The following is a 140,089-nucleotide window of genomic DNA, read 5'->3' on the forward strand; positions in this document are numbered from 1 at the left end:
ACCGCTAAGTTACTCAGCTTGATAAAAAAGCCTAACCAATACGCAGCTAGAACCAGATGGGAATTAATAGCTTCTTTTGAATTTTTTGACATAAAGTAGCGTCAAGCTTATGGGTTTATATGAGTAAATGCACGGTTTTCTTCTTTTTATACCCTTGCAGAGGGTATTATAATTTTGGTCAGAAGTTTGTAACGCAGTGAAGGAGACGTTTCCGACCCTATAAAGTATATATATTCTTGATCAGGATCAATAGGGGAGTCGATATAGCCATGTCCGTCTGTCCGTCTGTCCGTCTGTCCGTCTGTCCGTCTGTCCGTCTGTTTCAATACCGTTTGCGAGCTCAGTTTAAAAGATAGCGATCTGAAACTTTCACACTCGTCCTAAAACATGTGTACGCAGATCAAGTTTGAAAATCGACCCGATCGGACGTCTATATCCTATGGCTCCCATAGGAACAATCGGATATATCTTACAAGAATTGATGATATTTCGCGCAGTGTAAAAGCTATTGACATGAATCTTTCCAAATCGTATTTTTTTATGCATACCTTGATCAGGGTAAAAGCGCGTGGCGATCGGACGTCTATATCCTATAGCTCCCATAGGAACAATAGGGTAAAATCGGTCCAAATTTTATGTTTTTCAGAATATTTCGCGCTGTGTAAAAGCTATTGCTATAAATTTTTTCAAATCGTATTTTTTTATGCATTCCTTCATCAAGGTAAAAGCGCGTGCTGATCGGACGTCTATATCCTATAGCTCCCACAGGAACAATCGGATATAACTTTCAAGAATGGAAGATATTTCGCGCAGTGTACAAGCTATTAACATAAATCTTTCCAAATCTTATTTTTTTATGCATACCTTGATCAGGGTAAAAGCGCTTGGCGATCGGACGTCTATATCCTATAGCTCCCATAGGAACAATACGGTGAAATCGGTTAAAATTTAATGATTTTTAGGATATTTCGCACAGTATATAAGCAATTGACATGAATCTTTCCAAATCGTATTTTTTTATGCATACCTTGATTAGGGTAAAAGCACGTGACGATCGGACGTCTATATGCTACAGCTCCCATAGGAACAACTGAAATCGGTCCAAATTTGTTGGTTTTCTGAATTTTTCGCGTAGTGTGTAAGCTACTGACATACATTTTTCCAAGTCTTATTTATTTACGCATATCTTGATTAGGGTAAAAGCGCTTGCCGATCGGACGTCTATTTCTTATAGCTTCCGTAGGAAAAATAGTTAAAGGCTGCGAATGTATCCCTTTTTTTCCATTTTTATATGACAATTTTGCAGTATAAAAGCAATTGACATCAAACGACGCAAATCTAGTTTATTTATGTATACCTTATTCCTTTCGCTAGTTTTTCAGTTTTAGCAATTTCGGCAAAGTCTGCAAGGGTATTAAAACTTCGGCTTGCCGAAGTTAGCTTCCGTCCTCGTTTTTTCTGATTTGGGATACATTTTGTTAATGTCCTTTATAAGAAATCCAACAAAAACTAATAAAGCTAACAAAGCAGATTGACTTACCGCTCAACCCCAGAACTCATTGAACCCTTTCGATGTGGACGTCAGCTTGGAAATTAATAAATATATGATGCTGCAATCAGCATTAGACATTACAGACTCAAATGGGGCGGGCGTTGGAGTAATCGTACTGAGGCCCCAGCAACAGTCGCATTAGCAATAAGCGGGAATGGCGAATATCTGGCGTATCCCGCTCCCACACATACACATTGACACACATACACTCACGCGCGAACCGCTTGGCTGCATGCAATCTAGAAACGATTCTAAACAAAAGGAATCCGCTTTCATAATTTCCCCATGGAACGCGCACTCTTTTTATTGCCACTAAGCGACCGAACAAACGACCGACCGACCCACCGACGTAGAAATAACAATGCAAACAGACTCGGCCCACGCACACCACTCCTCACAAATACAGATACGAAGCCACACACAGATACACACGCAGACACAGACAGTGATTCGAGGAGTCTCGGCTCAATTACAATTGCAATTGTTTGCCTGAATGCGTTTTGGTTTCGCGCTGTGTCCCAGCCACCGAGCCGCACCCTCAAAATGCCGAGCCATTTTTATAAATGATGTTCGCAGCGGCTTTTCCGACTCTTTCTGCACCCAACACCCACCACCCTTTGTTTCACCCCCTCTTTATTATCCGCCATTTTCCCTCACTGCTCTGGCTGCGCTTTTAAGTACAATTGCATTCTTGTGCCACTTTACCTTGGTTTCGACTTTAATCAAGGCCCGCAAAAGCTAAGGCCTTGGCGGCTTGGAATAATAGCCATTTTCATTCTGATTGGGGAATAACTTTTCCAGCGTTGAGTGGCTTAATTGAAGGGCGGAAAATATAATTATTAATATACTAACTCTACTCATTAAGACAACATAAGCTTTATTTATATCATAAAATGTACAGGACCTACAATCTATTTAAGCAGTATGATGATACATAGAGTTTGAAAAATATTTTATTACAGTTATTAATGTTATTGTTATTACATAACAATATATTTTATTAAGTAAAAACTTTAAAAAAAAATGAATTAGCAAACAAAAGAGTCTAAATATGTATATGTATATCACTTGAATATACTTAACAAAACTAAACTATGAGAACATATTAAAAATAACAAGGAAAAACAACAAAGGTATAACTATATTTCTCTTTTTTCCCCATTGAACCTATGGCAACTATAGGATTTTGTCGGCTGTTCTTTATAAAACTACTAACGTAACCCGGGCGGAGCCGAAGTTGAAATACCCTTGCAGAATATTCAGCAAATTATATTCTCCAAAATTATTCATATGATGCATTCTTAATACTCATAAAAAATCCCAACTTTCTAACTTTATAAACACCAAAGTTATTTCATTTCCGATCAATCAGTTATATGGCAGCTAAAGGATATAGTCGGCCGATCCTTATGAAATTTATGTCGGATTGATTGGGCAAAAATAAAACCCATAGAAAATCCCAACTTTCTAACTTAACAAACACCAAAGTTATGGCATTTCCGATCAATCAGTTATTTGGCAGCTATAAGATATAGTCGGCCGATCCTTATGAAATTTGGTAGGTAGGATTGATTAGCCAAATATAAAGCCCATAGAAAATCCCAACTTCCTAACTTTATAAACACGAAAGTTATGGCATTTCCGATCAATCAGTTATATGGCAGCTATAGGATATAGTCCACCGATCCCGGCCGTTCCGACTTATATACTGCGTGCAAAGGAAAGAAGGCTGTGTGCAAAGTTTCAACTCGATAGCTTTAAAACTGAGAGACTAGTTTGCGTAGAAACAGACAGACGGACAGACGGACAGACGGACATGGCTATATCAACTCAGGAGGTGATCCTGATCAAGAATATATATACTTTATAGGGTCGGAGATGCCTCCTTCACTGCGTTGCACACTTTTGACCAAAATTATAATACCCTCTGCAAGGGTATAAAAAGACAGTAGATAATAGAAAAATTACAATTTTGTAGCAGATCATATCATATAATATGACGAAGTAAGTAAATCAAAAAAATACGATAAAGTGCACTATTCTTTGGGTACATTTTTGATTACTTATGTTTCCCAATTTAAGTAGAAACTTCAATAAAAATTGTTTTCTCTGTTCAAGCTAAACACAGTTAAATTCGACATGCCAACTCCTCCATCACGCATACGCCGCGTTGTCAATCGTCATGTAATTTATGCTAATGCAAAAAACCAGGCCAAAAGCAGACCGCTTATCGCCCTGTCATTCACATTCGGCTATGCAAACATTGCGACCTAATAAATCAATAATGCGAAATTATGACAACCAGGCGTATGCGTAATGTGAGTGCTGATTAGAGGAAAGTGGAATGGTGTGAGGGCCACGGAATGCCTCTGATTATTGCCTTGCTCGTCAGGCGGTTCAACGGCCCCTACCCAGAATGGATATATCCATAAATGGTCGTAGTGGTAGTGGCGTAACCCAGATTTCAAGTACGTTAAGTCTAATAACTGCTCTGCCTTCGCCGCAGATATTAATAAGCAGAAGATGCAGCAGAATCAGCAGGAGGTTGCTAAAGGCTTAGGCCTGGGCGTTTTTAATTTTCCACAACGCTGCGCAAAGAAATAGTTTCGGTTGCTTTCCCCTTCTCCCCGGGTTGTCGTAGTCACTCAAGTGTCTCCCTTGGGAGCCATAAGTTTTTCTTTCTGCTTTTTTGGGTTATGCTGCCGCGTTTATGAAGCGTTTGATGTTTGGATGGAAACCTCAGGCCCCAGCTCTGCATAGTTTTTCCGCACTGGTTACATATTGATGCTCAATCAAATTGATCTCTTTGTTGTTGTGCTTATTGATGCGGCAATTTAATATTAACTGGCTCGCTTATGCATTCAATTTTGGTTTGGTTTTCCCCATTTTTGTTTCCACTCCCGACCGTAAATAAATATTAAATGGCGAGCATGTGACAGGACCCTTGCAATCTTTGAACGCTCACTAAACCCGATTGGCTTGTTGTGTCCCATGTGCAAAGAGTGCATTAAACCCTTCTGCGGTTTCTTCTGATGTAGTAATCCCTTGCGGTTTGTGTGGTTTTCTATCCACATACTTCATCAAACAGAGCCCAAAAGAGTCAATGGGCTTCGATGAATGCTTTCGCACACTCTGAAAAAAAGTATCGTAGGGGTATTTTGCTTGAAATGAAGATGAAAATGTATTCCACCTTACCTAAATGAATGAGCAAGACTAATGATGACAATTTCTATACTATTAGTTTTATTACACCTAAATAACTTTTTTAGATCGCAGTGCAAACAATGTATGTTAAAGCTCTAACACTGAGCTTTAACACGTATTGCCATCATATATAATTTCTAATTTGTATTGTATTTATTTCCAATTTTTTTGAAACTCTGGCGCGACGAGTTATATCTTTGAACCGAGAATCTAATTTTGTACTCAGCTATTTTCTTCAGTACAGAAGTAGCATATAATCATCACTTCATCTTCAATGGTGTTCGTAGCAATCTGCATATAATGGTTTGCTTTCAAAGTTAACCACTGCGTAATGCAATTGTTGACCACTCACAAGTCCGTACATAATTGCTGTTCGATTCATTTAAATCCATTGAACGTCCTGGCGGGATGTCAGTGCGGTTTATCCGTTTATTCATAGGAATGTTCCAGCAAATCAATGCAGAACTGAGTGCTGTCCTCGTGAGAGGCAGACAGAAATGCCGCTGACATGGCCGGCCATTGTCTGGCCAGTGTCTAAAGGTCTAAGCAAACAGTGGCCGGAGTTTCGCCTTCTTTTTGCCGGCTGTCGCCTCTGCTGACATATTTTGTATACCCAACTGTCTGGCCGCGTCGGGGTTTCAGAGGAGTGATTAAAAAAAGCCAAGTCTGGGCGCAGAAAATAATACAAACGGGGCTAGCTGGTGGAGAGGTTAAGCAACTCGCAGCTGGCTGACAGCTACCTGATCCTCTGCTCTCGCCCAAACCCAGGTGTGCATTTCGTGTCGAGACAGCAATTTATTGAGTCCTGATAAAAGCTGTGTGTGCTGTGCAACCGGATGAAGGAAAAATAATTGGAAACAGTTTAAGCAAAGAGCGGAGCTTGTTACAATTGCGTTCCATCAATCGTTGTCCTTTGAAAATAGAGTTTAGTAAGATATAGAGAATGATCCAAGCTGCTGCGTCTTATTTAAAGTGTGATTAATGTCGAAAACATGTTGATCGTGGACTTAGAGGGAGAACAAAATAATATTTAAAAACATATTCCGTTTTTCTTAAGTTTTCCAAGCTAATTATTTAATATAGAGAACATTTATATAATACAATTTTGGTTATGTTATTCAAGCATTCGTTTTTTATACATTAATTAAAAACAAAAGACATGGCGCCATCTGACATTAAGTTATATTTATCTGCTTAATTCTGATAATCACTTATACAATAATTGTTCGATTACAAAAAAAAATTTAAAACATGTATCTTCCATGTTTCCAAAGAAGTTTTCGATCCGCCTTAAGGTTGGAGTAAGAGTGGCCACTTTTTGAAAAAAAAAATTGCTTTTCGAAATCTCTTGTTCGTATAGTTTGACTGATAGACAGACATGGACTTTTTAGGTGTTACACACTTTAAAACGATATTATATTCGGAAGAGTAATGTTAATTGAGAAAATTTAACAAACTTCTAATGTTACTTATTAACTCAAATTGGTAGTCCACTTTTATATTTTTACACGTCCTAATTCTAAAGCGGAATTATTTCCGCTTAATTAATGGTTTCAGTGAGATAACCTTTTAAAAAAATGTCATTTTTTCTTTTGTGGTCAGGCAGCAAAGAAGTCATCATCCCTCCTTTCCAATTTTATGTTGTTAACAACTTGGCAAGAAACAATTAAAGTACTTAAACGGTCCGTGGCAAGGATCGTTCTAAATATTCAAAGAGCAACTTGTCATGGCAGAACCCTAGCCCCATTCCCCCGACATCCTGTTTGTTTGCGGTGCACATGTGTTTTCTGTGCGTCTGCCTGTCTGCTTGTCACTTACTTTTGATTTCCTCCCCTTTGGTTGTTTTTCTTATTTTTCGCTGCTCATGTTTTCCCAAGCCAAAATTGTCTAGCTTTGATTTATGCCACACACATGCACTGCATACGCTTTTTGGGGGGCTCGGCTGTCAGACGTCTCTAGATTTTTCTTCTGCCTCGGCAAAATAAAAAGAGAATTCTTTTTCACTCCCAGATCTGGCCGTTTTTTGTTGCGTAATCTGTTCTGTGCCGTTCAGTGCTAGAAATTAGATTTGCCTTTGCCTTGTTTGCCCGGCTCTGGGAGTCAAACAAATATCAACAGGAGTCGGGCGACTGTCAGGGGAATTAAAAACGTGCAAACAAAATTCTATAGGAAATTGTCTTTCCATGGGCGTAATAATTTCTGAACTTCCTGCAAATAGCTGTCATTTATTAAATAACGCGCATACGCCGCGTTTTTTGGCTTTAAATAATTAAAATGCGCGGCTGTACCCAAAAAAGCATTATAAAAAGCATTAACAAGCTGGCCTGCGTTGGCCATTTAGGGTGTGTTTGTTTTGGGCAAACAAATCATCGGTTCACAACAAAAACAATCCAAAGTTTGCTGCAAACAATTTGCGGAGCTATCAAGATTATGACGAAACAGGTGCAAAAATGAAATGGTTTGTTTAACAGCCGGTGCACTAAGTAATTTGGTAAAATACGAATTTTCATTTTCCACAGTAAACATATATTATTAATTCAATACATTTTAAAGGCTGACGAAAATTCAAAGCAAAATATTTTTTGAAACAAATTGCCTAATACAAAAATTTAATAATTTATAAAAAATATAATACTTATTTATACTGACAATACCCATAAGTATTTTGTGAGATAAAAGCAAAGGGACAATATCAGCTTAAAGTTAAAAATTTAAATATTTATTATAGACTTCCAATACATCATCTTCTATAAATGTGTTGTCCTTGGTTGTACTGATTTCTCTCCATGTACATTCTGTGGGAACTTGAACAGCAATTAAATTACAAAAACACCAGTTAGAAATGAAAATAGGTTGGAGCATATACAACCAGTGTTAACTGCAGAAAATGTGCAATACCTAGCTTGCGAAAAAAAAAAACGAAAACTAAACCCGGCATTGTTTTCAGAGCACCCAGTGCAGCGATTTCAAAATGCTGCTCGACTTCATTACAATGGCAACGCATTAGGGCAAAATGGATGGTAAAACAGGGGGCTGTTTTAGAAACGGCTTTCGAGGGGTGCTTTAATGGTAAGAGGTTGCAAGCGCTTCGAGCAATTAGCGTGTGCTACAATCTCGGCAGAGGGCTAAAAGGAAGAGGTAAAAGCCAGCTAGATACAGACAATTTTAACAAAACGAATTGCCTCTCAGCCAGGGAATGACTCTATTTATATACATTGGGGAATGCTTCTATATACACATACGATTAAAGCTTGGAAATGTGAACACTACTGAACTAAACATTTGTGTTGTAGAAGTACAACAAGAGCTTGGTACATATAAAACCAAGGGAAATTTACCCTGAAATTTTCAATTTAGTGTTTGCCTCACAAATTTAAGCCAACATTCTATGAATTTTGAAGATGTTCGAGCTCACCAGCTTTCAAATATTTCATGAAAAAGTAATTCCATTCCCTGCGGTTGCAACTTACCGGAGGAGGGAAAAACTTAACATTAACTTTTTCGGTTTATTAATTGCCAACATTTGAACTTTTATTCAATTTACGAGCTTGTACGCGGCAATTGCCTCTGTTTCAACTGCATCGCCCCACACAATCAGCTAATACAAATGCAGAGTCGTGACTATGTGCACAGAGGAAAAATTTTAATTTGCCGTCCTTTAAGAGCTCATATATACTTGAAAGAATCAGTTTCGTGGTTATTACATATATTCAATAAAGATCATTTTACAGTGAAAAGAAGACTTATATTTTCCTTTTGAATTTTAACGCAAAACACAGTATAAAACAAATGAAAATTAATAATATGGATTATAGATTGGGCAAATGTTTTAATAGGTAAAAATAAGCTTTGAATGTATTTATTTTGAGCCCTAGCACTTCATGTACAAGCTTGTAACTAAATGAGTTAGCCATGTTGTGCTTAAACTTAATGTTACATTTTATATTCTAAATTACATAATTGCCAATTCAAGTTCAGTGAAGACACACGGGCAATATTTAAATTATTTACAAACTGAAATTTACAGCTGAGACCACTGACGACGGAACATTTTTCTCTACGTGTGCGAAAGGATGCAAGGCCAACTTCAGCTTGACTTGCACTCAATGTGTGTGAGTATGCCAGTGTGTGGGCTGCGCGAGTGTGTGTGTGGATGCGCACACATAAAACAATGCCGGGGCAGAAAACTGAGCAGCAGCCAACAAGGCGTATTAGCAATGTGGCCCGAGTAAGGTCGTTGGCGCGCTATAAATACGTGTCATGTCTGCCTTCCTTCGAACTCCGCTCACTCGCAACCCTACTTCCACTTCGGAGGAAGATTTATGTAGAGACACATACGCGGGTTAAGCCGGGCTCATGATTTTAATTTCGCAGCGCGGAGGTTAATTGCCATTAAACTTAAAATGTTTTACGGAAAACAACGCCAAGCCGCAGGACAGGCCCAACTACGTTTTATGATAAATTGGGGAATTGCTAAGATTTTATGCGCAGTTCGGGTGCCATAAAACTTTTGGCTAGGCCAACCCGATCAAACATTTACTCAAGCTGTGGCCAAAAACCCCTTTTCGCTTTCCGCCACTCGAAAGTTACGGCATTGCAACACGGTTTTTGGCCCTGTACATTATTTTTGCATATTTGCTGCCATTTATTTGCAACAAGAGCAAGAGCCAGAAGCGGGGTGCAAATAATAAAATAAAATGGTTAAATTATGCATAAATAGCGCGAAATGTTAAACAAAGTGGGAGCGGGGGCGTGGCTACAACAGCTGACTCCTGCCGGCTGCAGGACGCATCCTGTCACCCCCTCTGCCTTGCACCCCCCTCCATTTAACCCCCTCTGTGCCATAATTCTTGCGAGTCTGCGCCAACTGAATGCGTAATTAAAATGTTGCACAAAGCAAATGTTGCACTGCGAGGGCAACAAAAAAATGCCAAAAGGGGCCAAGGACAGTAATATAAGGAAATTATGACTTGGCATTACACAAACGCAATGCAGAACGTGCTCGAAATATGCAAAACAAGGAAAAGGAATGTTCGGGAGCTTTCTGACAGAATGGGAGTCCTTAAACAAGTTCCCTGTGAGCGACAAAAACAGCCAGTAGAATTAATATGGCAAGAACCATGAAATAAATGGATCTAACATTGTTAATCAAATAACAAGATCCTACCTATAACTCCATGAACTCCATTTTGTTTTAACAATATTAGTTTCTTAGCAATATATATTCATTTTTGGAGCAAGTGTATGTTTTTTTTCGGAATTCATATGCAACACTGAGAACCCTAAATTAAATTAATTATTTAATTAAATAACTTTTTAAATTCTCCAATTGAGTTATACATATGTTTTCCTATAGTCTTACATATAATCTTACAAGTCGACTTAAAATTCGTGTTATTATTCCAATTATTTGACCAGTTTAAGTAAAAGAAAATGAAGACCAGAAAATAAAAAGTGCTGTACACTAATGATAAAAAAAAATTGAACGTTATGTTCCCGCCCGGGTTCGAACCGGGGACCTTGTGCGTGTGAAGCACACGTGATAACCGCTACACTACGGAAACAACTTAAATAATAAAATTCTTTGACCAAGCTCGTCACGCAGATTGGTACATTGAATACATTGTATACATATATATAATTATATGTATGTTGTCCTATACTTTTGGTATTTCAAGTTTTAACAAAAAAGCTCTTTTCAGGTAAAACTGCAAAACCGTTCATACTAACTAAACTGAACTCTTATCTTATTTTAAATTGAGTGCTTAGTAAATTCGCTTGCAAAAATGTAAAAAAAACTGGAATATTATCTTTTGATCAACCATCCTTATTGTGGAGATGTACATTAAATGAATATCGTGCATATAATAACAGAACAAATCATTATTAAGTTAAATTTATTGCGGTTTTTTAATCCTTGGACATTTTTTATACAAGATTCGCTTGTGGCTAAGAGCCACATAGAATTGTATTAATTTGCACACCTGTCATCATTGGTTTTTATTGGTTGTCGTCTTTTTTTTGTAAATTTGCAAAGCGTATAAGGTTTATGCCAAGCTTACCAACAAAAGTGACCAAATAATTCGCAACTAATTTGATTTCAAATGCTGAATGCGCTAATACGAATTAAGAGCAACATAGTTGCAGTTCGTATTTCCCAAAAGCCATAGCTAATCTCGTAAAATTTTGCTAGTTTATTTGTATTTATTGTTTCACCGCCATCAACAACCATTTTATTTTACGAACGTAGAACGTGGCGTTTAACCGAATGCAGATAATTAATTTCATTGCACATTGAGCTGGTGCTAATTTAATAAAATAGTACAAAACGCTTTGGTGACTTTTTCCATCGACACATTAATTAATTTGATTGCGAATATAATGCATAAAATGGCAAAAATTCCAATTGTGTTTATTATTAGAAACTAACTGAAAATTTGCAGCAGTTTATTGAACTGAAATAAAAACGAAATTTGTTTTCACATTCACTGATTTTAGACAATCGCACATAATTAAAAAATGCTATGAAACTGCTTTGAAATACAACCCTTTATTGCTTGTACTTGGTTAAGCAACTAAAACCTGTGGGAAAATCTGTATCACGTCCACAAGACTGGACGAAATTTTCTTTGCTGTACTCGGAAACTTTTTCCGCAGAAAAAAGCAATAAAAGTGCGAAAAATTTGATAAGAAATCTAGAAACGAATTTTAAAATACCCTTCTGGCTAAAGTACTTAGTAGTTTCTGTGAATGTTCTTCAATACAACTACATTAATTATTTGGCATCTCTGATATAATCCCATTTCCTTAAAAAAAATATTTAATAATACAAAATGATACCATTTGTAAAAACTCCAAAACAAAATGTTATTGCGGTAAATGAAAACTATCCTTATTATTGTATTGTTTTTACCAGTTTCAGATCATTTTTTCTAATTACATTAAAAAATACTTTAAATGTGTATCTAAACGTGATTTAAGCCAAAACGATTTAAAAAACAATTTTATAAGGGAGATTGTAAGTTTTTATTTACAAACTGTTTTAAAATATGGGTAGTAACTATGAATTCATTAATTAAAATTTGCAAGACTAACATTAAAAACAATGTTTATTGGCAGTTCTTTGACCGTCAAATTATGTTTATATAGACTAATTCTAGCCCATCGTTATCTCTTAAATAACACAACATATTATCTTTTGATGTATACGTACAATAAAAACACCGTTTATCTTTGTGCGTCAACTGTGGAATCGGGACACTGGCTTCTTAAAGGGGCAAGCTCCCGGAAAAATAAGGCAAGGCAGGTTGGCTGCTACCCTTTGAAAGGGTATATAGTTGGGTAAAGAGGGGCAAATGTTTACCATGGCGCCTAAACAAACCGTGCATACTTTGGGACTCCCACCGTTGACACATGCAAGGCGTGCAATAATGCGAGCCACCAGGCGTGTTGTGGCCGTGTCAAAAGTATTTTGACTTGGAAAATTTAAATTTACCCCTCGCCTTCGGCCAAAAAGCGCCTGACTTGTGCAGAAACAAAGTAAGGGAGCTATGGAAAAGGTTGTTTCGCGGGGGAGCCGAAAAGGTAAAAGGTAAACACTCTTTGCTTGGCAACAAGTTTTTTATTGCTTACCAAATGAGCAAAAGGGGAGGGATCTGCGAATATGGTAAACATCGTCATGTTAAGTTAGCCAATCGGAACTTTTCATACGCCACACAAAGACGTTAGGCAATAAAAATGCATTTTTTATTTGGCTTAGAGATTTATTCTCCCGAAAAAAGGAACGCGAATTTCTATTTCTTTGCACTACGTGATTTGCAATTTTCCAATTTCCCAAGAGCCGAAAAATAAAGTTGCACCCCGTCCCAACCTCTCCAACTCTGTTTCAGTTTGTGGTATATCAGGGCAAACACACTCGCGTTTGTCCACACGGCAAATGTCGGCTGGCATTTGATTTTTTCCTCAGCGATTTTATTTGCCAGTCGCGATGCGTATTTTATACATGACTACAGCCCATATTCACTAAGGAATAACGATAGGGGAATGGCTTGAACTAACTTCAAAGTGGTGGAGATATTAAATTTATTGTAATAGAAGCTGGTACTGAAACCTTCACATATATAGCCAATAAAGAATCTGAATTTGAAAATATTATTGAAAATATATTGTTTTTTCTTTGTAATAATTTGTAATAATAATAACATTTTACTTTTACTTTACTAATCAACAGATATCCTAAAATGTTTATTTTGAGATTTCCATTTGGTGCATTTTTCATATCTTTAGCCGAATTTCACTGTTGCGGCTGCTAGTGATTCGGTAGCATTTCGGCTTTGGTTTGTTTGCACTCCTACATTTGTATTGCATTTTATTTACGATTTCTAGCTGTCCTGGTTTTTGCTGTTGCTCGCGCATTTCCCTGACGCGATATGCACTTCCTGGTCTGATACCTCAACTTTGTATTTCCGCCATTTCCATCGAATTTTCTCCAGAAGAAGGAGCTGAGGCCAAAGCCGTGGCCATATCTGGAGCTGGAGCAGGAGCACTGCGATTTCTATTTTAACGCTGCCAAGACTGCGCTCGAGGCCAATAAATATTTTCTGGCGCACGCGATTTTTTCATGTTTTTGTTTTCTTTTTTATACCCGTTACTAACGGAGGACAAAGGTATATTGAATTCGCTCGAACATATTTACAAGGCGGAAGAAATCAAATCATCATATTAAAAGTATTTTTACAATTTAATTTTGGCATTTTATGACCTTTGGTATTTACTTTAAAGAACCTACTTTAATAACATTCGTAGATCTCAGAATGAATTCAGTGTGGTAGGCTTCACAGTAATAGTTATTTAATACTAATTTATTAAATAATATTTTATTGAAATTTATTTACTTATTAATTCGTATGTTTAGTATTTATAAATCTAGCATTGAATCTACATACGTAATTTCTGAAAACTATAACATCGTTTTAAAATTGAAAAATTACAAAGATCCGCTTTTTAATGGACCAATAAAAAAAATACAAAAATAATTATTTTGATCCGCTAAAAACTTGGGAAACTCATAATTAATCTGTGCCGACCAGCAACACAATAAGAAGCCCTGGCTAATTTAATATATCGTTCTCTCTCTCCCTGAAAATGAAATTACCCGGTATTTTAATATTCCAATTAAGAGTGTGTCTCCTCAGTCCTATAATAAAATTGTAAATGAAGGGTATCTTATGCTCCAAACTCTTCCAGAACTCTCTTCAAAGTTTATTTTGCTTTTATTTTCAGTGCCCCAAGATGTTTCTGTTTCGGTTTCGGTTTTGGGTCTGGTCCCCGTCCTTCGTGTCCTGCTGCCATTGTCTACCACGCCATTTAATGTGTTTACTAGATAATCGAAATCATGGCAGTTTGTTGGTTTTATTTGTTGCATTAACACATTGCAATTGCAGACATGTGGGACGCCATGGAATTTCCTTTGTTTGTCTTTAAGTTTGCCTTCTAACTCGCGGGACTGATTTTAAGTTTAATAAAAAAGCTCGCTTCATATTTCTATTGTTCAGTAATTTGTAAGAGAGCTTTGAGAAATATAATATTAGCAAAGTTAATATAAGTTCGTCAAAGGAACGAGCCGCCTTTAATTAATATCCCTGCTCGTTACGTTCAGATTGAAGACAAAAACCCGAAAACTTTCACAATTTGCACACGCACATAACAGCTGATGTGATGTCAGGCGATAAACTTGCCAGGGTGGAGTTCAACTATTAATTACGTAACGGAAATGCAAATATTTCAGGCAATTTGTGCCCCAACAAAACACTGCTACGTGCAACACTTGCCAGCTGATAATTAGCAAAAAGTTGCCACCGAAATAAAGTTACAGCCAACTGTCTGATGACACCCTTTTGCCACTGCAAATGTTACTGCGTCCTTGGAAGGAAGGTAAGTTCCTAGATCCCTGCACTTGCTGACAGGTGTTGCCAGCATTTTGCATATGTCTTCCTTCCATTTCAGGCAGCTGAGCGCCGGAAATTGCTGTCGGCACAACTTTCTTTTTTCACCCGAAAGTTGCTGCAGTAGAAAGGAAAACGATTTATAATTTAGCTAATTTGATACAAGATATTTGTCAGTATGCGATTTTTTACGGAGACCCATTTTAGCATGGCATTTTCCTCGATCCAAGGACGCCTTAACTTTTATCATACGGCAAATATTTGGCTTGCACTTTTATTGTTTGCCAAAGTTGGCCAAAGTACAAATGAATGGGGGAGACAAACTATTGAGCATTGTTTTACTTTTGTTCGAAAAAATGTTTGCTTGTTGCATTCAGAAAAGGGAACCATTTTTCTGTTGTTTACTTTTTGTTACGACGATTTCGTAATGAGAAAAGTTTTCGGCATGGTAAAAATGTTGCTGTCTACCGGGATGGTTTTTGGATTATTCGTATTTTAGTTTTGCATTAAAATAGTTTTTAGTATTTAAGGCAAATTTTCTATTAAATAAACAAGGTCGAATGTGAATTTTACAAAAATGATAGGAGTAAAATCAAAGTTAAACGAAAATTATTGGAACTTGTAAAATTTCATTTACATGTTAGCTACACATTTTCTCGATTTTTTTTAAAATTTGTTTAAATAAAATGTGTACGACAACATTTAAATCATAATAACTTTTTCTTAGTTGAGCAGAAGAATATTTTTACAAAACGACAATGGCAACTAACTTCGGAATGCAGAAGGAATAGTGTTTTATACGCATAAATCTTTCAAAACAACCAAATTTGGTAAAATTTACCCCATCGAACACAAAGCAAATAATCTGTTTAGAAACATAACCTGCGTACACAATTAAAAATTCGATCGCAAAAGTTAAGTGCTATTCTAGTTTCAAATTTATAATTTTAAAAAATATATGCACTTTATTGGGTTGAAGAAGACTTCTTCATTGCGGTACAATATTCTGACCAGAATTAAATTAGTAGTAAAATAAGGTAAAGTCGTTTACAATATGGTCCGGAATTGAAAATTGAAATTGAAAAAATTTAAATCAGATGATAGTTTTTGTTATGCAGAAAAGGCGAGGAGTACAAAATTTTAAATGGTATTTATATGAAGCGGCATTTTAAATTAAGTAACAGAAGATCTTCCAAATTGATACAATCGATTTGAAATTCTAAAAAAATATTCCTTCAATTTGTTTAATTTTTAAAACTATAAGTAATAAAAGTGCGTTATAAATTTTATAAATAAATTTATTTATTTCCTCAAGACTTAGGTAATTTCCAGGCTCGTTTCTTCTCCCCCACATTCTTAAATATAATGAAGGGAAGTATTTCAGCCAACTTATAGCATTAGATAACAACCCAACTTAAACTCAACGAGGACGGAAGCTAACTTCGGCAAGCCGAAGTTTTAATACCCTTGCAGACTTTGCCGAAATTGCTAAAACTGAAAAACTAGCGAAAGGAATAAGGTATACATAAATAAACTAGATTTGCGTCGTTTGATGTCAATTGCTTTTATACTGCAAAATTGTCATATAAAAATGGAAAAAAAGGGATACATTCGCAGCCTTTAACTATTTTTCCTACGGAAGCTATAAGAAATAGACGTCCGATCGGCAAGCGCTTTTACCCTATTCAAGATATGCGTAAATAAATAAGACTTGGAAAAATCTATGTCAGTAGCTTACACACTACGCGAAAAATTCAGAAAACCAACAAATTTTGACCGATTTCACCCAGTTGTTCCTATGGGAGCTGTAGGATATAGACGTCCGATCGTCACGTGCTTTTACCCTAATCAAGGTATGCATAACAAAATACGATTTGGAAAGATTCATGTCAATTGCTTATATACTGTGCGAAATATCCTAAAAATCATTAAATTTTAACCGATTTCACCGTATTGTTCCTATGGGAGCTATAGGATATAGACGTCCGATCGCCAAGCGCTTTTACCCTGATCAAGGTATGCATAAAAAAATAAGATTTGGAAAGATTTATGTTAATAGCTTGTACACTGCGCGAAATATCTTCCATTCTTGAAAGTTATATCCGATTGTTCCTGTGGGAGCTATAGGATATAGACGTCCGATCAGCACGCGCTTTTACCTTGATGAAGGAATGCATAAATACGATTTGAAAAAATTTATAGCAATAGCTTTTACACAGCGCGAAATATTCTGAAAAACATAAAATTTGGACCGATTTTACCCTATTGTTCCTATGGGAGCTATAGGATATAGACGTCCGATCGCCACGCGCTTTTACCCTGATCAAGGTATGCATAAAAAAATACGATTTGGAAAGATTCATGTCAATAGCTTTTACACTGCGCGAAATATCATCAATTCTTGTAAGATATATCCGATTGTTCCTATGGGAGCCATAGGATATAGACGTCCGATCGGGTCGATTTTCAAACTTGATCTGCGTACACATGTTTTAGGACGAGTGTGAAAGTTTCAGATCGCTATCTTTTAAACTGAGCTCGCAAACGGTATTGAAACAGACGGACAGACGGACAGACGGACAGACGGACAGACGGACATGGCTATATCGACTCCCCTATTGATCCTGATCAAGAATATATATACTTTATAGGGTCGGAAACGTCTCCTTCACTGCGTTACAAACTTCTGACCAAAATTATAATACCCTCTGCAAGGGTATAAAAATTAAACCACTTGGGAGCAACAAAACGCCTTTATCACGAGTTTCTCAACTACCACATAGCTATACTTTTCACAGACTCTCTGACATGTTGAATACTGTTGCAACATGAACATGCTGGGCACGGCCATAAAACTCTTGTACCAATCCCAAAAGCCCACTCTCGAACAACCCCAAATATGTCATTACGCATACGCACTGTGGGCGGCAACAGGGCCACGTTAAACAAATGCGAAAAAGTCGAGAGCCCGGGACTGAGATCGCCCAAAAAGCTCACTGCGGCAATGCAAAAATTAATTTCCAGCCAACGGCCATGCAGCCAAAAATTTTCGACAGAGGCCGGCAACGCCTAATGTTAAGCGGGGGGTTGGGTTTTCGATGGCGGGTTGGCTTAGGGTTTTGGGCCTGGGTTTTCGGGTGGCTATGTCGGCTCTCCCGACAGTTACAAGTGCTGGCTGCGACTTGCCAAAACAGCCATGGCCAGCGAGCCAAACAAGCCGCATTAATTAGTGGCCAAGGACATGGACATGGACGGAGTCCTGGCTTCCTGCTCGCAGCCCCAGCATTTTGCATTAACCATTTTTTTTGCCGGACTCCATATCCCACTGGCTCATGACAAATTGGACGAGCTCTTTCGAGTGTCCAAAGTGGCGAACTTATTGCTGTACTCCAGGCGCCGGAGTCCCAGCTTCCTTATCCTTTTGCCTTCAACGCGGTGCATTTGTTTAGCGATATTGCCACCCGGGAATGTCCCGCCGCTGATATGCAATGAGTGCATTAGTTGCATGTATCTGCACTCAGAGAAAAAGGGTGGCTTTGCATCCATGTTGCATATGGCGGGATTATTGACTACCGCGTCACAGGTTTTTTTTGATATTAGTGCAAACGAATTGTTAAAACAAAAACAATCACATAAATCCGATTTAAAATTAGTGCTTTTTAATATTTATATCAGGGAATTATTTGTATTTAGAATAAAAGAGCAAATACAGTATTATTTGTTTTCAAAATTCGATGATTTTTAATATTTTGTGAAGAGGATAAATAAAAGATATATCAAATTCATAGTGTTATTTTAAAACAAAAGTCACAAAGATCCTAGCTTAAATGTTTAAAAACCTTATCTTAAGGCTTTATTTTGAGATATCGTGGAGCGCCAGAAATATAATAAACATCCTAGGATCTATTTATTTAACACATTTACTTTAGTTTTTTAAAAGACATATTTATAACACTATTGCATCTAAGTAACTACACACAAATTTCCATAAATTTTAGCCATGTGATTTGAATCTTGACTCCAATCAGTCGCCATTTCTTCCAGTGTCTGATGAAGTGTTCACTTTTGAGTGTTTGTGTGTGTAAGCGCTCTGCATTTTGCGGCGACACTAAAAGCTATTTGTAAATTTCGCGGCTGCAATTATGTTTGCTGTGTCGCGCTGGCATCACCGCCTCCCACAACCCCCCTTGTCCACTTTGGGCGCACTTAGCACATATCTCCAGCTTCCTGTTCCTGTTCCCTCGCACTTTTTTCTGGCCATGTGGCTTTGCTGGTTATTATTAGTTTGCTGCGGTTTTTTTGCATGTGGCCGCTTTCTGTCTTGCTGACCACATGCATGTAAACATGTAAATACCATACACTATGTTTCTTACCAGTGTGGGTGGATCCCTGAATTTTTAAAGTTTCACTTAAATTTTGACTGCTTCAATTTTTGGCACACTTTTCGTGTCCTGTGTACTTTTTGTTTTACATTATTGGCATGTTGTGCGAACACGGGTTTGCCTACTGGCACTATTTTCACTTTTTCCGCACTTTGATTAGTATTTTGCATACTAAACATTCAGCCATTTATTCGCTTGATTTCATATTTAAAACAAGAAAGGAAAGCTAACTTCGGGCGGAGCCGAAGTTGATATACCCTTGCAGAATACTCTGTAAATTATATTCTCCAAAATTATTCATATGATGCATTCTTAATACTCATAAAAAATCCCAACTTCCTAACTTTAAAAACACCAAAGTTATGACATTTCCAATCGTTCAGTTATATGTCAGCTATAGGATATAATCGGCCGATCCTTATGACATTTGGTAGGTCGGATTGGCTGGCCAAATATAACACCCATAGAAAATGCCGACTTCCTAACTTTACAAACACCAAAGTTATGGCATTTCCGATCAATCAGTTATATGGCAGCTATAGGATATAGTCGGCCGATCCTTATGAAATTCGGCATGTCGGATTGATTAGCCAAATATAAAACCCATAGAAAATCCCAACATTCTAACTTTACAAACACCAAAGTTATGGCATTTCCGATCAATCAGTTATATGGAAGCTATAGGATATAGTCGGCCGATCCTTATGAAATTCGGCATGTCGGATTGATTAGGCAAATACAAAACCCATAGAAAATCCCAACTTCCTAACTTTACAAACACCAAAGTTATGGCATTTCCGATCGTTCAGTTATATGGCAGCTATAGGATATAGTCGGCCGATCCCGGCCGTTCCGACTTATATACTGCGTGCAAAGGAAAGAAGGGTGTGTGCAAAGTTTCAATTCGATATCTTTAAAACTGAGAGACTAGTTCGCGTAGAAACAGACAGACGGACAGACAGACGGACAGACAGACGGACAGACAGACGGACAGACGGACAGACGGACAGACGGACATGGCTATATCAACTCAGGAGGTGATCCTGATCAAGAATATATATACTTTATAGGGTCGGAGATGTCTCCTTCACTGCGTTGCACACTTTTGACCAAAATTATAATACCCTCTGCAAGGGTATAAAAACATTTATCCGGTGAATACATTATATTTTTTATGTCCGAAGCGCCGCCTATAGGCAAGTGCAGCTCACCCAATAAAAAGTTCACTTTAAACTGGATATGCACCGGTAAAATTGTATTATACAATATTTTATTATTGTTTCCGATCTGAAAATGCACTTTTATCTTTATTCAAATTTTTTCATGTTGGGGCTTTCCAGAAACAGCAATGTCTTTAAAACTATAATTAAAGACCGTAATTTTTGTTGTGCACTTTGGTATAAAAAACTCCTGCACCATCCGGCAGAGTGAAATCATCCGGTTATCCTACAAATGAGTGCATCCGTTTCAGAAAAAATACGCCTTAAATAAGTTTGCAGCTCAGGCAAACGTTTATAGCAAAAAAACTATATACAATCGTTCAATAATTAACATTTGTCTGCCTAAGCAGCTGGTGGGAACAACTTTACCTAATGGTTTACCTGAAATATGCCAACAATTTATGTTCACACTTCAACAAAGTTCAACTTCGACAACTGCCCGTATCGGCGGACCATCGCCCACTATTTCTCTAGTCTTTTTAGAGGCCCCACAAATCATTCAGTGGCATGAAATATAGCTGGGGAGCTTAGAACGTGCTCACAGTGTTAAAGTGTCATTACTGGGCTTAATGAGTCGGCGAACTTCACAAAAAAACCAGACTGAAACGGATACACACAACGCTGAAATAAGATGCAAAAAATATGTGCAGAAAACGAAAGAAAGGAGCCAAGGACAGCTAGGTAAAAAAATATTGATCATGCCAACAGGAGCCAACTACATTGTCCTTGTCTGGGTCCAATTTATGTTGCTGTTGGTCCGCAAACATTAATAACGAAAAATTCTTTCATCGGCCAGCTCTTAAAGCGTGGATATTTTATTTGTTGTTTTTAATTGTTTTGTTTTAGTTCTTTGGGAAAAACCATTTTAAAACCAAGGAATTACGATTTTAATTAAATTACAATCGGACATCTATATCATATAGCTCCCATAGAAAAACCAAAAAAATTACAATAAAATATAAATGATTTGTAAAAATAATTATTTTAACTAAATGTTTCCAAGAATTTAAACTGCCATTGGAGCACCCAAAAGCCATGTATTTAAAAACATGACAAAACAGAAGGGGCAAACCCTCCCATAACTAAGTCTTTTCCAAAAACTTATTAAAACAAGAAAGGAAAGCTAGCTTCGGGCGGAGCCGAAGTTGAAATACCCTTGCAGAATATTCTGCAAATTATATTCTCCAAAATTATTCATATGATGCATTCTTAATACTCATAAAAAATCCCAACTTCCTAACTTTAAAAACACCAAAGTTATGGCATTTCCAATCGTTCAGTTATATGGCAGCTATAGAATATAGTCGGCCGATCCTTATGAAATTTGGAAGGTCGGATAAATTGGCCAAATATAAAACCCATAGAAAATCCCAACTTCATAACTTAACAAACAGCAGAGTTATGGCATTTTCGATCAATCAGTTATATGTCAGCTATAGGATATAGTATGCCGATCCCGGCCGTTCCGACTTATATACTGCGTGCAAAGGAAAGAAGGGTGTGTGCGAAGTTTGAATTCGATATCTTTAAAACTGAGAGACTAGTTCGCGTAGAAACAGACAGACGGACAGACAGACGGACATGGCTATATCAACTCAGGAGGTGATCCTGATCAAGAATATATATACTTTATAGGGTCGGAGATGCCTCCTTCACTGCGTTGCACACTTTTGACCAAAATTATAATACCCTCTGCAAGGGTATAAAAACACCAATGTTATGGCATTTCCGATCGTTCAGTTATATGGCAGCTATAGAATATAGTCGACCGATCCTTATGAAATTTGGTAAGTCAGATTGATTGGCCAAATATAAAACCCATAAAAAATCCCAATATCCTAACTTTAAAAACACCAATGTTATGGCATTTCCGATCGTTCAGTTATATGGCAGCTTTAAGATATAGTCGGCCGATCCTTATGAAATTTGGTAGGTCGGATTGATTGGCCAAATATAAAACCCATAGGAAATCCCACCTTCCTAACTTTACAAACACCAAAGTTATGGCATTTCCGTTCATTCAGTTATATGGCAGCTATAGGATATAGTCGGCCGATCCTTATGAAATTTGGCAGGTCGGATTGATTGGCCAAAAATAAAACCCATAGAAAATTCCAACTGCCTAACTTAACAAACACCAAGGTTATGGCATTTCCGATCAATCAGTTATATGGCAGCTATAGGATATAGTCGGCCGATCCCGGCCTTTCCGACATATATACTGCGTGCAAAGGAAAGAAGGGTGTGTGCAAAGTTTCAATTCGATATCTTTAAAACTGAGAGACTAGTTCGCGTAGAAACAGACAAACGGACAGACGGACAGACAGACGGACAGACAGACGGACAGACAGACGGACAGACAGACGGACAGACGGACATGGCTATATCAACTCAGGAGGTGATTCTGATCAAGAATATATATACTTTATAGGGTCGGAGATGTCTCCTTCACTGCGTTGCACACTTTTGACCAAAATTATAATACCCTCTGCAAGGGTATAAAAATGCAGACAAACCTGTTATTTGAATCAACAAAAAATGTATTCATTTAAAAAATTGTATTTGATAATAAAATTTTTAAATTCCATCTAACGTCAAAAACTAAAAAAATAATAAACAAGAAAGGAAAGCTAACTTCGGGCGGAGCCGAAGTTGATATACCCTTGCAGAATATTCTATAAATTATATTCTCCAAAATTATTCATATGATGCATTCTTAATACTCATAAAAAGTCTCAACTTCCTAACTTTAAAAACACCAAAGTTATGTCATTTCCAATCGTTCAGTTATATGGCAGATATAAGATATAGTCGGCCGATCCTTATAAAATTTGGTAGGTCGGATTGATTGGCCAAAAATAAAACCCATAGAAAATCCCAACTTCCTAACTTTACAAACACCAAAGCTATGGCATTTCCGATCAATCAGTTATATGGCGGCTATAGGATATAGTCGTCCGATCCTTATGAAATTTGGCAGGTCGGATTGATTATCCAAAAATAAAACCCATAGCAAATCCCAACTTCCTAACTTTAAAAACACCAAAGTTATGGCTTTTCCGATCGTTCAGTTATATGGCAGCTATATGATATAGTGGCCCGATCCGGCTCGTTCCGACTTATATACTACCTGCAATAGAAAGACAACTTTTGGGAAAGTTTCAAGCAGATAGCTTTAAAACTGAGGGACTAGTTTGCGTAGAAACGGACGGACAGACGGACAGACGGACAGACGGACAGACGGACAGACGGACGGACAGACGGACGGACAGACGGACGGACAGACGGACAGACGGACATGGCTAGATCGACTCTCCTGGTGATGCTGATCAAGAATATATATACTTTATAGGGTCGCAAATGTCTCCTTCACTGCGTTGCAAACTTTTGACTGAAATTATAATACCCTCTGCAAGGGTATAAAAACAAGAAAGGAAAGCTAACTTCGGGCGGAGCCGAAGTTGATATACCCTTGCAGAATACTCAGTATATTATATTCTCCAAAATTATTCATATGATGCATTCTTAATACTTAAAAAATGTCCCAACTTCCTAACATTAAGAACACCAAAGTTATGGCATTTCCGATCGTTCAGTTATATGGCAGCTATAGGATATAGTCGGCCGATCCTTATGAAATTTGATAGGTCGGATTGATTGGCCAAAAATAAAAGCCATGGGAAATTCCAGCTTCCTAACTTTACAAACACCAAAGTTATGGCATATCCGATTAATCAGTTATATGGCAGCTATAGGATATAGTCAGCCGATCCTTATGAAATTTGGTAGGTCGGATTGATTGACCAAATATAAAAGCCATAGAAAATCCCAGCTTCCTAACTTTACAAACACCAAAATTATGGCATTTCCGATCAATCAGTTATATGGCAGCTATAGGATATAGTCGGTCGATCCCGGCCGTTCTGACATATATACTGCGTGCAAAGGAAAGAAGGGTGTGTGCAAAGTTTGAACTCGATAGCTTTAAAACTGAGAGACTAGTTTGCGTAGAAACAGACAGACGGACAGACGGACATGGCTATATCAACTCAGGAGGTGATCCTGATCAAGAATATATATACTTTATAGGGTCGGAGATGTCTCCTTCACTGCGTTGCACACTTTTGACCAAAATTATAATACCCTCTGCAAGGGTATAAAAATGCAGACAAACCTGTTATTTGAATCAACAAAAAATGTATTCATTTGAAAAATTGTATTTGATAATAAAATTTTAAAATTCCATCTAACGTCAAAAACTAAAAAAATAATAAAAAAAAATCGTATAACCATTTGACCTGCGAATATCGATCAGTTTTTATTTTGGCGACTACTATTTTGTAAATAACAGTATAATACAATTTATATTACAGTAAAATTTATATTTTGTTTTATAGGTTCCTGATGGTGAATAAATCAAGCTAAAAATGGTTTGTAAGACCACTTTCAAATTGGGTTGATAGAATAATACTCAATTAGTTCACAATAAGAAGTTACGCTTTTATTTCATGTTGACAGCTCGTCGTCAGGAAGAAGAGAGAGAGATATAAAGGTGAGACCAGACCATCTCAGAAAAGAATATCTTACATGCTATTGAATATACCAAATTATTATAATTAGTAGTGAGGTTCCTCAACAGTTCCCTTTTCTTAAAGTGCTTATTTCTAATTTCCTTTAATATAACTTCAGTTCTGAGTATTATGTATTGGACAAGTCGATCTGCTCAACAAGTTTTTTTTAAAGTGACCTCAAACCGATATATCAACTTACAGATTAGGGGCATCTTCATGTGGGAAAGCGAACCTATTAACACTGATACGTCACGCTGCCTGTGGCTAAGTGCAGTTTCGAGCATCTTGAGGCTCTGGAGCCAGAGCTCCAACGCCACATAAATTGTGGCACCCAAAATGCATAAACCAAGCATGTCGCGCAATCATTTTCAGCTGCCACGTGCCCTGGCATACATTTCGGGCACTTTATGGGGGCAGGGTGGAGTTGGCCTCATGCTTCTTGGCCAAAAAGGAACAAACAAATGGCCAGCGGCAGATGGGAGAGGAGTGGCTCGAAAATTTTAAAGCTGATTACTCAATAACTTTACTTGGGAGTGCATAAAATGCGGGGCATATCCTTCGAGTGCATAACTCCTGATGCACTTTGTTCGCAGGAGGGCAGGAGCAGAGCTTTCAGCTGGCTGGCAAGTCGCTTTATGTGCACTTAAATTGTGTTTGTTATTAAAGCCGGTGAGGATGCAGCTCCTTCGGAATCTGCCGCTGTTGTTTTCACTTGGACCAAATGAAATTTATGCTCAAATTGAGTTGCGTCCGTGTGCGTCGAAGTGTTTTGCAGGTAAAACGCAGTCAACTGCTCCCCCCTTGGCAACCTTTTTCACGTAATTTGTGACACTTAAGTGAATAATTTATGCTTGAAACATAATTGAGTTGCAGCTGCCTCCGTTTTCTGTCTCGGCTCTAACAGCAACCTTTTCTTAGTGCCCAACACTTGGAGGTCAGAAGTGAACAAGAATGTATGGAAGGCGTACCCAAAGAACTGAAAGACGGCAAGAATCTTCATTGTCTTAGAATAAAATATTTTATAGAGGAATTCTGAGCAATGTTGATTGCTTGTGGACAATGACTCCTTATTGTTTTACATACAAAGCGGACTGGTAAGAAATAAAGTCAAATAGCATGTCCTCGGACTAACACTAATCAAAATAGGAACTAATATGTGTAGATCTTAAGTTTTCTCAACAGTGGTTTCAATTTGTTGGTTTTTTAAGAATTGTTTTTCTGTAAAAAGAAAAGGTAATTTTTAAATTCATAAATATAAAAATATTTTGCAATCACGAAAAGCGCGATCAAGGTTAAAAGAAAATATGCTCTATATCATAAACGCAAAACAAGCGAAATGAATAAATATTTACATACAGTCTTATGTTATTTTATATACTTTATTTTCGGCTCCATTTTCATTGAAATTTAACACCATTTATATTGCATCAGTGTGAGTTATTCAATTTAAAAATTAGGAATAATCTTTTTGCGACATGAGCTGTCAAAGTCACACAGTTGAGCTAAAAAAAGCACATAAAAACAAATATAAAAACCAGGCTCTGGCATATCGCTCCCTAACGGGTAGATATGAAAACAATAAAATCCTGGCTCCGCACACAAACCAGAATCTATTATTGTGTTCTTATTGTATTATTTAAATGTAAAGTAAATTCAATTAGGGCGCAGTTAAAAACAACGGTCGCGAAAAAACTGGAATACATGCACATAGCTGAAATTCAATTACAACCGCTAATGCCACTTGTATTGCCTGAAGCCCCGGCCACAGACTGTTCAGCTCTAAATACCTGTAATCCGGCAAATTTAATTTGATAAAAGTTGAACTTCAATAAGCGCCAAAGTTGCCATGGTCGTCGGCCATTATAATTGTGGTCGTTGTGTGTGTACTGACCACTTTTTGTTAAGCGGCCGCCGCAGTTCAGACCGCAAACAAATATGATCAGACATCCGACGAGTGACTGCGATAGCTATAAGCAACAAGCAAAGGGGAAAAGCTCCCGTACGGCAAGAGACAACACGGCGGATGAATATGGCTTATGCAAGCAAACACACCCACATTGACACATGGGAATATTAAACTAAAAAAACATTTACAAGCGCTGCATACTTTCCTGCGGTGTCGAAAAAAATTCCTCATCATCTGAACTGCTAACAAAAAATAAACGCAAAACTATGAGTGCAAAAATATGTGGCATTCAAAACATATTAAATAAAGTGTCCATTTAGAGAATATGCAGTTAAAAAGTGACCGAGGAGCAAGAGAAGTATATTATTTTGCTTAAATTCATATTTAAACTAAATTGGAGATCTAAAAAATACATCTGTAAAAAAATTTGTACACAAAATAAACATTTTGATAACATAAATATAAAATTTGTTTTGGCCGTTGAATTTTAAAAAAGTTTTTTGGATTCAAGGAATTTTTTTGTAAACTTTTTCCATTTAAATTTAAGGATGTTTTTGATCTTACTGGCATAAACACGTCTGGCTAGGGCTTGAATTATAATTCTTTTGCTCAATGCTTGGAGAATAAGAATTAACTTTTCAAACGAAACCTTTAAAGAACACATGTTTAAATTTATCTACATAACCCTTTTGTAAAGTTACAGAGTAAATCAGACAAAACAACAAAAGTATTAAGCTCCGACAACCCGAGATTTTTTTATTCACATATCTGAAATTGTAAAAGACTGCGAATTTGTATAAGAACAATAAAGCTATAATTTTTGTAAAGCTCCTGATCAATTAAAGCGTCGGGAATTTTCCGTTCAATGCGTAAACAAACTTAAACTTAAATCTCAATACCCTTCGCAAAGGTATAAAAGGGAATTGAAAAGTCACAGCAAAATAAGTTAACTTCAGTTGTAAAATAAAACTAAAATATAAGTTATATTTATTCCTTAAGCTTAAAATAAAACCTGACTTTATGCACAAATTCATTAAAATCAAATTGAAACGAGGACGGAAGCTAACTTCGGCAAGCCGAAGTTTTAATACCCTTGCAGACTTTGCCGAAATTGCTAAAACTGAAAAAGTAGCGAAAGGAATAAGGTATACATAAATAAACTAGATTTGCGTCGTTTGATGTCAATTGCTTTTATACTGCAAAATTGTCATATAAAAATGGAAAAAAAGGGATACATTCGCAGCCTTTAACTATTTTTCCTACGGAAGCTATAAGAAATAGACGTCCGATCGGCAAGCGCTTTTACCCTATTCAAGATATGCGTAAATAAATAAGACTTGGAAAAATCTATGTCAGTAGCTTACACACTACGCGAAAAATTCAGAAAACCAACAAATTTTGACCGATTTCACCCAGTTGTTCCTATGGGAGCTGTAGGATATAGACGTCCGATCGTCACGTGCTTTTACCCTAATCAAGGTATGCATAACAAAATACGATTTGGAAAGATTCATGTCAATTGCTTATATACTGTGCGAAATATCCTAAAAATCATTAAATTTTAACCGATTTCACCGTATTGTTCCTATGGGAGCTATAGGATATAGACGTCCGATCGCCAAGCGCTTTTACCCTGATCAAGGTATGCATAAAAAAATAAGATTTGGAAAGATTTATGTTAATAGCTTGTACACTGCGCGAAATATCTTCCATTCTTGAAAGTTATATCCGATTGTTCCTGTGGGAGCTATAGGATATAGACGTCCGATCAGCACGCGCTTTTACCTTGATGAAGGAATGCATAAAAAAATACGATTTGAAAAAATTTATAGCAATAGCTTTTACACAGCGCGAAATATTCTGAAAAACATAAAATTTGGACCGATTTTACCCTATTGTTCCTATGGGAGCTATAGGATATAGACGTCCGATCGCCACGCGCTTTTACCCTGATCAAGGTATGCATAAAAAAATACGATTTGGAAAGATTCATGTCAATAGCTTTTACACTGCGCGAAATATCATCAATTCTTGTAAGATATATCCGATTGTTCCTATGGGAGCCATAGGATATAGACGTCCGATCGGGTCGATTTTCAAACTTGATCTGCGTACACATGTTTTAGGACGAGTGTGAAAGTTTCAGATCGCTATCTTTTAAACTGAGCTCGCAAACGGTATTGAAACAGACGGACAGACGGACAGACGGACAGACGGACAGACGGACATGGCTATATCGACTCCCCTATTGATCCTGATCAAGAATATATATACTTTATAGGGTCGGAAACGTCTCCTTCACTGCGTTACAAACTTCTGACCAAAATTATAATACCCTCTGCAAGGGTATAAAAATATTTAATCAAACGCCAGCGCCAGGAACAGAAAACGGAATGTGTAAAACGAGAAATCGCATTCTCAAACAATTTTGTGCAACGGAAAAAATTCTAATTTATTGAGTTAACGCCCATTTTTACACTCTGTGCACATGCACGGGATTCGGGCGCTAACCCCTCCTGGAATCCCCTTGGAAACCCCTCTGCCACAGCCGTGACCATAACACAGTCTAATTCTGAACAAAAAAATTGTATATATAGGAAAAATTTAACGAAAAATTGCCCAACTCCCTGCGACTATCCCGCCTGTCGACAAAATGAAATTTTCACGTTGCTGATGGGAACACGCATCCCAAACACACGGGCAACCAGCCCCTTTTGCATTTACCACACAAACATTTTGGGCGTATTCCGGCAAAGCCCCTTCGCCTAAAAAAAAAACGAATTAAAAACTTGCAAAAATTTTAATGGAATTTTTTTTCATTCTTTCTACATCCCACGCTCCCTGGTGTCATCCGGCCTGTCGTTGTTGGCGGTGGCATTGCGGAAATTGTTGTCCCCTTTGATTGTCAAGCGTCGGCTTACACACATAAATGTCACATCAGCATATAGCCAAGTGGGTGGAAGGGTTGCACTGATAGTTCAGCCTGGTGTTAGCCGTATAGATGAACGAAAATAAACGTTTTATGAAAACCGACAGGTTTAGTAACACGGTGTCTTTACTGACATCGAACTAAAGCTTTAATCGTATCTTTAACATGAAAGTTTAAATACTTTAAAAATACATCTAAAATACGTAAGAATGTCACCCAACCAAAAAAGAGTCCGCAACTCTCGACAAACGAATACTTGGTTAGACTAAGTTTATTGTTGTCGATGCCAGTAGTTTCAAATTTTAAAAGTTCAGCTACAAAACTAAAATCTCGAATACTATGGAAGATGTATCTGAGTTTAGTATAAAATATAAAAGTTGCGGGCGAGAATTTATGATATACTTTTCTTCAAACTCCATTTCTTAATAACATTAAATGTTATGTTTCAAAGTTTTTAAGACTTAGACATAATTTTTCTTAATTTAGCAGCTCATATATGGTATATCGGCCGGCGTATCCAAATATTGTGCCAAATATATATTTTTAAAGAAAAAATGAATGAACTATGCCATATTGAAAGAAACAAACAAACCTCTTAAAAACGATAAATAAGTAAGTCACACATAAGACATATTATAACTCCTAATTAAATTAAGGGTCCATTCTGGTTAGTTGTGTCAAAAAATAGGCAATCGTCAGGAATTTTTTATTGGACAAAGAAAAAAACATTGTAAAGATGATTTTGAAAAATTTCAAAAATTTTGAAGCATTTCCGGAAGCAGGGGAACCCCGATGGCGATTCTTCTACAGGTCGTAAAAATCGTCTAAAAAAAAAAATTCATAAAGTTTATTGTTTAGTAGGAGTGTGGTAATGGAATAGACTACTTCTATCGAAATTGAATAAAAAATAACAAAATGGTGGCGTTTGAAAAATGTTGTTTCGTTTTTACTGAAAATTTTCTTCACTTTTTTGTCGATAAAAAGCCCAATGCCAAATAGTAGACCCTCGGCTTTCTCAAAATTGATTTGGTCTTGCAACCACTGACTGATATGTCGATCGTCGAGAGTGCAATCGAAATTGTGGGCACTTGGGCCGATGGTGATTTCCATGACGCCTTAACTTTTAAACTATTACGTATTTCGATTTGCCCTTTTAGTATGATATTCTAGACACTTGTAGCTTTAAAAAAATTCAAAAAAAAATGTTCGATTTTTTTTTACAAAACTAACCAGATCGGACATTTAATCAAACTATTTGAAGCAATAGGAAGATAATAAAGAAAAAGATTTAATATATCTTAAGTTCTTAGACATTTCTTATAAAGCTACCAATTGGTCGTTTTTTTGCAAATGTAATCGGAGCTTTAAGAGAAACCTTAAAGGTTCCCTCCCAAAATTAAAAAAATCTATTAAAAGACACTTCGAATTTCACTCGCCGTTTTGGAATTTTTATAGTTAGCCTCTCATGACAGTAAATATTAGTATTTTAAGTAATTTTTCGTCCTTACAATATATTGTACTTTTTGTATTCCATTTTTAGAAACGTAAGCTAATTTGAAAAATGAAAATAAAACAGGTATCAAGTTCTTTGGATTATAAAATTTTAAAACAATGGGGTCGTGGGGCTAAAAGTTTCCATTTTGATTAATTTTTTTGATTTACTAATGGATTGTAATTTTGTTTTTTATTAAATACTATAAAAAAATTTTTTTTGTTTTAAATAAAAAAGTGCGAAATATTTTTCAGCATTAGTTTTTGTTTGCTAAAAAAATATAGGCATCCAAAAAAATTGTAGTGAAAAGAAACACCAGATTTCCTGACAAAAAGACAAACCTTATTGATAAGTTTTTTCCTGTTTTTTAATAATCTTAAAAAATGCCAGTAGGGGATTTTTTCAAATCCAAAACGAAACATGTTCCAACCAATTTGATTTTGCGCATGTTTTTATTTTTATTTTATTAAATAATTGATTATGATGTCGAATAGTTACTTTGGAACGATTAAAATGCATGATACTATTTATCATTACTGTTATGACCGACATTTTTATAAAACTCCATTTGGAAGTGTCGTATTGTCAAAAATAAATTAATACTTATTTAACAAGTCAGATTTGATTTACGTTTTAAACAATTATAATGTTGATAAATATACATTTGTTTTTTTGTATGTTTCATTTTATTTAATATATTTATTTACCCTGTAAAATCAAACTTATTTCATAAGCCTAAAAACAGCATTTAAAAATAAACAATAAACGTCTCAGAACTAAAATATCCACAACACATGTACAACGTATTTACACAATATAAGATCATCCAAATCCAAGCAATTGAGACAGTTAAAGCTAAAAAACCTTTTATTGATGCACTGCATCTACAGTTCATTCGGGGCATAGAAACTGTTCCAAACTGGTTGAATCTTCTGCAATTCTGGGAGCGCCTTGATTTCAAACTGCTCCCCAATATTGAGGCACTTAAAATCCGTTTCGTTTTCGAGGGGGGCGAATTTTAGAGACTTTATACTTTCGCAGTTCGGATCGCCGGTAGCGGCGAAAGTCGTCCAAACGTCGATCATTCCAGTGATTACCTTATGTTCTATGGAATCTGGCGCAGATTGGTGTGATAGCATGCTGTGGAATATATAACAGAGATCGTCTCCATGGCAAACTCCTCGCATCTGATGACCACAAAGAACGATCCTAATGGCATTGCATAATTTGGAGTCGTGATCGAAACGGTACAGATAGGTGGGGGCACTGGATTGGCGGACTCGAGCTAATGCTGCCCTATAAATGGGGTGCCAGAATTCGCGGTACGAACACAGTTCGAGGAACTTCATCATGTTGGCCTGGTTGCAGGGCTCATCGCCGAAATAAGCCTTCTTCAGTTGCAGGCCATAGTTTTCGCGTAGTTTGGGATCCAAATTGTGGGTTAGATCTTTTGGAAGCAGATTCTTGCAGTTTCCCACCTCATCCAAAGTGGCAGGACGCCTCGAAACCTCTGCAAAAAAGGCGAGTGCGTGAAGCAGTTGTCATTTAAGAAGAAGAACGCCACTCACCTGGATAGAAAAGCAACCCTTCGAAACTGGTGCCCCCAAACATAACGGGCACCCTGTGGCTCCAACTATCCTGCATTGCTTCATGGGGTGACTTGTCGATCACCGTGTGCCCAGTGCTGTAGGGTTCTACAACAGGTCCAAAGGCAAACAGGACTCTGTGATGCTTTTCGTCATTGCTGAGGACTGTGGCGGAGGCCTTGACAATTTCCCCGCCACTCGCTGATCTCAGAAACTCGAAAATGGCCTTGTCCTTTTTGTCACCGGTGTATCCCAACTTCTGGGCCAGACGATAGGCCCAGTTATTTTTCGGTGGTTGCGTCCAGGGACACAGAACGGTGCCCGACATTACGATGGCTTTGTGGATGAGTCCTTCGGTTTGGGGACTCAGAGTAAGGAAGTGAGTAGAGGCTCCTCCGGCACTTTCGCCAAAGAGTGTTACATTTTTGGGGTCACCACCGAAAGCCTCAATGTTCTGCTGCACCCATCGAAGTCCCATGATTTGATCCTTGAGACCAGCGTTTCCGGGCACATCTAGTTGGGGATCATCCAAACTTAGGAAGCCTAGAGCACCTAATCGATAGGCCACAGTGACTATAACGACATCCTTTGACATAAAAAAGTCGGGGCTGTACATATCCCGTGAGGCTTCTCCAACTTGAAATCCCCCACCATATATCCAAACCATCACGGGACGTAGTTTATCCGGTTGCAACTGAAAGCAAAATATTATCTTTAGTATTAAGTCATACAACAACCTGACAAATAATTTCAAGAAACTCCCGTAGTAGAGTTAGCATTTACAAGCTCTAATTAATTTTGTTGTTTAAGATTTTTACTCTATCTGCACATTATTTCATACTTACATCTTTGGCATATACATTCAAGTACAGGCAATCCTCTGAGCCCGCGAATTTGCGGAAAAACATGTGTGTCTGCAGGGGCTTTTCTGCCGCCGAAGTGCAATCCAATTCCCGATCCCATGGCTCCACTGGTTGAGGAGCTTTGAAACGAAGATCTCCCACTGGGGGCTTAGCGAAAGGAATCTTCTCAAAACTGAAGTAGCTTCCTCCCCAGATAGTGTTCCTTTTCACTCCGCGCACAGGTCCCAACTTAGTCTTTATCACAGAATAGATTGAAGTGGCCAACTTTCGCTGTTCGTACTTAAAACTGAGCACCCTGTAATAACAATAGTAAGTCAACACAATAAATTAACCACATTTCACAAAAATCTGAAAACAGATGTACTTAATTAGGATAGTTTCAATTAATTTACACTAATAAAAGTATTAATAAAGTCAAAACTTAAGCTTAATAATTTGTGTATATTGCTGTGGTGGGAAGAAAAGGATAGAAAAGATTCCTTTCTTTATAAAATTATTTATGGACTATCAGTTAAATACATTCTTAAATATCATAGACTTTAGACTATTAACAGGCCTTCACGTTGTTTAAAGGGTCTATCTGGGCTTTGTATTAGTGTTAAAGATACCCTTACAAATGTCGTCACCCTTGAACGGGTTGGATTTTATTTCGGTTTGGTACAAGATAGGCCATTTAAAATATGTATTTTTTACAGCTTTCTTGTAGTCATACCGTTGCCCAACAACCAAGAATACTATTTCCTTTTCATTAGCTTCATAGTCACTATTACTCATGGCAATAATTTGTACAGAAGTTTTCATTTTATGCTTAAAACTAATTATATTCCGAATCATCTTGCTTGTGCAGCATAGTTATACCCGTTACTCGTAGAGTAAAAGGGTATATTGTATTCGTGCAAAAGTATGTAACAGCTAGAAGGAAGCGTTTCCAACCCTATAAAGTATATATATTCTTGATCAGGGTCACTAGCCGAGTCGATATAGCCATGTCCGTCTGTCCGTCTGTCCGTCTGTCTGTCCGTCCGTATGAACGCTGAGATCTCGGAAACTATAAAAGCTAGAAGATTGGCATTTTGCATGCAGATTCTAGAAGTTCCTACGCAGCGCAAGTTTGTTTCAAAAAGGTGCCACGCCCCCTTTAACGCCCACAATCGCTTATATACGATTTTAAAAATTTAAATATTTCGGAAAAGTAAAAATGCAGTTTTATTGTGTTTATCAATACCTATCGAAATGTAGAAGAAATTTTTCAAATCGGACCATTCATTAAAAAGTTATGCGTGATCAAAGTTTCTATCTCCATCTCCCTCGCACTCCCTTTACCTGAGTAACGGGTATCTGATAGTCGGGGCACCCGACTATAGCGTTCTCTCTTGTTTTTTTTTAGTTCTTTTCAAGAAAGTTATGGTCCTCCAAATTACAATAAATAAAACAGATAATGGGAATTTAAAGTAAATTTACAATTCGTATTTGAAATACAACAAAAATATATTTATCAATTTTTTATTTCAACATAACAATTAAAGCTATCGAATGAGTCGTGCTTTATTGACTGCATGAAAACGGACATACTGGGACATATCTAGATAAAAGAAACGATATGTTTATTTCCTGAATCGCTTGTCTCAGCAATAAGCCTAAAACCACTAAGAGAACAGAATTAGGATTTCCAAAATATAACTTTAAAAACTAGATGATCGATTGTCGTTGCTATGGTCTTGACCGCAACTGTACATAGATGTAAAAACTGTTTTAGGCAAATACATTTTTAACGAATTTATATTTACTATTGGTTAAGGGATTTTAATATTAAGAAAATATAATTTTAATTAGTTGTAAAGCGGTGGACCATTCCTTAGTCAAGCTCGCTTCATATGCGATCGTAAAATCCGTCTGTAAGCTTCGTGGAAATGTCATTATACCCTCTGGATCATTAAAAGTTAGCTCCTCTTCAAAATATTTATATAATATAACTGCGAATCTAATCCGGTCGACGGCAGTCACGCTTTAGAGACATGACCACAGTAAACACTCAACAACGAACACCAATAGCGGACCACTTTCAATGTCGTTGGAGGTCTTCGCTGATTTGAAACGGCTTTTGACCAACCTCAAAGCTTCAAGTTTTGCATGCACGACAGTTTGTTTTCTATAACTCTCCTTTGTTTATGCCTGAGATTGTTTGTATCTGATTTTTATGGGTAATTTGTGGGTGGGCGTGAGGTGCTTAATGCAATTAATGGCCTATTTTTATTCGTTTACACTGCGCACCATCGATAGAGGCGCAAGTTGTATGTCTAACTGGCATTCTGCAAATGCACTGACATAGTTTGAGTCAACATCATTGCACACGAATGCATACAAATCGGTAATTACGGCTGGAATCAAGAGAAAGGCGAGATCAGGCGGCTCAGATTGGATTGTACGTGACTGCTGAGAGTCTGTGAAAGCCAACTCCCAATAAATACTTTTTTAACATTTCAAATGAACTTATGTTACTGAAATATTTTTTGCCAGTGCATTTTGCTTAAGATGGCATAACGCCCGAAATATCTAGTTGAAAAAGAAGCCAAGCGAAGCAAATGAAGGTAATAAATTTAGACTAATTCGCTCACTTAACCCAAAGCTTAACACTCTTTTATGTGGAAACTCATTCAAATTGCAACTTAAGTACCAAGCAAATGTTTTCAGCAATCAAAATTAAATTTAATCTTATCATCAAAACATAAAGCATTTGAAAATCAATTAATACCGTGAGGAAATTGTTCTTATTGAGTTTTACGTAATTTAAAGTAATTTGCTTAGCAACAAAATGTATATAAATGGAATGACTACCATTTTAAGCGGTTATAGCTATAACGTCAAATGAAAACTATAAATGCTGATTTGTTCAGAGATTTATTTATCGACCCTATTAATACTTATAAAAACGTAGAGGAAAAACCTGTCATGTCATGCCCATAGAGCAGAAATTACGGAACACCTGAAAGTGAAATGAACCCTGTACCTAGGAACTTATCAGTTTAATTAAGTTCATGAGCAAACAAACAATTAACTTAACTCAGTGTTATAGTATAAAAAACGTGTTGCTATAAATATATGCATTTAACTAACACGGAATATTGAAGCTGTTACCGAGTGACAATAAAAACCAGTTAGAAGATATAAGTACACTTCGCCAATTAAAATTTAAATCAGAGTTATGCCGACACTCTAATGATGAATTAAGAATAGAACAGAAAAATACTTCAAAGAAATTGAAATTTTTTTATATTTTTATAATTTTAAATAACTTATTGCCAAATTTATCTGTGAGCCAACTTAAAATACACTTTACTGACCTAACCTACTTCTTTGATATCCTCAATTGAAAACCGTCTTAAACAAATACTGATAGATAAATATATACACACGCAATTAACACGATTTTGTGTGGCTCTGCAATAATTTATGTTAAAAATACTAACTACCCGCAAAACTGCTAATAAACCTGCGAAAACGTGCAAAAAATAGTAAACACAAATCAAAATAACAAAAAAAAAATAACGAATGCCTCAACAGTGGAAACATCGCTGAATCATGGGCGAAAAACAAAAGGGAAAAACAAAGGCGAGATAAACAAAACGAACAGAAATGAGCAGAAGAAGAAGCAGCATCATTAAGTTTATGCAAAACAACAGAAAACAAGCAACACACAAAAAACACAACCAACCCGCAGCAAAGTTTGCGCAACAATTTCACCAACGCAAGACATAAATTTGTGTGTGCAGAGTACACAGAGAAAACACAATAAAAGTACATTTTTGTAACAGCTAAAGTACATTACTCCTATCGAAACAAAAACATGTTTAAAACCCATCTGTATATTAAAGCAATGGAAAATATATTTGTATAGTAATAATTTAGAAACTTGAATCTTACAAAGGCATAAACATATATAATATTTACAGTCTTTTAATACTTAGACTTCATAAAAAATACAATTCTTAGAATGTTGATGATAAACTCTTTTTTTTCAAAATATCGTATATAAAACATGAATATATTTGCTTACTGAAATAAAACATACTTTGAATATTTCTTTGAATTTAAATTTATCAACAATTTGAAATTGTAAAACAAAAACTGTTTGAAATAAACTACTCAGAATTTATAATAAAATTGAAAAAAATATTGAAAAAGTTATCTCCAGTGCACATGTGTGCATTTATGTGTATGCTATGCAGAATGTATTGCAAAACCAAGACGCGAGACCTCAAAACACAGAAAACCGTTTGACAAGGAACAGAGACTGGGAAAACTCACTTAAAGGTCAGCTTCAGCATATCCATAAAGCGCGTTGCCATTTCGAATGTCTTTCCGCGCACTCTTATTCATTAACATCAAAAAACCCACTGGTAATTTATGGTAGAGCAACACACGATTCGATAACGGGCGCCGATTTGGGGAAAGTGTCACAATAAACTCGAAGCAGTCCAAGTTAGCACGACCGGCTAAAAAAAGGTCGGTAGATGCCGAGCGGAACAAACAAAGCGCTCTTCCAGAGCGTGCGGCACCAACTGAACGAAGTCTGGTGATCGAGGGTCTTGCGATGACGATAATACCACTTAACAAACTTTTTCTCTCTCACTGTTTTTGAATGACGGAAGCCTTGCTCACCTTAATCAGCTGATTGGCTATTTACTCTCTGCTCTCAAAAATACCGGTTTTTATGGCATACTTTTCGATTTTGCTTCACTGTTATGCTTCGAGTTAACGTTATGAATGCAACATGAGGACCGATTCATTAAAATGTTTCCGAAATGCATTTCAATTAATTCATTTTTACTTCACATTATATAGTATTATTCGTGGAGTTGATAGGGCAAGTAAATAACGTGGATTAATTACTTGCATTAGTACATATATATTGATAAAAATCCATTTTTAAATTTACATATTACATTAAATTTGTTGACGATTTTTTAAGCATTGCATATAAATTACGTCCTGGGTATCATATTGTCCAGACTATCGACCAAACGTTTTTGGTTGTGGTTGGCAGTGCTAAAATTCTAAGCTTAAGCTCTTTTAGCACATACAAAAGCTCCATGATTGGTCACACACAAGTGAAATTGATTGTAGAAATATTGAATAAAATTAAATTGAAATTGAACATGAACTGGCTAATTTACGATTTCCAACTATTATTTATCCGCTTCTAAACTTTCAAAAAATTATAAATTTGGTTGCAAAAGTTTTCTTTAAAATAAAAATCAAATCAATGTGTCTCATTTATCTGCTACGATCTTCAACAGAATCGGTAACTTTTATCAGTTTACATGTTTGTAAAATGTTCACTTAGTATTATAATAATAATTACAAATTAATTTTTAAAATTAAGACTATTATTCTAGCATACGCAAAATGGTATATAATCAACCTTCTATACAACAGAAGATCAAGATTGTTTAATTTTAAAGGGCGATAAAGTCGTAATAACATTTTTCTAAAGAAAAAATTAATAGATTTAATTTATTTCAATACACAGTTAAGTATAAGGTAAGACAAATCAAAAAAATTTTAACCACTAAAAAATATTAACCAGCTTAAGACACAGATGGCGGCGCAGGTATGCAATATATATATTTTTGTATGTGTTTAAGTTTTATTGTTATGAGCAATTATAAGGAGTGCAGCATACCTTTGGGCCTGATCTTTAAATGTAATTGTTAATTAATGGATTAGTGCACTGCCACTCAAGTTTATTTCTTAATAAACAATTCCTACAGCTAACTAATTCTGTTAAATAGGTTTGTAGGGTATTAAAATGTCAGTCAAAAGTTTGCAAGGCAGCGAAGAAGACATTTTCAATCCCATAAAGTAGATAAATACATATGTTCTGCTTGTCGATCCGTCCTTTCTTTTCTACTGAAACTAGAAACAAGAAAGGAAGAAAGCTTTGGCAAGCCGAAGATTATATAGCCTTGCAGTTATTACAAAACGACTACATTTTGCTGCTCTTTGTTTTAAACAGGAGAAATGCCTTACCTATTAAACGCATTTTCATAATGTTTACGAAAATCTCGATTTTTTCATGCCTCTTTTGAGCTTGAATAATTGAATAACCTTTTATCAACTATAACGGAGATTTAACATATATATCTTTACATTACTCATCTATTGAAAAAATGTGCCAACGAAAACCTATGCGCTATAAAATACTTTATTTATTTATCCATGGTTGTGCTTTAAATGGTTATGCTTCACGAATCTATTAAAAGTTGAAGTCATCTGGTGCGGTGTAGTGTTCTTCACTTTCTGTTACAACAGTGTCTGCATCGGCGGATGGAACGTCATCACACATTCCCAAATGTATGGTCACAGCAATAAAATAAAAACTATAAACAAAATTGCTTTAATTTTATACAAGTCCCCAGTGAGCAAGCGGGCCTACCTGATCAGGAAGATAATTTTCAGTATTGCATCCATTTCGACTTGTCGAGCTGCTAGTGCCAAATAAAACAGATATTCAGTTGCATGATCAGATATAGCCAGCCTATGCCAGTTAGCCGAGATAGATTACTCTAACAATTAGCACTAAGCAGCTGATTCACAGCTAATGGCACAATAGCCGGCATTAAGACATACTGATCAAACAAATTTTGATTACAGGGCTTTGACATTCACTTGCAATAATATTATACAATTGTTAGAACTAATCACCGCGACCAAGCCAGTGCAAAAAAAATAAAAGTTCCAATTAGCAAGGAATTAGTCACGCTGTATTTGATCTCGGGATTTAAATCAATTCTACAATTTTCGCACCAACGCATATGCGATAATTTGTAGGTATTTCGATGGTCTGATAACTCACATGAGAGCTAGACAGAAATTCGTGACGCAGGCTTATGCTGCCGATGGGAAGTTTTGTGGACGTGATAATGAAACAGCAGCCATGTGTTGAGTTTGCTGATTTCAAATTGGGATAAGCTATCATACTTACTGTTGTATAAAATCGCCATTTGTGAAAACTTGTGGGTCATTTGTTTTTTGGATGATGCTAAAGTGACGCAGATTGGTAAGAGCTACTAAATACTTGTTCATTTCAATTTTGTGAAAACTATTTCAAAGCACTTTTTAAATCTTTTATTTCTTTGTTTCAAAACACAAAGGAGTTTGTTTCAATAAAATATGGATTCTTACACTGTCGAATTTCATAGTTTATTTGCATCACAATGCTTTGAAGCTTTTCGACTTTAAATTTTAATTTCCAACGGACTCGGGTACATATAGAATTCTTAGGTAAACTAGTTTTAGCCGGCTGACTTTAAACTGTATATTTTGTGGACATTCAAAAACGACTTCATATAAATAGTTTTTGTTTTGTTGTTTAGTTTTATTTCTTCGTATTCTAAAAACGATGTAAAACATGGACAGGTTTTCTGTTTGTTCAAAAATAACATTTTACCAAAAACAACCTATGTATACAAAAAGTTAAATATCTAAAAAGTCTTAGGCTAAGAATATAAATAAATTGGTTACAGTTAACTAGTTGTCTCAGTTATATAAATATTTTTTAGGAAACACAAATGGAAATTTCCCTGTTGTATATGTGTGCGTACTGTACGTAATGGAAGAAAATATAATGGAACCTTTACTCAGGCTTGTGCAGAGAACTTAATACGATCCCGAAAACGTTGGATCGTATAAAATACGGTTGCTATTAAAAATATAAGCGCGACTTAAAACAACGTTAAATATAAGTTCTTTCTTCAGATTCCTTGGCTGTCTTGTTTAGTTTGGTTTAGTTGGCTTGGTAATTTCCAAAGAAGGTACTTCAGTTGCGACTTGATTCACACTCATAGGTTATGAGTCATAACTAACATACAAACAGCCTGCTTAGACTACAGATTCTATCCGACCAGATATAGATAGAAGCGGATAATCTTTAACACACCTAAATCGAATTCCCCACGTTGGCAAACTTAACAACAGTTAACTCTCTTGATCTCAGGTCTAAAGCTACGCTTTGCATTGTTTCAAACAACGTAACGTACAACGTAAAGCTTTTAGAATCATATAGGTAAGGGTGGGTTCATTTTGCACAACTGCCAAAAATATTGAAAATCTTTGAGGGTGATGTTGCAATCTGTGGGCAAAAGTGGTTTCAAAAAAGGGATAAAGTCCCATGATTAGAGAAGACCCAAGACAATATCAGGAAAGCAATGTACAGAATTCAATGTTTTTGTTAAAAATCAGACCGATTACCCCAGATCCTTTTCAACCCTTATATTTTCTGGCCTCCAAAAATGACCCACCCTCGCTCAAGCTACAGATCTAGTCTAGGTGGACCCGGCAGATCCTTACAGCAGCTCGTCGCGTCGGAAGAAGCTCTCCCAGACCATTAATTTCCTAAGGTCGGGCACGTCGATCACCTTCAGCTCGTCGGATATGTTAAGGCACTTCAGCTGGTGTTTCTCGACGGCCGCCAGATCGACGGGCTGCCACAGATCCTCCTGCTCCGGATCGAAGTTGGGGTTTCCGGAGGCGGCGAAGTGCGTCCACAGCCCCACCAGCCGCTCGATGCACTTGTACTCCCGCGTGTGGATCTTCAGCTTCCTCGCCAGCGAGTTGTAGAACAAGTAGGACAGGTCGTCGCCGTGGCAGGTGCCCCGCACCTTCTTGCCGCAGCTCAGGATCCGCAGGTGGTTGAAGTGCTTCGAGTCGAAGTCGAAGCGGTACAGGTACGTCGGAGCTCCGCGGGCATACTGCAGGCGGGACAATACTGTGCGGTATATGGGGAACCAGAAGTACTCGTGGGAGACCATCTGGAAAATGATCCAACAAATTTAAGTTTTAGAAAGTATTTTAGGTTTCAACACCTAACATCGAGCCATAAGATATAATTACAACATTGAATAATGTATTTCAATATTTCTTTTTATATTTCTTTAACAATTAAGGTGTCAGAAATGGTGTTGTTTTTATACCCTTGCAGAGGGTATTATAATTTTGGTCAAAAGTGTGCAACGCAGTGAAGGAGACATCTCCGACCCTATAAAGTATATATATTCTTGATCAGGATCACCTCCTGAGTTGATATAGCCATGTCCGTCTGTCCGTCTGTCCGTCTGTCTGTTTCTACGCAAACTAGTCTCTCAGTTTTAAAGCTATCGGATTGAAACTTTGCACACACCCTTCTTTCCTTTGCACGCAGTATATAAGTCGGAACGGCCGGGATCGGCCGACTATATCCTATAGCTGCCATATAACTGATTGATCGGAAATGCCATAACTTTCGTGTTTGTAAAGTTAGGAAGTTGGGATTTTCTATGGGTTTTATATTTGGCCAATCAATCCGACCTACCAAATTTCATAAGGATCGGCCGACTATATCCTATAGCTGCCATATAACTGATTGATCGGAAATGCCATAACTTTGGTGTTTGTAAAGTTAGAAAGTTGGGATTTTCTATGGGTTTTATATTTGGCCAATCAATCCGACCTACCAAATTTCATAAGGATCGGCCGACTATATCCTATAGCTGCCATATAACTGATTGATCGGAAATGCCATAACTTTGGTGTTTGTAAAGTTAGAAAGTTGGGATTTTCTATGGGTTTTATATTTGGCCAATCAATCCGACCTACCAAATTTCATAAGGATCGGCCGACTATATCCTATAGCTGCCATATAACTGATTGATCGGAAATGCCATAACTTTGGTGTTTGTAAAGTTAGAAAGTTGGGATTTTCTATGGGTTTTATATTTGGCCAATCAATCCGACCCACCAAATTTCATAAGGATCGGCCGACTATATCCTATAGCTGCCATATAACTGATTGATCGGAAATGCCATAACTTTGGTGTTTGTTAAGTTAGGAAGTTGGGATTTTCTATGGATTTTATTTTTGGCCAATCAATCCGACCTATCAAATTTCATAAGGATTGGCCGACTATATCCTATAGCTGCCATATAACTGAACGATTGGAAATGCCATAACTTTGTTGTTGTTAAAGTTAGGAAGTTCGGATTTTTTATGAGTATTAAGAATGCATCATATGAATAATTTTGGAGAATATAATTTACAGAGTATTCTGCAAGGGTATATCAACTTCGGCTCCGCCCGAAGTTAGCTTTCCTTTCTTGTTTACGAATTATAAAGTAAAATGAAGGCCAATTAATAAATGGATTGGCAAAAAGAACCCATTAAAAAGGCAATGTTAATGTACATAGTCGGAGATTTGTAATAATCCCTTCGAAAAAATATTTAATTATCAAAGCCTCTGTTAATCGCCTTCCAAATATTTTTTTATTTTTTAGGTTCAACTTATTAATGTGTTTTCTCTGCCTATTATAATTAATCAAGTCGTATTTAGTCACTCATTTCAAATTTACAGACAATTTAATAGTTTGTGCCATAATTCTTATGCATTCAAATAAATAAGGTTGAAAATGCATTAATTAATTAGACTAGAGCTAGACTGAGTTGAGTAATGCAGATAACAGTTTCAAATCGATGGCTTAATTGTCAATTTCTTAGTTTGGTTTGTGTTTCGCGTTAATTATTTCGCAGTATATAGAACCCACCTGAAGGTATTCATGCAGGGTGTCCAGACTCGGCGTCTTTTCGCCGTAGTAGCTCTGCCTCAACTGATCACCATACTCGCGGCACAGGGCGCTCTCCCTGTCCATATTCAATTCGATGGGCACCACGTATCGGCAGTCGTCCAACTCGTTAAGACACTTTGGATTGGACTTCGTTTCGGAGTACAGCAGCAGACCCTCGTTGGAAACGCCTCCGATGATCATTGGGATGTTGTTGCTCCAGGCGGTCCGCATCATTTCGATGGGTTTCGTGGGCACCACACAGTGGCTGGTCACGTAGGGTTCGATCACTGGACCAAAGGAGAAGCCGATTCGCTCCCTCTTCTCCTCGTCGATGCACAGCTCGCCATTCGCCTTGATGATGTCGGAACCCTTGGCATTGTTCAGGAAGTCCCACACATCGCGGGTGTTGTTTTCGCCCGCATAGCCGGCCTGCACAGCCAGTCGATATGGCCAATTTCTCTGGGGGGTGACCGCCCAGGGCGAAAGCGTGTTTCCCGACATGCAGATGGCCTTGTGGAAAAGTCCGCGCGTCTGCTCGGTTATCATCATATAGTGGACCGAGGCACTGCCCGCACTGTCCCCAAAAATGGTTATATTCGCCGAATCTCCTCCGAATCGGGAGCAGTTTGCCTTGACCCATCGCAGGGCCAGCACCTGATCCTTGAGGCCGGCATTGCCGGGAACATCAAGCTCTGGATCGTCCAGGCACAGGAATCCTTAAAAGTTGTAAGCACAATGAGTATTTTTTCCTCCGAAAAATCTAAAGCCTATCTTACCGAGTGGTCCCAGTCTATAGTTAATAGAAATAACCACCACATCTTCGCGCAGAAGATAATCCGGACTGTAGCATTCGCGCGAGGCCTCGCCGAACTGAAAGCCACCGCCATAGATCCAGACCATCACAGGCATGGGCTTGGTGGGATATAACTGTCGGAGAAAATGTCAAAGTTAGTCCAAAATGCATATATAAATTATATAATTAATTATTTAAATTTTATATCAAATCAAATAAACGAACCTTATCAAGCAAGTTTAAAAAATATGAATATCTCTCCAATGAAAAATCAGTTTAGGTTTAAGTAAGCCTTTTACAAAATTTATAAATAATTTATTATTTTTGTATATCATAAATTATATATCATGACATCTTTCTTTTTCAGAAAACGTACTTCAAAGTTGTTAAAATTTGATTTGGTCCGAAATCTATTAAAAACTGTAAACGTTCATTAATTTTGATAATGTGCAATTGATAAGTAGGCATAAAAACGATTTTAAAGGATTATAGAATTTCAGGAAATTATCCCGTTTAAAGCAGGATGTGTTATATAAAAAGCGATTTTAAAAGTAAAGTGGACTGAAAGTATTATTTGCAATCATTAATCCGTTGATTAAGTTGGTTTCACTTCCTCATTTTTAGTCAATATTGGCTTCAACTCACATTCTTTGTGTATACATTGAGGTAGAGGCAGTCCTCGGAGCCATCGGTCATCTCGAACACGAAGTGCTTCTGCAGGGGCTTTGGTCCCTGGGAGGTGCAGCTCTTGACCTCGGTCCAGACCTCCGGGGGCTGGGGGGCCTTGTACCGCAGCTCGCCCACCGGGGGCTTCGCGAAGGGGATCCGCTCGAAGCTGAAGTACGACTGGCCGTAGATGGACTTCCTCTTCACTCCCTTGATGGGGCCGTAGGTGGTGCTGACGACAGTCTTTTCGCTGGTCCGGTAGCGACGTTGCTGGACCTTAAAGTCAACCATTCTGCGGGGAAAGAGACCAAATGAGCTTATAGGATTTTACAAGGCACTTTCCAATTCCCCCAATGGATCTAAGCCACTGCGGCCATTTATCAGAGACAATAAGCGACGTCCGCCCTGCTGATATTGATGGGAGCGTCTTTTCCGTTCAGTGTTCTGCTGATAAGGTCAATTTTTTATCAGCCCGTGCCTGACGGGCCAGGTGTGCGCCATTTATAAGACCCCTCGACTGTCCGCGATACATATTAAATCAGTTTGCGATATTTTGTTATTTATTTTACCTTCTGATTTTTGCTTTCGGCTTATTTATTCTGACTAGCGGACAAACAAAATCCGACGCGCCCTGGTATCAAAAGATAAACAAACCGCTAACCAAACACATTTTCGGGTAATTTTTGAGTTGTGTAAGTCATTCAACTTGAGTGGAGGAATTCAAGGGTAAAGGCCATTGAAATTCAGAAGTATGCTAAACTTTTAACAAGCAACCACAGCTGGGTTATGTGTTTATAGTTTTTCAACGTAAAAAGTGGGGAATATTTATTTCGGGGAACTATAAAAGCCTATAATAATAATTAAAACAGGTACGAAACCATTCAGGAATTGAAGGCAAGGCCTTTAAAATTGAATTAAAACTTTCGTAAGACATTCCACAGCTAATTGTTTATAGATTTTGCACTTTAAAAATAGAATGAGGAGCGGTGTTTTTTTTCGAGAATCATTAACCTATATAGTCTGAGGTGCTACTTTTTTATTTCTAAATAAACACATCAAGTTTACTTGATAAGGTGTCCAATAAATTCATTGATTTCATTCTCAAATAATGATTTTATTTGCGGAAATATTTATATTTCTTAACGTGGAGACTTCTATTTTGGATCACCATGCGTCGGCTTCTGCTTATAGTTTCACATACTGTCCAGTTCATGTATACAGAACAAATCCGATTCTATCATTATTTTCATTTTTCGTCTGTGTGAGGCACAGCAGAATAGTTTCAACCGCAATTCACGAGCTTACCCGTTGAAAGGAACGTGTATTAACTTTCAATCAGTTGCTTCGTAAGCCTTAATATGTCATAATAAGAAGAGACAAAACAAAAACTGAGCTATATCTAAGAGATCTGTCCCAGTCTTTGTTTTCCTCCCGTTGCCGTTGTTTGCAAATGCCATCAGCAGCTGAAGCAACCCCAAGGGCAGCTAAAATATATCAAAATGTATGTTTATTAATAGCCGCAACGAGCATTTTTCGGTCGAGATGGAAGCCAAAGCCCCAACGCATGATGCGAATAACACATCCGGAGCGATTTGGTTGCGACTATCTCAAAACGTGGCCTTGAACTTAGCCATGGAAATTGTTATGGTACAGGAGCGCTTAAGCTAATGGTCGGCACCTATAAAAAGACGGAAAGTCAATATAAATAATGTTTATGGCGGTTCTGCCTCGTCCATAACAGTTTAGTCCTAATGCCGGGCTTGCGTGTAGCAGGGTCATTTCTCAATTGGAGGTCCTCAAACGCACCCAAACGGGGCGGACTGACCACTGAGCAATTTTTAAAATTCTGAAAGCTCATGGAACCTACATATATCACTTTGTCCATGGTTTTTTTTTTTTTATATGAGACACAAAATAAACAAATTACAAAGAATGCTCTTATTAAAATGAAATGCAAACTCATTTGGTGCTGCTTAAATTTTTATTTTACGTTTCTTTTTCTTTGCTCCTGTTAAGAATGTATCTGTTGAACGATCTTGTGTGTCACAACTGATTTATGTGCTATTTTTGGCTGCTGCAGCAGTAAATTTTAAGCAAAATAAATAAGAACATTTTGCTTACACTAAGATGGTAAATATTCAGCTACTTATTAGGAACGACAGCAGTCTTAAAAAAAACAACGATTAAATTTTTAAATTTTTAAATTAAAGACGCAGTTTCAAAAACCGCAAAAATTAGAATGACTATATTTTAGTATTCACGATTAGAAATGTTTTTTTACGAGTTCTGCGATAATTGGACAAAATACTTGAAATTTTCAATCATAAATACTTAAGTACATTATATTTAATTAAAAAAAATATATTTTAAAAGTTTTTTTCTTAATAATGAGTAGACTAAACAAAATTTTAAAAAGCGTATGAAATAAAGTTCACAAACAAAATTCCTAAAAATAAAGACAAGTGAAATAATTGGAGCAATAAGACCTGAAGAAAATGTATAATTTAGATCACCTTATCAATAAAATACAAGGAATATTTGTGAGATTGTTTTTGTCTTATGCACTCACAAAAGAGATAAGCTCGGCTTATGTCATATATGATTCAATTATTTTCCCATACACACTCCGTAATCTCTTTGGCTGCGCGGTATCAGCTAGACGTAGAACAAATCCGGTATGCGATAGATGGAAATGTAAGACCGTATAATCTAGAGCTACATCAAATGTTGTCTGAGGGACAGACTGACAGACATTCATGGTCATGTTAGTTTCTTGAAAAGATGACAACTAACAAAAATTATGACTAGTGTCTATATAAAATTAGAGACATTAAACAGCGAGAATTTAATTTCCGTCTCGGAGTACCCATAAAAAGTTGGCTTCTAGTTCTATAAATTTACACAAGCGTCAAGGGGACATACTATGACCTTGGCAAGGCTGCAAAAGCTCTATTCGTGGATTGCAGAATGAAAGCTTAGGCGCCATGAATGAATCGGTTGGCAAGGAACCCAAAAGCCTAAAGAGGGAAAAGCTCTGCTGGGGAGGGGTTGGTCTAGCTACAGGTCAAGGAGTCTTCAGAACGATTGGTGGGTTGACAATTTAATTTAAACAACATTTACAAGGCAATACTTAAATCTTTTAATGGGTTACCTGGAATCACGGGCCGAAATCAGTAGACATTCTTTATTATATTTTTATACCCTTGCAGAGGGTATTATAATTTAAGTCAAAAGTTTGCAACGCAGTGCAGGAAACATTTCCGACCCTATAAAGTCTATATATTCTTGATCAGCATCACCAGGAGAGTCGATCTCGCCATGTCCGTATATCCGTTATTCTGTCCGTCCTTCTGTCCATTTCTACGCAAACTAGTCCCTTAGTTTTAAAGCTATCTGCTTGAAACTTTCCCAAAAGTTGTCTTTCTATTGCAGGTAGTATATAATTCGGAACAATGGGAAAAAAATTATAACTTTTTTTTTGTCTTTGGTATTATTTTAATATTATTGAATTACGGTTTTAATTAAATTAAAATCGAACAACAATTAGATTGCCATAGAAACGATGCAGCGCAAAATCGAAATAGCTTCATTGTTTTTAGTAGTATTGGCATAGAAATCGAAATGTGGTCGATTTGTATTAACTGTAAGGACATATAAACTTCGGCTTGCCTAAGTTTGCTTCCTTTCTTGTTTGATTTAACAATAACAAATAGTTTATTAAATATTTAAACGAAGTTCTTTCTAAAAAATTTTAAAAAAAAATTTTAACTAGAATCTTTTATTTAAAAATTAAAAAAAAAATTTTAAAGGCAGTTCTAAATAAATCGAATTTGGAGAAGTAAACAAGAAAACAAATAAATATTACAAGGCATATCAACATATTGGATAATATAGTTTAATAAAGAATCTAACATTCACTTAAAACATATACTTTTTTTTTATGAAGGGTAAATATTAAAAGCAATCGCCACTTCTTGGATTTATTAACCTTATAAATATATATAACGAATAACTCCAACTGATTTGCGTATCTTAATTTGATGATAAATGATTTAAAACTTAAAACCATTCATTGAAAAATCTTTATAATACATATTATGCATACATATAAATTTATCAGAGTGCTTGCTTTTGTCGAGGCAATTCTTTCATACTTTATTCATTTAAAAAAATTGTTTTCGCCGTAGAAAAGCATTCGGTAAAAAAATAATAGAGAAAAAGAAAATGCTGCAAAATTAAATGAAATTGACAAGTCGACCGAGTGTTGGTGTGTGTGGGCGGTAGATAGAAGACGAGCACGAACGGCTGCCACAGAATTTCACATACTACACAGGCGAATTTGTATGCGGCTATAGCCGACGTAGGCGCAAACGTCAGAAATAAAGCATATAGAACAAAAGAATGCTGACAAGCACAGAAATCTTAAAACAATAAATTCCTCGAGACGGGAAAATCAGCTAATCAATATACGCGTTCTATCTATCTATTCTACAATAGAATTGTATTTAAATCAAGTTACCGAAATTGTCTGATACCTAAATTTATTTAGGCCAAGTAAGCCTATGTATAATAAAAACCATTTTTTCCAGATCAACTATACTATATAAAAATAAAATTAATAAACGTATTTTTTGTCTTGTTATTTTGAACCAGTGCCAGCAAAAGTTTATTTAATTTAGAGGTAAAGATTTTTAAAATCCCAATCAAAAGAATTGAAGGTATATGTACAATACTGAATCAGCCCTTAGAAATTCTATGTGTGTACTTGAAACTATTTTTTTTTAAATTTTAACCGAACGATGTATACTCTTTGAGCACCTTGGACCATTGAGCAATTTGATGGAATCGCCGTTACTTCCGCTTTTGGTCTCCTGCCAAAATAATGGCAATGCGGATGAAGATGTTCAGTGCATCCATGTAAATGGCCAGTGCGTGATTAATTGGGTCGTACAGTGAGCTATTGTACTGCGGGTGCAGCTCCGCCGACTTTACGATCCTCTGGGTGTCGTAAAGCAGGAACCCGCTGAACAGGATCAGTCCGCCGTACAAGGACATGCTGGCCAGCCCCGCCCCCACCGCAGTGGTGGGCGGCAGCCACATGGAGGCCAGCGACGAGGCGAAGACCACGCCCAGTCCGATGGCCAGGGGTCCGCCCATGTGCAGGAACTTTTCGCTGGGCGCACAGGCGGCCACCGTGGATAGGGCGCCCACGATTCCACTGGTGTAGAGCAGGGCCTTGGTCAGGATCGGTCCGCCCAGCAGGCATATGGGTGCCAGGACCGCCCCAAGGATGGCGCAGTGGACCAGCCAGGCCAGCTGCTTGGCCCCGAATCCGGGCTGGTAGTCCATTCCCTGGGCGACGCCCCCACTGAGCATCACCAGCCCCAGGGTGACCAGTGAGGCGATCCACCCGGAGCGCGTCAGCAGGGCCATCATGGCGTCCGACTGGAAGATGGCAACGGCTGACGCTGCTGTCACGCCGCAGGATGCCCCGAAGTAGGCGTAGGTGGCGTGGATACGGTCCCTCACGTACTGGGGCCACACCACCGAGTGATCGTAGATGCTGGGCTGGTTGGAGAGACCCAGGCCGTAGTAGCACAGACCCACAATGCCCATCAAGGCCGCTCCCGCGGCGGCTCCCTTGCCCATGGAGTAGGCGTTTTCGCTGGGAGGTCCCATCATGCGGTCCTTGAGAGAGGGTCCTCTGGTCCGACTCTCCAAGTGGGAGCGGTCGCGATCCCTGGACTCCCTGGAATACTTTCTCATTCCCAGTCCCTGCACATCCCTCTTGGGCACTACGGACCTAACTTGACCCAGGGCTGGCGTCGTCCGAGGATTACTCCTGATCTGGGACTGTGCGGAGCTCCACAGTCGAGGACCTCCAGTGTGGCCCAAAAGACGCAGCGATCTTCCTGGCAGCAGATGGGCTAAACGGGCCAACAACATTTCGAAGATCGAGAGCCAACTGATTTGTCTATCTAATCCTTATTGGAGAATAATTTTTTTAGCTTTACAAGCGTTTTTAAATTTTCAACGGAACGTCTTGCATAACATAAATAGGATATCGATGAGAAAAGCCCTATGAGTTGTGTGTTTCAGAGGCCAAGATTTTGGGTAACCAATTTAGCTAAGCAAATTTTGAAATTTAATTATGCTCAGTAGATTTATTTTGTAAGGGTAACTGTGTTGGAAGCTTATTAAAAAGTTTTGTTGTTCTAGTCATAAAATATTTTCAAGTTTTTTTATTTATTGCTCTTTGTATATATAATTTTATTATCCAATTGTTGTTAACTACGTAACTGAAGAAAATAAAAAAGTGATACTGCTTTGAACCAGATCTATATAGGCAAACCGAGATGGTAGCACAAAGAATTTCCAAGAAATATGTAGTTATCTCACAAAGAAATTTTTGCACGTGCCAAGAAGCACTGAAAATTCCCAGCAAAGATTGTAGGTAATTGAAGGTTAATTGGCGGCCAAGCTATGCCATTTTTGTGTCAATTGATCAAACCGATGACGAAGATTGATATCAGCCAATAAATAACGAATTGAAATTTACCAAATTTTAATGTGAAATACTTAAAGGCAAGCCATTTATAAATGAAAGTCGAAAATATATTGTATGTGAATTGACAATTTATATATGCCAAATTGATTGAGAGTGGCCTGTGCGATTTTATTTCAAACTGACAGATATAAAAAGAAACGATTTAAATATGCAAATTAATGCAGAACTGAAACACATAAAAAATTGTTTGTGATATGGCGTCATTATATTGCAAATATATACAAGGCGTATCAATGGAAAACTTTTTTGAATAAAGACATTGAAAGTAATGCCATTTTATATTTAAAAAACAAACAGCCTATATCGCTTACAAAAATAAAATGTGTGAACTTTTTGATTTATGCTTTAGCAACACCAAAGATAAATTAAAAACCATTCTCATTCGCTACAATTCGTCTTTATGGCGATTGAAATTCAATGAAATCATCATTTGGGGGACTGAAATGAAACCAGTTAGCCACCGAACCAAGCTGATCTCATTCAACACCATTCCCATTCTTCGCAAAACGTCAAACACTTTTTGTGCACACCAGCCCAAGATATGAGTCAGATGAGCTTACTATGGTTTACACAATACAAAAATTTACATACATCCCGCAGCCATATGGGAGCGGGGTTTCGGAGGCTTTCTAATTTGCTACCTAATTATTTGCGCAGTTTAAGTGTCGGCAAAAAAGCCCACAGTCAAAAGAGAGGGCCAAAGAACCGAACACAATCGACTCGAATCGTGACGGCTGACTTGTTTCTATAAGTTTTTAGGGTGTCTATGTGTGCTCTTAATAGAGACAAACTACAATTTCATAGAATCAATAGAAGGCTAATGAGGGAAACCACCTGAATAGAACTAAAAGGAGCCACCATTGCTTGATGACAACTAAGTAGGAAGTATTTCGCAGCTTACCTTGCCTAAATAAATAATTATTTATTTATGGTAATTTTATAGATTGTATTTGTTTTAATTGAAATAGAATTTCAGAGCTCTTATTTAAAAAAAAAAATATTTAATTGTTGATATTCAAAATATGATATTCAAATTTAGCCAAATATTTACATATATTTTATATAAATATTAATTTCAAGTTAATTTTTCTGCCATCACTGCCTATCTGCCTCCTGTTTGGTGTTATTCACTCGCACATCATTAAATATGTGTGCGTGTTTTCCACAAGGATAGGCAATCCCTAGGGAAGGGCATTGTAACCAGCTGCTCGGCAATATAGAAGCCATTTCATTGCTCCCAACTGCGTAGTACAACAAAATTAATAAAAGTGTGTGTTTGCCGAGCATAAATATTTTTGGAAAGGAATTGACGTAGAGTTTTTTGTGGTTCCAGGAAAATTCTTGTGGGCTGGTGAAATATCTTTATCGCCGATAGAGTTATTCAGAAATTGCAATTGACTACTGTGCTTTTCTGTAGATCTGGGCATAAATCATAAATGTGTCAGTTTAGAATTACACAAGGCTTTTATATAGCCCGTGGCCTATGGAGGTGTGCAGTTAGTTTAATTATATAGTTTGCTTCAGTTGGGATGACACAATGCGCTGATGTCATGTGCCTTGTATAGTTGGAATGATTTTCATTCCAATCATAGCAAGGCAAATTAAACGTTTTAAGCAACATTTTAATTATCTAACCAAATAAGAATCGCTAAGTTTATTTCTTAACTTCCTTATGCAAAATTCTCAACTTACTTGAGTCCAATTTTGAACTGATCAAATGCAGCCATAGAAGACATGTTGTTATTTTACTTCTGTTTCCTTTTCGGCTCGTGTTCAATCAACAAATTAACAGCCGCTTTTTTAAAGCAGCCAAAATCTAGATTTGGCTTTTATAAAATATGAAAATGTTTCTGGGTTCGGTGGTGTTTTAATAAATATTTAGAAAATGTTTATAAAAATTGTTTTGGTTTTTATCCCTAACCGAGTTGAGGAACTGCCAGCTGTTTGGTGGCCTTGCAAGGACTGCGTATATCAACAAAAAACCGAGCTTTTTGTCCTGCGCACAAACACACGCACACGCGTCGAAAACCACGCTGAAAAATTAAAACGCAGGATGCGAAAAAATCCAGAATAAACACTTATCACATAACGTTTGCTGGAGTCGCGGAATCAACTTTTCTTGATTGGTTTGCTCACTGCCGTTGCCCGTCGGTCTTGTTATATAGTTGTGGCTTTTGTGGGCAATTTGCGATGGTGTCTTATTGTTATGTGTAGTTCGGCATTTGTTGCCGTTTCGCGTCCGCTTGGCGTGAAGGCAGCTCGTCAACTGCCCGCCAAAGGCACACAAAGTTCTAAGCGTGTCGAAAAGCTTTCGAACGCGTGCGAAACATAAAAGCGTTTTTAGTAGACGCGGGAGAACTGCGGGCTGCGAGCCCTTATCTACTATTTAATAGTGCCGCACTCATGTGGACTGGGGCACTTCTTTTGAACTGACTCACCGCCAATTACACAGCACAAACCTCAACTTTGTCCTGCCAATAGCCACAATATCCACTTTATCACTGTCCAAGAATTCAACGCAGAGATAGCAATAATCGTATTGATTTGCACTGGGTAACAAGTTGTGATTGCGCTGATTCGACAATATTTTTTCGGTTGGTTCTTTTTTGTTTGATGTGGGTGTCATGCGGCTGTAATCTTTATGGCCCACTCATGGTTTGATAAGGAAGCGTAAAATCAATTTCACGAATGAGTCATTTTTTATTGTAGGGAACTTCTAGGAAGCTGTTAACGGGTAAGAATCATGGGGACTTTTATGCGTTATCATGAATTATTTGACGCAATATTTTAGTTCATATGAAAAACAAAGAAATGTCTTATGTATTTACCTCTACATAACAACATAACATAACATACCTTTTCTCGGATTTAAGTATCAAAATGTTTTTAACTAAGATGTTCTAATGAACAGTATTCCCAAATTATTATGTACACCAGGAAGCCCACATTCCCCGAATAGAGCCATTCATTAGGAGCGTGTCACACACTTTTTGTTTTTCTTGTTGCCAACAGAGGCCAAGTAAACAAAGCCTGGTGGCGAAAACAAACTAAAGGAAGGCAGGATAAACACAGCTGACTGAAGGACCTGCCTCCTGTTGCTGCAAAAAGCTTTTTCTCGACTAAAGTTGGGCCAAAACAATCACCGCACGAAAGCTTTTCACTTCAAAGCTTTTAACTGATGAAATGATTTGGATTTTTATGATTGTGCTATTTGATTTGGTCTGCCTCAAGTAATTGCCTCTAGTTATGGTCAGTTCTATTTTCCAGTTAAGCTGGACACGCAACCGCTGCAGACTGGAATCAGCGAAGATTACACCTAATCAAATTATTGGCGGTATTAAACGAGCCATTGAGCCTATACACCGCACAAAACATCTCATAAATACCTTTATGTTTTTCTCTACAGTAACTATCGTTAAAAACATATATGAACTCGTAATTTTAACCTCATATATATAATATTAATATATATTTCGTTTGGCGATAAGTAAAATAACAAATAAAATGTTATTCATGTTTATAAGTAATTGTCGCTGAATAATCAGGAGCTTGCCATCATAATCAGCTCCAAAAGTATGAAAAATAATTAATAACGGCGGCATTGTTTGGGAGACAGAAATTTTTCTCTGTGCATGCTTATATGCCCAGCCGACAGATTTGTTTATATTTATGATATGCTAAATAAATAACCTTGGCTGGGGGTAATATAAACTCTCGTGACTTTTGGCGCTTATGTTGCCATGCGCTTTTCGCTCGCTGAGCTTTTCAATCAAAACTTGCTGTATATATATTGTCTGCTCGCTATATGGATCAAAGTGCTCTCCCGATTTATCTCTATATCCCTCTCTGGGAACGATCGCGTGCTCTTGGACTGGCACGTTTTTTCGCTATATGTACGAATGATTCTCTAATTCATTTAAATCAATTTAAATAAAGTTGTCGTTTTTTGTGCAGCTCAGCAACGACTATTTCTGGCTTTGTCAGACCGTCACATTGTCGCACATTGTTAGATTTTAAATGATTTTAATTAAACCAAACTGATTTCAATCAGCAGCAAGAAAAAAAGTTAATAATAGAAAAAGTTTGCCATTTTGGATATTTTTTAACGAGCTAACTTGGTCATTCGTTGCTTTATTTACCTCTGTTTATCTTGTGTATAATGCTTTGCAAAATTCACAAAAAAAGGATTGAATATCCTATCTCTTTGTCTTGGAATAATTGTTATACTAATCAAATATACATTTCTTTTTCAAATTGTTGTCCGGAACTTTAATCAATTTTAATTTTATATTTGGAACCTGTTCAATTTTATTAACTTTTTTTAATTTAAAGAAATTTCTAAACTTAATGTAATGTATCTTAGCTAATGTTAAATAAGAATTTTTTATTTTTATACAAGAAAAAATGGTAAATTTTTTCTTTAAAATGTATGTAACAGAATGCGTTTCCGTCCACATATATTATTGATCAGAATACTCGATTTAACCATGTTCTATCCAGGAACTATACGAGACTTGGTTATGCCCATTTTTTCTAAGCAGCGCAAATTTAAAATATATAACTTTATTCATATGTCTTCTTTTATTGTCATGCAGTTTTTACGGGTCATTATCAGACTGGACTATGTTTTTCAAAAAATTAAAAATTCCTAGAAGTAGTATTTTCTAGTAGTATTTTCTAGTATTTTCTTTCCCACAAACTCATCTAAGAAAATGTTAATGGAATATCAAATGTCCAGGACCTGATTCGAAGCAATGTCCCAGTTCCGCAGCTCAAATCGCACATGATAATCATGAGCATTTCGCGCCGAGGAACAATTGCCTCATGAATTTTTCAAAGGCGAATCAAATCAAAGTGGACCCTTTGCCACGCCCCTCATCAGAGTCCCCTTTTCAGCCCCGGCAAAGTCATAATTTTCCGGCGGTTCGCGTGACTTTCCCATGCTATTTCGTGACTTGATTACAGTGCACGGTTAACATGCGCCCTTGTTTTTGTTTTCGTTGTGCAAGGATAATTGGGGGAGGTCCTGGGCTTGAATATTTTTCCGAGCCATCAAAGCACCATTCCCATACTTCGGTTCTGCACGTGACACAAAACTATTGTCTGTGATTTTAAAAATTCGAACAAAAACTTGTGACACACTTAAGGGCAAAGACAGCTCACACGTCTCGTTTAAATTGAGGGGGACTAAATGAAGTGGAATAGCTCTTTAAAAGGAATCTCCTATAATTGGTATTGATACTTTCGATTTCAAAGTGCTTTGTGGAGAAGAAAATAGAGAACTTTATTAACAGATTAAAATCTGACAAAATTACAAGCTTAATTAAGAATAACACTTTCCAATTTAAAAATATTTATTTTGTTAAAGCAAAAATGTGTACTACGTAATATTTGTTGTGAAAACGTATGGTAAATTAGGAGTGTAATTCTTTTCTGTTATTTGATAACCAATTAAGTAAAAATTGAATAAAGTATACATCTGCACATTAAGTAATATAATTGCATGTCAATGGTGTAAACTGAATGATACCTATGAAAGAGTAATAAATCTATTATATTTTTGGACTTACAATTTTATTTATTTTTATTTTTATGACTGATGAAATCTTTAACCTTAAATCTTTAGCGTCTAAATTTACCAAAAATATTGCATACTTCGGGGCAGCCACAAAAATGTACTGTCAATACGTATCCATCCACAAAAAGCTAACACGATGCACAAAGTTAAACAAAGAGAGCCACCAAAATTAGCTAAGCACCTGTAAATAATAATTACAATATTACAGCAAAACACCGAAACATCCCGTTGTTGGGCAAAGGTCAATGGAAGTCAACGCAACGGAGCTCAGTAAATTTGAAGCACGTGTAAGTTTTTAATTACAATTAATGGTTGGGTGGCGTGGGCGAAGGATGGTGAGTTCGGAGGCTAACGACTCGCTGTGTGTGTGCACTGTGTTTTTAGCGGGCTTTGAAGTTGCCGCAGGCACTACCACAGAAGCACAACATGGCTTGATATAATTTTGAAATGGGTGGGGATGTAGTACACACACGTTTATATATATTTTCGGACAGGTGTGCGAGGGCTTTTGGTTTTGTCACTTGACAGCTATCATCTGTATACGTACGTGTGCTTCGTTTTTGTCCAGGTGTTAATATTGTCATGTTTGAGCGTTTAAGTATTTTTAATATCATAACAGGTTGCATACTTTATGGCAGGCTTTCGCATGGACTTAACCCACACAAAATACGGGCGTGATTCTGTCACACACCCACAGTCCGATCAATGTGTTTGTTGACGAAATTACAATTTTCTATTAAATTTTTATCAAACGAACATTGCTAAACAATGTAAAAAGTTGTGACGATAGCACCTCCATTTTAAAATAATTTTTGAAATCCATTATTGTGACGAAAAAGGTTTTTGTTTGCGGGACTAAATAAATACACCCCTTAAATTTTTCGCAGTCTGCCAGCTTTAGCAAAGTATTTACCATTTTTCCTACAAAGGGATTTTCATTTTCAGCGTTCAGAATGGAATAATTTTAGAAAGTGTATTTACTTAGTCGAATTTTCTTTGTCCGACTCAAAAATTCATGTTGAATGTATTTTATTTATTTATTTCAAGACAAAAGTGAAATGTATAACACTTTTCAAAAAGAAGCTTTAAGGGCTTGCCAAAAAAATTAACAGGATTTTGAAAACAGCTATAATGGTATCTAGAAGTACACAGTGAAAAAATAGGGACCTCAAGATTAAATGTGATTCGTAACTCCATTTTCGTTCCATCGCTTAACATATTGTTTGCTTCCTTTAAAATTGACTTTTTTAAAACCGAAATTTAAAGTTAATTTTTATTTTAAAAATTTTATTCTACGCCTAGCTTTAAAGAATTTCTATTTACATGTGTACATTGATGTGCTTTTAAGGCCACCTCAGGGCCAGCTTAGGGGCTATATCTAAGACTAAGGCTATATTGCTATGGATAGATGTTATTGCGATGGGGAGTGTCTACACAGAGGCAGACTGGTATGCCTTTCAGTATAGGAGTTCTCTGTCGTAACTGCTGTCCCAAAGTCGCAGCTTTTCGGCCTCCGGCAAGTCGATCACACGCACATCGTGCGAAATGTTCAGGCACTTGAAGACCTCATCCTCACGCGAAATGGGCAACCACGCCCCCTGGACCTCTTCCTTCTCATCGTGGGAGACCAGCGGGATATTGGGATCCCCAGAAATGGCAAACTGGACGATCATGGAGACCAACCGCTTTATCGTTTTGAATTCGGCTGTGCGACGTTTCAGCTTCTTGGCCGCCGCGTTGTAGAATAAATACGACAGATCATCCGCGTGGCATGTGCCGCGAACCTTCCGTCCGCAGGTGATAATTCGCATGATATTGAAGTGTTTTGAGTCGAAATCGAATCGGTATAGAAACGTTGGGGCCAATGGGGCATGATGAGCACGCGAGAGCAAAGTCCTCTGGATGCCGTGCCAGAAATACTTGTAGGAGAAGAGCTGAAACAATGGAGTGTTGCTATTATTTCTGTATTTTCTATTTATGTAATTATTGAAACGTTTTTAATGCTGTTATAAGAGCAAGCTTATTAAATATAATTTTCAAAACTAACTACTAAAAGAGCTAAGCTACTTATAATAATCTAATCTGAAAGTGGAGGATACTGGTTTTTATACACAATTACAGATTTGGACAGCCCATGTAATGTATTATTTCGTTCATTGTCTGTATCTAGCTTGAATATTAAAATTAACTTTTAAGTGCACAATACTTGTCTCATAAACGATTTTTAAAACATATAAAAACCGAGTCTCTATCTGCATAAATCTTCACCAATTTTTCCAATTATATTAAGTGCATCTACATTTACGTGTAAAAAATTAATTAATTTCAATTAACCTTTTCCACAAGACCGATTCTTTCAACTCACATCACTGTACTCCAATATGGTCTTCCTGTCAGGAGTCCTATCGCCGAAGTATAGCTCCCGCACTCGCTTCCCAAACGCTCTCCTCTGCTCGTCATTCAGGTGGGCATCCATGGGGGCCAGGTACTCGCAGTCGCCCAGCTGGCAAAGCAGTTCCGGCCACTTGTTCACCTCGGGGAACATGAGGAGGCCCTCGAAGGAGTTGCCACCGATGACCATGGGAATGCTGTTGCCCCAACAATTGCGCATCATCTCCAGAGGAGCCTTGGGGATTACACAGTGAGGGGTCTCGTAGGGCTCGATGGTGGGACCAAAGCAGAACATTGTCAGCCGCTGGTGCCGCTCCTCCATGGTGATAATATCTTCGGCCACTTTCAGCATACTGCTGGCCTTGCATTTCTTGAGATGAGCAAAGATCTGCCGATCGTTCGGCTCACCCGTGTAGCCCGTGGCTTGAGCCAAGCGATAGGGCCAGTTTATGTGAGTGGGGGTCTGAGCCCAGGGCGCCAGGGCCGATCCCGACATAATAACAGTCTTGTGGAATAGTCCCTTTGCCTGATCCGTGAGCATCATATAATGGGTGGAGGCCCCACCGGCACTCTCACCAAAAACGGTAATATTCTCCGGGTCGCCACCAAAGAACTGGCAATTTCGCTTCACCCATCTCAAGGCCATCACCTGATCCTTGAGTCCCGCATTCCCAGGAACATCCAGCTCTTCGTCCTCAAGACTAAGGAAGCCCAGGGCTCCGAGGCGATACGAAATAACCACCAGAACGACGTGTTCCATCATGATGTAGTCCGGACTGTACAGATCCCGGGAGGCTTCGCCCATTTGAAAACCACCGCCATAAATCCAAACCAAAACCGGCAAAGGTCTGTGAGGATGTAACTAAGGGGAAATAAATAAAAAAAATTAAAAATTAAAATTGGCCTAGCCAGAATATTTATCTTTTAATACATTTCTTGTTTCTAACAGTTATTATGCTTATGATTAACCAAGTTGATAGCAACACTCTTCTTCATCAGATGCAGTGCTACTTTCACTAGTAGTATTTCTACAAAGAATGAAAAGTACTGAGCTTAATAATTAACAAGATTTTTGTTAATATATATAAGTGCCATTTTGCTTAGTTTAATTTCAAAATTCACCTTTTGGTAATCATTGATATTTAATGACTAATAATTAAAAAGAATACGGGACTAGCTTTATTGACCTAAATTAACGCTGTCAAAATAGAAGCAGGAATGTAATATATTTACTCGAGTCTCACGGAAATTTCTTCAGATATATTATAAAGTATAAAGTCATATGTGAAATTAATATTTCAAAGTGGTACACAGTTGTTGGTGTTAAAAAAATTAAAAACATTTTATAAAACTAAATATAAAAAAAAATGTACTAATTTCTCCGACTCACCTCCCGTGTGTAGACATTGAGGTACAGGCAGTCCTCGCTGCCCTGCACCTGTTTCAGAACGATGTTGACCTGGCACGGCTTGGAGCGGACCCGGGTGCACCGCTTGACCTCTGGCCAGTGGTCGGGCTCCACGGGCGCCTTGAAGCGGAGGTCGCCCACCGGCGGCTTGGCGAATGGAATGCCCTCGAAGCTGTAGTAGTGGTTGCCGTAGATCGACTGCCACTTCACCCCTTTCACCTTGCCGTAGACTGTGTCGGTGATGACCTTGTCGTTGCTGCGCAGGCGCTGCTGGTTCGTCTTGAACTTGACGTAGCTGCCAGGAAATAATGGATACAAAGTAAATATAAGGCTGTAGGGGTAGAGTCAAACCACTTTGCTGGGAAAGACACCTCTAGAAGTGTTTGGTACATAGCTTTCGATTTTGTTTGTAAACACTCGCCTGACGGTGCGTTTCTAGTATTTTTTTTGCAAGTATTCAATTAGCGCGTAAACAAAATGAAATATAAATAGCCAATAGTGAAAATAGAATGTGTATGAGAAGTGATGTAGTGTGTAATGCAAGTGCGATAAAACTAAACAAATAATATTAAAGCGAAACATGTAGTTTCTTTCCATGTTATACCCTTGCAAAAGGATATAATATTTTAGTCAAAAGTTAGCAACGCGGTGAAAGTGATCAGCATCACCAGGCGAGTCTGGTAAAATTAGTCCGTCAGTTTCAAAGATTTTTGGATGAATCTTAGCAAACACGATTTTGTTTGCAGATAGTATGTAAGGCTGGATCGGCCCACTATATCATATAGCTGGCATAGGAACTATAGTAGACATGGACATATACATGGTATTTTTTTTAGCAATTTCAAAAATATGTTTTAAAAAGAAAGTTCACGACTGTAACATATAGATCCCAAAATAACAATCAGGAAAACGTAAATAAAATGATAACTTCGGTGTTTCTTAACATATATCCGTATACTCTGAGATAGAGTAATTTGTAATGATTGCAGAAAAAAATCGGAAGACTAACATAGCTGCCATAGGAACGATCGAAAAATTGATCGGAAAATCGACCTAGCTTCATTATTTTTAAGCATCGAAATCGAAATATAGAATATTTAATTTTTGAAAGAGCTGGAATAATTTTTACGATCATATTTGTTCAACATGCTCTAAAAAAAACATAAATTTTATAATATATTGAATATTTTTTCCCTTAATCAAGAAATTACAGAAATTCACTTATTTGTAATAAAAATATTAGTTGTTAATAAAAAACTTGAAAACTTGAAGTCGTTTACATTTTAATAGAATACCCCAATATTGATGTCCAAGAGTATACCAATTAAATTATTGATATACTTTACTTCAAATCGAAGCTGCCTGATTCAATTGACTGGGTGCTTGTGTATCATCGGAAATACCCTATATCGGTGGGGGCGCGGCCCATTTAAATTTCAAGTGCGATTCCATTTGGGAACGTGCGCTCTAAACGACGCGTGAGCCGATCCACAACAGACCGCCATACGCAGCCACAATATAGAAGAACTCATAAATGTCTACACCCATATTAGTGCCGTACGGTGAAATAAATAAAGAAGACGGAATATGCGGAGTCAAGTGCGGTAGCGCAAATCATGGGAGCAAAGGGGTCTATGAGTAGTAAACAGAGGCTACGATTAATTAACAGCTGCCCAGCGTCTACTTCTAATGATTTGGCAGCCGCAGCCTTGAGGAATTTCCAGTATAAATCTTTTTTGAGATGCAATTGGTGAGATCTATTAGAGATCAAGTGCTAATTGCATGTTTTCAGTCGAGGTCGGGCCCTAAGTCCAGTTGTGGGATAGCATATAGTTCCAGCGTTCGAACTTGTTTCTTGATTGTCTTCAGTTGAGACAGAATTAAATTATTCGCGTCCCTGAACATATGATATTTCATATCCGGATGGCGACCCAATAATCTGGACTCGCATGAACAGAAAATTGTCAGAAAAAAAATGGTCTTGGAATCAAAATTAATAGATTAAGGAAATCCAAAATCAATTCCATTTCCAACATAATTGCCTGTGTGCGTTTTTATTTCTTTTAGAAAAATAAACTTTCAACAGGGCAACTCAAAATATTTACAAATTAAAATTCGTATGAGATGATGTGAAATGAAAATGAAAATGGAAAATTTCAGAAAATCAATCAATATTGCCATGCATCAAAGCGCTGCATGCAGGTCAATGGCATTTTGCTTGAGTGCATTCAGTATTCAATATTATTTTTGCCCCAAAAGAAAAATAAAGAAAATATATTATTTCATATTTTTCATCTATCAAATTCATGCATTCGTGTGTAAAGCGATGCAAAATGTTATAAAAGGCCGTTGATGTTTGATTCTCGATTTTTTTGTGTTTGCATTTCTTTTCAAACCAATTTAAACTATTTACAAAAAATCGTAGAATAATATCTGCAGAAGTTTCTGGTTAAGTACTCATAATCGTTAGGATTTCTAACGAAATAAAAAATTGTAGAAATAAATATACAATTTGAATTCATATTTTATTATAATTTTGTTTAAATTGATTTAAATTCTCAGGCCAATTTAACAAGATTAAAAATGAAAGGGCAATAATATGTTTAAGTGTACGAAATAAGCAAAAGTCAATGTTTGTTGTTCAAAAGTCGAACGATTTGCATTTGTCCATTGAACTTCATCGTTTCTTGTTTACCTTGCTTGACTTCTTCGTTTAAACTTTTAGCTGCTTTTTTGACTTTGACTCTTTGCTTTTAGACGTTCAAGCTAAACCGTTTGTGCTGAAGATGCAACTTTATGTAATTGCCTTGACATTTGCCAAACGTGATTCTTATTAAATTTGTCACCCAATTACACCAAGCAAAAATGAATTTCTTTTCAGAATTTATTTAGCTCATTTTTCTGCCCCGCAAATGATTTATACCAAAGGGTCGCAAAATAGTTAAGTAATCTTAGGACTGACGCACCACCGGCTGTAAGCCAGGGAGGTTTTAAATCTTATCAGACAGTGTGCCGATACCAATAATTGATAATTGATAATTTGCTCGAACAGCAGCACTAACAATAAGTTGTCTGTTATCTATTTCGTGCAGTACTTCGACATAATTCGCTTGAACTTTTTGGCACTTAGAAGCCCCGATTTTGATTTCTAAAACTGATGTGTAATGCTGAGAAGGTACAAGGTACACACCAGATGTCTGCCGATCGTTATAATCTTTTGGCGAGACTTTATTTTGATGACGCTTCTGTTTAATGATCGACGATGCCGATGATGCGGATGCAGAATCGAGAGCTTATCGTTGTCTTTATGACTATTAATAAGACCCCAATGGTGAACCGGATTCGGGTCTACAGCAGCCTGAAATCCATTGATAAGAAATAAGGCTCGGCTGGCCGGACTTCTCTTATCAGTACGCCTCAACTTGAGACTCGTATGGTCATGGCAACTGGGCTGTAGTAGTATGACAGAGTGTGGGACCCGCCAATTGACCTTATTGATTGAAGGATTAACTAGACTCCATGCCGGCGTATTGTTTGTCACCGAAATGCAGAGAAAAAAGCAAATCAGCCTATTCCATTTGCTTAATGTTTTTAAAATGAAAAATGTAATTTAAATATATAGGGACTTTAATTGTTATAATATTTATGAAAATTTGCAGATGATGTATATTCAAATAAATATGTCTTGACTTGATTTCACCAGAATTTCAATAAATACGATAACCACAATAGACTTACTTCAGTGCAATGCGCATCTGATCGGCCACGGCTATATCAAATGACATCTTGCTGTGGTCACACGCAGCCGGCCACAATAAATTCCCTTCCGGATATATTTGTCTATATATGTGAAACTATTAAGTACACAAAACACAATTGGCAAGCTGCTCGAAATCCCAGTGAAAATAAACGCGGACGGCACACCCGGAATATATAAAATCACGGCTGGACAAGAGGGCGAATGCGTAGTGTTGGCCCTTAAAAATGGTTTGCCTTGTAACTCTTTGTTTTATGCGGAAATATTTTCGATTTTTATTTTGTTTCACGAAAACCAATGTCACATCACTTGTATCCGCAACTGCTCTGATTTCACAGATGCGGAGCAATTGAAATAAAGGCACCGGGGCTGTGGAGAATGAATTCCCGCCTGAGAATCTAAGGCTGGCGTTGCGCTTTACTCAGGGTCCGCTCGGCAACTGAGCGTTTAAGGTAAGCGCCGGCTAAGTTTAGTGCCCGCCAACGCTCGACTCGCACACAGAAGCACGGGCGGCGCGTCGATGATGATTTTTCCACTCGTTTGCCCATTCCGCACTGGCCACGGGGTCGTATGAGTGATATTCTAGCTTTAGGTTGCCGCGTATTTGTGTGCGCTGTGCACTCAAATGCCTTGGGCATTCGGTCTGCTCGAGTGAGTCCGCTTGCTGGCCGTTCTGGGCGCCGTTGTTTTGTTTAGGCGTTATCGTTTTTGTTGCTGCCGCTTTGTTTATTGTTTATAGCATGCGCCGGCATTCGCCTATCAGCCCCACTGTTGTTATTAATGTTATTGCATATTGTAGGCGGAGTTTGGGCATTCCGTGCAGGTTGCCGTGTTTTCTTAAAATAATTATATTTAGTAAGGCTTGACTTAATAGTAATAGAGCCATTCAAATATAACAAATCTTGCAATGTTAAAAGTCTATTAAAGAATCTACATAGTTATTTGGTTTAACACTTAAAGTCAATTCATTTTATTGTTTTGAATCATTAATTACTTACCCAAATTGACTTAAACGACTTCATCAGATTCGTAAAATTATCTTCATTACTATTTAATTTCAACATAAAAATAATAACAAAGTTGTACATACATACAATTACATATTACTTACAGTTTGGTTTTTCATTTAATAAATTCACAATTGTTTATTTTGACAATTGAGGTTTTTCTTCAATTAAAATCCTTACTATAGAATTTCTATACATTAATCACAGGAGACACTTTTCATACGTAAATTTTGTATGAGAATTTTTATTTTGTAAGGTTGTTGATTGAAGTCAATATAAGGTTGCTTAACCCTATTAATTGCATTAACATATTAGTCATTTATAACCAGTTTTCGCGTTACTAAATAATTTCAGTAATTTAATTAAGTGCTGTGAAATACAATTAAATTGCCCTTGGACATGACCATGATAAAAATGTATTATACGGTTACCAAATGTCATCATTTGCTCAAATTGTAGAGCAAACGCATTACCCGAAATCGATATAGGAACATGGTTGACCATCGAAAAAATACTCCCCACTAATTGAGTTAGTTTCACCCGATGGGAAAAAAAGCAGCAACATACAGTGCGCGTAATTATAGAGAATTACATTGACTTACTGCGCCATTTCCCCCACTGACGTGCTTAAATCAAGTTTATTTCTATTTGATAAGTCAACTGATGGCTTTTTTAATATGGATAATAGAAGCTGTTTTTTTTGTATATGACATATTTTATTTACAACTTAATTGGTCAATTAAAGTCAGCGAGAGTAAAAGTGTCGACGCTTTGAACTTGTTTAGCGCGTAATTTATTAGGATCACCTCATAACCAAATTAAAATGAGCTTTTAATTATTTAAATTTGTAATAACACTATATGTTCAAGCAATCGACTAACTCATCTATAATCTATTTTGCCCTAAAGCACTTCTCATCGTGTGCACAAGCACTTTCTGGGTTGGCTCCGATAAGAAAACTATAATTATACCAGTGTCATCCACATTTTCTTAGTCCATTCTTTGCCAATAATTTCTGTTTTTATACCCTTGCAAGGAGTATTATATGTTTAGTCAAAAGTTTGTAACGTAGGAAAGGATATGTTTCATATTGATTACAAGAGCCAAAAGAAATAATCAATAACGTTACCTATATTCTATTCCTTTGGTAGTTTTGATGACTTTAATTTAAGAAAATTCGCTCTACTGACACATATAACATAAATATATTATTATACCCTTGCAGAGGGTATTATAATTTTGGTCAAAAGTGTGCAACGCAGTGAAGGAGACATCTCCGACCCTATAAAGTATATATATTCTTGATCAGGATCACCTCCTGAGTTGATATAGCCATGTCCGTCTGTCCGTCTGTCTGTCCGTCTGTCTGTTTCTACGAAAACTAGTCTCTCAGTTTTAAAGCTATCGAATTGAAACTTTGCACACACCCTTCTTTCCTTTGCACGCAGTATATAAGTCGGAACGGCCGGGATCGGCCGACTATATCCTATAGCTGCCATATAACTGATTGATCGGAAATGCCATAACTTTGGTGTTTGTAAAGTTAGGAAGCTGGGATTTTCTATGGGTTTTATATTTGGCCAATCAATCCGACCTACCAAATATCTTAAGGATCGGCCGACTATATCTTATAGCCGCCATATATCTGATTGATCGGAAATGCCATAACTTTGGTGTTTGTTAAGTTAGGAAGTTGGGATTTTCTGTGAGTTTTATTTTTGGCCAATCAATCCGACCTATTAAATTTCATAAGGATCGGCCGACTATATCCTATAGCTGCCATATAACTGAACGATTGGAAATGACATAAATTTGGTGTTTTTAAAGTTGGGATTTTTTATGAGTATTAAGAATGCATCATATGAATAACCGATCCGATTTTGGAGAATATAATTTACAGAATATTCTGCAAGGGTATATCAACTTCGGCTCCGCCCGAAGTTAGCCTTCTTTCTTGTTTATATTGTAATCAAAAGTTAGTAAGCGGCTACAATACTAAATAAGTAAACGGAAACCCCCGATTTGTATTTTAAAGCTCCATCTATATTAAAACATCATTTTCGCTACTATCATTCAAATTAAGGACAAGATCTGCGCGACAGTTTGTGATGCATGGCCTAAACTTTAATTAATTTCGATGTACAAATAATGTGAGCTCCCGGCTGACCTTACTCCGGTCGTTTCTCCGCATTCTTCTTGGTGAACTCCTCGGCGGTCTTCATGAACTTATTGTGCTCCTTCACGAACTCCTCGGCCACGTCGGAGCGTAGGGGATGCTCCGGCTCCGGGTCGTGGACGATCGCTATCAGGGCCTGAAGGACCTGCTCCGTGCGCGTAGTCGGCTTCCAGTTGTCTGTACTGATGATCGGCAGGCACACCTGACCCTTTTCGTCCACGTTCGGGTGGTATATTTTCGTCTTAAAAAGGATCTTAGGTGGCATGAAGGGATACTGTGGCGGGAAGTTGATTTCGATGCGGAAGGCGCCCTTATTGTACGGCGCCTTCTCCGGAACCAAAAGACCCGTCCAAAGCAGCAGGGTCTCGTCGCTGCTCTCGATGTTCCGCAGAGTACTTATCTTGGCCTCAATCAAATCGGAGAGCTCCCGGGTCAGACGACGAGTGGCAGCCATTCTATGAACGGAATCGGAGATCCTTTCCTTTGTTTCCGTGCGTGTCGAAATAGAACTTTTCAATTTATAAAAATCTAAAAAAAGTAATTTTCCTATTGCTTTAAAGGAAAACTGACAACCGAGCTGAAAGGGTCTGTCGAACCCTGTTTTACACATATTTGAAGGAGAGCAGTCAAAAACCCAGGAAGAAAGGAAACTACATCGGTCATGCCTTAATCTATCAGCCTTTGCAGTTATAGCACTTGGACAATGAATATTTGACAACTATCTGATAAGCCGTTAGGTTTTCCAAAGTAAAAACAGTAATAATAGAGACATACGATTTTTATAGATTTACAACCATATGGCTGTGTTTTAAAGTATCTGCGTTGCAAACTTCTGTAAGGGTATAATAATGAAACAAAATTAGCAAGGGCCCCGACTATTAGTAACCCGTTACCCGTTGCCTTTTGAGGTTACCTTAAAAATGTAACCTTTCTTGTGATTTCGATCTAATTGTTTTATCTTGCGATTTCGTTCAATCTTTCATACCAAGAACATCACGTATAAAAAATTTACTCTTCAAAACACATAGCTTTAAAAATTGACACTTGATTAAATTATAACCTTATTTGTGATTTCGATCTAGTATTTTAAGACAATAAACAGTTATGAAAGACATTTCCATAGCTTGATGTCTTAACTTGACAGTTGATTAAAATTTAGCCTTTCTTTTAATTCCGATCTAGTTATTAAAAACAAAAAAATATATATATTTAAATTAAAAATTAATCAAGCTTTTGCATTAAACTAAATAAATACAAACAAGAAAGGAAAGCTAACTTCGGGCGGAGCCGAAGTTGATATACCCTTGCAGAATACTCTGTAAATTATATTCTCCAAAATTATTCATATGATGCAACTTAATACTCATAAAAAATCCCAACTTTCTAACTTTAAAAACACCAAAGTTATGGCATTTCCAATCGTTCAGTTATATGGCAGCTATAGGATATAGTCGGCCGATCCTTATGAAGTTTGGTAGGTCGGATTGATTGGCTAAAAATAAAACCCATAGAAAATCCCAACTTCCTAACTTTACAAACACCAAAGTTATGCCATTTCCTATCAATCAGTTATATGGCGGCAATAGGATATAGTCGGCCGATCTTTATGAAATTTGGTAGGTCGGATTGATTGGCCAAATATAAAACCCATAGAAAATCCCAACTTCCTAACTTTACAAACACCAAAGTTATGGCATTTCCGATCAATCAGTTATATGGCAGCTATAGGATATAGTCGGCCGATCCCGGCCGTTCCGACATACATATGTATATACTGCGTGCAAAGGAAAGAAGGCTGTGTGCAAAGTTTCAACTCGATAGCTTTAAAACTGAGAGACTAGTTTGCGTAGAAACAGACAGACGGACAGACAGACGGACAGACAGACGGACAGAGAGACGGACAGACAGACGGACATGGCTATATCAACTCAGGAGGTGATCCTGATCAAGAATATATATACTTTATAGGGTCGGAGATGTGTCCTTCACTGCGTTGCACACTTTTGACCAAAATTATAATACCCTCTGCAAGGGTATAAAAATGTCAATACAAGCTTTCTTCTGGTCTTTGTTAATGGAAATCTGAATCTAGTCTAAATCTGTTTATTGAAATGAAACACTAGAATATATGTATAATGTACCAGAATATTGTAGTGACTAATATAATAACTTATAAGCTCCCAATGCTATAAATAATAAGAAAATACAAATTTCAGAGATTATCTGAGTATTACAGTTAACTTCTTGAACAATCAAATTATGGATTATATTTTATAAAGCATTTGTCCTATATATGTACAATTTCTAAAGAGTGATTTATTCAGCTATACACTTAGATCCCTTTAAAACAATAAATCCTTGTTGTCATCATATAGGCTCTCCCAGACCTTGACCTTGGACCACTCGGGTAGATCGATGAATTTCAGGTCATCGCTGATGTTGAGACACTTGATGACCTCGTCAGATTTCCTAACTGGTTCAATAGTCAGAGTGTCCATTCCGTTGATCTTCTCACTGTAGGGATTTCCGGTGGCAGCGAACTGAGTCCAGATCCCCACAGTTCGCTCGATGTTCCGGAACTCACGGCTTTCCTTGGGCAGTCGACGAGCCAGCAGACTAGAGAATTGATACGTCAAATCGTCAGCATGGCTCACTCCCTTAACGCCTCGACCCATCCTCATGATGCGGTACGGAAAGATGAGCTCCTCGGAGTCGAAGTCGAAGCGGTAGAAATATACCGGCGCTCCAGCGGCGTGGGAGTGACGGGAATGAACCACCCTCAGGGCCGGAAACACAAAATAGTAAATCGAACAGAGCTGGAAACGAAAATTCGTTTATAATTAAATGATCATCTGAATGGTTTCTAACAAGTTTCTTACATCCATGTAATTATCAGCGGTGCTTTCTGCTCCAGTTCGGTGAGCATCGCGAATCCGGGCACTCCATGAGTCCAACTTTTCTTTATTGGGCTCCAAGGCCAGCAATTCCCTTGGAATAAAAGGAGTACCAGCATCCACTTGCTGCACCACTTGTGGAAGCAACTTGACCTCTGTAAAATACACATATAAACGTTAGCGATGTGGATTTTAGCTTGGGATGCAAATTAAATATCAAAAATTGGCTTCCTCCCACCTGGCACCCATAGCAGTCCCTCGTAAGAAGTGTTCCCTATCATCATGGGGATTGAGTTGCTCCATGCGGTTTTCATCATCTCCCTAGGCGCCTTGGGTATCACGCACTCCGGCGTGGTGAATGGCTCCAGAGAAGGCCCAAAGGCGAACATTATCTTGTTCATGCGGTCCTCCAGAGTCAGGACATTTTCTTCGACTCGTATGAGATCTTTGGCCTTGACGGTCTGCAGGAACTCCAGCACATCCTTGTCGTTGTCCTCGCCCTTGTAGCCAACCAGCTTTGCTATCCTGTAGGGGTTATGGGTGATGTCACCATTGAAGGCCCATGGGCACACGGCACTGCCCGACTGCAGGATACCGCGATGAAAGAGTCCTTGGGTCTGGTCGGTTATCATCATGTAATGGGTGGATGCTCCTCCTGCACTTTCTCCGAAAACGGTAATGCAGTTGGGATCTCCTCCAAAACTGGCGCAATTGTTCTTGATCCACTTGAGAGCCAAAACCTGATCCTTGAGTCCAGCATTTCCAGGAACATTCAGCTCAGGTGACTTGAGACTCATAAAACCTTTATTGGCAAAAAACTGTTGGTATAGGTATTTCTTTCAAGGACGTGTAGCCTACCCAAAGCACCAAGACGATATTGAATGGTGACAAGAACGACGTCTTCCTTCATAAAATAGTCCGGGCCGTACCATTCCCTACTGGCCTCGCCAATAATAAAGCCCCCTCCGTGGATCCAAACCATAACAGGGCGGGGCTTATCGGGCTTCACCTGAAATGAAACAATGGTTATAAAGACTGCAAGGGTATATAAACTTCGGCTTGCCAAATTATGCTGCCTTACTTGTTTATTTGACTTTTATAGTACTATAAAAATAATTATGATCTATATTTTTCTTGCTAAGAAGAAGTCAAATAACCAGTACTAATCTAAACCAAAATCTAGCACAAAAATGTTTACTTTTAACAAATTAAATGCTTTTAAGTTTTTTTGTTGTTGCTGTTTTAAAAGAGAAGACTTATCTTTTGAGCTTTGAGCCAAAATAGCAAAAGATTAACTTTATAAATAAAATTGTATGTCATGTTGAATAAATATGGCTTCATTCATTAAGTAAGTTAGAGCCTCCTAAAATAAAAATTAGTCAGTAAGGCAAAAGACAAAGGCTAAGCATGCTGTCACATTTGATGAAAGAAATTATAAAACCAATTTTTTAAGTAATAACTCAAATGTGGTCATCAATGCATGAGATCTTTTTGCCAAGACATACAAAAAATCAACGCTAATTAAATTTCTGCTGACGAAATTTTATAAAGTAGTAGTTGAACATTTTTATTTTAAGATTAAAGCGTTGTAGGACCATCGAAGTTTCCGTTAAAATACGACACGTAATGCTAGTTAGAATAAATAAAGGCATCAAAGGCAATAGTACGTGTTAGTGATAAGCTTAAAGTCCCTAAAATCTTGTACTGTTTATATGTATCAAAACGGGTAGAGTAGGACATACATATCAGCATTTTATAAATATAGTTATTTTGAGTAGTTTACAGATCTTAAAGTTACGTAGTTTTTTTTGGTTATACCCACATTGTTGCTGTAAACATTCAGGTAGAGGCAGTCCTCAGAGCCCTCTACCTTATCGAAGACGAACTGCACCTGGACGGCCTTGTCCTTGGGCTGGCTGCAGTCGCGAACACCCTCCCAGGGGGTGGGCCGCTGCGGGGCCTTGAACCGCAACTCCCCCACCGGCGGCTGGGCGTAGGGGATACCCTCGAAGCTGAAGTAGGGCACATCGTAGAGCGACAGGCGCTTCACACCCCTCACCTTGCCGTACTCGGTCTCGGCGACTACGGTCTCGTTGGTGGTCTGACGATACTGCTGGACTTTGTGCTCGATGGTCCTGCAATCGCCGATGGAACAGATAATTAGCATAACAATATTGGGCTCGACTAGAAGCCGGATAATTTGATATTTATTTTAATTTATTTTCAAAGCCACACGCCACTGGGCAGACTGCATGCATTGCATTACATTAGAATTGTTTTGCTGGTGCTCATCACATCGTATCCATCACAATACATTTCTCAACCACTTGGAAAAACGTTCTTTAAAAATAAAGTATTTAAAGCGGCAGTTATTTGGTCTTAATACCAGTCTAATTGTGGTCTAGACATTTAAAAAAAACTAATAAAATAAATAATATATTTTGTATTATTTTTATATTTTCCAGGAGTTTTACAATAATGCAATAATTAATCCATCTTAAACTCAATACCTTAATGTAATTCAAATCAACTTGTTGTCGGTAAAGGGTTATATTTTATATTGTCTGCGAGCACAAGAGTTAGAGTTCCAAAGTCGAAACAAGGGACACATTTTTGTATTTTAAGATTTGGTCATTTTTTTTACATTGGCTGACTATTTTTATTGCAAGATAAAGATTTAAAATATTGCATCTAATTCAAAAAAATATTTGATTTTTGTTGAGTGTATATCTATAGTTACAGGCTCAGGTTCAGGTTGTTCATTCGTCTGTGTGGTCCTCCTGCTGACTGTCAGTGATAAATTAACCCAGTACGTTGCTACAACTACAACTGCCAGTAGAGCAGTACTCAAAATTTCAATCACTTGAAGTTCTGCCGTTAATGAACATCAAAATGTGTTCATAATCTCGTGAATATATAATAAGCATTGGCAATTGTACTGTCTTATCAGCTTGTTATCACAGGCCAAGCTCTTAAATAGACTTAATTATTTTGATTAAATTGAAATATGCGCTTCTTGTTGTCAGAAAGGTCCCGCGATACGTTTGTTTTCAGGTCCATCGACGATTAAAAATACACCTTTTTTTAAGTCACTAGCTGGGCATTAATAGCGTTGTGTATATGTATAATATGTGAAATTGCTGATAATTATTCTGAGCCGTATAGAGACTTTTAATTGCATTACATTAAGGCAACCAAATAAAATCACACCTATTTAGCTGTCATGGTGATAAAATTTTAATTACCAATTATAGGTAATAAGTTTAAAGCAAAATACCGTGAAACGAGTTGAAAATAAATATTTTTAACAGTCATCTTCATTATCAAGGTTAATGCGTGATAACAACCCGATGAGACTTTCAATGAGTTTGAAAATGAAATAATTATTGTTGGGCCCACAACGATCAGAAGTCAATATTTGATTATTGTTATTATCTATTGAAAAGCTACTTTTGTTTAAAAATTAATTTTGTTATGTTGAAAATATGCAGTGGGTCAACTGAAGTGTACAACAAAGTTCGAACACATTTGCTTACATCAACTAAAAGTTGTATATCCATTAAATAGCTTGCCATGAAATTACTGGTATATTGGCCAATAAATATAAAACATCGTAAACGTAATACTGATTAAGCAATAAATACAACTTTATGAATTGAATCACTTAATGGTTACAAGTGACAGTTTTATTGCCTCAACAAAACTTTCTCGAATTAAAGAAGAATGTAAAAACTTGTACAATATAATGTTTGGAGGACAAAATGGGCAGTTACAAACAAATTGATAGACAGTTGAAGTGTATTAATTTTGTACGTAAGTATAAAACACTTAGTTTAGTATATTAGAATATTTAGTAGACCCTGCTCTTTTTTTTTGTTGCCAATTTCGCAATTTTACTCAATAATACAAAATCTTATCAGATTCTTAATGACCTTACCCTTCGTATTCTGATCACGATGGCGTAATTCTCCAAAATCTAATCTTCCCGCTGCACAACTGCCACAATTAGAACACAAAATATTAATAATTGCTATCATCCACAGAATTAGTCATGCTCGACAGAACAGGAATTACTAATATATAATGGCAAAAAAGAACTGACCAAACAAAGAACCCGAAACACAAACCGCTACAATTGACAAAGCTTACCAGAACAAAAGTCGAAAGTATAGAACACTCTCCGGTATTAATCGGCGATAATTTAATAAATAATTCCCGGCATTAAGGTCAACGTCGAAACTTACTTGAGGCGCCAGCGCAGGCGCTCCACAAAGCCGAGGTTCTTGTTCATATCGGATAGACCAGTTCACCAGCCACGATCCGATCGACTTGCTATATATATATATATGGCCACGGGCTGCGTACTGTATCGCGTCAGCGCCAAGCCGAAACTGAAATTAAAAACACACTTTTTCACAGCGAATTCCAGCGGCGGAGCGTCCAGCAAAAAAGCCCGCAAAATAGGCGAAAGCAAGTGAAAAAAATTATTATAGAAAAAATAATACATTAACACAAATATCAGAATACAAATTACTAAAAAAGAAGAGCGTAGAGAGCCGCAGAGAGAGAATAAAATACACAAAAAGAACACAACAATGTATTTCAAGTGCGGAGTCGAGATAAACTGAATAACTGATATAGCAACAACTGATCATCGAGCGTGGGCCGTTGGGTGGAAACTTTAGCATTGCATTATTACCTTATTTATAAACACTGCAAAAAATCAATCTCTTTTTATCAAACAGCGAAATGAACTTTAGAGTACCTCAATCGTCTTCGAGATAGACAAGTATCTAAATTACATATATGACCAAGTATATCACTATGTTGCTGATCTACCTTAAAGATTGCCAAGTACCTGAAACTATTAGCTGATCTAACTAAAAGCTTCTTGGCATTAAATCAAGGGGAAAGGGGTGGGCCGCCCACTGAGTGGGTCAACAACATTGTGATCGCGCCGGCAACTACTGTAAACAAACAAACTGTTGCGATTTGTTTTTGTTTACATAGTCATCAAGCTTTCGACTGGAGTGGGGCGTTGCCGCAAAGCTTTGGATCAGCTTTAAGACAGAAAAGCTAAACAGTGGGAGAAACACGTGATCACCTTTTAAAAATTATAATTTTAATAATTAAGTTAATTTATTAAAAATATATAATATACATATATATACAAATATAATATATACAGAAAGAAAGCAAACTTCCACAATAAAAAATGTATGTACCCTCGCTGCTAACACACAGAGAAAAAAAATACCGGAACTGGTCATCAATCGGGTATTTGTTCGTATTTTCTGTAGATTACCTAATTACTTAAATTTTGTAGTGTGGTATATATATTTTGGAGAGATAGAGATGTAAAGATTGCACATAAAAAAATTCAGAGATGAAAAATAATGAAAAGATAAAACAGTATTTATTAAATAATATAATTTATTTAATAGTTATAAAATTTATAAATTATAAAATTATTATCCAAATTGCCAGTACTATTTCACGTAACTATAAAGCTGATTCCACACCTCCAAGCCTTCCTTTTCGATTTGGGTTACGCACTCCACATCCTGTCCAATGTTCAGTACCTTAAAGGGTGACTTTGTGGTGACGGGTAGCCACCGATCCGGTCCTGTCTCCGAACAGTTGGGATCGCCGGTCCTGGCAAACGTCGTCAGTATGCTCACCATTCGCTGGATGGTTAGGTATTCCGCGGAATCAAGGGGCTGCTTCTTTTGGGCCTGCTTGCGGAAAATGTAGCCCAAGTCGTCCGCATGGCAGACACCACGTTTGATGTCGTCACCGCAGAGCTGGTTTCGCATCAGGTTTAACTTGGGCGAATCGAAGTCGAACCGGTATAGATAGGTGGGTGCTTGTGCGTGGGATAATCGGGAGAGGACCACCCTATGCATGCCGTGCCAGAATAGCTTGTAACTAAATAGCTGGGGATCATAGATACAAAATACGAAATGCTTTGTTTAAGAACATTTGAGTTAGTTTTTTGTAATTTAGCCTTAAAAGAAGTAGAAATAGAGGAGGACAACTTTTTACAAAATATTTGGTTTTACCTTCGTTTTAGTAACAACAGCCTTTTGTAAAATGGTCTGTTTTTAATTACAAAATTCACATAGAAGGTACATAAATATACCATCTATTATGCCTCGACTTTACTCACATCTAAAATCTGCGTGATATTATTCTTGGTGATTCCGCGCGGTCCGTAATGATGTTTTACCAGTGCCTCGGCGGCGATGTTCCGCTCCTCGACGCTCATCGATTGGTATACCTCGTGGGGCAGAACCATCGCTGGCTCCTGTTTGAGCAGCTCCAGCATATAGCCATTGTTCAGCTGGCAGAAGGGGTAGCAAACCAGCCCCTCGAAGGAAGTGCCGCCCAGGAGCAGGGGCACTTGTGTGGACCACGCCTCCCTCATCAGCTGCTGAAAGGGGGCTTGAATGAGGCCTCCCTCCAGATTGGCCACGCCAGGAACGAAGGCGTTGAGAAACCCGAAGCAACGATCGCGGGCTGTGATGAAATCGTGACCCACCAGCTTTTCAGCCCTCACGCGGCGAAGGAACCTCAGCACGGAAGGCTCCTCCGCAGGTCCTTTATATCCTGCGGCAAAGGCAAGGCGGCAGAACAAACTCTGGCTTTCGGGAGCATCCACCCATGGACTTAGCATGGATCCAGACATCATGATGGCCTTGTGGAAAAGACATTTTGCCTGCGGGAGGCACATCATAAAGTGCACTGAGGCAGCTCCTGCACTCTCCCCAAAAAGCGTTATATTCTGCGGGTCCCCGTTAAAGTTCCTGATGTGCTGGCTTACCCAGCGCAGTGCCATCAACTGATCCTGGAGTCCGGCATTTCCCGGCACATTCGATTCGCGGCTCGGCATACTAAGAAATCCGAGCGAACAAAGCCGGTAGTTGAATAGCACAAATACAACATCTTTGCTCATCAGATAGTCCGGCCCGTACTTGAATTTTATGGCACCGCCCGTTCGAAATCCCCCGCCGTAGATGTACACCATAACGGGAAGAGGTGGCCTCGATTCATCGAACTAAAGTAATGATTGGTTAAAATTTCAATAAGAAAAATAATAAATTTCGTACAATATTAACAAAAAAGTTCTAAAAACTGGAAAAGCTAATTTATAGGGAAAAAAGAATGGTCTTGTCTTGAACATTCGGTTTTATAACGTTTTTATAGAGAAATATTCTTGAAATGAAGAAGAAAAAGAAACGATCACGAGCGACAATTGTGATAAAGATTTTTATTTCATATAGCCAGCTTACCTGCCAGCTATCGAAATCCTTATTAAACTTATATATTTTTATAACCTCGCAGAGGGTTATAGGCACGCTACCGAGCCTATAAAGTACATATGTATATTCTTGATCCGTTTCTAAGCAAACTAGTCCCCCAGTTTTAAGGCTATATAAAATTCTCTTTTCAGGTAATATATAAGCCGGATCCGGGCAGATCAGCATACTACAACATAAGAATGTTCATCCCATGAGAAGAATTAGGAAAAGGTAAAAAATATGATAACTCCCTTATTTCTCATTATATATCCATATACCGACCTTTATTCATTGCTACGATTTCAGAATTACGCTTTTACTTTTTATACCCGTTACTCGTAGAGTAAAAGGGTATATTGTATTCGTGCAAAAGTATGTAACAGCTAGAAGGAAGCGTTTCCGACCCTATAAAGTATATATATTCTTGATCAGGATCACTAGCCGAGTCGATCTAGCCATGTCCGTCTGTCTGTCCGTCTGTCCGTCTGTCTGTCCGTATGAACGCTGAGATCTCGGAAACTATAAAAGCTAGAAGATTGGCATTTTGAATGTAGATTTTAGAAGTTTCTACGCAGAGCAAGTTTGTTTCAAAATGGTGCCACGCCCCCTTTAACGCCCACAATCGCTTATATACGATTTTAAAAATTTAAATATTTCGGAAAAGTAAAAATGCAGTTTTATTGTGTTTATCAATACCTATCGAAATGTAGACAAATTTTTTCAAATCGGACCATTCGTTAAAAAGTTATGCGTGATCAAAGTTTCTATCTCCATCTCCCTCGCACTCCCTTTACCTGAGTAACGGGTATCTGATAGTCGGGGCACCCGACTATAGCGTTCTCTCTTGTTTTCAAATGTAGTATTTTTAGCAATTTGAGATAGTTTCATGAAAATCAGACGAACGAAATCGGATATAGAACGATCTTAAAATTTTGCAAACGTTAAATTTAACGTGGCTGAAGGAAAGTTTATTTCAAAAGTGCTTGAACTAAATAAGTTATCGCATAGTTATACCCGTTACTCGTAGAGTAAAAGGGTATATTGTATTCGTGCCAAAGTATGTAACAGGTAGAAGGAAGCGTTTCCGAACCTATAAAGTATATATATTCTTGTTCAGGATCACTAGCCGAGTCGATCTAGCCATGTCCGTCTGTCCGTCTGTCTGTCCGTCTGTCTGTCCGTCTGTCTGTCCGTCTGTCTGTCCGTCTGTCTGTCTGTCCGTATGAACGCTGAGATCTCGGAAACTATAAAAGCTAGAAGATTGGCATTTTGCATGTAGATTTTAGGAGTTCCTACGCAGCGCAAGTTTGTTTCAAAATGGTGACACGCCCCCTCTGACGCCCACAAGCCACAAGCTGTGGCCACAGTTGTAATGATATTATGAAAATTTTAATTGATATGTATTTGTTTCGTCAATAAATATCGATTGGCCTAATAAAAGTTTGCCACGCCCACTCTAACGCCCAAAAACCCATTAAACGCGTAAGCCTGGCTAGCGCCTACATTTCCGCCTTTCATGGCGCCATCTAACGGATGACTTTGGAACAGCAGGCCAAGGTGCTCAACAGAGTCAACGTTAATTCTCGATAAGGATTTCTATTAAAGAAAATTGCGATGGTTTTCATTTGTCAATACCGAACTATATCCCAAGAACTATGCAAATCAAATCTAGTTAGCCAAATTGGAGGTCTGAGTCAAACAATGGCGTATGTGTGTATGTATGTAAGCATACATAAACACAGCTGCTGGTGCAGGACAAAAGCTGCCTGCGCTAAAGCAGCGCTGGTGCTGATGCTCGTGCTGTAAAGCTGTTAGCACTAAGAGAGTGCCGAATTCAAATTGATAATTTGAACTTTTTGTCCTTTTTTCCTGTGATCACTATAATTCACATTATGTTAAAAAAAAAAAAAAAAAAAACACAAGAAGGCATATTTATATTAAGTTGTTTAGCTGAGTAACGGGTATCTAATAGTCGAGGCACTCGACTATAGCGTTCTCTCTTGTTATACCCGTTACTCGTAACAGCTAGAAGGAAGCGTTTCCGACCCTATAAAGTATTTATATTCTTGATCAGGGTCACTAGCCGAGTCGATATAGCCATGTCCGTCTGTCCGTCTGTCTGTCCGTATGAACGCTGAGATCTCGGAAACTATAAAAGCTAGAAGATTGGCATTTTGCATGCAGATTCTAGGAGTTCCTACGCAGCGCAAGTTTGTTTCAAAAAGGTACCACGCCCCCTTTAACGCCCACAATCGCTTAAATACGATTTTAAAAATTTAAATATTTCGGAAAAGTAAAAATGCAGTTTTATTGTGTTTATCAATACCTATCGAAATGTAGAAGAAATTTTTCAAATCGGACCATTCGTTAAAAAGTTATGCGTGATCAAAGTTTCTATCTCCATCTCCCTCGCACTCCCTTTACCTGAGTAACGGGTATCTGATAGTCGGGGCACCCGACTATAGCGTTCTCTCTTGTTTTTATTTAGGAAGCCCACACGGCTCGCTTTTGACGGGTCGAAACGTTTTGAAAAGTAATGCAAGTGACTATCGATGGCAGTCACGAATTTGACTGAGAGTGTGCTACTTGTACAGTAAATTTACTATTAAGTTATGGTTATAAAGTAATGCGTAACATTTACAACAATTATCTGCTTTATCATTTAAATTGATTGATTTTTGTTTCCTGTGTATACAACGGTACTAATACAGCCGAAATGAAATAAAAAATTTTTTTTCGAACACTAAAATATTATAGGAAATGTTCAAAGGAGTAACAACGATGGCTTTCTAACCATGAGGTTAAAGGTAGTTTTTGTGTTGTAAGTAAGTACCTACATATCTGGGAAGAGCCATACAATTACTTACATGTTTGGTGTACACGTTTAGGTACAGGCAATCCTCGCTGCCAATGACCTTTCCCGTCTGCCTATCCACCTGCAGTGGAATTGCCCTCTCTTGGCGGGCATCCAGCTCCGTGTTCCATGGATCCGCCGGATGAGGGGCCATGAATCGAAGGTCTCCCAGCGGGGGCTTGGCGAAGGGAATCCCCTCGAAACTGTAGAAGGCGTCGCCATAGACACCGCACTGCCGACGACCCCTCACATTTCCCACCGAGAGCTCAACGATCTTGGAGTCCGCCGCGCTTGCCGATGGGCAGGCTATCCGCCGGACGTAGTGGCCACAAACCGGGTTAAGAAAAGGCAAACATTTGAGCCGACCTCGACTACTCGGCTGGTAGAGTTTCCACATGTCATTATCGGATGACCTAAGAAGAACGGCTAACTTGATTCCAGCTCCCCTGAATAATTTTTGGACGAACGAGGTTGAGAAACGAAGTACTTATGATTGCCAACTAGGCGGGAAAACGATATGTAATGAATGGCACAAAACAAATTTTGAACATCAACATCAAAGAAAATAAAGTGTTAACCGATTACAGTTTAGTGCGCCTCAATGGGCAAATCCTGGTGCTCGCAATCGCGACAACGACACCCCTTGCGGTGCTCCTCCTCCAGTAGATACAGTATATTGCCATCTCCCGACTCCTGACTTTCTTGAGGCACCTCCGTCGGATATTCCTCCTGAAAATTGTCCGTTTTCTCAGACTTGTTTTCGACTTCATTCTTCTCCTGTGGCTTGCATTTACCGAATTTCCGGACCTGGGCATCAATGAGGGGCTTGTACAACTCGTACAGTTTTGGTAAGGTGAAAATAAACAAGTGTCCTAATAGGGGAAATAATTAATTTTATGAAAAATTAGTTTAGTAATATAAAATCAGTAATTTGGCCAGCAAAAAATATAATTTAACATCGTTTAAGCTAATCACATTCTGCGAGGAATTATTATTATAAATTATTAAAAGTTACACACAAGTTACAGGTTAGCATTGGTTATTTAGAAACTTTAACGAAATAAGAGCACCTTGGAATGTAATTATCGAGTCCCGGTATTCTTATAATAATCTTGGAAAAATAATAATTTATGACAATTTTTAATTATTTACGTTATAAATAAATTAAACAAAAATGAAGCATCGCTAAATATTTTCTTTTGGCAAAGGTAAAAAGAATGAAAAATATAAAATACAATTTTGGAACAAATCCACCTACCAAAAAGTAGCATGGTCAAGCCGTTGAGACAATCACCCAGCAAATTGACGCCGCAGAGTAATGCCAGAAACTTCAGGGAGTCCTCCCACTTATCCACCAGAAACAATCCCAACAGTCGGTTTAACATCTTATTCAGATATGTCACTGCCGTTCCGGCCAGTCGCATAGTCTCCTCCCGGGGAATATCGATCTTCACTTGAGGATACCATCGTGAGATCGGATCCCTACTGCCATCCTTTTTCCAGGTCCTCCACAACTGCAAGAAGCACCGATGACCCATTGCCGCCAGGAGTACAGTGATCCCTGCCATGCTAACCACACTGATCACCGAGTGGGACATAACATCCAGCAGCAGGAGCAGGACGCTCGTGAAGACAATCAGCGTCACTCGGAAGTTGCGCCACAGCAGAAGGTCACTCAACTCCACAAACAGCCGGCTGGAGTCCTCTGCCTTCTCCGAAGTCTCGGAATTCATGTTTTCGAATTTCCTATCTTTAGTTACGGATGATAGGCTGAAAGTAAATTTTGGTTTACACTTTCAGAACTGAGTGGTATATCGAAGCCCGACCAGATGGACAGGAAATATACAAAAAATTATTATTAACTTTATATAGTATTACCGATCTGTTATTCTAAAATGTACATTTGTTTCTTTGCGGGCTGTTATCTCAGGATACTATCCTCATACCGCAATGAAACATGTATGTCGCACCAAGCTCTTTAGAAAGTACCACATCAAAATAAAAATGCCGATTGGCAGAAAACGGCGAATTAATTTTCTTTTTAAGTTTTTGCTACGGATCGAGCATCAAGAAAGCTTAAAAAAATTTATAGTTTATATTTTTGCCTCTGGTCAAAGGAAAATTATCTCTATATATAAAACTGTTCATTGAAAACTAAGAATCAACGCACAGCCTAAACTAATTAAATGACCCTATTAAAATTTTTTTCCATTCAATTCTTATAACACTAAACTGATTTGCTAAGATTTATTTTGGCCACAAACATGCCCCCATTTTCTTCCAGTGGCAAAAAACCCCCAATTTCTATAAAAAAATCTGGACGCTAAACGCGTTAATCAATCGATGCGATTTTTGGCCAAAATTTAGTCCTCTACATAATAAAGATTCTATTTAATTTAATATTCGATATTTTAATGTTTACTATTTTTTATCGATCTTTGAAAATCTAAGAATCTTCCTCATTTTTTCCTAACGGCAAAAAACACTGACCTAAGTCAATTAGCAATATGAAAATTTTTCGAGGGAATCCTGATACTTTAAGGATTCATATGGTGGTTTTACTGAAGCTCTAGGTCAATTCTAAAAAAAGTTACATTAGGCTAAAGTAGGAATAATAATTCCAACAAATTATACACAAGCATTGAACACCGAATGCATTCTCTCGCACTGTCTCTCTCTCTCTCTCTCTCTCTGACTCTGTGTAGTACAATATTTGTGCGGCGGCTGATCTTGATTTCTTTTTATACCCTTGCAGAGGGTATTATAATTTCAGTCAAAAGTTTGCAACGCAGTGAAGGAGACATTTCCGACCCTATAAAGTATATATATTCTTGATCAGCATCACCAGGAGAGTCGATCTAGCCATGTCCGTCTGTCCGTCTGTCCGTCCGTCTGTCCGTCTGTCCGTCTGTCCGTCCGTCCGTCCGTTTCTACGCAAACTAGTCCCTCAGTTTCAAAGCTATCTGCTTGAAACTTTCCCAAAAGTTGTCTTTCTATTGCAGGTAGTATATAAGTCGGAACGAGCCGGATCGGGCGACTATATCATATAGCTGCCATATAACTGAACGATCGGAAAAGCCATAACTTTGGTGTTTTTAAAGTTAGGAAGTTGAGATTTTCTATGGGTTTTATTTTTGGCTAATCATTCTGACCTACCGAATTTCATAAGGATCGGACGACTATATCCTATAGCCGCCATATAACTGATTGATCGGAAATGCCATAACTTTGGTGTTTGTAAAGTTAGGAAGTTGGGATTTTCTATGGGTTTTATTTTTGGCCAATCAATCCGACCCACCAAATTTCATAAGGATCGGCCGACTATATCTTATAGCTGCCATATAACTGAACGATTGGAAATGTCATAACTTTGGTGTTTTTAAAGTTAGGAAGTTGGGACTTTTTATGAGTATTAAGAATGCATCATATGAATAATTTTGGAGAATATAATTTATGGAATATTCTGCAAGGGTATATCAACTTCGGCTCCGCCCGAAGTTAGCTTTCCTTTCTTGTTAAAACTTAAAATTAAAAACTTAAAACTAAATTTAACTTAACAATAAATTAACAATTGCTAAGATTTATTGGGGCTCCCCAAGTGGCCCCAATCGATTCCAATTGGAAAAAAGGTAAATTTTCCTTTCAAAAATTCTGGACGCTAAACCGTTTTAGCAATCGAATCCGTGTTTTCGCCCAAAAATAGTTTAAGACATTATTAATGTTTAAAAAATTTGACCGCTTAGATTTAAGGCTTTTTACTATTTTTAACACCCGTTCTAAAATTACAATTTAGCCAAAAATATCTTCAAACGTCGAAAAATGGCACTTCTAAACTGAGTATCAAAAATTCCTTCGGTAAAGTTTTTCCTTAAGCTTTAACGATTCATTTGATGGTTTCACCAAAGCTCTAGCTATCTTCTAAACAAAGAAACTAAGCAAAAAGTCGATCTCTTATCGAATTTAAGTGTCTCCATAAGCATCATACGTTTTCTGCCTGCATATTGCTATCTCTCTCTGCATTTTCATACAAATTGTCAACAAATGATTCCATCTCCCTCCCTCTCTCTCTGCCTTGCATTTCCTTACGCTTCCTTAAAAATATAAAATGAGCTTTAATACGGTTTTAATATCTGTAGACATTAGTTTATAGTTATTGGTGACCCAAAGGATTGCAAAGACTTCAAAATGGTCATTAACGCTGATAAAAAGCCAGCAAATGCTCATAGAGGTCGTTATAATGCACCTCAAACAAATGAAGTGGGTTTGGTATTAGTTGATCAACAATTTCCAAGTCGGGACATTTTTATTGAGAGTCATAATAGCAAAGTGAACTTTACCGATCTTATGACTGTCTACAATATCCATTAATTTTTTGCCACGGATATGATGGATATTCCATAAATATTCCCCAACGGGATCCGTTAACAAAAAATGATCTAAAGAAGACTGTATCTGCATTAAGCTTTTACAGTTATCGAATAATTCTTAGGGAGACTGAAGTCAATCACTTGCATTATTATAGAGCTCTGTTTAATCAATTTTTGGTTGATATGAGTGCAAAAATCAAAAAAAGTTGGGAGCAGAAAGTTACATATGTATGCAGATATGACTCAACTTGGTCAGATGGTGATTTTACCTTCCACTTTTACAGGCTCTCCTCGATATATGCATGAAAAGACCCAGGATGCTATGACTTATGTTCGACATCATGGCCGACCTGATATTTTTATAACATTTACCTGTAACCCTAAATGGGAGGAAATAACGAATGAGTTGTTTCCAGGCCAAAAACCTCAGAATCGTCATGACCTGATATCTCGAGTCTTTCATTTAAAAGTTAAAACATTAATGGCGCTGTTGCTTAAAGGCCAATTGTTTGGTGAAGTACAGTGTTTTATGTATTCTATTGAATGGCAAAAACGTGGTCTGCCCCATGTCCACATACTTATTACATAAGAAAAGTAGGATATTGGGGTTATCCATCGCAAGCGAAGCTGCGGGCACCCTGCTAGTATACTTATATAAGGGCTGTAATAATTTGTTATAAATGAGAAATCATCTTAAAACCATGATGGAAAATGTGGATAGGAACATACGTAAAAAGCAAACATAACTTTTAATTAAAAGACTAATTCCGTTACGGTTCGGGTTCTTAATTATTGTTAAATTTTGGGTTTCTTATCTTTTACCGTTAACTTATAGTTAGAATTAAGTTAGAGTTAGCATAACAAAATAATAAACATCTTGTTTAACTTACGATTTTTCAGAACTTTGTATAAAACTAAGAATAGTCCATAATATTAAGCAGGATTCAAAAAACATTTTAATCTCTTGACGATTATACACAGAAAAAAACATAAATGGCCTGGACTACTAGGGTTTTATCGAAACTATTTTATGTACTTGCCTACCAAGATCTCAACACATTGAATCAAACAAATATTAATTTTGAATTTATTCAGTTTTCGCGGGCGGTCAATCGATAAGTGCGCAAAGTGGATCGATAACTGCGCAGTACTGCACAATATTAAAAAATACCATACTCAAGAAATGCCCACAAAAACAAGCGACTGATGCGGTTATAAAAATATTATATTAATTATTATTGTATTATTTCAATAATGAAATTATATTATAATTATAGAATATTGATGCTAGTTTTCTGTAACAAATAATTGCCATGAAATACGTTGAAAAACAAACAATACCCCTATTAAAACCCTATTTACACAGTCGGCGATTTTGCAACAATGACTAAACTCCGCTACAGTGAGATTTTCTTCCAAAAGAAATACATAAGGTAGCGATTAAGTTGTTTCAGTATACAAATCTATAAAACTTATTTATATATTGTACGGGTATTATGTTTGGTAATATTTGATATCTCAACATTTTTTGGTATTTTCTTTTGCTAGTTGGTATATTTAAACGGACGAGAAACGGCCACTCTGAATCTACCAAACAAGCGTGTTTGTGTAAAAAACCAAATTTACTGATCTTTAAATTGGGTAAATACCGCCAGAATAGTCGCATCCACACACCCCTGCCGATGGTAAATCAATTTTGGCCAAGAGCTAGCAATGTTGTGTAGAAAGCAAAGTCAAACTCAAGCCGAATTCGAACAAACTTTCCAAAAACAGGCCTGACAGAGTTTTCCGTGCCACCAGAGCAAAATCGATTGTTAAACGCGTTTATTATCTAATAATCTCCGAACGAATTAGTGAAGTTTTCTGTGAATCCCAGAGCTCAGTGAGATTTGCGTTAGCCAAATCCCCGTATTCGGGCATTCCAACGTATACGCTCGCAGAGTCAGACCCCAAAATCGTAGCTCCACACTTTTCCGTGAATTTTTCGTAGCCGCGTGTGAGAAACCGAGTCCCGGTAAAAAATCAATATGCGTGAATGCATCTCTATCCACGTGGGCCAGGCCGGCGTCCAGATTGGCAACGCCTGCTGGGAGTTGTACTGCCTGGAGCACGGCATCCAGCCCGATGGCCAGATGCCCTCCGACAAGACCGTGGGCGGTGGCGATGACTCATTCAACACCTTCTTCAGCGAGACGGGCGCCGGCAAGCACGTGCCGCGCGCCGTGTTCGTGGACCTGGAGCCCACCGTGGTGGACGAGGTGCGCACCGGCACCTACCGGCAGCTGTTCCACCCGGAGCAGCTGATCACCGGCAAGGAGGACGCGGCCAACAACTACGCCCGCGGGCACTACACCATCGGCAAGGAGATCGTCGACTTGGTGCTGGACAGGATCCGCAAGCTGGCCGACCAGTGCACCGGGCTGCAGGGATTCCTCATCTTCCACTCCTTCGGCGGGGGCACTGGCTCCGGCTTCACCTCGCTGCTCATGGAGCGCCTCTCGGTGGACTACGGAAAGAAGTCCAAGCTGGAGTTCGCCATCTACCCGGCTCCCCAGGTGTCCACCGCCGTGGTGGAGCCCTACAACTCCATCCTGACCACGCACACCACCCTGGAGCACTCGGACTGCGCCTTTATGGTCGACAACGAGGCCATCTACGACATCTGCCGCCGCAACCTAGACATCGAGCGGCCCACGTACACCAACCTTAACCGCCTGATCGGGCAGATAGTGTCCTCGATCACCGCCTCGCTGCGATTCGATGGGGCTCTCAACGTGGACCTCACCGAGTTCCAGACCAACCTGGTGCCCTACCCCCGCATCCACTTCCCGCTGGTCACATACGCCCCGGTCATCTCGGCGGAGAAGGCCTACCACGAGCAGCTGTCGGTGGCCGAGATCACCAACGCCTGCTTCGAGCCGGCCAACCAGATGGTCAAGGTGGACCCGAGACACGGCAAGTACATGGCCTGCTGCATGCTGTACCGCGGAGATGTGGTGCCCAAGGACGTGAACGCAGCCATCGCCACCATCAAGACCAAGCGCACCATACAGTTCGTGGACTGGTGCCCCACCGGCTTCAAGGTGGGCATCAACTACCAGCCACCCACCGTGGTGCCTGGCGGAGATCTGGCCAAGGTGCAGCGCGCCGTGTGCATGCTGTCCAACACCACGGCCATCGCCGAGGCCTGGGCCCGTCTGGACCACAAGTTCGACCTGATGTACGCCAAGAGGGCGTTTGTCCACTGGTACGTCGGCGAGGGCATGGAGGAGGGCGAGTTCTCGGAGGCCCGCGAGGATCTGGCTGCCTTGGAGAAGGACTACGAGGAGGTCGGCATGGACTCTGGTGACGGCGAGGGCGAAGGTGCTGAGGAGTACTAGGAGTGGGTAGATGCATCCCCCTAAACGCTGTTTGTTTTCATACGCTCCCACTCGCAAACATAAATTCACTGCGACACTGTAAAGCGAAAAAGAAGAAAATAAAAAAACACAAGAAACACAGATAGTATTTTCATTTAGCGGAAAATATTAATAAAGTAAATGTTAACCACCTCTGAATTTTTAAGAGTGTTATATATGTATATAGTTTTTCTCTATACACACTACTAAGTTTCCTGGCAAAAAATAGTTTTTCTTATTTAGTTAAATGTAAGCTGCTTTTATTTGGTTGTCAAAGTTCGTCATTAACTCAAGTTATTCGTGATTTCACAGTCCACAGGTAGCAGCTGCAGAGTACCAGAGCCACATCGCTCGTAAATGATATTTCTACGGCATATACTTTTCTTCAGTCATATCTTGGACCTCGCTACCTAGCTGTGTGCTACCCGGCTTAAAAATGAGCCTTTCGCTGCAGGATGCGATCTGATTCCAAGAAGGGATTTATAATGAAATTTTCCGAAAACTGGTAGATTATGAGTAAGGCTTCCACTAAATTTTCCCCCGAGACCCTTTGTAAACAGCGCTTGAAGCAGCCTGGAGAATCCCGTTCGAGATGTACGAATTCCAACTGGAACTTGTCATTACGATTATCTTAGGCTATGACCCACTCATCTTAACAAGATACACAATTTTCTTATCATATTTAAGACTGATAAAAAGTTTCATTGATTTATACGGAGAGACAAACATGATTTTTTAAAAGCAATTTAATACTACAATAAATAGATATATTGCTATCCTTAAATATCTTTCTTTGGCTATTTTATATATTTTTGAAAATGTACCAATTTTATTCCTATATAAATATGTAAAACAATATTTTGAAATTGAGAAACCCGTTTTATTATCAATGCTGCCTAGTTAAATAATAACAAAATATAGTTAGACATAGCAACTTTTTAATGAGCACCTTTCTCAAAACCTATTATGGAATATTGACTTTAGAAATGCTTGGTTAAATCAATTGATCCGGCTTGTAGATGCCATCCCAAATTTGAAGTTTTTCATACTCGGGCAAATCAATTATCTTCACATCGTTACTGATATTGAGAACTGACTTGGGATTATCCTTCGTTGAAGGGTTCCACTCCAAATGACCAATTTCAGGGCAGTTGGGATTGGAGGTCGCTGCGAAAGCCGTCCAAATACCAATCATCCGTTCGATGGTGCGGTATTCAGCAGATGACTTTTCCAGTTTCCAAGATCCCGCGTTCCTGAACAAGTAACTTAAATCATCGGCATGGGCCACACCAGTCTTAATGTTGTCCCCACAGAACTTCGCCCGAAAAAAGTTGAAGTTCGGAGAGTCAAAATCGAAGCGGTAGTAGTATGTTGGTGCCTTTGCATAGGCGAGTCTTGCGTTCAAAGCGCGATTGAAGCCATGCCAGAAGACCTTATACGAGTAGAACTACGAAAAAGAGTTCGGTTAGATTATTAAACATTGTAGAGGGTTACATTTATGTATGTAGGCTGTTCTATTATTTCTAAAACTCATAAATTAATTAATAAACTTATAAAATATGTTCAATTAACGGAAATTTCCGAAAGTCAACGTTATAGGAAATTCATTTTTCTAATTGGATATCTATGAATAGATATTTTGAACGCTGATCTACTCACATCGAGGATATTCATGAAGCGCTCTGAACTGGGTAAGGAATCTCCGAAGTATGCTTTGAGCAGTCGCCGACCGTACTCAAGATTCTCCTCCTCGTTACTGACGTCCCGCACATCCCGCGGCACCAACCTTGTGGGATCCTGATTCAGAGTATCCAATGCCTTGAGATTGGCAGATACAGCTGGGTACATGAAGAGACCCTCAAATGAAGTTCCACCCAGCATGGTGGGCAAATTGTTGGACCACGCATCACGTGCCATTTCCACTGGCGGCTTGGGAACCACACAGTCGTCACCCACATACGCCTCCACCGTGGGTCCAAATGCGAACAACACACCATTCCTGTGATGTCCAGGATTTATCAGATTGTGGTTTACTAAATCTCTAGCAGGAAGTCCTCGGAGGTGCTCCAACACCTTGGCGTCATTATTTTCCCCAGTGAAACCATGCTGCTGAGCCAGGCGGAAGGCGAAGTCCTCTCTCGGACTATCTGACCAGTAATTGTGCACTGTGCCCGACATGGGAATGGCCTTGTGGAACAGTCCCCGGGCCTGCTCCGAGCACATCATAAAGTGAGTAGAACAGCCACCGGCACTTTCTCCGAAAACCGTGATATTTTTATCATCGCCATTGAAGTTGGAAATGTTCTGCTTGACCCACTTGAGTGCGAGCACCTGGTCCTTAAGGCCTGCATTTCCGGGAACCTTTAGGCTGGGATCCTTGAGGGAGAGAAATCCTGGATGGAAGGAAATCACAAAGTAAAATGGTGTTGCTCAAGTTTACTGATCCTGCGATTTTACAAACTATTATCAATTATTTATACTTAAAGGAGTCAATAAAAAATACAATTAAATAAATAAATGAAAAAACTTGTACTTGTTTTTGAGCAAGCTTCCCAAATGGGATTAGAATTTAACAATAAAATTATAATTAGATTTCAAATTTTAAACCCAAAAACAGCTGAAGATAGGGCAACAACCAAGCTGCTTGACAATTGATAAGATATCCATTATCAACTTCTACTCACTCACCCAAACAATCAACACGATAGTTGAGAGTCACCAGAACCACATCTTTGGCCATAAAATAGTCCGGGCCGTAGAGTTCGCGGGTTGCCTCACCTATGGTGAAGGCCCCGCCATAAATGTAGACCATTACCGGCAATGGCTTGTCACTCTTTAACTGCAAAAATAAATCAGCGATCAGTTATTATAATCGATTAGGTAGGCGATCAGCAGTTTTGGGATATACATATATAAGAACATACAGGGGTTGGCACTACATTCAAATTATTTTAACAAAACAGTAAGCTTGTTGGGTAAGAAATCTAAATTGAGAAAACCGCGAGATACTTCTGATTGGAAATACACAAGTTCGAATATTTTCATATTTTTGAGCATGTTGGTGGGGACAATATACTAACCTGCTTGGAATAGACGTTTAGATACAGGCAGTCCTCAATACCTTCGATATCTCTAGTCATTAAATTCCTCTGAGTTGGCTTCTCCGCAAAGTGGGTGCAATCCAAGACTCCGCTCCATGCATCTGCCGGCACTGGGGCCTTGAACCGCAGTTCTCCCAATGGGGGCTTCGCAAAGGGGATCTTCTCGAAGCTGAAGTAGGTGTCATCGTAGAGGCTGCGGCGTTTAACGCCCTTAATTTGGCCCAGGGGCAGAGTAAGTTCGCAAGTTTCCTGGCTATTTTAAGCAAGCTCGTCAAGCAATAAGCCCCAAGACTTCCACTTTATTAAATCTCACCCCTCCGACATCGTCCGATTGCAGCGCGTGTTGTCTGTTAAATGAGTAGAACGTAATTTTGCAAAGTCAAAGCCAAAGCAACTGAAAAAGTTCAAGCCCCACAGAGGTGGTTGAAAAAGCATGTGTGGTGCTCGAGCTTTCTCCACGTATCTGAGGTAAATTGTGGCGACACCTTATCGTCTAACCAAGAGAATTGTCAAAGGCTTTTCCACAAAGGCAACAAACAAATTTTTATTTTAGCGCAAAAACCAAGCAAATAAAAAGTATTGTTGTAATAAGTTTAAATCTTTCGAACAAATAAAAGCTTAAACAAAAACAAGTGTAGTACATTTTTTAATATATCCTTTTTATAAATCCAATTTAATAAAAGTGATATCAAGTTGTACTGTGCTGTTTTTGGTTGACCTTTTGTATAGAATTTATTGATTTTTATTAACAAGTAAATATGTTTGTTAGACAAAACATTATATTTTATAAAAGCGCGTTTTTTTATACACATACAGCAGTACTCGTCTTTAAAAATGTATTAAAAATATTAAAGGGTTCTTTAGCTGTACTCTTTGATCTAAAATTTGGTAACAGATTAATTAAATCAAAGGAACTCCAGCCATTTCAAACAGCCGATCAAAAAACTTAAGCTTAAGCATCTCTGGTTGGGGAATAAATTTTAATTCCTCACTAATGTTGAGGACCATTCGTTTTCCGAATCGAGTGACTGGCTTCCACTCCACCAGAGGTTTAGTGAGGAGTGCATTGGGATCCGAGGTAGCGGCAAATTCCACGAACATGGCTACCATTCGGCAGATGGCGGTGAGCTCCGGTCGAGAATTGTCCAATTTAAAGGTGGCTGGGATCACAAAAATATATCCCAGCTCGTCCACATGAGAGACCCCCCGCTGCTCCTTTCCCATAAAGCGAATCCGGTAGAAGTTAAAGTCTGGTGAATCGAAATCGAAGCGGTAGAGGTAAGTGGATGCCTGGCCGTGGACCAACCTGGACTGGATTAATCGGTCCATGGAATGCACCATGCTGTGAGTAAAGAGGTCCGTCAATGCGTCGGTGTGATTCGAAGTCAGCTTATGTCCATGGGCCTGGCAGAAGTGATTGATCAGCGCCTGCCCCAACTGACGCCGCTGGCCGGGATCACAGTGATTCCGCAGAGTCCAAGGCAACGCCCGCTCCGGGTTTTGCTGGAGGTCCCTCAGCCAAGTAGGGTTCAATTTAAGGAAATTCATTGTGGACAAGCCCTCGCCACTGTTCGCGCCCAAGATAATGGGGATGCGATTGCTCCAAGCAGTACGCTGGAGGTCGACGGGTTCCGCTTGGAGAACAGCTTTTGGGGTGGCATACCTCTCAATGCTGGGCTTGAAAGCAATGACATGACCCTGACCTTTCTCCGCTGGAGTGAAAAAATCCGCAGAGACAAGCAGATGCGGATCTGCCTTCAGGAGGAACTCTAGAACCGGGCCATCGATATTCTCTCCCTCGTATCCCAAATGTTTGGCCAGTCGGAATTCCAAGTGAGGCAGGCTATTCAGTTCCATCGAATAACCCGCCATAAGGATGGCCTTGTGGAAGAGCCCTTCTGTTTGGGGACTGGCCAACAGGAGCTGAACTGCCATGCTGCCGGAGCTGTGACCGAAAATGGTTATTCTATCCGGGTCACCATTGAACTTGGCGGCATTCGCCCTAATCCACTGAAGAGCCAGGATTATGTCCTTTAGACCAGCATTGCCAGGGATCTCGAGCGAGGGATCCTCAAAACTGAGAAAGCCTGAAAGTGGACAAAGTTATTTAATACAACCTTTTTTTACTTCTTGGAGATAATATTATTATTTGTTATTACATACAAAATTTTCGCAATGTTAGGGAACAAGTTATCTTACGATCAGCCTTTCATTATAACTCACCCAAAGGTCCCAGTCGGTGCCCGATGCTGATATAAAGAACCCTTTCCTTCATGAAATAGTCAGGACCCCAAGCTCGCCTCGAAGAATCGCCGCCTTTAAAAGCACCTCCATGGATATAGACCATAATGGGCATGGGTTCGCCGAGCAGCTTTAAAATGCAGTATAAAATATAATCACCTTTTAGTGTCATGTTTAAATTAACGCGATTAGCTTACAGTTTTCGCTGAAATATTCAGATATAGGCAATCCTCGGAGCCCTCCACCATCTTGGTATAGGAGCTCACTTGCAGGCACTTGTTTGACGGCTTAGAGCAGTCTCGAATACCATGCCACGGCTTCAGGTCGTGCGGTTCCTTGAATCGCAGAGTTCCGAGCGGAGGAACAGCATATGGGATGCCATCGAAAGCGTAGAACTGCTCGTCGTACAGCGACTTAAGCAGAATTCCTTTCACTTTTCCATGTGTCGTCTGCACTATCGGCGAAGTTTCGGTGCTAAAAATAATATTTATTTTTGAAAGTATATAAAAATGCAATTCCTTTTGGAAAAAATATTTTACTAGTCGTCCGTCATCTCCGATCAGCAACAGTTACGAGCGTATACTGCCTTCTCGCATTTATGGGTACTGAAGACCACAACTACCGATAGCCGAAGCTTATCAGCCTAAAAATACGTTCATCGTTCTCGTATCTCGAGCAATGGTAAATTTGCTGCACATAAACAAGGTTACAAAAAGGAAATTATGCTATCTTGAAACACTTTAATTTGAGTTTCGGGGATGGATAAGGCTCAGGGAAAGTTGATAAAGTCATTTTAAAAATCGTTAAGTCTTTAATAGTGGGATACCGAACTAAATATCGAAGACAAGGAAGACTTTGACTGAAAAAATTACTTTAGATATTTATAGTTGTTTAAGGAGAGAAGGTAAAGCGGCAAGGAAATTGTGCTCAAATACAATTTTTTAAGTACATGTACTCTACGCAAATTCGAATTTCCGAATATCGAATTTTCTTAGACTAGAACAAAACTGAGTGGAATATATATTTTAAACAATTTTGCCTCCAAAGGTCGATAGTGAACAAATTTTGTTTGATCCATGCACGCCTTGACATCTGTATGTAGAATATATGCTAGCTTCTAACTAGTTTATTATTAATAGCGTAGTCTCCTTAATGGTATACCTTATTTACATCTCACGTTGCTACCTAGGTATCGAGTAAAAACTATCGCTCCTAACTAATTTATTATTCATATTAAGGCGACATCTCACGTTGCAACTAGGTATCGAGTAAAAATTATCGCTACCGAGTACAGAAAGGGAAAGATATAGGATCAGGAGGTGAGACCGATTCTTGTGGTTCTAATCACTCTAATAACGCACGCATATAGTCGTTAGTTATAGAATATTTAATACTCTATTTAAAATTCGGCTTACCGAACCTAACAAATTGAAATGCTCTTTGCAAGGGTATAAAAAAACTCTCCGTTTTTTTGGGTTCTCTGCACACTCTAAGAATGCTTAGAGTTAAGACTTGTTTTGCGCTTGAAACGCGTGTAACCCCGTAAACAAAACAAGTAGGAAATAATTATTTATGAATCGTAATTTTATAAAAACAATATTTTTTAAAAACTAAGAATTTAGCTACATTGATTTCGAATACTCTCGACTAGTCCGATGATTGGCATACACTCTCCCAGACCCTGAGCTTTTGCAGCTCCGGCAGTTCCATCAGCTTAATGTTCTCAGATATGTTGAGGCACTCCAAAGCGGAGTTGCTGCTCAAGGGCTTCCATTCCTTGGCGCGAGGAAGCTGATCCTTGATGTGCTTGCAGTTCGGATTCGAGGTCATCGCAAAGCTTGTCAACATGTCAATCATTCGCTCAATGGTCAGAAACTCGGGCGTGTGCTTGTCCAGCTTCCAGGAAAAGTCGCCGTACCACAGGTAAGAGTGATCGTCGACGTGGGCCACGCCGCGCAACTTGTCCCCGCAGTACTTCAATCGCTGGTGATTGAACGTGGGCGAGTCGAAGTCGAAGCGGTACAGATATGTGGGCGCCTTCGAGTTGCTGAGTCGGGACTTCACCGTTTTCAGGATAGGATGCCAAAAGACCTTGTAGCTGGCGTACTAAAATAAATAAAGAAACATTCGATCAGTCTACTTTATAATTATTTCATAGAAAACGGCAAGTCTTATGGTTTATTTAAAATTTAAATTTATTTTAAAAACATTAAGTGAATGTTATGTTTATTTAAGCCAAAGGCTGTGCACAGGGTGAGTTTGTATGGGATTTTTACTTAAAAGCACCAAAATATAAAAAAATTTTCATTTTTGTTTTATTAAATAATTCGAACTAAAAATATTTTGCTCTACCACTTGTTGGCATAGAAAGAAGGTAAAGTTTGCACAACCATAGTTTATAAACTACTTAACATTTAATAACCTATGAGTGATAAACTATTTCTCGGAAGAACCCAATTATCATGGAAATGTACAAAATAATTGATGAAAATTTTAAAAAGTTTGATTTTGTGTTTCTATGTTATTAAGAAGCTAAATATCGCACATCAAACTGATAAATAATATCAATGGTTCGAAATTAAGTCAAACAAGAAAGGAAAGCTAACTTCGGGCGGAGCCGAAGTTGAAATACCCTTGCAGAATATTCTGCAAATTATATTCTCCAAAATTATTCATATGATGCATTTTTAATACTCATAAAAAATCCCACCTTCCTAACTTTAAAAACACCAAAGTTATTTCATTTCCGATCAATCAGTTATATGGCAGCTATAGGATACAGTCGGCCGATCCTTATGAAATTTAATATGTCGAATTGATTGGGCAAAAATAAAACCCATAGAAAATCCCAACTTCCTAACTTTACAAACACCAAAGTTATGGCATTTCCGATCAATCAGTTATATGGCAGCTATAAGATATAGTCGGCCGATCCTTATGAAATTTGGTAGGTCGGATTGATTGGCCAAATATAAAACCCATAGAAAATCCAAACTTCCTAACTTTACAAACACCAAAGTTATTGCATTTCCGATCAATCAGTTATATGGCAGCTATAGGATATAGTCGGCCGATCCTTATGAAATTTGGTAGGTCGGATTGATTAGCCAAATATAAAACACATAGAAAATCCCAGCTTCCTAACTTTACAAACAGCAGAGTTATGGCATTTCCGATCGTTCAGTTATATGGCAGCTATAGGATATAGTCGGCCGATCCCGGCCGTTCCGACTTATATACTGCGTGCAAAGGAAAGAAGGGTGTGTGCAAAGTTTCAACTCGATAGCTTTAAAACTGAGAGACTAGTTTGCGTAGAAACAGACAGACGGACAGACGGACATGGCTATATCAACTCAGGAGGTGATCCTGATCAAGAATATATATACTTTATAGGGTCGGAGATGCCTCCTTCACTGCGTTGCACACTTTTGACCAAAATTATAATACCCTCTGCAAGGGTATAAAAACGTACCTCGCAATATGCAATCAAAGATTCCGGCGACATGGACGAGGGGTCGCTACCGCCAAAGTGCGTCTCCTGGAGTCGCTGGCCCAGATGTCGAGCCAGTGCCTGGGGCAGATTCCGCTTCACATCTAGCGGCAGCATGTGCTCCGGTTCCTTCTTCAAACTGGTCAGCAGATACGGAGCCACTTGCACACGGGCGTACATCAGCAGTCCCTCGAAGGAAGTGCCGCTCATCAGCACCGGAATCCTGTTTCCCCAGGCCTCGTGCAGCAAATCCTGTGGAGGTTTGGGCAACACACAGTGCTCCGTTTTATACGGCTCCACCATAGGTCCGAATTGGAAGACGCAATCGTCCAGGTGCTCCGCTTCGCTGAGTAGATACGGTTGAACGAGCTTCTCCCCCGGCAAACTCTGCAGGTAGTCTAGGACCATGATGTCGGTCACATGCTCGGCACTGTCCATTCCCAGGTTGGCAGCCAACCGATGGGGTAGGTTCTTGATGGGACAGAGGGCCCAGGAGCAGAGCACATTGCCCGACTGCAGGATGGCCTTGTGGAACAGACCGTCGGCCCTGGGATTAAGCATTAGATAATGGACGGACGCAGCTCCGGCACTTTCTCCAAACGCAGTAACGTTGTTGGGATCCGCATTGAAATTTGCCGCATTCTGTTTGATCCATTGCAGCGCTAGGAGTTGATCCTTGAGTCCAGCATTCCCGGGCACTCCAACTGCAGGGTCGTTCAAGCTCAGGAATCCCAGGGGACCCACGCGATAGGAAACCGTCACCACAACCACATCGCGCATCATAAAGTAGTCTGGACTGTGCAGTTCCCTGGTGGGGTCGCCCTTTTCGAAACCTCCGCCAAAAAAGTAGACAATCAGCGGCAAGGGGCTCGTCGAGTTTAGCTGCACATAAAAAAGCAGTTAGTTACGAAACCAAGATTTAGAATGTCTTAGCTAAGAACCTAATAGAAGTATACTAAGTCAAACAATCTGATTTTATACATTTTTAAGCCCTCAGAATTAAGAAGAATGTTTTGGAAATTCGCTTACGATGATACGTTTATTGTAATATTATTGCCACATAAAACATAGATAATAATATTACAATATATCACCGTAAGCGATATTCCAAAAAATGTATGCTTTAGATAGTTTTTTAAGCTTTAGGTTTAATAGTAAATAAAGGTTCTTTTTGTAGAATCTCGACTGTAGCTATCTTTTGAAACCAAACCAGCTGTAAAAGTCTTATCTTAAGTCTTATCTGAATAAAGCGCTTCTATAGCTGGGTATAGCCTTAAAATTGATATACAACTTTGCACCCTGAAAAGCTGACATGACTCAGCTCATCACATTATTCATACATATTTGATAATCGTATCTAAGACCCTTTTTTGGTGGGAACAGTTCTCCAAAAGTTACTCCAAGTAAAATGTAAATAAATAATCTACAAAAAAAATATTATCGATAAAAGGTGTTTGTCCTATACTTTACAGACTGAAAGTTTAGTTGTTATTTTATGTCTAACACCCTTTGCTCCTAGAACTAAGGGAGACTTTGAAGTAATGTTTTGCTTACAGAGTACTTAGGGCAACGACAGTGTTACCTGCTTAGCGAAGACATTCAGGTACAGGCAATCCTCGACGCCCTCCAGTTGTTTGGTGTAGTGGTTAAACTGCAGGGGCTTCTCGCCCTGCTTGGTGCAGTCCAGCGGTTGGGTCCAGCTCTTTACGGGCAGCGGTGCCTTGAAGCGGAGCGGTCCCTGTGGCGGCTGCGCGTACGGAATCCGCTCGAAACTGACGTACTCGCCGCCGTACACACCTGTGCGCAGTTTTCCTCGCACCGGGCCGCTGCTCGTGCTCACCTGCAAGCTGCGAGACCGCAAAAGTGAGTTCACTGCGGAACAGTAGCCATTCTTCGACCTCACCTCTCCATGTTCCACGGTTGAATGCCAGCTCTACACTCGACACTTTTTATCTAGAAATGGAAAGGCATTTATGGCCTTTTTATCGCGCAAAACAAAATAAAAATCAAAAAAAGAAAAATGTTTTGAGACAGCTGATTTTCAGTTTGCTTTTGTAGCTTTTTGTGCCTTTGTGTGTGTAAAAGTTTAAGGTTGCTGCCGTGGATGTTGTATTGAAACTATTGTTGTTGTTATAGATCAGCTGGCTTTAGTGATCTACAGAGTAAAGCTTTCTAGCCTTAACAGCGCTAATTCGTTAACAGTGACAGTGGCAATAACTGAAAGCTGTTCGAAGAAGTGTACGAAAAAATTAATTTATTTACGTCCTAGATGAATCAAAGAAGAGTTGACGGGAAACATCGACATTAATAGTCTCCATAAGATCGCTTGCAATAGATCTAAGAGAAACTTACGGGTTTTTGGCCTGCCTTAATAATTTTCGATCATCTCTGTCCAAAATTCAAATTTATTAAGATAATGACCCTAAGTATAAGGCGAAAAGTGATGGACACACCAGCCCAGAGGCCGGACTTAAGCCCAATCGAAAATGTTTGGGCATATTTGAAGAAGAAAGTTGCAAAAACAAAAATGATCTTAAAACTGCCATAGTAAAGGAAAACTGCCATCCGGAGAAATTGTACATGGAAAAATGTATATCTTCAATGAAATCGCGATTGGAGGAAGTTTACGCTGCCAAAGGTGACCATACAAATTACTAACATTCTACTCATTACAAAATAAGAACACTTTAAATTTTTGTAAAAAACACTTTCTTGACAGTGTGAAATCTGAATGTCATTTGTATTTATTTATTTTTAAGAAAGTTACTAAAGAAATGAATTTCTTTGGTTCATATATCATCTCTAAGATCCAAAAAAAATCATAAAAAAATTTTTTTAAAAATGAAAAAAAAAACACTGAAAACATACTTTTTATCGTATAAAAAAACGAAATAAGACATTTTTTCCATTCTCAAAACACTTCATTGACGGTGGTCCGATAAGTACTTAGCTCCAAAAGAAAAACGAAAATTTTTGGAAAAGTGGCTATTTATTTCTCAACATAATCTCATTTTAGCTCGATACACTTGACCCAGCGATGCTCCAACTTCTTTAACCCGTCTGAAAAATACGTTTTCTCGAGGTCTGCGAAATAGGCCTCTGTGGCGGCGACGACCTCCTCATTCGACGCAAATTTCTGTCCAGCGAGTGACGGCCGATGGAACAGTCTTCGCCTTCTTCGGAGAAGGTTCGCCGGGTGAAGTCCACTGTTTCGACTATTTTTTTTGATAAAACTAAAAGCGTAATTCTGATATAGTAAATAATAAAACAAGAGAGAACGCTATAGTCGAGTGCCTCGACTATAAGATACCCGTCACTCCGTTTCCTTTAATAGAAATCCTTATCGAGAATTAACGTTAACTCTGTTGAGCACCTTGGCCAGCTGTTCCAAAATCATCCGTTAGATGGCGCCATGAAAGGCGGAAATGTAGGCGCTAGCCAGGCTTTAGCGTTTAATGGGTTTTTGGGCGTTAGGCCAATCGATAGGTATTGACGAAACAAATACATATCAATTTAAATTTTTATAATAGCATCAAAACTGTGGCCACAGCTTGTGGCTTGTGGGCGTCAGAGGGGGAGTGGCACCATTTTGAAACAAACTTGCGCTGCGTAGAAACTCCTAAAATCTACATGCAAAATTCCAATCTTCTAGCTTTTATAGTTTCCGAGATCTCAGCGTTCATACGGACGGACGGACATGGCTAGATCGACTCGGCTAGTGATCCTGAACAAGAATATATATACTTTATAGGGTCGCAAACGCTTCCTTCTACCTGTTATATACTTTTGCACGAATACAATATACCCTTTTACTCTACGAGTAACGGGTATAAATATCTCAAATGTATATTTTGATAAATAGAACAACAGCCGATTGTTCCTATGGGAGCTAAAGTTTTAAGCGGATAGCTCTAAAACTGAGGGACTTGCTTGCGTAGAAACGGACGGACGGGCGAACGGACATGGCTAGATCGACTCTCCTGGTGATGCTGATCTAGAATATATATACTTTATAGGGTCGGAAATGTCGCCTTACGCGTTACGAACTTTTGACTAAAATTATAATACCCTCTGCTTTGTTTTTAGTAATATAGGCATAGAAATCGAAATGGAGTCGATTTGTAATAACTGCAAGGGTATATAAACATCGGCTTGCCGAAGTTTGCTTCCTTTCTTGTTACACTTTTGTTTATTAATTTTGATTCGCCATCCGATAGTCACTTCTCAACTGCCGCCAAGTGATCTGCTAGTTGAGCTGTTGCTGTAGTTATGCATCCAGAGCGACTCAGGATTGCGGTGTCGTCAGCAAATTGATTTTATGAATAAGGCCTCTAAGACACACTCGGTCGAATGCTTGAGAGACATCGCGGAATATCGCACAACAATATTCCCGATGTTCAAAGGCTGTACGAATTTCTGAAGTTATCCGGTTCCTATATGGTTCCCCGGCTTTTTCGAACCCCGAATTGATGAGACGGGATTGCATTTTGTCTCTTAGATATGGTGTTATGCGCGTGAGCAGGCAGTTTTCTAATAATTTGGATAGGCACGATAATAAACTTATTGGCCCATACGATGAGGGAATTGTGTAGTCTTTCCCAGGATTCGGTATCATTATGACAACAGGCTTTTCCCATTTTGTTGGGTAGTATTCAAGTTTTGTAATCCCGTTAAATATTTTGCATATAACATCCACTGCACATTTTAAAAGTTCAATTATCATTTTGGGGGTTATTAAGTCACCTCCTTGAGCCTTTTTATACCCTTGCAGAGGGTATTATAATTTTGGTCAAAAGTGTGCAACGTAGTGAAGGAGACATCTCCGACCCTATAAAGTATATATATTCTTGATCAGGATCACCTCCTGAGTTGATATAGCCATGTCCGTCAGTCCGTCTGTCTATCCGTCTGTCTGTCCGTCTGTCTGTTTCTACGCGAACTTGTCTCTCAGTTTTAAAGAAATCGAATTGAAACTTTGCACACACTCTTCTTTCCTTTGCACGCAGTATATAAGTCGTAACGGCCGGGATCGGACGACTATATCCTATAGCTGCCATATAACTGATTGATCAAAAATGCCATAACTTTGATGTTTGTAATGTTAGGAAGTTGGGATTTTCTATGGGTTTTATTTTTGGCGAATCAATCCGACCTTCCAAATTTCATAAGGATCGGCCGACTATATCCTATAGCTGCCATATAACTGAACGATTGCAAATGCCATAACTTTGGTGTTTATACCCGTTACTCGTAGAGTAAAAGGGTATATTGTATTCGTGCAAAAGTATTTAACAGGTAGAAGGAAGCGTTTCCGACTCTATAAAGTATATATATTCTTGTTCAGGATCACTAGCCGAGTCGTTCTAGCCATGTCCGTCTGTCCAGCAGCGCTGGTGCTGATGCTCGTGCTGTAAAGCTGCCAGCTGAAGAGATCGCCGAATTCAAATTGATAATTTGAACTTTTTGTCCTTTTTTCCTGAGGTCACTCTAATTCACATTATGTTAATGCAAAATCTAAAGTTGTTTAGCTGAGTAACGGGTATCTAATAGTCAAGGCACTCGACTATAGCGTTCTCTCTTGTTTTAAAGTTAGGAAGTTGGGATTTTTTATGAGTATTAAGAATTCATCATATGAATAATTTTGGAGAATATAATTTACAGAATATTCTGCAAGGGTATATCAACTTCGGCTCCGGCCGAAGTTAGCTTTCCTTCTTTGTTTAATTTTTTAACAATTTCAAGTGCTCGAAACACAATCGGCTCACTTGCAATTTCAGTGCGAAGCGTCGGTAGATCAAAAGAGTTTGAGGCGGCGTTTTGCTGAAATACATTTCGTAGGTGTAAAGCAAACGTTTCGGCTCTGTCCTCGTCGCTGCGGGCCCAGGTACCCGAGGAGTTTCTAATCGAAGTGACTGATTCTAGCGAAGAGCTTAGATTTGGATAAGCTCTCCATTGAGGATGCTTTGTACTGGTCGGCGATAATTTCTCAAAGTACCGGCGCTGCGCAAGCTCTTCTTCATGCTTTAGGGTTTGGTAAGTCTGCGGGTGGCCTCGTTAAAAAGTTGCTTCAAATGCGGCGATCTGCTGGATTGCCAAGCGCTTCGTATGCGTCGTTTTTCCCGAACAATTATCGATTTCCAGAATAGTTTTGTATTGGTTGGTACGCACAATTGTCTCTTCCGGTGTGGATATTATTTGGCTGCAAAAAATTAATATTATTTTCATTATTAATTATTTCAGTAAGTTTTATGTAATATAACACTTTTATTACACCATCTTAAGCTTATATTGTACTTTGAATAATATCTCAAATTTATATATGTGTAAATAGTTTTACTGTTGTTTCTACATTTTTAATAAAATATAATATATAAACAAGAAAGAAAAGCTATTTTCGGGCGAAGCCGAAGTTGAAATACCCTTGCAGAATATTCTGTAAATTATATTCTCCAAAATTATTCATATGATGCATTCTTAATACTTATAAAAATCCCAACTTCCTAGCTTTAAAAACATCAAAGTTATGGCATTTCCGATCAATCAGTTATATGGCGGCTATAGGATATAGTCGGCCGATCCTTATGAAATTTGGTAGGTCGGATTAATTGGCCAAATATAAAACCCATAGAAAATCCTAACTTTACAAACACCAAAGTTATTGCACTTCCGATCGTTTAGTTATATGGCAGCTATAGGATATAGTCGGCCGATTCCGGCCGTTCCGACTTATATACTGCGTGCAAAGGAAAGAAGGGTGTGGGCAAAGTTTCAATTCGATATCTTTAAAACTGAGTGACTAGTTCGCGTAGAAACAGACAGACGGACATGCTTATATCAACTCACGACGCGACCCTGATCAAGAATATACATATGTACTTTATTGGTTCGGAGATGTCTCCTTCACTGCGTTGCACACTTTTGACCAAAATTATAATACCCTCTGCAAGAGTATAAAAACTGGCAAAACGTATTTGGAAGTCATTTGGGTGCACATTTTCCTAAGTAATAAATGCGCAATTAAAATTACAGTTCCGTTTATAATGTTAAAGGCAACTTTTTTGAATCTTCATTGTATTTCAAACGGTATTAATTTCAATTTATTAACAAAATATAGATTATCACCCTTAAGCTTATACATTTTACTGAAATTCACTGTAAAAGGAACAATTTAATATCATTTCATTTGAATGCCCTCTTAAATTAAATAAATTGAATACAAATAAGAAATGACATTTACGTAGGCGAGTTGGTAACGCATAGACACTTTCATTAATTTTTAAAATGATTTTTTAAATGTTTTAATTTTCCTTAATCCTTTTGTTTTTCATTAATTTGAATGAAATGTTATGCAAGGATACAACACTAATAAACTCGAGTTTTTGAATAAATGGGGACTGGAATTCTTCGAAATTCAGGAAGTGTATTATTTGCACATCCGTTGTCGTGCGCGATTACGGATAAGGAACGAAGTCTACGTATATGAATTGTGCTGTCGGTATCTCTGATGATTCCAGGTACTGCTGCCAAACATCAGCGATCAGTCGCTCAGCAAACTTCGATCGATCCAAAGACCCGACGATCCAATAGATTTTCAAATAAAAAATAGATATAACTATAACCACATAAAATTTAAACCACATTCATTTAAAAACCACTATACAATTATGGAAGTGCAAGTGGGGTGGCCGAAGTTATTTAAGATGGGCGCCCAGTGAGTACATAATGACTAAAGTGTATGGCTGAGGTCACCTTCGGACCTTCAGCGACCCACTGCCTGCGGTTATCACTCCTTATCGCTTACGGCGCGGGACAGACAGTCTCGATAACCCCCGATCTCACCCAACTTTTCCCACAGGTTGGTGGGCCACAAGGTTCAGCAGTACCGCCTGTCCACAGGGCACACCGTGACACTGGACACCAAGTTCGGGCAGGTTCGGGGACTCCAACGGAAGACGGTGTACGACGAGGAACCTTACTTCTCCTTCGAGGGCATACCCTATGCCAAGCCGCCGGTGGGTGAGCTCCGATTCAGGGCTCCTCAGCCACCGGAACCCTGGCAGGGAGTGCTCAACTGCACCACTTGGCGATCGAAGCCCATGCAGAGGAACATGCTCCTGGGGATCGTGGAAGGCAGTGAGGATTGTCTGCACCTAAATGTTTATGTGAAAACCCTGAAGTCGGAAAAGCCGCTGCCCGTAATCGTGTGGATATATGGAGGTGGTTTCCAGAAGGGCGAGGCCTCCAGGGATGTTTACAGTCCGGATTACTTTATGAAGAAACAGGTGGTGTTCGTCTCTATCAACTACAGGTTGGCAGCACTAGGTAAGTTCTTGTGCTTCTACTGATTCAAAATACTTTGACCTAATTGGCGAGGGAATAAGGAAACCGTCCATATTTATAATACAACGATGAGATGAAAAAGTGTACTTGTTGTAAGTTGTTACTTATTTAAATGTATATAATCGGTAGTAGGAAGCAATTTTAACAACAAAACGTGTAGTTAAGCTCGTGCATTTATTCTTTATCAGCTTTGAGAGCAATCTAATCCATTATTAGATTTAGTACATAGCACTTTTACATAACAGCACTAAATTGGATTTTAAGAGTACAATTATTCCCAATACAGAAACATGAACCCGGAAATGTAATCAAAAAGAAATTCATTTACCAGCCGCTCCTTTAGAAAAGAACAAGAAAGGAAAGCTAACTTCGGGCGGAGCCGAAGTTGATATACCCTTGCAGAATACTCTATAAATTATATTCTCCAAAATTATTCATATGATGCATTCTTAATACTCATAAAAAATCCGAACTTCCTAACTTTAACAACAACAAAGTTATGGCATTTCCAATCGTTCAGTTATATGGCAGCTATAGGATATAGTCGGCCGATCCTTATGAAATTTGGTAGGTCGGATTGATTGGCCATATATAAAACCCATAGAAAATCCCAACTTTCTAACTTTACAAACACCAAAGTTATGGCATTTCCGATCAATCAGTTATATGGCAGCTATAGGATATAGTCGGCCGATCCTTATGAAATTTGGTAGGTCGGATTGATTGGCTAAATATAAAACCCATAGAAAATCCCAACTTCCTAACTTTACAAACACGAAAGTTATGGCATTTCCGATCAATCAGTTATATGGCAGCTATAGGATATAGTCGGCCGATCCCATCCGTTCCGACTTATATACTGCGTGCAAAGGAAAGAAGGGTGTGTGCAAAGTTTTAATCCGATAGCTTTAAAACTGAGAGACTAGTTTGCGTAGAAACAGACAGACGGACAGACGGACAGACAGACGGACAGATGGACAGACGGACAGACGGACATGGCTATATCAACTCAGGAGGTGATCCTGATCAAGAATATATATACTTTATAGGGTCGGAGATGTCTCCTTCACTGCGTTGCACACTTTTGACCAAAATTATAATACCCTCTGCAAGGGTATAAAAAAATGTAGCAAATAAAATAATGTCAACATTTTAAAAACATGTAATGCAAATGTAATTATTAAGAAGACAGATTAGAGTTTATTACTCTAACTATTTTCCACAGGCCTACGTCAAAATCAGAAAACAAAAAAAACATAATTATGGCAAAGATATTTTGCATCCTTGTGATTCAAATTATAGTATCCTCTTAAAATTTGTTCAGATTTTAATTCAAGCTCTTAGAATTCATTGCATTTTTGTGAGGTACCTCTAATAATTAGTTGTTACATTTTCAAAAATTAAATTTTTCATATACACTTTCTAGGATTTCTCAGTCTTAAAGACCCAAACTTAAATGTTCCCGGAAACGCTGGCCTCAAGGACCAAGTAATGGCCCTCCGCTGGATCAGCCAGAACATCGCCCACTTCAACGGCGACCCCAACAACATCACATTGATGGGTGAAAGTGCAGGGTCGGCTTCCGTCCATGTGATGATGACCACCGAACAAACGCGGGGCCTCTTCCACAAGGCAATCCTGCAATCGGGATGTGCCCTAAGCGAGTGGGTGGAAAGTCCAGATCACAATTGGGCCTTCCGGCTGGCGAAGAACTTGGGCTACAAGGGCGGCGAAAGGGATGCGGATGTACTAGGCTTTCTAAGCAAGGCATCCGCTCGTCAGATAGCAGCCATAGATCAGGACGTAATCACCCAGGATGAGATTCGGAGCTTCCTGCTCTTCGCATTCGGACCGGTGGTGGAGCCCTATGAGACCGAGCATTGCGTGGTGCCCAGGAGGCATAAGGATCTGTTATCCGAGGCCTGGGGCAACGATATACCAGTTATTATGGGTGGAAATTCCTTTGAGGGCTTGTTTTCCTACCAATTGGTGAGGAGTGATCCTTGGTGCCTGAAGAACTTCCACAACATCCTGCCGAGGGAAGTTAAGCAGGTCAGTCTGGAGGAGCAGGATCTACTGGTTCAACGACTCAAGAAACTCTACTTCAACAACGAGATGCAGGAATCGATGGAGACTTTTGAGGCTCTAAATATTTTTTCCCACCGCCAAATTTGGCACGACATGCATCGCCTGGTTCTCGCCCGTCAGACCTACGCCCCCGACACACCCACCTATCTATACCGCTTCGACTTCGACTCCCCGCACTTTAATCAATTCCGGGGATTGGTCTGCGGCAACCGCATCCGCGGAGTGGCCCATGCGGACGAACTGTCGTATCTCTTTTACAACATAATTGCCACAAAACTGGAGAAGTCGTCCAAGGAGTACAAGACCATAGAGAGGATGGTGGGCATGTGGACATCGTTTGCATGCAGTGGCAATCCAAACTGTCCGGAACTGGGATCTGCCAAATGGGAGCAAGTCCGGCTGTTGGAACACGACGTGGAAAGGTGCTTCAACATCAGCTATGAATTGGAAATGCGAGAATTGCCGGAGGCCAAGTCCTTGGCCGTGTGGGACTCATTCTATTCCAGCGGGGCTCTCTTCTAGTCCTTAAATTTTTTTTATTTGTGTTTATTCTGGATAGTTCATGTATAGCTCTTACAATAGTTTTTAAATAGCAATTTATTCCTTAAGAATGCTTACAAAAATTTCTTTCTTTGCTACATTTTTTAAATGCCCGTTTCATCCATAATAATTGCATTATTTGATACCAAAATGTTATTGTTTACGGCTAAAGTCTGTATGTATTCAAAAAAAACTAAAATAAAGAATGAATGTATTTATGAATTGTTTATAGGTCATTGTTATTTTTCATTACCGAATCTATTAATAGAAATAAGAGATAAGAGATTTGGACATTAATTGTATTTATTCTATAAATAAAATGTTTTTGCTTAGTGCTTATCTGGACAGAAAGCTTTATAATTTTTTTAATGACAAAAAATTATGCCGGTGAATTAATTATTATTTATTTCGTTATTTATTATTTCGTTAAATGCCCTTCAAACGAAAGTTGTATTTTTTGGTGCGGCTTAACTTCCTGGTAAATTTATTTTACTAGTAACAAAACGTTCTTCGACTTTTCCATATAAGTTATTGGTTTGTTTAGAGACAAAATTAAAAACAAATTGTCAAAGAGTAAAATTACATTTTTTAGCGTTGTTAAAGTTCCATCTTAGAAGTAATACAATTAATTTCGCTTTATGCGATTATTTTTGAAGGTGCAATTCATGGTGGCGGCTTCCTCTAGCAATTTTGTAACCAAACCAATACATTTAATATGTGTGGGAAAGCCGAATAACACTTTATTTGTGGTAAAACAAGTTTTTAGAGACCAAAATTGGCTAGTCAGAACCTTAGTTAAAAATATGTGACTCGTGCGTGAAAAATAAGTTAAACCTTGTAGCACTGGCATAAAAGACAATAAATAAATAAATTTACAACAAGAAGGGAAGCAAACTTCGTCAAGCCCAAGTTTATATACCCTTGCAGTTATTACAAAACGACTACACTTCGATATTTATGCGTACATTACTAAAAACAATGAGGCTAGGTCGATTTTGCGCTGCATTTGGTCATCGTTTCTATGGTAGCTTGGCCAAAAAAAAACCCATAAAAAATCCCAACTTCCTAACTTTACAAACACTAAAGTTATGGCATTTCCGATCAATCATAGTCGGCCGATCCTTATGAAATTTAGTAGGTCGGATTAATTGGCCAAATATAAAACCCATAGAAAATCCCAACTTCCTAACTTTACAAACACTAAAGTTATGGCATTTCCGATCAATCAGTTGTATGGCAGCTATAGGATATAGTCGGCCGATCCCGTCCGTTCCGACTTATATACTGCGTGCAAGGGAAAGAAGGGTGTGTGCAAAGTTTCAATTCGATATCTTTAAAACTGAGAGACTAGCTTGCGTAGAAACAGACAGACGGACAGACGGACATGGCTATATCAACTCAGGAGGTGATCCTGATCAAGAATATATATACTTTATAGGGTCGGAGATGTCTCCTTCACTGCGTTGCAAACTTTTGACTGCAATTATAATACCCTCTGCAAGGGAATAAAATGGAAATTAACTAAAATTTTAATTACTTTACTACATTTTGTTTTGTTGAATCAACCAATCAATATATACAAATCGGTTGCAAAATTATTTCGCTATTGCTTTCTCTTCGTGTTACCTTGTACTTGAATTTGTCTGTAGTTTCATTTAATGTTTCGGTTACTGTATCTAACTGTAAGCCAACTTCCTGTACATATATATATATTTATTGCACATTCTTCCACATCATTTGGCAAATTCATTTATTTGTTGCTAAGCATACTTTAACTTACTGTAAACTTACTATAAAAACTTATCTAGTGTTTCAACGTTGGCTATTAAATTTTAAACTTTTACTTTTATAAATAGTTCCTTTTTAGTAAATTTTATCAACAATTGTAGTTTAATATTTATTATTGCGATTTTAAGTTTCTTAGTTTAAATAAGTTTTTTCGCTAAGTTATATGTCTCACTATACACAAAAAACATCGGCGAGTCACTGCTTGGGTCAAGTTAGAGTCAAAAGCGATGGAAAAACACCTGATAAAGGCGAAACGCTTTTCACATTGTAATTAATGGGAGCACCCAAACCAGTTATTGTTATAGTGATTCTTTCATTTTGAGCCAACCTGTAGCAACACCAACTGCAACAATATTTTTATTTTTCGTAAAATAAAATGATTTATTTTAAATTATAAAATTTAATAAAATAATTTTAAATACTTTCTTGGGGTACGTTTTATCAATGGCACCACCCAAGTGCGATTTATTTACAAAATATCCAACCCCCACCTAGTACAAGTCGTGTTTATCGTAAAGCCTATCCCAAATCCCATTCTGCCTTGACTCCGGTAACACAATAAACTCCAGTTGTTTTCCAATGTTGAGACACATCTGAGGACCTTTTTCATCCAAAGCTTCCCAAGTGGTCGGACTGATCTGCGGACAATTGGGATTATCGTTTCGGGCGAATGCCACCCACATGCCCACCAATCTCTGTATAGTTTGGTACTCCACTGAGGACTTCTCCAGCTTGTTGGCCAAGATGTGATAGAAAAGGTAAGAAACGTCATCGGCATGACTGACTCCGCGGACGTGTTTTCCACACATCACCAGCCGGAAGTGATTGAAATGGGGCGAATCTACATCGAAGCGGTACAGATAGGTGGGCGTAGTGGGGGCGTGTCTGCGGCGGGCCAATACAGTGCGATGGATGCCATGCCAGAAGTGTTTTGCGGACAGTATTTGCAGACACTCATTAAATTCCATGCGCCCCCGAGTGGCATCCTCAAAGTTATCCACCTTGAACTGACGCAGCATGTCCTTCAGTTGGGATCGAGAACTCTTCTCCCGGATCTCCCGCGGAATCAAGGCCTCGAAGACGCTCAGCATGTGCTCCTCATCGTGCAAGGTGGACTGGTAGGAAAAGAGGCCCTCGAAGGAGTTGCCCCCCAAGATTAGGGGCAGATCGTTGCCCCAGGCCGCAGGCAGCATCTCTCGGTGGGATCGGGGCAAGACGCAGTCCCCGGTTACGTAAGGCTCCACCACGGGCGTAAAGGGAAACAGGACGTATTCCCGGCGTTCTGCCTGAGAGACGAGGGCGATTCCCTGGGCGGCCATTTCGGAGGCGCTGGCTCGCTGGAGGAATCGGAACACCTCCTTCTCGTTCTCGCTCCCCGAGTACCCCAGTTGGCAGGCCAGGCGGTAGGCCCACCTGCCACTCGGTTCGTTGGCCCACTCGCAGTACATGGACCCCGACTGCATGATGGCCTTGTGGAAGAGTCCTCGCGTCTGCTCCGTGGTCAACATCACGTGGACGGAGGCTGCTCCCGCACTCTCGCCCATCAGGGTTATGTTCTGGGGGTCTCCGTTGAACTGGGCGATGTTTTGGCTGATCCAGCGCAGTGCCATTACTTGGTCCTTGAGGCCAGCATTTCCGGGCACATCCAGATCACGATCCGAGAGGCTGAGGAATCCTACAATAGAAAGGAGGATTGAGTTAAAATATTCACTATTGGAAAAGTCAAATAAATATATATTTATTAATTTTGTGGGCATAATTACGGTTTAAACAAATTGTATCAGCTGAGATACTATTATTGTTTATTACTATAAAAAAATTAAATTATTCAAATCAGTAAAACGAAACTATTCAAAGAGATATTTTCTGGTTTGTTACAGTTGCATCGAATGAGCTAACATATACATTATTTTAATTGATCACTACGGTAATAATAATTACCGTGTTGTTCTCTCTTCGAGTTAATGACAGCTAAAACGACAGTAATAGTAATGCTAATGATTTTATGGCAGAAGGGGGCAATTAAACTATACAGACTGTGAATTATTTCCGAGTGCATTTAACTTAGCACGGCATAAAAAGTGCAACGTATAATTTGTTTGATATAGACTTTCTCGAATGTGAGTAGAGTACAGGGTGGCGGCCGATCAAAAATCAAGTAAACATTTTTTTAATAACCGAGAGTTCTCTTAGTCAACAATCAAGTACACATTTTTTTAATAACCGAGAGTTCTCTTAGCCAACATTAATTTCTACATTTATACAGATTTAATACATATACGAATGTATTTGAGTTTTAACAGTTTTGATTTAAATCTTGTTAAAATAGAAATTTACATATTAATGTTTTTACGATTATGAAATCGAAATTAAATAATTCTTATTTTAGCAGTACATTTCACTAACTTCAGTGATCTTCTTCGAAATACTCCTGCATCAACATCTAAACCATAGTTTATACGTATTTGGTTTTCAATTTTTCCCTGCAGATGCTATGATATGGTGTACAGTTATTATTTTTACTTCGTGCCATCTTAAATCTATTAAATCTAACAAACTTTGATTTAAATCAACGTTTTCCCACGGGCTTCGAACCCCATATTTTAGTATAGTGACCCTATTTCTGGCAACACGTACGTGAAAAGAGTGTGTAATATCCGTTCGGTTATTCAGCACATCTTGAAAATAAATAGCTTACCCAACGCGCCTACTCTGTAATTAAATGTGACAACCACCACATCTTGCTGCATGAAGTAGTCTGGACTGTAGAAATCGCGACCGGCCTCGCCGACCTGGAATCCACCGCCATAAATCCACACGATCACGGGCAGCGGCTTGTCCGACCTCAGTCGCTTGGCATACACGTTCAGGTACAGGCAGTCCTCGCTGCCCTCGACAATGCTGAGGACGAAGTGCTTCTGCATGGGCTTGGCCCTCGGATAGGTGCAGTCCCTGACCCCCAGCCAGGGGCGTGGTGGCTGGGGGGCCCGGAAGCGCAGCTCCCCCACTGGCGGCTGTGCGAAGGGGATCCCTTCGAAGGCGAAGTAAAGCTCATCATCGTAGAGCGTCCTTCGGCGCAGGCCGCGCACCTGTCCGTCCCTGGTGCAGACCACCTTCGTCTGCTTCGTGGCCAGGCGGTACTGGACGATCTTGTGGCCGATGAGTCTGTGCAGAAGGAAATTCAAATTAATTTTAAAATTAAAGGTATAAACAAAGACTTGTTTGTTAGACGTTTCTATCAATAAGACGGAAACCCTCCACAAAATGAAATATTTGTTAATTACAAATATAATAATAATATAATAATAATAATAATAATAATAATATTTCTTGAAATCATTATAATTTGTGAAGCTAACTAGTGCTATTATAGTCGGGGTCACTCCCCAGTGAGTGCAAGTGTGATGAAAGTTAAGTGGAAAAAACGTTGTGTTATAGAAGAAATTAAAATATAACCAACGTATGACCTCGAGTAATCTAATAGCTATAGCTATCTAATTTTAATTTAAAACATTTTTATTTTTAGTTAAAATTTTTGATATTTGATCTCGTAGTTTTGTATGACATGGGTTAAGATTGTTAAGAGAAAAAGAGATTTAGTTGAAGCGTTTCATATCTTATCGCTTAGAGAGGCATTTCAATCGATCAAGTACAGTAAAAACACCTTTAACTGACAGTTATATTTACGAACATTTAAAGACAATGTTATCGCATGTACATATATGAATTTGGATACTCCCTACTAATTTATTAAATGAGAATTATATATTTAAATATACATTTTTTTTAGCTATTTTTCAAGTAAAGAAAATAAGGGCAAAATAAGATGTGATTTTTAAATGTTTTAATGACAATCATATATGGGATGTAAAAAGGTAAAGGCAATTTTCGTAATACACAAATATGTACATATGAATAAGCCATTAATAAAGTTCAGTGATTCAAGGACTGTCCGATAATATATTTAATTCACTTGAACTACAACAGTAATCTGCACTTAACAGTCAACTATTTGTGATTATTTCGAGGTTCAATAAACCTTATCGATTGTTTTGATTAAACTCCGTTCTCACTTGTTTACTTGATTTAATCAAGTACAACTGAAATATAAGGCCTTCCGTCAAAGCTTTTACTGTAACTGCCCATTAGTAACCTACTTGGTGCCCATCTTCAGCAGATCGCCCACTCCCACTCGGATCTCCATGGCTCGCGATCCCGGATGGTGTCACTACTACTACTTAGCAAAAAGAAGGCTCAGGGCGAGCGATACAATCCTGTGCGAGGACGGCAATGATCGCAACACTTCCGCAGGTCGCGATATATACGTGGAACAACTGAACCGAGCACTGAGAACCGTACGATCCGATCTATCAGTTCGACTGCCAGCAAAACCCACAGCAGCCCCAATTCAGTTGCGGCGTTAATCGCGACAGACGCTTATCGCAATATGAGTTGCACCGAAACATATGGCGGAGAATATAGAAGCAGAATATCACGACTGATAAGCCGACTGCTTGCCCCAGACAGCTGTTTCGTGTCTTCTGTGTAATTGCTTTTTAATGATGCTCTATGTGCTCTCGTAAGCATTATTAAGTCGGACTTTATGTCAACAGCGAGCGGGCTAAAACCTGCAAATTCTCATTAACGATCAGGGTTATAGGTCATGCAATTGCCACCGTAATGGGTTTCATAGTAAGCTCGGGTAAAATTTGTATTAATTTTTGAGCAATCATGTTAACATTTAAATTAAAGCTGCGCGCGCAGCTAACATGAACTGCTTGAACTGCTTGCACAAGTTCTAGCTGTTAACGCATCGCATAACACTCTAATATGACTATACATATACTTATTAGAATAATTATTTTTAAACGTTTGAAAGCATTACAAAATTTTTGGTGTGAATGAATATATACCACTTTGTAGTATCTATATTTTTATTTTACTTCTTAACTTAAAAATATATTTCTTATAAGTTAGTTTCAGACGGTTTCTAGTATAGGGAAGGACAGAATATAACATTTTCCATTATTTTTAAAAGCTTTTGATTAGCTTTTAAAATAATGTTGTAATTTGGAGTAAATTTTGATTTATGTTAAATGGTCTTACTATCATTCGTTCTTCCTTTTATTGATATTCCCTTTCATTTCGGCTTCGACAAGTGTATGTGAGATAAAATTTGTGCATGAGAATATCACCAACATAAGCCAAAAACAAACCAAAATGCCCTTAATCGATGCTCACCAGTCTGGGCCAGCAATAAGTCACTATACAAGCCTGACGTTTTCTTGTAATTGAGTAAACGATTGCAAAATGGATAAATACCATAGTTGTAGGAATTTGAGGATATCCATATATGCTAATTAAATGGCATAACCTTTATTAAATAATTTTGTAAACTCTTGCTAAGTCTTTGTCTATACTCTTGGTTCATTATCTAAAAGCTTAAATTGTTTATCATTCCGGAGTAGACTTAGTTTAATGAGTCTGCCTTTTATATTGCTAACGCTGAAAGCAGACGCACAATCTAAAGTCTACTTATTGAATAATTTTTTCCTGTTCATCTATTAAAAACTTAATTTGCTCATTTTGCAGTATATTTACATAAATTGTCCAGGTTTTTGGGGACGAGTTTTGATAGTTTGGTGTAAAAAAAGTTTCGAATTATGGATTAGACAAACTTTTTTATATGTTATTTTATATACACCTTCTGTACAGTTGGAGCAGAAGTGTTTGCCATCGCTCTCTATCCACGACTTCTTGTCCCAAGCCTAATTTAATTAGTTTTATATGAATCCTGTTGTACTTTTTATTTTAGTATGCTTTTTTTTTAACTTAACTTAATTTTTCGGATGCATTATATTTATTTATGTATTCATAGTTTATACAATTCTACTTTTCTTTAAAGCAGAAACTAGCAGTAGCTCCCCTTTTTTAGCCTAAGTTGATTTTTTTGTTGATGCTTGGTTTGACTCAGGAGTTTTTTTAACTTGGTAACTGAGATGCTATTTTGCTTCTGCTGATTGATATTAATTTAACCGGAAGGTGAATCTATTTGAGCATGAAGGAGAACCAATTCCCTTTCCAGCATTACGAAAGCAACGATCATTTCTGCCTAGGTGTGCTCTGTGATTTCTATCAGCTTTAACTCTTTGCCGACAATTATACGCTTTATTGCCACATTTTCGCATCTCCATCTTAATTTCTGGACTACAAGGTCCAGCTCTACAATTCCACTCTCAAGTCCATCGGGACATATGGCTCCAAGCTATAGGTGCGCCCAATCGAAAATCTTGAGAACTATCAACAAAAAACGACCTACAATGAAAAACTGTCTGAGCAAATCATTTTAAATCTATTCCATAATCACCAATTTCTTTGCCAGAGCCGAAGTCTCGACTAACGTATAGCTTTTAATATTTTTGTTGCCACGTTCGAGTAATCACCAACAAAGGGAATTAAGAAAACCCAAAACTCGCCCAGTTTGAACTACTAACCGAAAATAGATTATGGTTAACAAGGTTATAACCATCAAACTAATAACAACTTTAAATTAATTCCAATAATTTTTTAAATATTTGCTTCCTTTGTTTTAAGTTGATTAGATAAATAAACCAAATTTTAGACATTTCATTGAACTCAGGGAACTAATGGATTTTCGACAATTTAGGAAACTTTTAAACAATTACGCTTGATTTTGCGAACTTTATCGGCTTCCCAAAGATTTTTAAACATTTTCCATCAATGCCTACTAATTTGTAGTCCTCAAAATTCAAACAAACTTTGAACCACTGAAATGAATATAAAACGCTCTAACTTTTTCCCTGAATATTTCCAAAGAACACCTAAAAGTTATTACATTTGCATATGCATTGCAAAATAAGTGAGAGAAAATCCAGCATAGCATAGGAAATACTTTCTTTACGCCTAAACGATTTTGATTAATAAGTTTAAAAGCGAAGGGCAATGGACGGCAGCGTCAACTAATTAAAAAATTGTCATAAATCCCAAGAGTTTAACCCATTTACAGTCGAATGGCCTGCTGAAAAATGGGCAAGAAAGGGATTGCTTGTATAACTTGAGCAGCTACTTAATTACACTTGCGCGCACTTTAATTTCCAGTTAAAAAATGCTTACCGAAAATCGTAAGCGACGGCAGAGAAATGTTAATTTTTTCCCTTTCCTGAACACAAGGCAGGGATGCCAAGTCAAGACGAGCCGAAACATTGTAAATTATAGGCTTAAGCCGAGAGATGTGGAAAAGGAGGAGAAGTCAAGCTCTGCGAGTTGGTTACATGGAGGAGCTTATTAAATTATACTGGGGGCTTCGGTTGGTAAGAGAAGTGCGGTGTGGTCTTAAATTTCCAGCATTCTAATCTCGATTTAAGCCAGCGAGAGCACTCCGACGGTATCAAGTGAATTCAATGTCAAAAGGGTTAATTGAAAGTGCCTCAGCAGCTGTCAGCCCAAAAAGGAAAGTGGGGAAACTGCGTGGGAGGCTTTTCCAGGGCACACCTCCTCCCGAGAACACATGGCAAGTATGCAGTAGTCATAAAATCAAAGTCCATAAAACGATACCGACCCACCGCAGTGCATAAAAATATTTTTTCTTGGGTCCGGCTGGAAAGTTTCATGTCTTGGGTCTTCTTACGCTTTTTATCCATTCTCCTTATTGCACCCATAGGGATTTTTCATACACTTGTGTGACTGAACTATTTTGAATTTGAATTGCAGACAAATTTCTATGCGTCAAAAATTATGCGTGCCTCGTCGGGGATTTAAATTGGGAGTGGGTGGTGTCAGGGGAAAAATGGTTTTCTGTTTACTTTGTGATGTTTTTGTGGAAAAGTCTAGTTCAATTTGCCACGTTCCAGGTATTATTTTTATTCACTTTTATTATTCAAAATGAGTGTCCCCTTAACAATTAGGATATAAATATATAAAAAAGAGAATGTATCTTACATTTTACACATCATATTGAAGCCACAAATACTAACATTTTTTGTAACTGTGCTTATGATTAAAATGATTCCTAGAAACGGTTCAGAGGGGTCGAGTCTTTTTAATTAAATACGATATTTATCAAAAAAATGGAAAACTTGAAAAACAATTGAAAATCTTATCAAGCCCTAAAAAAAGGGTAAATGAACAAGCCACAAGCTACTAAAATTAAAATCAGAAAGGTTTATATAGAAAATGCGAACCGTTTGGCATTCAACTTTGCCATTTCTCACAAAGTAATTTGGTTAAAAAAGCAAAATGAGTAATTATTAAACTGTCGCCCGGGGACTGAGATTGGGTTAAGGAAGGAAGCCCCTTCAGAGCAAAGGTAAGGGAAGTTTAAACGTACTTTTCCTGTTCAAGGAAAAAGGTGCAAACCATAAAGTTAGCTTTCCTTCTTTCTCTGTATACATTATTTTTGGGTACTCTGGAAGGAGCTGGGAAAAGGAAATAAATTAACTTTTTTTGAAGGCAGTGGTATTTCTATAACGGAGGGAGTCGGCAAGTGCTCGGGTCCCATCAATGGCTAAATAATGGACTGCTGGTCTTATTATTAACTGAATGCTTTTTGATCTCGCTAACGCAAATTACAAGCTACAACGCCCCGACTCCTTCGCTCCCGCGATTCCCAGCCAACAATGAAACATTATCCTGGCGCTAGTCCTGGTGTTATATATAACACTTTCAAATTGATAAGGACGGGGCGTAGAAGGCGTCGTCTCCATCGTCATTTGCCAAGTTGCCACTGTCATTGTCTGGTGGCATTTGTAATTCACTTTGATTAAATATGCAAGGATGCTGGGCTCTCGCAGGACGCCACTGGACGAGGACCGCATTCAAATGCCGCAGCAATGCAACGACAGCCGAGGGACTCGAAACCCACCAATCCACCATCTCACTACACTTCAAAAATTATTGGATCGTTGCTGGGCGTATTCCGAATTATTTAATGTAAAACAGTACTAAAACAGTATCGAGATATGGTCGTTTTATACCATTTTACATAGAGTTTTAAAACAATCGGACAGCCGTGTCATATAGATGCTAACTGAAATATTGCAACATTAACTATTCCGGCAGTTCAGCTTGTCGTTAATTGCGTCGCCTCCCGATTTTAAAAATATTTTATTTCTTTTTTATTATATTCACATATAATCTGAAAGAGCAAAACAACTTCCACTTGGCGCATCAAGCTTATCTTTTCGATTTTATATGAAAATGTTGTATCCGAAGGAGTTTAATCGAACTAAGGCAAGTCCTTAGTTCCCCCTTTTCTTGATCGCAAACGTATGACTCCAATAAATAAATGCCCAACTCAATAGTTCTTGTGGAATATAAATAACTTTTATCCCAAATTTGACCCCATTGCAGTGCGACTTTTCATTAATTTTTGTTGAGTGCATCGGCCCGCTTCTTAGTCAAGTCGCCAAGAAAGCGCAAAACAAGTTTGTGAATTTCGGCAACGGCGTGTCCTCTGACAGGATATAAAACAATCAGTGCAAGCTAGCGGAAACGGAAGTGCTGCCCTCCCCCCTCCGCCCTGCCCTCTGTTCCATTCTGTTGTGTGAAATCGTCTAAATTGTGGGCGTGGCAGCCGCTGTCTCTATGTGTGTGCGGCTCCTGTGAAATGTAGTCCAAAGTTGTTTTGTGGCCGCTGCCGCTTCAAGAGCTGACTAACCAAAGAGTTGGGCGGGAAACTGGATGTGGGAGTGGGCGTGGGATATGAATAGTTGGAGGGGGTGGGGGACTCCTCCGCCTTTGACTATTGTCTATTTTTGTGTCTTTCTCTCTGCTTCTGATTGCATTCGTTGGAAGTTTTCAGCTGGGTTTATTAATGGGTTAAATTGAAATTTCATGCTTTGCTGGCTTTGGATCTCGTTGTCAGGGCTTGGAATAGGTCAGGTTGGCAATGGTCTCGGTCCTTGGAACCATCCTTGAAACGAATGCATATTTATAGTAATGCGGCCAGGTCAGGTTAACCCAAGCGAGAGATTATTTTAAAGGGATATTCGAATCCAAAAGTGTCAAAGTTAAAGCGGGGACATCCTTTTAGCTTAGGTGTCACTTCCTAAATAAAGTCTAAAAATACAAATATTGGCTTATACTATTTTTTTTTTCCACTTTTTTAAATTTTGACCATTTTATTATTTGTGAATTTTTAATCATTTTGATATTTACTAAGTAAACATACTGTGTAAGCTAGTAAATAACTTCTTATAATGGGGAATTCGATCATTTATTATATATTTATCTAAAAATATTACAACTTCTCACGTTTAGGGGTTTCTAATTTTTATATTTATAATTATATTCACATAAATCTCGAATAGCGAAGTAACCCATTTAAATGCTTCCAAGTTTAAGCTTGAATTTTTTAAGTTCATGAATCTTACGAAACATTTTTCAAGAGAAAGTTGTCATTGGCGTGGCCGAATTCAAGCACACGCATAGATTGAATGACGAACTTTTACTTTTCAGAATCCAAAGAACCCAGACCAACAACGGGCCCTGAATATTTCTTAGTTGCTCCTTCCTTACGATGTCAGCTGTCAGGTTTTGGTGCGTTGTTTTCCTCGCCCCTTGTTTGGGGTATCTGAAAATGCAAGAAAACCAAACAGTTTTGTGGCATTTTCTTGCAGTTGCCCATCCTTTTCCCACTCTCTCCGTCTCTTTCCGTGCCCCACATGCCGTCCCCCTCACACCCCCCATTTTGGTCAATGCTCGTCGTTGTCGTCATCGTCTCGTTTTGGTGGTTTATAAATGGAATGCCATGGTACGCTATGGACTGCTGGCGGCGGAGGTCATCCTTTGTTCCTGTTGCTGACATCGTTGTCCTTCACTGCTGATTCGGCATCTCCGAGAGGGACGGCTGCTCTGTGGGAGGGAGACGGACTGGGCTGAGGGCCCTTTCTCACAATGATAAACTGCTGCGCTGGTGGCTTCGGCTCATGGACATTTGGGACTATTTTGCTGGCCCACAAGCAGAGGAACTCTCCGAAATGCTCGGTTCATTATACCCTTGCACTGGCTATTGCAGTTATTATTCGATCCCAATAATCCATCTGTAGTCATTCAAATGTAAAATGTCCCTTTTCTAACATTATATTATTTCTTTACCTATTTTCAATGTAGTCCTATCATATATAAACGCAAAACTGGAAATCTGCTGTGATGCATATATAGGAAAATACAATATACCTATCGCAACTACATATAAGAAAATCAATTGATTTAGGAGAATTAGAGGTGAAAGTGGGAGCTGTTGGCGCCTGGTTGTATTTTTGTTAAATTACACGTTAAATGACACCCCCACTATGAAAAAAAAAGTTATTTAAAAACAAAATTTCAGGGTCCTGAAATCATATTAATTGTGTATCATCTCGATATAAACAAGGTTTTTGAAAATTAATTTTGAAAAACTCGCTGTTTATCAGGAAAAAACGAAAAAAAAAGTTTTTACACGCCCAATGATACAAACACTTTCTATGTATCGATAAGAACTTATTTTTCAGTCTAATTAAACTCTTCCAAAATGTATCACTAGAGTAATTTTCCTGTGTATTCAAAAAGCTTAAATATTTTTGCCAAAGCGAAATTTTTTAAAATTTTATTTTATTCGTAGATTGTTTGATTATTTTTCGTCACAAAAATTATGATCAACAATTTTAATTTGAAATGTTTAGTTTAGTTACTTATTTTGCTTCACAGCTTATTTATAGTTGTATTATTTATTTTGCTAGTGTTCAAACTTTAGAACAATCATAGAACAAAATTTACCATGAAAGTACTCCCGCATATTTGACACCCCTAAAGCAAAATGTTTTCCTTCATTTATACCCAGCGAAATAAGAGTATTGGAAGATATGGTATCGAATCCTGCCTTTTATCTCGTTTTACTTATGCAGTTAGTCATTAGTTGTCTGCGGTTGGTTTATATTGATGACTCTGGTGGGGCTCAAACCATTTGCTTTGTGAGATTAGTCACAAGATGCATTCAGAAACACGGCCCACCTCCATGGACCTGCGCTCTACGATTTACACCCGCAAACAATTGCAAAGTCATTTGCAATTTGAGAAATTACTTGCTTGACATCGTAGAGGCTGCTCTCTTAATATTTAATTCTGTCAGTCTGCAAAATGTTCCTCCTTTCGTTCTCGATAAAAACACATTTTCATTATTCTTTCTGATTTGTTTTGGCATATGAAAAATCACGAACTCAATTTAAAAGATAAGAGCTAGTAAGAAAGTGTGTAACAACTTTCACAGCCAATTTCTCAGCCAGATTCGTTGAATAAATAAGCTTGATTTGCATTTACAAACGAGTGTAATTTGATTCGGTTTTCCGTAAAACGTCAACAAAAATTTCTGAAATTGACTACAATTAGAATTTAACAAAGAAACCATAAATTATTATAATTTTTTAAATTTGCAAAAAGTGTTTCTGCTCATATTATAAATTTTAAAATGATTACGTTTTTTAAACAGAATAAAAAATGTAGTTCAAATTCAATTTTGATTTTGTATGTTCTTATCAGTCTTTATTTTTAAAATTAGTTAATTTAAAAGAAGCTTTATCCTGATCGAAAGCGAGCACTTAAAAATAGCACCACGAAATAAGGTTATTTTAAATTATTCCAACCTTAACTTACACGAGTCTATTAGTTTTGGCGTGATGTACTTAATTTCCCTTTTCTACCGCTTTTTTACCCTATCATCTTATTCCACGGAGCAATCTTTCTCAGTGTACCCTTCCCGGCCAAAGACAACGCTAATTAGCAACAACGTAATGTGCTTAGGTGTGGCGACACTGCCCGCAGAACCACACTCATTACAATGTCACACCTAGTCCCCTCCCCATTTTCCGCCCCCCGAACCCCGCGACCTCCACGGACGGTGCCATAAATACTGTGTGCAGCAGACTTGGCGGCCCTGTCTCGTGTAGCTGCACTGTTCCGGGGCCATAGCTCCCTGACATTCTGCTAATTTAAATTTATTGGATCAAAATTTATGCGGCGCAGTTGCAGCGGAGGCGGTTGGGGCACGGGCGGGGCCTGCATCTTCGTCGTCTGCATGCGAAATTTATGACATTCGCCTGCATTGACACTGGCAGGACTCGAAATATGGCAGCCACATGTACAACGGCCATTTTTATTTTTGGCTAGCGAGCGACGGAGGGGGCGAAAAGAAGAGGCGGAACGGTACCATTTGGAAATGGTATGCAAATGTGGCGGCCTGCCATGACTTGTTTTGCCAAATTAAATGTTGGGTTCCACTTTTAAGAGTAACCAAAAGAAAGTTATTTATTCAGGACCAATTCCCAAAAATAGCCTGAACTTAAAACAGGAAGGCTTCACAACGACCTACTGCTAAAAGTTTGATTGAAATGGCTAATAGCTAACTGGTCGTATTGCGTTTATTTATAACAATCAGTTTCACAATCTTTTCAATGAATACGATTCTTTAATTATAAATTCAAATCTGAAATTAGTTAATAACACTTTTTTAATAGTTAATATTTGGCTGTTTTTGGTTAGTTTCTCACATGTGCTCACACCTTACATCTCAAAAATCAAACAGACTTACAGTTGTTCTAAAGACTAGTAAAAAATAGTGTTTATTTACATCGGCCTATAAAAATATTTTTGCAATTTCAATAAAAGAACTATTCAAGTAAACACTAATTTCTTCGATGTATAAAATGCTCAAATTTTGCTCACATTTTTATACACCTTTGATAAGATAACAAAATCTCCACGCTCGACCCAATTTATTATAATTCCACATCTAACACGAATTTCTAAAATGTTTTTATCACATACTTTGTTTGCATAATTTATAATGTAATTAAAGCAATTGGTGTTTGTTGTTAAGTTTGTTGTTTTACCTACGGGCGTAGGGATGCCTAAACACATTTTAAGTTTTTGTTGTAGTTCTGTGGTCGTTAGTCATGCACCGGGTTTGTTCATAGGGGAATACAGCCCTAAAAAATCCTGGCATAGAGAAATTTTAATTGAAATTATAATAGCCTCATTATGCAAATTTATTTTTTGTAGCTTATTTTCCACCCGGTTGTCCCACGCAAAAATAAACACAAAACAAGCACACGAGATCAAAAATGTCGCTTTCTCAGTCGCTCCCCTCACTCTTTTCATTTCCCTGGTTTTTGTTTATTTTCTATTTGTGTTAATAACATTTTTTGTTCCTGCCATGTTTGCCGAATATTTGTTTTGTTGCTAGAGCACTTTCATTGTTTCGACGGGAATTTCTCATTTCATACTCTTTGTTATTCCATAGTTATTTGTTGTTGTTCTATTTGCTACGTTTTGTAATTTCCAATTTCAGGGCAGTAATTGTATTTGTTTGACGATTTGTGGAAGGGTAACTCAACTACATTATTAAATTAAGGTATAAGAAACTATTGCGTTCGAAATGATTCTATGAATATTTTATTGCATTGACATTATAATTTAATTCCAACAGAATTTATTTGAGAATGAATTGCGTGCCTTTTCGGAACCTAAATTTTTTGTTGTGGCTTGAAACTAGTTAATATTTGGCATTTATGAAGCGATATTGTAATACCTAATGCAATTTTTGTAGAACAATTTTAATTCCTGTAAAACCAGCCAAGAAACTGAGCCACATATTTAAAAAGTATTTTTTGACACAAAATGGAGGTCTCAAAACTTAACTAACCGAAATAAGGCTTGCCACCGAATAATAATTGCAAATTATAAATTCGAATGTGGTACAGGAACATGATTTGGTTTGGTTCCATTAACAGCTAAGCAACTCCAATTTGCAACCTTGCCGTGTGGAAGTCCCCCATTTGAATGGGCACCCCAACTGGAGGTGGGACTCATTTACAAAAGGCATAAATAGTGCAAACCAAAACAAATTTTTAACGGCACAGTTTCTCGCAACTGAATGCAAAAAGGGGCATACAAAAGGGGCAAGTGCACCTGTTCGGAAAGATTTTTGGCCCTCCCCACCCTTTTTACCTGAGCCTAGGTCAACGACCCTTGTGCCACGAATGCGTGGAACGTGTGAGTATTACCATTTAACAGTATTAACTTGAAATGTGTAAAACAAACCCACCTGAATAATGGAGGACCAGCTCGGGTATACCCTTTTTGGCATAATTGCGAAAGACAGTTTTAATTTTTTTAGGATTTCCTAAAAATAGTTCAGTGTTAAATGTATCCAAAGTAATCATAATTTATTTTCTACAATTTAATTCATTATTTTGGCTGTTGTTGCGATTCCGTCGGATTTGCCTTCACTCCTTCTTGCTATTTAACAAACAAGAAATAACATTTAGCATATAAAAAGAGAATATCTATAGAAAACAGCATTTAATAATATGGCTGTTTCCCCAAAAGTTCATTTAAAAGTCGCTTTGAACCGACATAAAACGATTTCTCCCTTCCGTGGACGCTTGATAGTGCGCCCGGGCAATTTCATAAATATATCCAAAAGGCCATCAGCGCGAACGAACCAGGCAAGCGCAGCCAATGAAATAAACCCCTCCAACCCTTGATCCTGGATGCTCCACAACCGAAATGTGCAATGGGGCGATGTGTATTGCATAAATATTTAGTCGGGCGATGCATTAAAATTAATGCCAAAAAGCAAAACAAATTGGACCCGAAACGTTTACTGCTTTTTGCGATGCCAATCCTTAAAGACGACTAAACAGTGACGGACTTCTGTGCTGAATCGAGCCGCCCACAGCCATCCAATGGAATCTCCCATTTTCATGCCTACCGCAAACATGTTCAAATGTCACATTAAAAATGGTGCTTCTGCTTTTGCATTAATTAAAACTGCGATCGATCGATGTGTTTGTTCGCTTGGGGTCTGGGATTAAACCATTTCTGTAAAATGCAAAAATTGACAGAAAAATAATAACAATTGGCAGACGCGAGTGTGTATGCACAACAGATATTCCCTGAAACATAACAATGCACAAATTGCACCCACATCGTACTCATAGTCGGCATAGTCGGTTCGGTTCAAGCCAAGTTGGGTGGGATGCTCCCAATTATGATTACGACTCCACTGGGAATGGGAATGCGGCTATAACCGCAATAATGGATACCAGAGTCAATGAAAATTAATTGTTGTTTTAATGATTCATTTTTGTTTTTTCTGTTAATTGAAAAATGCATTAAGCTTAGTGTTCTTAACGCCGAAGTGGTAGGATTTGAGCCTGGGCTTGAAGCGCATTTTAAAGATTATTAGCAAAAATAGCATTAATCTTGTCATCGATAAATATAAATCAATTGGTTTAAAGGAGGCCAGCGCCAACTGTAATTACCAATTTATAACCATATTTTTGCGAAATCGGAAGCCGGATTATCCTTAAATTCCTTATGATAATATTTAATGTATAATACCTTATATCAGCGGCATTCGCTAAATAATTCCATTGTTTGCAATGCAACCCAACACAAAAAACCCTGGTAAAGTGGTTAAAAAACGGTTTGTAAAACCCACACAATTGATTATATTTCATTAACATTAAACAAACACTGCAAAGTAAATAGTTCCTAGTAGCGGCAACCGGAATCTAATTCGAATTGTGCAATCAACCGTAAAGCTAATGAAAAACTAAGATAAAACACATAATTAAATGGCAAACAATGGCGTCGAAAAACATGGCGTGTGAAACAAACATTTATTAAATGGCATTTATACTTTTAAACATCTTTGTGTTATAGTAAACTCCTAAGGTCACATAACTTATTAAAGCCATTATTGTTTTTGAAATAATTTTTTAAGTATTCACTTTAAATCGTTTTTTTTTGTACCTGCAGACTTGTCCTTAAGCTTAGCTGTAAAACGTAATAAAAGCTAAAAGAAAAAAAGTAATCTTATTTTTTTGAAAACATTTTCTTAGGATTCAATAATTTAATTATCTTAAAACCACTTTTAGGTAAACTCCATTTTTTAAATTTTAATTTTGTAATAGGAAATTCGAAATCTAAACGTATGCAACATTTTGTAAATTTTCAATTTAATTTTCCACATGATAAACGTGGAATTTTAGAATATTGTATATAAGAAGTCTAGTGATACCTACGCAGTCCAAGATTGCTACACGTACTTCTGTGGAACCTAGCACAAACTCCACCCTAATTAATTACACTTTAGATTATTTTTTTATAAATTAATGTATTTGTGGAAAGTCAAGTAAGGTATTGCATATTGCATATTCGTCACCTCAAACCACGAAACTCTTTCGCATCCACATACTTGAGTGAAGAAAAATGTTTGTTGTCTTAAGCATTTTCTTTTTAGTAGAAAAATGTATTCATCACTTTTTGTTGACCAAAAACTCGAAAAAAGCGTTCTTCCCTGTAATTATTTATTTTCCAATGTACTTGATGCACATTGATGATGTGTTTGAAACCAATCACGATATTATTGCATAGACCAAAATGGATTTTAACATAGAGCATTGGTGGGAAATCAATTTAAAAAGTGAATACGTTTCCTTTGTCTGGATTTTATTTGTCACCCAAAGGAAATCCATTTAGCAGCTGCTGGTTTAAATGTGAATTCAATGTCCATCGGAAGGCGTCTAATCTTTTTGTAGCAACTCCTGGCCACGTGCTAATAGCAACAGCTGCTGTCGAGGACCTCCTACAGCTTAACTGAATGGACAGTCTAGTGTCCTTGGGTGCTGTTTTCTTAAGACTCTTACCTCTGCAACTTTGTATGCGGATTGCATCTGCATAATGCTGCTCATACGGCATGTGGTCTGGCCACCTTAAAGTCGAAAAGGCTGAGGATTATTTCTTTTTGGATTTTAGGACTGAGTTTGTTAGTCAAATAACGTTATAAAGTTTTATAATCCGCTTTCAACTTCTTGCTTTTTATTGGTGTTCTTTTAAAGGATTCTCTTGCCACTAGACGTTGGCTTTAAAGTTATTTTGATTAGAGAAATACAAATAAAGTTATAACTTATCAAACAACACCTCCCAACACGGGTAAAATGATGGGACAATGGAATCAGCAAGTTCAGCATCTTTTAATATCTTTTAACTTTACTATTTTACTTTGAATTAAATAACATCCTCTAGAAGTCACAGAAGCGAGCTTATAACCATGTCATTTCGGATATTTTTTATATACTTAATATTTCTAAATAATTTTTTTTTTTTAGAAGCCATTAGAATAAGCTGTTTATCTCGTTTTAAGGTTTGTGAGGGTACGCATATGATATGATTTAAATACTAAAATAAATTGCAGTATCTTTATATAAAATTTAATTGATAAAATAAATCGATTAAATACGCCAATGTCAGTTCGCGCTTAACAGCCCTTTTAGTTCTGTTAAGGCGCAAACGATCTGGCACCTCGATCGCCTGTCAGATAAAGTACGGCAACCCTGTACTCTGACAACCGCATTTCCGCTCATTCCAATCGTTCTATTGCAATTAAGCTTTCACGAAATAAACACGTATTAAGAGAACCAAGTGCGATCCAAAGACCCACCACGTGGAAAATACTCATCAGTACCACAGGGTATCAAAGTGAAGTCAGTGACATAGCAGTCGAGGAATAGCACCCGTGCGTGCGCACCGAATTTCGAAGCTCTGTGTGTCTGTGTAAAAACTCCAGGTGAGCCGGCCGAAATATCGTCCGCGAGGGGTTAATAATATCAGTGTTTTAGGTTAAAACCCTGCGATCGTCTGGGTAGTGCCAGGGAAAGCCTTGGCAGGCAACGATTTGCAGTCGGCGACCCAAAACTTTCGTCGCAAGGAGCACCCCACCCCGCGGAATTTGCTGGCGGCGGCCGCAAGTCCCGGTGGCAGCGGAGGCGGCGCATATCTGATTCCTTATTGGTCAGGCATATAGGAAATACCCACCTAGATCAGTCCCTAAACGTGCGCGGAACCGGACCAGGCTCAGACCAACGGTCGGCGAGGAGTCCAGGTGACAACCGGCAACGTGTGCGTGATTGGGGCCGCAGAGTATCAGGAGTCGGGTTAAAACCTTGGCTAATAGGAGCCTAAATGAGAACATAACCTCATTTTTCTGCGCTGAGCCAAAGTGCGCCGAATCGTATGGCATCTAACCTCGTGAGAACATAACCTCAACGCGACCAAGTAAAAGGCACCCTCGACTCTCTCGGCAGCAGTCATCTCGAGATTAACTACAACAACAATGGAAATCGCGAATGGAAGCAGTGCCCGTATCAGCACATTTAATTAAGTAGAATTTAATTCATAAAATTTAGTTTTAATTTTCTTTGAATCGAAGCAATACTCATACTCCTTTTTCCCTAGAGCATTAATCATTTATTGGCCTCATGTACATCGAGATCACCTAATATATTTTGAATTTATCCACGCTCATCAAATCATACAGCACTCCAGTCTACAGGCCTGCGGACTTCGAGGGATTGGTTCGTGAGTACACATATAAACTCGATCAGCTAATCTATGCCTCTATAAAAAGAAACGTATGAATATTAGCTTCATGAAAGCGATAGTTTGCTAGTTGTCAGTGCCGAGCGCACTTATTAATTACATTTCTTTATATGATCGTACCTTTTAATTAACTTTTTGCTTCTTTTGATATTCACACATTATTTAATTAGTAATTAGATTTGTCAAGTAAACTTTAATCACTTAGGATTACGAGTGATTAGGAGTAGGGCTTAGGTTTAAGTTGGATGTAAGGATAAGAAGAAAAACATGAATTATACAGTAATTAAGTAATTTGAGTGTGAAATGAAGCACGATTAAAATGAAGTAAAGTTATATTTTATGGGCACCTGAGCTGAACGATTTCACTGTACAAGGGTAAGGGCAACCACAATTAGAATGTCTTTACAGGAAGGGCGGGCCAAGCTGAAGAACAATTCCACCTCAGTTCTTCAATAACAAGGTCTCCTGTCTCATTTTCATATTGGTTTAAAGTGACTGTATCCCCTCCCTAAGTTCCCAACTCTGTCTACAAATTTTATTGTGTGGCGGTGATGCTGATTAGGAAGTAACCCAAACCCCTGGCCTCATCCCTGAGCTAGGCCGATCCCGTAGGCAGAGTATGCAACCAATCGGTATCCACTTCACCGTGTTCGTCACAGTAATACATGGCGCCCAACGTGGGGCTAGCAAAAGCATAAAGCAGAATCACCAAATACAAATAAAGCTAAAAATCGCAGCCCATGCTTTCACGAGCAGATTTCCTTCCTACCTTACAAGTCATCCACCCATACAAGTTAGTTTAGTATCAGAAAACCTTTCCTTAGTCTTCTAGGATTGCTGTGTTTTGGGAAATACCTCAAAACCAGACCAGGGAATAAGTTAAAGGATTAGAGGAAACATTTCATGAGAAAGCGTTTCATAGATATATTCAAGGTGTAAGTAATTGAGATTTTATTTGTTGGAATAGTTCGACAGTAACTCTTGCTTGTACACTTGATTTAATAATTAGACTGTAAATATTCATAGGAATTCGAGAATTGTAGTTGTTGGAAAATTCAGCAATACCTCATTTCAGAATATTTTTAGTTTCAAATTCGTCAATATATAGTTTATCAGTTAAGTTGCTTAAAGAAATTGAGAATTATTCTAGCTGGAAAATTCAGCAGGATACTCTTTCATTTAACGCGATGAGCACATCAGATTGTTTTAGATTCAGTATAAATATGAAAATACAGATAGAAACTATTGTAATATCTTAAGTGAAATAGATACTGCAAAGGATAAGACCCAAACAATCCCATTAAAAATTCAGGCTTCCGAATTTGATTAGTTGAAATAATAGTATTATTATTTAACTGCTATCGCTATCTTTTGTTGTTGTGGAATATCGAAAACGAAATAATGTCAGTAAGGCGTAGTCCTGAAAATAGTTCGAGATTGCCCGTTGAGTCGGTGCAGTGCAGTATTTGCAATGACTCCAGCGCCGATGCTGAGTATATTGAAACCTCATGCAGACACCGCTTTCATCGCCCGTGCTTAACTGTCTGGTTACAGCAAAATGAAACGTGTCCAAATTGTCGGCACCCATGTTTACCGTCGCAGCTTAATAATAGTGCACGGGAATCCCAGGACTCTAATTTAGAAGTTCCGAGAGTCCAAAACGGATCTACATCAAACTCGCGAACAGGTGCAGTTCCAAGAAACCGTCCGAATGTCAGACCTACCACAAGATCGACCACCACTGCATCTACTAGTCGTCCAAACGCAAGCTCGCAACATCCGCGTACACCATGTGCAGGAGGTTCGCAAAGAGCGAATAGCATTTCAGAAGGTAGAATCCAGGAACTAATAACGAATGCTTTAGAATCTTACCAAACTCGACTTTCTTCGACTTTATCAGAACAGATAAGTCTTGCGATGCATAACCTTAACCTGCCTTCATCACAAAGACAATCACTGGAATGGGACACTGAGTTACCTCCAGCAGGCCCACAACGGAGTCAGCCTTTTGATAGTCATTTACCCGTTAACCATAATATATCCGGTAACCCCTCACTAGAACATCGTAGAGAGGATCATATCATCCGACCTGACCAAATTTCAAGCTTAATTGCCCACTGGAAACTACAGTTTTCCGGTTCAACAAAAGACATTTTAGTAGATGATTTCATATACCGTGTAAATACATTAACGAGTCGATCGTTAAATGGAAATTTTGATCTGTTGTATGAGTACGCAAATTTGTTGTTTGTAGGCTCAGCTTTAACCTTCTTTTGGCGATGCCATAGGAGTTCTGAGCAGATGAATTGGCGTCTACTTTGTTCTCGTTTGAGGGAAAGATATAAAGATCAAAGATCGGATCAGGATATCCGAGATGCGATGCGTAGAAGGAAGCAGGGAAACAATGAATGTTTTGACGATTTCCTTGACTCAATGTTGGCCATTGCAGATGCATTATCTGAACCTATGACAGACTCTGATTTGGTTCAAGCAGTTAGGAATAACCTAAGATCGGACGTAGGACATGACATATTACATATAGAAACCCCAACGGTAGCTGCGTTACGCAGGCACTGTCATCGTCATTAAGAATTCTTCAATAATTTAAGAGTTAAACTTAATCCACGCTACCCAGGTGGAAGGCGAAACATAAATGAGATATCTGTAGAGGAAGAATCCTTTCAGGAAAACGAACCACAGATTTCAGCGATCCGAAACGAGAATCGAACGAAATGCTGGAATTGTGAGACTTTAGGTCATCGATTTAAAGATTGTCCCCAGCCTCACCGAGTCTTTTGCTATGGATGTGGCGCACTAAATATTTATAAGCCCTCGTGTCCAAAATGTTCTCAGCAATCGGGAAACTTCCAAGCGGACAACCGTGCCAATCCGAGAACGGATGCCCGACTGTAGACTCGGACGAGGAGATGAATAAAACCATTGAAAGTATTGAAATCCCTGATAGTTTAAAACAGTCAACTGACAATGACAATAACCAACTTTTTAGGCCTTATCATGTTCGGCTGAGAGAATACAACGAAATCAGGAGAAGAATATTTGCAAACGATATAGATAGGAAAACTAGAAGTCGATCCGCAACAAGACTGCGTGACTTTTGGAGAACAAAGCGAGTTTACAATAGTTGTCTAATATCAGCGATAAGCAAAGTGAGCAATGATATACGTCCTTTTGCAAAACTAGTTCTGTTCGATCATCCGTACTTAGCTTTACTAGATAGTGGAGCAAACAAAAGCGTCATCGGAGGATCATTAGCTAATTGTATTGCTTCCGGAAAATATAACTACACTAAGGCTCATGGCATCGTGCGCACCGCCGATGGAGCAAATCAATTCACTCTTGGCACTATCACAATTCAGGTAACATTCAAGCGGAAATGGAGTTCTTAATAGTAGTCGATTACATTAGAGGTTATTTGTTTAATGGAATTTCCGTTTCCGTAGGAGCCAGTGTGAATGAACTGAACTGTGGAAAAGAGCTACCTGAACTTAACTTAACGCTTGTGGAGAAATCCAGACTAAAAAGTGTTGTAGATTTCTTCCCGTCATTTGACAGAGATGGTCTTGGCATTACGAACTTAATCGAACATTCAATCGATACTGGCAATGCCAAGCCAATAAAACAGAGGCATTACCCTTTATCACCGGCGCGCGAAAAACTTCTTTGTGTAGAGATCGACAGGATGATTAAATTAGGAGTTATTGAAGAAGCCTCATCATCATCATGGTCATCGCCTATTGTATTAATAGTCAAGCCAGATAAAGTTAGGTTTTGTCTTGATTCTAGAAAGGTAAACGAGGATTGTTAAGTCGTCTTCCACCAGTTTACTGCATTTCAAAAATTGATTTAAAAGATGCCTTTTGGCAAATCAATTTAGACTCCCAGTCTCGGCCAAAAACAGCATTTACAGTTCCGAATAGGCCATTATACCAATTTAGGCGTATGCCATTTGGACTGTGCAACGCCCCTCAGACAATGTGTCGTCTTATGGACCAAGTCATACCCTATCAACTGAAGTCTCACGTATTCGTCTATTTGGACGATCTTCTTGTTATGTCATCAAGTTTCGATGATCACTTAAAACATCTATTAGAAGTTGCGAATCGTTTACGCCATGCAGGCCTTACCATTAATATCAAAAAGAGCCAGTTTTGCCTTAGAAAAGTAGAATACCTAGGTTATGTCGTTGGGGAGGGAACGCTGCAAGTAAACCCAAACAAGGTCATTGCGGTATCCGAGTTTCCTGTCCCCAAAAGCCAACAGCAACTAAGACGCTTTCTGGGGATGTGTGGATGGTACCGTCGATTTATATCCCAATATTCAGCAATAACAGTTCCACTTACTGATTTACTTTGCGGAAAAACCTTTAGATGGAATGAGGACGCACAAACTGCTTTTGACGAAGTCAAGTCTAAGCTTTGTTCGGCTCCTTTTCTAATCCATCCTGACTATGATAAGCCGTTTATAATTCAATGTGATGCATCCATGTGTGGAGTTGGCGCAGTCTTAGCACAATGCGATGAACTAGGCAACGAACGCCCGATCGCATATATGTTCCAAAAATTGAATGGAGCCCAGAGAAACTACACAGTTACAGAATTAGAGTGTCTGGCCGTTGTGTTTGCTATCAAGAAGTTTCGTATGTATGTAGAAGGGCATAAGTTTAAAGTCGTTACCGATCATTCAGCCCTGCGATGGCTGATGAATCAGACAGACCTCAGCGGGAGACTTGCCCGTTGGGCTATTAAGCTGCAGGGCTTTGTATTTGAAATTGAGCATCGCAAGGGGAGTCAAAACGTCGTCCCAGACGCCCTATCACGTTCGTTTGAGGATCCGACAGATATCATGGCTGTAGAGGTAGACGTCTTTCCAGAGATTGATTTGCAGTCCGAAGCATTCCAATCGGATAACTACCGTCAGTTAAGAGACCGAGTACAAAATTCGAGCGTACCGGGATTTCGAGTCGTGGATAACTATATATATTATAGGGCATGCTTCGCTAGCGGAAATTCAGAAGTTGACGAAGCCGGCTACAAGCTTTTGGTTCCAAGCGAACTGAGAGCAGGCGTGATTCAGTCAGCACATGACCAACCAACAGCTTCGCATGGTGGTGTGGCCAAATGTCTCGAGCGTCTTCGGAGAAACTTCTATTGGCCAAATATGGTGACAGATGTTCAAAAGTATATAGCTCGTTGTGATATATGTAAAACGTGCAAACATCCGACTCAACGTCTTCGACCGCCTATGGGTTTTCAAGCCACAAGTGAAAGACCGTTTCAACGGATCTATATAGATTTTATTGGTCCATTTCCAAGAACCCGGAACGGGAATATAGGTATATTAATTCTCTTAGACCATTTTTCCAAATTTACTTGGCTAAAGCCCGTTAAAAAGTTTACATCGAAGGTAGTGATCGATTACTTAAAAGACGATATTTTTACGTGTTTCGGAACTCCTGAGATTTTGGTTAGCGATAATGGCACTCAGTTTAAAAGCCAGGACTTCGCAGCCTTTACTTCAAAGCATGGAATTCAACATACGTTCACAGGTGCGTACTCCCCGCAATCCAACGCGGCGGAGCGCGTTAATCGCTCGATTAATGCGGCTCTAAGGTCATATATTCGATCAGATCAAAGATTGTGGGATATTTATATTGGAAGTATTAACTCTGCATTGAGAAATGGTATTCACCAATCAATTGGGGAGTCCCCATACTATGTAGTCTTTGGCCAGCACATGCTGACGCATGGCGGAAATTATAAATTAATGCGAAATATCCAGATGTTAAGAGAAGGATCAGCAAATATCTGTAGATCAGACGAATTTTCGAGAATCCGAGCTGATATAGCCAAACGATGGACCAAAGCATACGAGAAGAATCGAAACGACTATGATTTACGGTCACGACATCGATCTTTTGAACTGGGTCAGGAAGTCATAAAAAGGAATTTTGTTTTAAGCAACCAGGCTAAGCATATTAATGCCAAATTATCTCCTGTTGGAATTAAAGCCAGAATAAAAGAGAAGCGGGGCCAGTCACTATACTTGCTCGAAGACAACAACGGGAAGGAGTTAGGAGTCTTCCATGCGAAGGATCTTTGGTAAGGTACCCTTTTTCAGCTTCCATCTCCTTTAATATCAGGTCGATAAAACCTGTGGTGTGAGGGCACGCATATGATATGATTTAAATACTAAAATAAATTGCAGTATCTTTATATAAAATTAAATTGATAAAATAAATCGATTAAGTACGCCAATGTCAGTTCGCGCTCAACAGCCCTTTTAGTTCTGTTAAGGCGCAAACGATCTGGCACCTCGATCGCCTGTCAGATAAAGTACGGCAACCCTGTACTCTGACAACCGCATTTCCGCTCATTCCAATCGTTCTATTGCAATTAAGCTTTCACGAAATAAACACGTATTAAGAGAACCAAGTGCGATCCAAAGACCCACCACGTGGAAAATACTCATCAGTACCACAGGGTATCAAAGTGAAGTCAGTGTCGTAGCAGTCGAGGAATAGCACCCGTGCGTGCGCACCGAATTTCGAAGCTCTGTGTGTCTGTGTAAAAACTCCAGGTGAGCCGGCCGAAATATCGTCCGCGAGGGGTTAATAATATCAGTGTTTTAGGTTAAAACCCTGCGATCGTCTGGGTAGTGCCAGGGAAAGCCTTGGCAGGCAACGATTTGCAGTCGGCGACCCAAAACTTTCGTCGCAAGGAGCACCCCACGCCGCGGAATTTGCTGGCGGCGGCCGCAAGTCCCGGTGGCAGCGGAGGCGGCGCATATCTGATTCCTTATTGGTCAGGCATATAGGAAATACCCACCTAGATCAGTCCCTAAACGTGCGCGGAACCGGACCAGGCTCAGACCAACGGTCGGCGAGGAGTCCAGGTGACAACCGGCAACTTGTGCGTGATTGGGGCCGCAGAGTATCAGGAGTCGGGTTAAAACCTTGGCTAATAGGAGCCTAAATGAGAACATAACCTCATTTTTCTGCGCTGAGCCAAAGTGCGCCGAATCGTATGGCATCTAACCTCGTGAGAACATAACCTCATTTTTCTGCGCTGAGCCAAAGTGCGCCGAATCGTATGGCATCTAACCTCGTGAGAACATAACCTCAACGCGACCAAGTAAAAGGCACCCTCGACTCTCTCGGCAGCAGTCATCTCGAGATTAACTACAACAACAATGGAAATCGCGAATGGAAGCAGTGCCCGTATCAGCACATTTAATTAAGTAGAATTTAATTCATAAAATTTAGTTTTAATTTTCTTTGAATCGAAGCAATACTCATACTCCTTTTTCCCTAGAGCATTAATCATTTATTGGCCTCATGTACATCGAGATCACCTAATATATTTTGAATTTATCCACGCTCATCAAATCATACAGCACTCCAGTCTACAGGCCTGCGGACTTCGAGGGATTGGTTCGTGAGTACACATATAAACTCGATCAGCTAATCTATGCCTCTATAAAAAGAAACGTATGAATATTAGCTTCATGAAAGCGATAGTTTGCTAGTTGTCAGTGCCGAGCGCACTTATTAATTACATTTCTTTATATGATCGTACCTTTTAATTAACTTTTTGCTTCTTTTGATATTCACACATTATTTAATTAGTAATTAGATTTGTCAAGTAAACTTTAATCACTTAGGATTACGAGCGATTAGGAGTAGGGCTTAGGTTTAAGTTGGATGTAAGGATAAGAAGAAAAACATGAATTATACAGTAATTAAGTAATTTGAGTGTGAAATGAAGCACGATTAAAATGAAGTAAAGTTATATTTTATGGGCACCTGAGCTGAACGATTTCACTGTACAAGGGTAAGGGCAACCACAATTAGAATGTCTTTACAGGAAGGGCGGGCCAAGCTGAAGAACAATTCCACCTCAGTTCTTCAATAACAAGGTCTCCTGTCTCATTTTCATATTGGTTTAAAGTGACTGTATCTCCTCCCTAAGTTCCCAACTCTGTCTACAAATTTTATTGTGTGGCGGTGATGCTGATTAGGAAGTAACCCAAACCCCTGGCCTCATCCCTGAGCTAGGCCGATCCCGTAGGCAGAGTATGCAACCAATCGGTATCCACTTCACCGTGTTCGTCACAGGTTGTTATGTGTCAAAAATTAATAAGAGGTAAAAAAACCAAAAAAGTTTACAAAAAACCTTCACGCTATAGGTATCATATTTTATTTTAGCAAATTATGTTCATAAAGACTATGAAGCTGAATTAAAAATTAACAAGTGATTCTATGGCTCCAAATAGAACGACAGAAAAACGTTGTTTTTTTTTAATACTTCCTCATATCTTGCTCCCTAGATTTCCAAGTTTAGTGTTTATAAACCATTTTAGGTTTTTCTTAAACCTTGCTGTTCTTTTGCATAAAATGTTAAATTCATTTATCATTATACCCATGCAGAGGGTATTATAATTTCAATCAAACGTATGCAACGCAGTGAAGCAGACCCTAGAAAATATATAATATATATAAAATATAATATATATATATTTCTGATCAGCATCACCGGGATCATCGATCTAGCCATGCCCGTCTGTCCGTCCGTCCTGGATATATTTAAATACTATAGAATTACGGTTTAAATTAAATTGACATCGGACATCTATATCATATAGCTCCCATAAGAAAATCTAAAAAATTAAAAAAATAAAAAATTGTATCGTGGTATTTTTCGCAAAATCGAAACAGCTTCATTGTTTTTAGTAATAAAGGCAAAGGCGTTTTGTGATAACTGCAAGGGTATATAAACTTCGGCTTGCCAAGGTATGCTTCTTTTCTTGGTTTACTAAAAAAATAATTGTTTTTAATTTCATTTTTTTTCTTTTAGTTACCAATTGTATATTAGCCTTATCCTCACCAAATTGGTGATGCATATTTTTTGGCGAAACATAATACTTATTCTAAATATATCATGTGTTTTATGTAAAAACTTTAATAACCTTTTTCCAAACAGTATCCAAAAAAAAAAATTAAAAAATTCGATCATTTCAAATTGTTGTATTGAGTAAAGAAAGTATAATAGCACTTTAAAATACTTTTGCAACGACATATAGCACATGCCTGTAGCTTTTTATACCCTTGTAGAGGTTATTATAATTTCAGTCAAAAGTTTGCAACGCAGTGAAGGAGACATTTCCGACCCTATAAAGTATATATATTCTTGATCAGCATCACCAGGAGACTCGATCTATCCCGTCCGTCCGTCTGTCCGTCCGTCCGTTTCTACGCAACCTAGTCCCTCAGTTTTAAAGCTATCAGCTTGAAACTTTCCCAAAAGTTGTCTTTCTATTGCAGGTAGTATATAAGTCGGAGCGAGCCGGATCAGACGACAATATCCTATAGCCGCCATATAACAGATTGATCGAAGAAGCCATAACTTTGGTGTTTTTAAAGATAGGAATTTGGAATTTTCTATGGGTTTTATTTTTGGCCAATCAATCTGACCATATACCATATTTACATACCAAATTTCATAAGGATCGGCCGACTATATCTTATAGCTGCCATATAACTGAACGATTGGAAATGCCATTACTTTGGTGTCTTTAAAGTTAGGAAGTTGGGACTTTTTATGATTATTAAGAATGCATTATATAAATAATTTTGGAGAAT

At 38.4% G+C, this 140,089-nt stretch overlaps 15 protein-coding genes and 1 non-coding gene across 16 annotated transcripts; 3 read left to right on the forward strand and 13 right to left on the reverse strand.

The window, feature by feature from the left end:
• Nucleotides 1-10,247: 10,247 nt before the first annotated feature.
• Trnav-cac lies at nt 10,248-10,320 on the reverse strand. The gene has a single exon. It is a non-coding gene; the product is annotated as a tRNA-Val (tRNA).
• Nucleotides 10,321-31,633: 21,313 nt separating this feature from the next.
• LOC108042183 (esterase B1) lies at nt 31,634-38,197 on the reverse strand. Its single transcript, XM_017120345.2, has 4 exons — nt 37,955-38,197; nt 33,632-33,944; nt 32,769-33,480; nt 31,634-32,710 (listed from the first exon to the last, which is right to left on the reverse strand). Exons 1-4 carry the CDS (start codon nt 37,993-37,995, stop codon nt 32,085-32,087), a joined length of 1,692 nt encoding a protein of 563 aa, XP_016975834.1. The 5' UTR covers nt 37,996-38,197; the 3' UTR covers nt 31,634-32,084.
• A 1,641-nt stretch (nt 38,198-39,838) lies between these two features.
• On the reverse strand, nt 39,839-40,187 carry LOC108042184. The gene is made up of 2 exons (XM_017120346.2): nt 40,086-40,187; nt 39,839-40,029 (listed from the first exon to the last, which is right to left on the reverse strand). Exons 1-2 carry the CDS (start codon nt 40,118-40,120, stop codon nt 39,906-39,908), a joined length of 159 nt encoding a protein of 52 aa, XP_016975835.1. The 5' UTR covers nt 40,121-40,187; the 3' UTR covers nt 39,839-39,905.
• Nucleotides 40,188-40,999: 812 nt separating this feature from the next.
• On the reverse strand, nt 41,000-54,525 carry LOC108041518 (esterase B1). The gene is made up of 5 exons (XM_044456990.1): nt 53,965-54,525; nt 45,684-45,996; nt 45,022-45,172; nt 44,225-44,961; nt 41,000-42,459 (listed from the first exon to the last, which is right to left on the reverse strand). The coding sequence occupies exons 1-5, from the start codon at nt 54,006-54,008 to the stop codon at nt 41,995-41,997; spliced, it is 1,710 nt and encodes a 569-aa protein (XP_044312925.1). The 5' UTR covers nt 54,009-54,525; the 3' UTR covers nt 41,000-41,994.
• LOC108041519 (growth hormone-inducible transmembrane protein) lies at nt 50,318-51,895 on the reverse strand. The gene has a single exon (XM_017119449.2). The coding sequence runs from the start codon at nt 51,648-51,650 to the stop codon at nt 50,556-50,558; it is 1,095 nt and encodes a 364-aa protein (XP_016974938.1). The 5' UTR covers nt 51,651-51,895; the 3' UTR covers nt 50,318-50,555.
• Nucleotides 54,526-59,120: 4,595 nt separating the features above from the next.
• Nucleotides 59,121-65,831, reverse strand: LOC108038766 (esterase B1). The gene is made up of 4 exons (XM_044456834.1): nt 65,388-65,831; nt 61,632-61,944; nt 60,216-61,103; nt 59,121-59,784 (listed from the first exon to the last, which is right to left on the reverse strand). Exons 1-4 carry the CDS (start codon nt 65,432-65,434, stop codon nt 59,308-59,310), a joined length of 1,725 nt encoding a protein of 574 aa, XP_044312769.1. The 5' UTR covers nt 65,435-65,831; the 3' UTR covers nt 59,121-59,307.
• Nucleotides 65,832-68,515: 2,684 nt separating this feature from the next.
• On the reverse strand, nt 68,516-69,215 carry LOC108038769 (ubiquitin-conjugating enzyme E2-18 kDa). The gene is made up of 2 exons (XM_017115598.2): nt 69,196-69,215; nt 68,516-69,117 (listed from the first exon to the last, which is right to left on the reverse strand). Exons 1-2 carry the CDS (start codon nt 69,197-69,199, stop codon nt 68,582-68,584), a joined length of 540 nt encoding a protein of 179 aa, XP_016971087.2. The 5' UTR covers nt 69,200-69,215; the 3' UTR covers nt 68,516-68,581.
• Nucleotides 69,216-70,825: 1,610 nt separating this feature from the next.
• On the reverse strand, nt 70,826-75,865 carry LOC108038770 (esterase B1). Its single transcript, XM_017115599.2, has 6 exons — nt 75,728-75,865; nt 73,306-73,618; nt 72,342-72,492; nt 71,722-72,285; nt 71,469-71,638; nt 70,826-71,405 (listed from the first exon to the last, which is right to left on the reverse strand). The coding sequence occupies exons 1-6, from the start codon at nt 75,772-75,774 to the stop codon at nt 70,932-70,934; spliced, it is 1,719 nt and encodes a 572-aa protein (XP_016971088.1). The 5' UTR covers nt 75,775-75,865; the 3' UTR covers nt 70,826-70,931.
• Nucleotides 75,866-76,972: 1,107 nt separating this feature from the next.
• Nucleotides 76,973-82,057, reverse strand: LOC108038767 (esterase B1). The gene is made up of 3 exons (XM_044456835.1): nt 81,652-82,057; nt 77,653-78,540; nt 76,973-77,419 (listed from the first exon to the last, which is right to left on the reverse strand). The coding sequence occupies exons 1-3, from the start codon at nt 82,033-82,035 to the stop codon at nt 76,973-76,975; spliced, it is 1,719 nt and encodes a 572-aa protein (XP_044312770.1). The 5' UTR covers nt 82,036-82,057.
• A 71-nt stretch (nt 82,058-82,128) lies between these two features.
• On the reverse strand, nt 82,129-86,988 carry LOC108038768 (reticulon-1-A). Its single transcript, XM_044456836.1, has 3 exons — nt 86,896-86,988; nt 82,897-83,408; nt 82,129-82,510 (listed from the first exon to the last, which is right to left on the reverse strand). The coding sequence occupies exons 1-3, from the start codon at nt 86,958-86,960 to the stop codon at nt 82,227-82,229; spliced, it is 861 nt and encodes a 286-aa protein (XP_044312771.1). The 5' UTR covers nt 86,961-86,988; the 3' UTR covers nt 82,129-82,226.
• A 581-nt stretch (nt 86,989-87,569) lies between these two features.
• On the forward strand, nt 87,570-89,505 carry LOC108040556 (tubulin alpha-3 chain). Its single transcript, XM_017118061.2, has one exon. The coding sequence runs from the start codon at nt 88,033-88,035 to the stop codon at nt 89,383-89,385; it is 1,353 nt and encodes a 450-aa protein (XP_016973550.1). The 5' UTR covers nt 87,570-88,032; the 3' UTR covers nt 89,386-89,505.
• A 756-nt stretch (nt 89,506-90,261) lies between these two features.
• On the reverse strand, nt 90,262-100,310 carry LOC108045772. Its single transcript, XM_044457107.1, has 12 exons — nt 100,139-100,310; nt 99,818-100,082; nt 98,218-99,117; nt 96,394-96,851; nt 94,943-95,219; nt 94,728-94,875; nt 93,436-94,591; nt 92,818-92,898; nt 92,484-92,757; nt 92,092-92,242; nt 91,063-91,796; nt 90,262-90,850 (listed from the first exon to the last, which is right to left on the reverse strand). The coding sequence occupies exons 1-12, from the start codon at nt 100,144-100,146 to the stop codon at nt 90,398-90,400; spliced, it is 4,905 nt and encodes a 1,634-aa protein (XP_044313042.1). The 5' UTR covers nt 100,147-100,310; the 3' UTR covers nt 90,262-90,397.
• On the reverse strand, nt 93,211-95,338 carry LOC108040555 (esterase B1). Its single transcript, XM_017118060.2, has 4 exons — nt 95,285-95,338; nt 94,943-95,219; nt 94,728-94,875; nt 93,211-94,591 (listed from the first exon to the last, which is right to left on the reverse strand). Exons 1-4 carry the CDS (start codon nt 95,296-95,298, stop codon nt 93,405-93,407), a joined length of 1,626 nt encoding a protein of 541 aa, XP_016973549.2. The 5' UTR covers nt 95,299-95,338; the 3' UTR covers nt 93,211-93,404.
• Nucleotides 100,311-105,535: 5,225 nt separating the features above from the next.
• LOC108045773 (esterase B1) lies at nt 105,536-109,554 on the forward strand. Its single transcript, XM_017125191.2, has 3 exons — nt 105,536-105,946; nt 106,091-106,557; nt 108,002-109,554. The coding sequence occupies exons 1-3, from the start codon at nt 105,900-105,902 to the stop codon at nt 109,183-109,185; spliced, it is 1,698 nt and encodes a 565-aa protein (XP_016980680.2). The 5' UTR covers nt 105,536-105,899; the 3' UTR covers nt 109,186-109,554.
• Nucleotides 109,555-111,423: 1,869 nt separating this feature from the next.
• On the reverse strand, nt 111,424-115,418 carry LOC108047941 (esterase B1). Its single transcript, XM_017128369.2, has 3 exons — nt 115,149-115,418; nt 113,690-114,156; nt 111,424-112,666 (listed from the first exon to the last, which is right to left on the reverse strand). The coding sequence occupies exons 1-3, from the start codon at nt 115,193-115,195 to the stop codon at nt 111,483-111,485; spliced, it is 1,698 nt and encodes a 565-aa protein (XP_016983858.1). The 5' UTR covers nt 115,196-115,418; the 3' UTR covers nt 111,424-111,482.
• A 4,358-nt stretch (nt 115,419-119,776) lies between these two features.
• On the forward strand, nt 119,777-120,968 carry LOC108047931. Its single transcript, XM_044457108.1, is given in 3 exon segments — nt 119,777-119,790; nt 119,792-119,901; nt 120,820-120,968. Coding segments are annotated over 3 exon segments (273 nt in total).
• The last annotated feature ends 19,121 nt before the right edge of the window (nt 120,969-140,089 follow it).

The sequence above is a fragment of the Drosophila rhopaloa genome, unplaced genomic scaffold, assembly GCF_018152115.1.
Source record: "Drosophila rhopaloa isolate 14029-0021.01 unplaced genomic scaffold, ASM1815211v1 contig_155, whole genome shotgun sequence".
In the NCBI taxonomy this organism is placed as follows: domain Eukaryota; kingdom Metazoa; phylum Arthropoda; class Insecta; order Diptera; family Drosophilidae; genus Drosophila; species Drosophila rhopaloa.

Excerpts from the sequence above, each read along its gene's own strand:
- LOC108042183 (XM_017120345.2), bottom strand. The coding sequence starts at position 37,995 with ATGGCAACGCGCTTTATGGATATGCTGAAGCTGACCTTTAA. Across the intron at positions 33,945-37,954 it reads ATGCTGAAGCTGACCTTTAA|GGTGCTCAGTTTTAAGTACG; the intron begins GTGAGTTTTCCC and ends TTGTTATTACAG. Across the intron at positions 33,481-33,631 it reads TGAATGTATATGCCAAAGAT|TTGCAACCGGATAAACTACG; the intron begins GTAAGTATGAAA and ends TTTTGCTTTCAG.
- LOC108042184 (XM_017120346.2), bottom strand. The coding sequence starts at position 40,120 with ATGGATGCAATACTGAAAATTATCTTCCTGATCAG. Across the intron at positions 40,030-40,085 it reads AAAATTATCTTCCTGATCAG|TTTTTATTTTATTGCTGTGA; the intron begins GTAGGCCCGCTT and ends TTTTGTTTATAG.
- LOC108041519 (XM_017119449.2), bottom strand. The coding sequence starts at position 51,650 with ATGTTGTTGGCCCGTTTAGCCCATCTGCTGCCAGGAAGATCGCTGCGT.
- LOC108041518 (XM_044456990.1), bottom strand. The coding sequence starts at position 54,008 with ATGTCTTCTATGGCTGCATTTGATCAGTTCAAAATTGGACTCAA. Across the intron at positions 45,173-45,683 it reads TCAATGTATACACAAAGAAT|TTATATCCCACCAAGCCCAT; the intron begins GTGAGTTGAAGC and ends TTTCTCCGACAG. Across the intron at positions 42,460-44,224 it reads CCCTGCATGAATACCTTCAG|ATGGTCTCCCACGAGTACTT; the intron begins GTGGGTTCTATA and ends ATCATTTTCCAG.
- LOC108038766 (XM_044456834.1), bottom strand. The coding sequence starts at position 65,434 with ATGTCATTTGATATAGCCGTGGCCGATCAGATGCGCATTGCACTGAA. Across the intron at positions 61,945-65,387 it reads CAGATGCGCATTGCACTGAA|CTACGTCAAGTTCAAGACGA; the intron begins GTAAGTCTATTG and ends ATTTCCTGGCAG. Across the intron at positions 61,104-61,631 it reads TCAATGTCTACACACGGGAG|TTACATCCTCACAGACCTTT; the intron begins GTGAGTCGGAGA and ends ATTTCCCCTTAG.
- LOC108038770 (XM_017115599.2), bottom strand. The coding sequence starts at position 75,774 with ATGAACAAGAACCTCGGCTTTGTGGAGCGCCTGCGCTGGCGCCTCAA. Across the intron at positions 73,619-75,727 it reads CGCCTGCGCTGGCGCCTCAA|GACCATCGAGCACAAAGTCC; the intron begins GTAAGTTTCGAC and ends CGGCGATTGCAG. Across the intron at positions 71,406-71,468 it reads CCGCTGATAATTACATGGAT|CTCTGTTCGATTTACTATTT; the intron begins GTAAGAAACTTG and ends TTTCGTTTCCAG.
- LOC108038767 (XM_044456835.1), bottom strand. The coding sequence starts at position 82,035 with ATGTGGAAACTCTACCAGCCGAGTAGTCGAGGTCGGCTCAAATGTTTG. Across the intron at positions 78,541-81,651 it reads TAAACGTGTACACCAAACAT|TTCGATGAATCGAGGCCACC; the intron begins GTAAGTAATTGT and ends TCATTACTTTAG. Across the intron at positions 77,420-77,652 it reads ATATCACGCAGATTTTAGAT|CTATTTAGTTACAAGCTATT; the intron begins GTGAGTAAAGTC and ends TATGATCCCCAG.
- LOC108038768 (XM_044456836.1), bottom strand. The coding sequence starts at position 86,960 with ATGTTTTTTGAATCCTGCTTAATATTATGGACTATTCTTAGTTTTATA. Across the intron at positions 83,409-86,895 it reads ATACAAAGTTCTGAAAAATC|CCTATCATCCGTAACTAAAG; the intron begins GTAAGTTAAACA and ends ATTTACTTTCAG. Across the intron at positions 82,511-82,896 it reads CTTGACCATGCTACTTTTTG|GACACTTGTTTATTTTCACC; the intron begins GTAGGTGGATTT and ends TTCCCCTATTAG.
- LOC108040556 (XM_017118061.2), top strand. The coding sequence starts at position 88,033 with ATGCGTGAATGCATCTCTATCCACGTGGGCCAGGCCGGCGTCCAGATT.
- LOC108040555 (XM_017118060.2), bottom strand. Across the intron at positions 94,876-94,942 it reads TGAATATTTCAGCGAAAACT|CTGCTCGGCGAACCCATGCC; the intron begins GTAAGCTAATCG and ends TGCATTTTAAAG. Across the intron at positions 94,592-94,727 it reads GCACCGACTGGGACCTTTGG|GCTTTCTCAGTTTTGAGGAT; the intron begins GTGAGTTATAAT and ends GTCCACTTTCAG.
- LOC108045772 (XM_044457107.1), bottom strand. Across the intron at positions 92,243-92,483 it reads TAAACGTCTATTCCAAGCAG|TTAAAGAGTGACAAGCCATT; the intron begins GTTAGTATATTG and ends TTATTTTTGCAG. Across the intron at positions 91,797-92,091 it reads CTATCGTGTTGATTGTTTGG|GATTTCTCTCCCTCAAGGAT; the intron begins GTGAGTGAGTAG and ends CCTTCCATCCAG.
- LOC108045773 (XM_017125191.2), top strand. The coding sequence starts at position 105,900 with ATGGAAGTGCAAGTGGGGTGGCCGAAGTTATTTAAGATGGGCGCCCA. Across the intron at positions 105,947-106,090 it reads TTATTTAAGATGGGCGCCCA|GTTGGTGGGCCACAAGGTTC; the intron begins GTGAGTACATAA and ends CTTTTCCCACAG. Across the intron at positions 106,558-108,001 it reads CTACAGGTTGGCAGCACTAG|GATTTCTCAGTCTTAAAGAC; the intron begins GTAAGTTCTTGT and ends TACACTTTCTAG.
- LOC108047941 (XM_017128369.2), bottom strand. The coding sequence starts at position 115,195 with ATGGAGATCCGAGTGGGAGTGGGCGATCTGCTGAAGATGGGCACCAA. Across the intron at positions 114,157-115,148 it reads CTGCTGAAGATGGGCACCAA|ACTCATCGGCCACAAGATCG; the intron begins GTAGGTTACTAA and ends CCTTCTGCACAG. Across the intron at positions 112,667-113,689 it reads TTACAGAGTAGGCGCGTTGG|GATTCCTCAGCCTCTCGGAT; the intron begins GTAAGCTATTTA and ends TTTCTATTGTAG.